The sequence below is a fragment of the Hemiscyllium ocellatum genome, chromosome 15 (assembly GCF_020745735.1).
Source record: "Hemiscyllium ocellatum isolate sHemOce1 chromosome 15, sHemOce1.pat.X.cur, whole genome shotgun sequence".
Taxonomy (NCBI): domain Eukaryota; kingdom Metazoa; phylum Chordata; class Chondrichthyes; order Orectolobiformes; family Hemiscylliidae; genus Hemiscyllium; species Hemiscyllium ocellatum.
Genome location: NC_083415.1, coordinates 32,020,370 through 32,164,548, shown reverse-complemented (window position 1 = coordinate 32,164,548; position 144,179 = coordinate 32,020,370). Strand labels below are relative to the sequence as shown.

General features: G+C 39.6%; 1 protein-coding gene across 2 annotated transcripts; it reads left to right on the top strand.

Annotated features, from left to right (window-relative positions):
- Positions 1 to 42,269: 42,269 nt before the first annotated feature.
- hnf4a (hepatocyte nuclear factor 4, alpha) lies at positions 42,270 to 106,202 on the top strand. 2 transcript variants are annotated; one of them, XM_060836025.1, is made up of 10 exons: positions 42,270 to 42,384; positions 65,614 to 65,788; positions 71,781 to 71,875; positions 85,535 to 85,641; positions 91,326 to 91,481; positions 95,861 to 95,948; positions 96,085 to 96,237; positions 97,320 to 97,556; positions 105,124 to 105,246; positions 106,069 to 106,202. In XM_060836025.1, the coding sequence occupies exons 1-10, from the start codon at positions 42,270 to 42,272 to the stop codon at positions 106,200 to 106,202; spliced, it is 1,383 nt and encodes a 460-aa protein (XP_060692008.1). The 2 variants fall into 2 exon arrangements, with proteins under 2 accessions (XP_060692008.1, XP_060692007.1); XM_060836024.1 differs by having other exon boundaries at positions 105,124 to 105,272; positions 106,065 to 106,202.
- The last annotated feature ends 37,977 nt before the right edge of the window (positions 106,203 to 144,179 follow it).

The following is a 144,179-nucleotide window of genomic DNA, read 5'->3' as shown; positions in this document are numbered from 1 at the left end:
TTACTATTGGTTTGCAGCCTACCATTTTGTGAATTCTGTGTCTAACAGCACACTTGGGGTGGAAACTTTTCTTTCGCTTTTTGTAATTAATATCCTGCAGACTTTTTTAGTTAACATCAGGTCTGATTTGTTTTGTGAATGTAGAACATCTATATTTTAATGAATAGAAAACTGGGGAGATAATGTGCTGAAATTTCTGTTCCGCTCATCAATTGTTCAGGTTTGCTGCTAATAGAGCTATTTTGTAAATTAACCAATTTGAATTTCACAATAGTGAACCACAAAACAGGTTAGATCCACTGAAAAGATAGTTGAAATTTTACAGTCTGCCACAGTGCTACAAACACTATTTTAAAACCCCAATGAATCATACATAAGCTTAAAATCTGAATAACATAGGGATTGTTCATTTTTGAAACACTTTATCATAAATGGTTACTGAATGAGAGTCAGAAGAGAAGTAGTTGAAAAGAAAGAATATAAATCAGGATGCAAAGCAGGAAACAAGGTAAAATTGAAAATTTATGTAGAAAGCTATATTTGGAAGAACTTCCTTAGGTAAAATGGATTGAATTGCTTGTGAACTGCAAATTCTATAGTTCTAAAACCTATTCTTTCCCAGATGAACCAGTTCAAGGTAACGCCTTTCAGTGTTCCAACTTTTTATCATTACAATCTGTACCTTGCCATTGCCACTTCAGCAAGACAAAAATAGAAAACTCCAAAGTATCAAATCAAGGTCTAGTTTTAGAAATGGGAAGAAATTATCTATGCTGTTTACACACACACACACACACACACACACACACACACACACACACACACACACACACACACACAAAATAAATGAATGAACAATAAGCAGTCACAATGACAATATGAGTGAGACATTACCAAAGCAAGTACTGGCAAAGCAAGATGCTTGCACTAAGATGACACTAGTATGGGAGCAAATTAAAAGAAGCCTGAATCTTGCTAACAGTAAAAACCAACCCTATGTCTGGCAAAAAAAAAGAAAATCTGCTACTGATGAAGGGCTTATGCTCGAAACGTCGAATTCCCTATTCCTGAGATGCTGCCTGGCCTGCTGTGCTTTGACCAGCAACACATTTTCAGCTGTGATCTCCAGCATCTGCAGACCTCATTTTTTACTATAAGCATTCACTCAACTGAAGTTTGGAAGTGTTGCTGGTTGTGCTAACCTATTTTGCCCTTAGCTTAACCTCCTGCTATAAGGAGCTTTAGCAATGCAAGTTCTTTCCTTTTGGTTTTCATTGAAATAGGAGATTATAATGAAGTTTTATGTTCATGCTGAATGATATATTATTTTGAATATAACATTGTCAATAAGATTATGAAAGGCTTATGATGGTTGCAAGTATTTAAAATGACATTAATTGTAATGTCTGAAAGATAACTATATCAAAGCTGTATAATGATCCGTAGAAAATGACTGATTGCTTGCCTTTCAGAAACCTAGTCAGGTGCTAAGACTGCTATTATACACCATTGTTGGTTTGAGGCCCATAACTATCGTGGGCAAGGTGCAAATGGCACCACCCAGTTATTTAGCAGGTTGTGATTGGATTTTCCTTGCCAGGAAGGAGTTCTGCACAAGTACTGTTAAATTTAGGAAACATAGATCAGTGAATTCACACTCTCTGGATGACTTTCATTTTCCTATATATATGGACAGCGAGACTAAAAAATAAACTCTGTAGTGAGATTAAAATGTTACAAACCCACAACATGCAGCAGTTATATCTCACATTTTGTCAAGGTCCAGCTATATAAATCTTAACTTCTCCCATGTGAGCCACCTCATACAACCCAGCTTTAATATACTCTGCAGTTAAAATGGCATCTCAATCCAAAGATATGCCATTGGTTTTGTTTCAATGCTTCTGCATGGAAATACAACTGCAGCTTATGAATGTCAAAGGTATACAGGGCACATAAGAATGATTCTGCAATCTTGGTCTCAGTAGAGAATTGTATTTAATGGGAACACAACATGGAGATACAACTATAATATGAACAATTGAACATATTAATTAGGAGCATGAATAGGTATTCAGCCCCTTGAGCTTGTTCCGCTATTCAATAAAATCTTGGCTGATCTGATTGTAACCTTAAATCCAAATTCCTTCCTGTTTCTGTTGCCACTAAAACCCCTGTTAACAAGAATCAAACTACCTCTGCCTTAAAAATACTCAAGGGCTCTGCACAATCTTTTCAGGGGCAGATTTCCAAAGACTCATGACCCTCTGTTTTAAAGTTGTAATTCCTGATTTTTAAATAGTGACCACTGGTTCTAGATTCTCCCATAAGCGAAAATATCCTTTCTACATCTAATTGGTCAAGACCTTTTTGGATTTTATAAATTTCAATCAAGTTGTCTCCTACTCTTCTAAACCCCAGTAGATACAAATCGAGCCTCATAGGACAACTCGCCTATTCCAATATATTTACATCTATCCTTAAATAATGTGATCAATAGTTTGAACAGTCAGATACAGTCTCACTGGTGGCCTATATAACTGAAGCATCATCTCCCAACTTCTGTATTTAATTATCCTCCTGACAAATGATAACATTTGTTTTGCTTTCCTAATTACTTGATGTGCCTGCAATTAATGTTTTATGATTCATATAGTCCTGAATCTTCAAGTTACTTTCCTGTTGAGGATAACACCACATGGAAGGTTCAAAATTACAATATCATCCTACATATTTCTATTTAGCCAACTTTACTATACCAATTCAATCCTGTCAAAATCTAGCACCTTCTAAGGTACAATGGATTTTAAAATCATTGCTGGCAAAGCAAATTATGCAGTAATTATTAAAGGTGATCTATAAAATTCCATTAATTATAATATTTAGTTACATGTAAGTTAATGTATGCACGTCAACCATGAATCAGTTGTTGGCACTCTTCCATCAAGTTGGTGAGAAGACTATATTTTCTAGTCTTACTCCAGGACAAAAGTTTAGGCTGATAGCTTCGTTCAGTCCTGAAGGAGTGTCATATTTCCAAGTGTGTTTTTGCATGTAATGATGTACTCATACCTGCCTCTTTAAGTGGATGTAAAGATCCCAAAGCACTATTTTGAAGAAGAGTAGTGGAGGTATTCTCGGTGTCTTGGCCAATAAATTTATTCATTAATCAAGATCAGAGAAGTAGATTATCTGATCAACATCGCATTCTTGTTCATGAGACCTTGCCGTGCAAAATTGATGGCTGCATTTCCTACGTTACAACAGCGACTGTACACCAGGCTATATTTCATTGGTTGTAAAATGTGGGGACATCCTTGGATCACGAAAGTTGCTGCATAAGTGCAAGTGCTTCTTTTCAGTTTTTAAATTACAATCACGTATTGAAAAACCTAAGATTTGTGCAAATTGCCAACTGTGTTAAAAGCCAACTGCCTTTAAACTTGCCCCATTCCTCTTGCTCCCTTCAGCTTCGGTGTTGTTGTGTCATTTAGGCCTGGACCCTTGACTTGGATTTCACAAGAAAAACATTTCACCATGAACATTTGCAAAACATGTTAATATTTGTTCATCCTGGGAATGAATGTAGCTATCAGGGTTCTGGGAAATTACTTTATGGACTGTTGCTGTTGCAAAAGTTAATTAGTGAAGAGACATTTATGTTGATTTTATTTAGTTGGAGTGGAATATGATGTGAGGTAGTCAAAGTCATGTGATTTGTGTACTCATATACCAACGAGCAATCAAAAATTGACAAAAATAAGACATTTACCAAGCTTTTACCTTATTGAACTTCTCTTGAAGTCTAGCCAAGGACAACTAACTTATTGGAAAACAACATTTTCACAAGTTGGTTGGTGCCACACTGTTTCATTTTCCACATTACATTATAAGTCAAACAAATAAGTAAATAATGGCTAAATAATCACACCAATAGACCACCAATTACAGTTATTCTACTGCAAAGCTGAAGCTGTTGTGCAATCTCACACGTCAACAAGAACTACTATGTGAAAAGTTGAGGAACTTAAGACAGCTGCATTGTTTGCTACTTGCATTTTATTTCAAACTCATCAAATCATTTGAAAACCTGAAAGCATTTTGTTGTCTGGAGTCTACTTGTGCAGATTATCAATTAACATCCACATTGTCCACATTAATCTTGGAAGTATTCTTATAAGATGAAGTTCCCTCTTAGTTATCAGTTAACCACGTGAAGCGCTGTTTCCACAAACCCCTTAATCAATCATATACAACAGACTGATTGTTTACTAAATGTAACTGCTCAAAACTGCTAATGCAAGCACAAAATCAATAAAACAGGCAAGGGAAGGGATTGCTTCTTGAATTTATTGTAGATTTTGGTTGAAACGTACCTTTTGTTTGAGAAATCATGATCAGTTTCCCAGTTATATGTAATTATGTTCTCTCTGTAATACTTCAGATCCCAATCTCCACAAAGTAGTTTACTGTGTAGCAGTTGCTTTTATTCCTTGAAGTTCACCAATGGCAACAGACTGAGAGCAAGTATAACAGTGTGCCTGGGAAAGCAGAACTCGGCAGTTGTTTCACCTGGAGTTTGGTCAGTGGTTGGAGACTCATATAGCAAAGTAGACAGGACTTTGTTCACAAACTGGAGTTTGTAATTTCAAAGAAAAAACAGTTGCATCAGTCAACGACAGTGCTTATTGACCTTAATCCTCATCTACAATTGTTCTTTGACTCTTAACTCTGATAGAAAGTTATTAAGAGTGATTTCATAGTAGTGAGAAACAAACAATCAACCAAACAGAAATGGCTACAAATGAAAATTACAGAATGTTACAACCGAGGATCTCCACAAAATGTCATCACCTAGGGCTGTTACCTATTTATTATAGTCATAGACTCATACTGCACGAAAACAGACCATTTGGATCAAGTCATCCACACTGACCAGATATCCCAATCTGACCTAGTGCCATGTGCCAGCATTTGGCTCCTATCCCACTATACCTTTCCTAGTCAAATACTCATCCAGAAGCCTTTTAAACATTGTATTGTATCTGCCTCTGCCGCTTTCTCTGGCAGCTTGTTCCACACACGCACCATCTTTTTGCATGAAAACATTACATGTCAAGCCCTTTTTAAATCTTTCCCTTTTCATCTTAAACCTATGCCCTCCACTTTTAGATTCCCTTACCCTAGAAAAAAGACATTGACTATTCACCCTATCCATCCCCCTCATGATTTTATAAACCCTTATAAGATCACCCCTCAATCTCTGATGCTCCAGGGAAAAAAGCTAATCTAGCCTCTTCTTATAACTCAAATCTCTACTCTAGACAACATCCTTGTCAATCTTTTCTGCATTCTCTCAAGTTTAATAACATTCTTCCTATAGAAAAGCAACCAGAATTGTACACTATATTCTAAAAGTGGCTTCACTAATGCCCTGTACAGTCGCAACATGACATCCCAACTGTACTCAATGCTTTGACCAATAAAGGGAAGTGTGCAAAAGCCTTCAGCACTGCACTGTCTACCAGCAACTCCACTTTCAATAAACTATGCACCTGTCTCTGTTCGACAAAAATCCCCAGGGTCAAACCATTAAAAGCATAAGTCCAGCACTGGTTTGCCTTCTCAAAATGCAACACCTCACATTTATGTACATTAAACTCCATCTGCCAATCCTGAGCCCACTGGCGCATCTGATCAAGATCCCATTGTACTCTGAGATAATTTTCTTCACTGTCTACTATACTATCTATTTTGGTGCCATCTGCAAGCTAACAATACATACCTCCAATGTTCACATTCAAATCATTTATATAAATGATGAAAAGCAGTGGATCCAGCATTGATCCCTCTGGCACACGAGTGGACACAGGCCTTCAGTCTGAAAAACAATCCTTTATCACCACCCTCTGTTTCCTACCATCAAGTCGAATTTGTATTCTATTGGCTAGTTCCCCCTGAATCCCATGTAATCTATCCTACTAACCAGTCTACCATGCAGAACCTTTGTCAAACGCTTTACTGAATTCCGTACAGCCAGCGTCTACCACTCTGCCTTCACCAATTCTCTTCGTCACCCTTTCAAAAAGCTTAATCAAGTCAGTGAGACACAAATTCCCATGCATAAAGCCATGTTCACTATCTTAATCAGTCCTTGCCTTTCCAAATACATGTAAATCCCAGTCCTCAGAATCCCCTCCAACAATTTACCCACCATTGATGTCAGGCTGACCAATTTTTAGTTCCCTGGCTTTTCCTTACAATCGATCTAAAACAATGGCATCACATTAGCCACCCTCTAGTCTTCCAGCACCTCACCTGTGTCTGTTGATGAACCCAGTAATCACTTCCCTCGCTTCCCACAGTGGTCTAAGATCAGGTTGCAAGGATTTACCTACCTTTATGCATTTTAAGATGCCCAGCACCTCCTCTTCTGCAATATGAGATGTTTGCAAGACATCACTATTGATTTCCCCAAACTCCCTAGCTTCCATGTCCTTCTCTACAGTAAATACTGACGCAAAATATTTGTTTAGCATCTGAGCCGTCTCCTGTAGTTTCACATATAGATGGCCACGTTGATCTTTAAGGGGGCCTATTCTCTCCCTAGTTTCTCTCTTGCCTTTAATGTTCTCATAGAATCTTTTTGATTCTCCTTAGCTCCATTTGCCAGAGCTATTTCATATCCCCTTTTTACCCTCCAGGTGTCTATACCTGACATGGGTCTCATTCTTTTCTTGACCAGAACCTCAATTTCAGTCATCGTCCAGCATTCCCTACACCTACCAGCCTTGCCCTTCACACTAACAAACAAGTATCAAGATGGTAGCAGTGGTGTCGGCAGCATTTGGCTCCTGAGCACAGGGATAGGCAGCTCATGGCTCATGCAGTGGGTTCAGCCACATCTACGTGGCATTATTTCCAGTTCGGTAATATTTTTTTGTTTTGGTTGAACAATACCTCTCCTGATGTCCTCCTGCTGGAGGCTAGGCCCCGGTGTATCTCCATCCCTGCTCCATCTTGGCATCGGAAGACGAGCCGGGACCCCGTCATTCAATTCGGAACCAGGACCCATCAGTCGATGTCCAGCATCAGAGGAGGTGGGGGACCCACAGAATGTGACCATCTCCAGCTCAGACATGGAAGCATTGGTGCTGGTCGTGGTAGAAAAGGAACATATTGTCAGGATCCCAGAAACGATGTCAGAAAGCAACAACTGGAGAAGCAAAGAAGGTGAAGTCAATGGAGAGGGAAAGATGAACTTTTGAAGCTGTTTCAGTTTTACTAATATCAATTTATTATTAATTTATTCAGTATTTTATCATTTATACAATTTAGTCAGTAATTTATTCTGTAATCAAAGATGGCGCCGGAATGTGGTGACATTATCCACTTTTCACTGTATCTAGGTACAAGTGACAGTATTGAAAAAAATCTAAATCTAACAGGAACATCCTGACTCTGAACTCTCAGTAACTCATTGTTGAAGGCCTCCCACTTCCTGGCCATCCACTTCCCTGCGAATAGCCTCCCCAAAACAACTTTTGAAAGTTCCTGTCTAATACTGTCAAAATTGGCCAATCTCCAAATTAGAATTTTAACTTTTTGATCAGTTCTATCCTCTTCTATGGCTATTTTAACACCAATTGAATTATGTTCATTTGCCCCAAAGTGCTCTCCTACTAATACCTCAGTTACTTTCCCTGCCTTATTCCCCAACAGAAGGTCAAGTATTGCTCCTCCTCTGTTAAATTCATCTCCAGATTGAATAATAAAGTTTTCTTGTACACACTTAATACACTTCTCCCCATCCAAACCCTTAACATTATGTCAGTCCCAGTCTATGTTCAGAAAATTAATTTCAAAATATCGTCTTGCATACACTGGCATGTTTGTGTTCATCAAATCCTATGGAAAGGAAGAATTTGTCATTTATTTAGTGCCGTTCATATTCTCAAAATAACTCAATTAAAATGATTCTCCATGAATGAATTACACTTGAAGAATTGTCTCTGTTGTTATTTAGTTAAAAGCAAAAACAAATTTGCAAACACCAAAATGCCGCAAGCAGAAAATGAATTAACTTCTAAATAGCATTTTATTCTGGTGGATGAAAGAATTTTATTTAGCACAATACATGTATTATTTGCTCTTCTTCAAACAGGGCATGGGATCTCTTACATCTAAATGGCAGCCAGATGGGGCGTCAATATTTTCTTATCAGACACTAACTCTGAGCTACCAGTGTGTCTGGCGTCTTACATAAACCACACCAGCTGTTTTTGAAGCAGTTTCTACCCTATTGTTAGAATACTGAATGGACTCTCAAACTCTTAACATTCGCCTTTACCTGTGTTTTTCTTTTTGCCATTATTTACTTATTATTTACTTATCTATGCTACTTAACTCTGTGATCTGCCTGTACTGCTTGTGAGACAAAGCTTTTCACTATGCCTCGGTACATGTGACAATAAGTTCAATTCAATTCAATTCAATTCAAAGTAAATCCTTTGGCCCTTCCTGGACATACTCACTGATTATCAGGTGAGAGGGAGGCAGAGTGGCTACAAAGTGGACTGGAAACCATATAGGTCCTATGTCACATTGAAGCTCCTATTACTTCTGCTTTTCTGAAGATTGGTATACCTTCATTAGTCCTCATGGGTGTTTTATCTCTGGAACTAGGGTGGAATCTGGGGTGAGAACCAAGGCGGTGGGGGGAGAAAGAGGCAAGTAAAATCTTTTGCTCCCCCCACCCCTCTCAAGGACATGACAGAACCAGTAACAGTTTTGTGGGATACTGCAGCTTGTGTAATAGCCAGGAATGGCTTTTGCTGCACCATTCATGACACTCTCAGCCATCACGGATGTTTAAATCAGGAGACATCTCACTGACAGTGCACAATGTAGCAGGACCAAACGGCCCCTGTTGGTGATCAAAATGAAGTTGCCAAGCTTTGCAGGGCCATTGCATTTCGTTTCTATTAAACAGGCAAAGAAAAATGAAAGAAAGGCATTTGAAACGTTCACCTCAAGGCACAGATCACAAATTTTGACACAGCTTTCTCGATGTTCCAAGTATTTTCCCTTTATGAAAAAGATGAGAGCAGGATCAATATACCCCATCAAGTTCCAATGATTAGCTTCAAATTGACTGCATGCAAGTCACAGTGATTTACCTTTTCATGAATAGGAAGATGCCTGCAGAATCAGACAGCAGATAAAAGACCCTTAGCTGAAATAGGAAAACAAATTTTATCTGGAACTAGATTAAGTGATATGGCTGGGCATTTCATGTTAACTAAAAGCTCACAAACATTGTGTAGGACAATGCAATGAATAACATAGACATTGCTTTGTGTAGATGTGGAAAATAAACTTAAGATTATAAAACAGAGCAATGAGATGAAGAAGAAGTGATCAGATCTTTAAATGATTCACCATCTGAACAAAGGACATGTGTTTACTTTCTGAAAATAAGCCACTGCAACATTGTGATTGTTACATGAAGTTTTTAAAGCAGTTTGTCTAGAAAATTAAATGTGTCCAATTTGGGAGTTGGATGAAGCAGGAACTGACCTTTCACCTGAATTGATAGGTGTAACACATACCCACAAGTGGGCCTCTAGCCCCATTATCACTGAGCCACTGAGCAGCGCATTGGAAAAGTAACCTGAGGGAGCACATTACATTCAGAGATGAAGGTGATTGGCTCAAAAGGCCAGTTGGTTGCCAGGAGGAATGGCTAGTAGAGGGGTGCAGGGATCAGTTGGTAGGACCTAAGCCTGGAATGTAGGTGGAAGTTGACAGAGTAGTGGTAATAATCAGGTTGGTGGTTGGAAGTGGATGTCACAGGATCAGTGGGAGCTGCAGTGAAGTCACAATTGGAATTTGAGCAGTGGTTGCAACAGGATACATCCTGCAAATATGTGGTCAGGAGGACCACTTTTCATTATTTCCATTAAAATTGTACTCCAGCCAATTTTCTAGTTGAGACACACCTACACATTGACAGTGTACACATTTAGGTGGCCGCACAACTAACAGAAATTTACATGAGCGTACTGTCCAGTTTTTAAAAAGTGAACATTCAGGCAGGATCCCATATAATGCACATGGTGAGCTACAGCCAGTGCTCATACTCCTGACCTCAATGCCCTTTCCATCCAGTTGGTTGTCTCTACTACACCTCCATCCAGACTCCAACTTTTGTTCTCCCAGTCAATCCCAACATATACCTGTTAAGGTTAGCTACCATGGGCCTTCCAACCTCATTGAAACTCCCAACCTCTTGGCAATTCTGGTCAAATTAAGCTATTTACCAAAGGGACACATTCTGGTGAGGTGCCTGGTTCCATTAGCTGGCCATAGCTCAGCACTTCAATATGATGTTGTGGTTCTGCTCGCCGAGCTGGAAGTTTTTGCTGCAAACGTTTCGTTCCCTGGCTAGGGAACATCATCAGTGCTGTTGGAGCCTCGTGTGAAGCGCTGCTTTGATGTTTCTTCCGGTATTTATATTGGTTTGTTCTTGCCGCTTCCGGGTGTCAGTTTCAGCTGCAGTGATTTGTATGTGGGGTCCAGGTCAATGTGTCTGTTGATGGAGTTTGGGGATGAATGCCATGCTTCTAGGAATTCTCTGGCTGTTCTCTGTCTGGCTTGTCCTATGATAGTGGTGTTTTCCCAGTCAAATTCATGTTGCTGGTTGTCTGAGTGTATGGCTACTAGAGATAGCTGGTCGTGTCGTTTTGTGGCTAGCTGATGTTCATGGATGCGGATTGTTAGCTATAGAGGAACATCTATACAAGGTATTCGCCAAAAACGGATACCCACGCAACTTTATCACCAGATGCCTAAGAGATAGACCGAGGAACGAGGACATGCCACAACCAAAAGGACTAGCCACTCTACCATACATCAGGAGCGTCTCAGAACTGACAGCCAGACTACTGCGACCCTTAGGACTCATAACAGCACACAAGCCAACATCCACGCTTAGACAACAACTCACTAGAACAAAGGACCCAATACCCAGCATGAGCCAAACTAACGTAGTTTACAAAATACCATGCAAGGACTGCACAAAACACTATATAGGACAAACAGGAAGACAGCTAACAATCCGCATCCATGAACATCAGCTAGCCACAAAACGACACGACCAGCTATCTCTAGTAGCCATACACTCAGACAACCAGCAAAATGAATTTGACTGGGAAAACACCACTATCATAGGACAAGCCAGACAGAGAACAGCCAGAGAATTCCTAGAAGCATGGCATTCATCCCCAAACTCCATCAACAGACACATTGACCTGGACACCATATACAAACCACTACAGCTGAAACTGACACCCGGAAACGGTAAGAACATCCACCAACAGACACATCGACCTGGACCCCACATACAAATCACTGCAGCTGAAACTGACACCCGGAAGCGGCAAGAACAAACCAATATAAATACCGGAAGAAACATCAAAGCAGCGCTTCACACGAGGCTCCAACAGCACTGATGATGTTCCCTAGCCAGGGAACGAAACGTTTGCAGCAAAAACTTCCAGCTCGGCGAGCAGAACCACAACAACGGATACCCGAGCTACAAATCTTCAATCAGATTTTAAACTTCAATATGAAATGAAAGCACTTCATTATTGTGTGTGTGACAGACCTATCGATTCAGATGGAAGAATCTGCTCATTCCCTAAAATAGGCAGATTCAAAAATTGGTCAAAACACCATTTTGGGGCTACTTCTGAACTTACATTGTTTAAGGTGTTATGCTTCTGTGCACTTACACTGCCCTGGTTATATATATTGTCCTAGACCTTGAAATACCGGATATAATTTCAAAATTTGCTGATAGTACAAAACCTGGGGGTATTGTGAACCACAAGGAGCTGGTGTAGAATGTCAAACCATAAACACATTGGTATATGAATGAACAGTGTCGGATGAAATTTAATTCAAAAACGTCAGAAGCAATTCACTTTGATAGGAAGAACCATGAGACAAGATAAAATAAAATGTACAGTTCGAAAGATAATGCACAAGCAGAGAGACCTAGTTATATATGAATATAAATCTTTGAAGGTGTTAGAACAGGCTGAGGGAGTATTTAATAAATCATATGGTATCCTAATCTTCATCAATTGGGCAAGTCTAGAAAAACAAGAAAGTTCTATTAAAACTGAACAAAACACCGATTTGGCCTCAATTGGAGAAATCCCTCCACTTCTGGGTACCATATTTTAAGAAGGATGAGAAGGGATTAGAGAGGGTGCAATAAAGGTTCACAAGAATGTTTCTGGAGATGAGGGTCTTAAGTCTATATAGAGAGATTAAAGAAGTTGGGATAATTTCCCTTAAGGAAGAAAAGGCTAAGAGAGAATTTGATAGAGATGTTCAAAATCATGAAGGGTATGGATAGAGCAGAAAGGGAGAAACTGTTTCCATTGGGGAAAGAATCAAGAACAAGATGGCACAATCGTAAGGTTACTGACAAAGAAGCATGACATGAGGAAAGAATTCTTCACATTGCAAGTGGAATGCTAGAATCTGGAACATGTAAAATTAACAACTGTCACAGCATCAACTGGTCAAGCTATACAATCTAAGCAGAAGTAGGTACTGCAGATGCTAGAGATTAGAGTGGTGCTGCAAAAGCACAGCAGGTCAGAAATCATCCAAGGAGCAGGAAAACCAGGCAATTCCTGGTGAAGGGCTTTCGCCTGAAATATCGATTTTCCTGCTCCTCAGATGCTGCCTGACCTGCTATGCTTTTCCAGCACCACTCTAATCTTGAAGCAACACAATCTTGCAACATTATAAAGATACAGTATTTATATGGTGACTGGCTGAGGTGGTGAAAAGAAGCAAAGAAGGAGGAAACAAACACAGCGCCTTCTGGTAGGGTTACCTGACTATTTGCAACCCAAATTCCCTATTGACTAACAGTGCTATAGCTCAAGTCTGTCACTGCACATCACATTATTTGCCTGGTCACACTGATAACATAAACATGATCTGAAAAATTAACTTTCCAAACCAGGTTTAAAATTAAAATCATGCCATTTTACACACAGATGTCAACCATTCACTCTCATGCATTCCTTTAGTGTCTATCTTCTGTGTGCCAATGCCTGTCATATTGCTCCTCTACAGTGCTACTATCGTAGTTGCAACATGTCTGGTGGGATGCTGTTGTCTTTCAGTCCAGGAGACTGGAAATGGTCTTGCAGGACATCTGAAGCAGCTTTGGCTCTAGAAGATATGAGTTAAAACTCTGAATCTGAACTGAATAGAATTAGTAACTCAATAGAGGTAGAGCATTCTTGGTTTGGCATAATCCCTTGTGCACACTCACTAGACTTTTTTTCTGGGAAAACAAACACTGCTCATCAGCATCTTCTGCAGCAAACATTTTTTACATCTATGTACTCTGACCTTGTGGTCTGCCCTGCAGAAAGCCACAAGTGACATCCACCACTATGCTGTACTGTAAAGTATGCAAAGTGTCATTATGACAGTTAGTGGCTGAGAACGTGAGTATCAGAGCTACTGCTTCTTCTTCATCACTCTGTTCCCATTCTTACACCAAGCAGTTCTTGGATACCTAAAGGAGCAGGGAGTTGTGGAGAGGGGTGGAAAGCAGCCAATGTATGTTTACAGCATTTTCAATGGGTAAATAAGAAAAATTGTCCATTGATGGGAAGGTAATGTATGACAAAGGAAGACGAGCAAGGAGGATTGTGTGACCCTCAATGGTTTCAGATCTGCTAATAGTCACCACCTCAGTTGGAACTACAGCAATAATTGCCAACATGTTTCCTCCATGGGTTGCAGTAGTTACGTCAATGGTTATATGCTACTTTGTCCTTAATCGAACAGCTCTACCTCAATATGCGGAGTGACAGCAAGAGTGTGGGTTCAATTCCCACACCGACTGAGGTTGCCACGAAGGTTCCAACTTCTCAACCTTATCCTTGCCCGAAGCACGGTGATTCTCAGGTCAAACCCACCACCAGTCATCTGTCTCCAATGCGCAAGGACCTCTGTGACAATGGTGACTTTTACCTTTCACTTAGTGTCTGTCATGGTTTAACAGTTAGCAGGATCTGAAGCTGAAACAAAAACAGAAGTTGCTAGAAAGTGAAGAGAAATCAGAGTTAGTTTCGTGTTTGATGATCCTTCCTCAGAACTCAAACTGCCCTGCTTGGTCAAGGATGTAATTGAAACATGTCAGAGAAGGGGAAATTGCCACCATGATTGTCACCCAGGACCTGGAGTTCCTGGGGGACAGGGTAGTACAAAGGAAGAACATTCTCTTCCCAAAGGACTGACAGAGGAAGCCCTCGCATATCCTTATAGCCTAGCCCAAGGTCACCACCCAAGTTAGTGCCATCTCATGGTGGGAGTGGTAATGGCTTGCAGTGCCGTGAGAAGGTCAATGACTTTTTCTACTCCACCAGGATAAATGACACACACTTCCCTCTGCTTTCTCACACTTACTGTAGCTCTGTTACTGTACCAACCTCCCAATAAGGCTCAAGCTCTGTCACTGTCACTACTGCTGCAACATAATCCCTCATTCATTTTGAGTCCCATCCAATCTCCTACACCACTAACCCTACACTATGTCTGTGTTGCCTCCTTACCTGCTTGGGACACCTCACCACTTTTTGAATACCTGTCTCAGCACCAACAGTCATCTCATTCATTTTCATCTCAGTCAATCGCTCCCTTTTTCCCATTCCAGAAGAAGACAGCCCACAACAAGGTAGAAAGGACCTGGAGAGGTGAAGGGTGTGCAACATTTCACTCCTAGGCTCTTATAAGCTGAGAATCCTGGCCTTTACAGGAAAAGATCAGAATGTTCCTGTGGGATGTCAAGACTTCGATGTCCTGCCTACTGAGAAAGTACTGTTCTTCATTCCACTATAATTCTCACATACACCTTGCTGTTAGTCTCATCCATTGTATACCTCTCCTCAGCACTGGCTGTGACACCTGCATGCCCATGACCACATCAGAGAAACGGCTACTCTGTTAGGATCCACTTCCTTGAAGGGTGAGAATATGGAGATTCTGAGAAAGCAAATCCCAGCAGCCCAGGTGCTAACACCTCAGTGCCTTAGAACATTTGAGGAATACAGCTGCACAGCTGGCTGAAGATAAACATTTCATGTCTCTGACACTCAGAGGACTGTTCATCTACAGGCAGGACAAGACCCTGTGGTGTTGGCAATCAGACATGTTTATCAGAATGCACAAGGAAGTGTAGGACAGGCAGTCAGGTATGTGGGACACAATAGCTTTCATTGCCCAGAGTTGCAGGAGTGCAGTGGGTCATGTGACAGTCCTTCTGCTTCTATGGTCAGGTTGATGGCTACCACGCAGGTTCAGGCCCAGCACCCTCATGGTCTGCTGGGAGGCACACATACCTGAACTCTCTGCCCCTAGTCATTAGTCTTCAGAACTGAAGGCATGATGACTAAGGATGGGAATACAGGTGCCTCTTCCTCACAAGAATCTAGGGAGGTGCTACGAGGTACATAGGAACTGCACAAAGACCCCTCAGAATTCTTCTCTCAGGATTCTCCAGAGGTGGCTGGCCCCTCCACATCCATCCTGATGACCCACCTCCAATCCTTGGCAGTTGAAGCTGAGGAGGGCTCACTTGTCGCTGGCAAAGAGACTATGTCTGGGGCCATCCAGACATAAATCATTAGGGCTAATGGGCATCACTGCCAAGCACCCACTCCAACTCTAAAACCTGGGACTACACTAAGATGCAATGGGAGGGGAAGAAAGAAGAAAAACAATTGAAGACACATTTGTGGCAATGATCCCAATGTGTGTTCTCCGTCATGTGGCGGAGGACCACTCGTCATCAGTAATACTCTGGACTGACTGTGGCCCACCTCCTTAAATGACTCGACTGACCAGCTCTGGATGAGGTTTGGTCAGGCCCAATAGATGCCTACACATAACTGTGGAGTCCTATCCCATAGACCAGCTGCTATTGGGACACAGGACTGACAGTGATCCACCTCCTGGATTGCAGAAGTATAGAAGTAACAAATTTGCCTCTTTGCTTAGCAAAAAGCAAACATAAATGATGTTCTTGCATTGAGATAGACCTTTGCAGGACTTGTTGTTTGTTTCTGCCACAAATCTCACCATAGCCCATGTCACTCAGACCCCTTCAGATTTCACCCAGAAGTCCTTAAATAATTCTGCTCTTTATGCTATGTTTGTGTTCATGTTAGTTGGTTTTCATCTGCGTGATGTTGCTTCACCAAGGTGTAAGGGTCCTGTATATCCCTCCCCATTCCTATCTGCATTCCGCAGAGATCATTCTCTCCACGACTTGCTCGTTAGGTCCACATCCCCCCACCAACCCACCCTCCATACACAGCACCTTCCCTTGCCACTGCACAAGGTGTAAAACCTGTAGCCACAGCTCCCCTCTCACCGCCATTCCGAAAAGATCTCTTCATATCCGGCAGAGATTTTTCTGCATATCCACCCACCTCATCTACTGTGCCCATTGCTCTCAATGTGGTCTCCTCTCCAACTCGCAGAGCATTTCAGGGAACATCTCTGTGACATAAGTACCCAACAACCCCACCCCCTGTGGACGAACGCTTCAACTCCCCTTCCCACTCCACCAAGGACATGTAAATGTCGGACCTCCTCCACCACCAAATCCAAACCACCCAATGACTGGAGCAAGAACATCTCATCTTTCATCTTGGGACCCTTCAACTGCATGGCATCAACATTGACTTCACCAGTTTTCAAATCTCTCCTCCCCTCACCTCATCCCAGATCCAATTCTCTAACTCAGAACCAACCTCTTGACCTGCCCTACCTGTTCATCTTCCTTCTCACTTATCCACTCCACCCTCCCCACCGACCTATCACAATCACTGCCTACCTGCATTCACCTATTGCCTCCCCAGCTACCTTTCCTCCAACCTCATCCCAACTGCTTATTTATCTCTCAGGTCCCCCCACATTCTTGAAATATTGACTCTCCTGCTGCTCGGATGCTGCCTGACCTGCTGTGCTTTTCCAGAGCCAACTTTTCATCTCAGCATTGTTCCTATGTCATTTGCTGTTGCTGTGGTAGCTGGTGTTGTTCTATTTCTGTTGTTAGATTGCTGTGGACCTCTGTTTCTGATGATTGATGTAGGATCTGTGTATGTAGTGCATTCATCTGTTCCTAATCTGCATTCAAGAAACAGCTTCTGACAATGGGCAAATGTGCCCACAGTTTAGATTAGATTAGACTAGACTAGACTTACAGTGTGGAAACAGGCCCTTCGGCCCAACAAGTCCACACCGACCCGCTGAAGCGCAACCCACCCATACCCCTAACCTAACACTATGGGCAATAGTAGCATGGCCAATTCACCTGACCCGCACATCTTTGGACTGTGGGAGGAAACCGGAGCACCCGGAGAAAACCCACGCAGACACGGGGAGAACGTGCAAACTCCACACAGTCAGTCGCCTAAGTCGGGAATTGAACCCGGGTCTCAGGCGCTGTGAGGCAGCAGTGCTAACCACTGTGCCACCGTGCTGTACAGTACATCTGATTGTTCATTCCCTCTGGATATGATCAAAGCAACAACTGCTCCTTGCAGGCTCCAAATCACCACCTGGGTTGGCTTTGTTTGAGGGTGTTGAAAAGTTGTACCCTGACTAGTTCAAAAGTTTTTAAATAAAATCAAAAAGTTCTGGAGAAACTCAACAGGTCTTGCAGCACCTATGGGGAAAGAAACAGAATGAATATTGTGTCCAATATGACTCTTTCTCAGAACTGAGGAGAAATCGAAAAAAAATAAGTTTAACAAGTCAAACACTTAAATCCCGTTGGACCACAGAAGAAGGAAAGTTCAGAAGAGTCACAATGGACTCAAAAACAATCTTCTGGAGCAGTGTGAAATACTAAATTACATGTGTAATTGTATATGCATCTCCCAAAAGGTATCCAAAAAAAACTGTTGCTTTCATCCAGATTCACTTGCCAGTAACCATCCTTCACAACTAGGATGTTGAAGAATTTTGTCTTTGCAGTTTGTGGCAAAATTCCATCAGTGGTTGGCACATAATGGTGACCTATCTTAGATTATTTGGATCAAGGCATATTGTCAGATTTTCACTTTTTCTCAATGATGCTGTGCTGCTGATCCATTCTGCTGGAGTCATCACTTTCTTGATTTTCCCCTCTTTCCCAGTTCTTCTGCATTGTCTTTCAAGTTGGCCTTTAGGGCAACTGGAACATGTCTCAGCAAGTGCTGAATTAGTCTTTCATTCTTATCTGCTTTGAGATGACATTCTACTGGAAAATATCCTAACTCTGTCAAGATATCTTTGTGTTCATCTAGGATTTGTTCCACAGTCAATGGTTTAGTGAGCTGCAACATGTTGCAAATTTCTATAGCACATTATGGGTTATCAGTCCAAGGTATAGACTTGCTCTGACTGAGATGAATGACATTTGTTTGCCAAAGACCTGGAACATCATATCATTGTTCATGTTACTACAGTGAGCTCAAAAGTATCTGTCCTCTGGCATACATGTGACGCCATTATATCATCTTAACCTTACTTTTGTGGGCTTCACTTCTTAATCACTTTGTTCAGTCACTTTGCTCAGATTTGTGAAGATCACGACATTGTAGCGACATGCCAATGTTTATCTGGACACTTTTTGTTGATTTAATGTGCTCCTTCTGCCATGCTAATTCCAATATTGTCAAGCCATGTCTCAAATATTGAGCTAACTAAACCAACCTGTTATATGGTATATAGTGATCTTCCAAAATCTTCAGCTGCCATCTTCAGTGACAATTTGTATCTGCTTATATGCTTCTTTTCAGCCATATACTTGTGTACAAAATGATTCAGCATTTTGCAGTAAGAACATTACTTTCCTCAAGACACATCGTCTTGTCAATCACATAATGTAGTTAATTTCTTTTGCAACATTTGCAGCCTGCCCTTTGTCTGTGATTGTTGTGCCCTGGGTACCTGGATCGTCTGCCAGCAGAACGCAAGAGCAGGTCTGTCCGATAATGAATATGCTCTAGCTGTTGATTTACAACTTTGATCCTTATGGAGAGGTCAATTGCTCTCCTGAGTGTAAACTTATCCTCTCTCAATAGGTGCGCTTTCACTTTTAGATCCCTTATCCCTAATATAATCTTGTCTATAATTAGCTCATCTGTTCCTTGCACAAATTGACTTTTTTTTGTCAGTTGAGTTAATGACTTTGTACATTGATCAATAGACTTTTTCTTGCATTGCTCCCTGGTATGGAATACCCAGCATTCATACAGAATGTCCAGTTGGGTTTTAAGCTTCTGTTGTGTGCTTTTTTTCTGCTCATCGGAGTGATTTTGTGTGGAATATGTTTGAAAATAGTCTCTTCTCAACAGTGACAAATGTGTAGCAACTTGTACTTGTATTTATTTGCTTAACATACCTGTTGCTATTGCATAATTTTACCACTGTTCATGGAAGAATTGCCAGTTTCTGCCTCATGTTCTCAATCATTTGAGTAGGAGCTGATAGGGGAAAAGTTGCAGCCAATTTCTCTTAAGCAGTGTTTCCACTCTGATCTTCAATTTTATTTTGGTAGCCCCTCACAGTTCTGCAATTGAAATTATGATTTCAATACCGAAAACTCACTATTTCTGATACAACAGGCTGAATTTTATGGTTTTTTGGCTGAATTTGAATTGCATTGAATTTTTTTTGTTGTCATGGGCCCAGCAAGTTCTCTTGCTTTATCTTACCAAAACTTGTCTCATTAATTACTGACCACATCTCTGTGCCTTGCCTCACATCGACATCCATCCCATCTTACCGTGCAAGATTCCCACAACACTTCTATTTGGTGGATATTCCAGAACTGACTGGCATCCTCGGGCTGGTGCTATTGTTAAAAGCCCACTGTGCACCTGGAACAACATTGTCAGTCTGCAGCTGCTCTGCACAGTCCCTAACCTTGCCCTGGGCTGAGCAAACTGGCAGAAATCAGCACCCCATGCAGTGGGTAGGATCTTGGAGATCCTGCTAGACAAGCTGATGCAAACATGGGACTTTCTCTTCTCCCATTGTATCAGACAGAATGAGATGAACTCATTGGCTGAGGTTGGGTTAAGCTAAAATATAAATGTAACTTAAGTTGTCTCTCAAATTTGATAAGGCAGTTGTGGCTAACATAATTAGTGTGGCCATGATAGCTCCCCTTTACAACAGAACCCCAAAACAATTGCAATGACATGGAAATACTGGACAGAAAATTAATACTTTTACAGCCTTAAAAACTAAAAAAAAATTAAGTTCACTACCTCCTTAGTTGGTAGCTTATTCAAGTTTTCACACGATGAAAAGTACAAATTGGCTGTTTGTAGTTAGAACAATAGAGCAGAGTAATAAAACTTTATTTTCATTCAACTAAATGAAACCAGTAAACATTAGATTGAACGGAAGTTTTTCAATGAGAACAAAAAAATTTCCTAAATGTTAGTAGCTGTCTTTCCATCTAACAATGCGATAAGAAATTAATAACATGTAAGCAAAATAACAACTACTTGGTAGCAAAGTACACTTCCTGTGTCACTTTTACAAAGTGCTTTTCTTGTTGGCTTGATTTTCCAGGGAGAAATTGTTTTCATCAGCAATGTCGCTATCGCCTGACTTAATAATATGCTCCATGAAAATTGTTTTCACTTTCAAAAGTTTATAATGATCCTTTATGGCAGGCTTCACAGAAATAATGGGTAATATTCCACTTCACACCTTCAGAAACCACTTACTGGACAGATGTTATAGAAAATATAGGGAGTATCATTTAACTCAATAAGAATGAAATATGATCACCACCCATTACCATTTAAATTAGACAGCATAATATGTGGCTAATCCAGTAGTGATTATTTTAGAATTTCATTTTTCTTGAAATCAATTATAATATTCTATGTCAACTCTTTCATTAAATCTATACTGTGAGAGTTCATTTAGACTTGTTATAATTTACAAAGCACTGTAGTGCCTGAGAGCCTTGGTGGAATAAAGCGATATGGATAAGGAAAGGGCAGTATCTGCACTTGAGGGGGTATGAGAGGTGAGGGCTGGAAGGCCTGTTAGTATTGTTACTGGGATGAAATTCTATAGCACTGAGCTGCCTCTGAACCTTTTCCAGGGTTGACCAGCCTAAATGCAGACCTCACTTGCTCACCAGCAAGGGGATACCATTAGGTTGTAAATTTGCTCGCTGAGCTGGTAGATTTGTTCTCAGATGTTTCATCGTCATGCTAGGCAATATCATCAGTCAGCCTCAAATGAAGCACTGGTGTTCTGTCCTGCTTACTATTTATGTGTCTTGATCTGTTGTGGTGGGTGATATCACTTCCGGTTGGGCAGGAATCAGCGGACTCTACTGGAGCAGATCAGACAAGTGCCTACAGGAAAGCCACACACACTGAACAGATACACAACTACAGGGGCAATCATCCAATGCCCACAAATGGAACTGCATCAGGACATTATTTAAATAAGCCACAACACACTGCAGCAGCCAGGAACTACGAGAAGCCAAGGAAAAATACCTAGACAATGCATTTAGCAAGACTTATACACTTAATGATAAGGTCCTGTGGAGTGTTGCTGAACAAAGAGACCTTGGAGTGCAGGTTCATAGCTCCTTGAAAGTGAAGTCACAGGTAGATAGGATAATGAAGAAGGCATTTGGTATGCTTTCCATTATTGGTCAGAGTATTGAGAACAGGAGTTGGGAGGTCATGTTGCGCTATATAGGACATTGGTCAGGCCACTGTTGGAATATTGCGTGCAATTCTGGTTTCCTTCCTATCGAAAGATGTTGTGAAACTTGAAAGGGTTCTTAAAAGATTTACAAGGATGTTGCCAGGATTGGAGGATTTGAGCTATAGGGAGAGGCTGAACAGGCTGGGGCTGTTTTCCCTGGAACATTGGAGGCTGAGGGATGACCTTATATAGGTTTACAAAATCATGAGGGGCATGGATAGAGTAAATAGAATAAGTTTATTTCCCTGGGGTCGGGGGGTCCAGAACTAGAGGGCAAAGGTTTAGGGTGAGAGGAGAAAGATATAAAAGAGATTTCAGTGGCAACTTTTCCACACAAGGGTGGTACATGTATGGAATGAGCTGCCAGACGAAGTGGTGAAGGCTGGTACAATTGCAACATTTAAGAGGCATTTAGATGGGTATATGAATAGGAAGGATGTGGAAGGATATGGGCCAGGTGCTGTTAGGTGGGACTAGATTGTGTTGGGATATCTGGCCGGCATGGATGGGTTGGATTGAAGGGTCTGTTTCCATGCTGCACATCTCCATGACTCTATGACATGCATTCTGGAACGGTTAAACAAAGACATGCATGGGAATTCCTCGAGGCCTGGCATTCAAACTGGAACTCCATTAACAAATATATTGATTTGGACCCCATTTACCATCCTTTCAGAAACAGAACCAGAAATGATATCACCCACCACAACAAACCAAGACACATAAATAGCAAGTGGGACAGAACAGCAATGCTTCATCGGTGGCTCACTGATGATCTTACCTCGCATGGTGGCGAAATGTCTGACTTACAACCTGATGCACCACTGCGTGGATCCCCCCGCCCTACCATTCTCAACGTGTATCAAAGTCACTTGCAAGGCACTTTCTCTTAAGGCAGGTAGAGGTGATGCAGGAAATGTTCAACTCTTCTACCTGCCTCAACAATGAAAGCCTGTCCCCAGATCGTTAACTTCAACCTGAATGGACAGACTGGTCTTCAGTTTAATTCTTATCTGAAGGATGCCAGCTCTAACAATGTATCATTCATTACTGATGCGCTCCATAGTTAATGCTTTGTTCACTGAACTGCTAAATATTTACTAAATCAGAGATTTGCTGTCCTTTCTATAGTTTTTTTTTCAATTCATTCATGGGACATGTGCATTGCTGGCTGGACAAACATTTATTGCCCGTTCCTTGTTGTCCTCGAGAAAGTTGTGGTGAGCTGTAGTCCTTGGGGTGCAGGAACACCAATGGTGTTAAGAAGGGAATTAATATAGAAACATACCAAATAGAAGCATACATTATAGAAACATAAAAATAGGCTGTTCAGTCCCTCAAAACTGCTGCACCATTCAATAAGACTGTGGCTGATCTGTTTATGTTTCGCACTCCACCTTCCAAGCCATCCTTGATAACCTTTGATTCCCTGCCGAGTAAGAAACGATCTAACATTGTTTTTACGGATTCCATCTTCACAACCTTCTGAAGCATAGAGTACCAAAGTTATAAAATCCTCTGACAACAAAATAATCTCCTCTTCTTGCTCTAAAAGGTTGTCCTCCTAATTTTAAAATAGTGTTTCCTCATTCTGGTCTCACCCACAGGAAATATCCTTTCCATGTCAACCTTGTCAAGACTATTCTGAATCTTATGGAATTCAGTAAAATCACCCCTCACTCTTCCAAAATCCAGTGGATTCAAGCCCAATCTGTCTAATCTGTCCTCATAAGGCAACACTCCAGGTATCAGGAGAAAGTGAGGAAAGCAGATGCTGGAGATCAGAGTCAGACAGCGTGGTGCTGGAAAAGCACAGCAGGTCAGGCAGCATCTGAGGAGCAGGAGAATCAATGTGAAGAGCTTATGTTCTTCACATTGATTCTCCTGCTCCTCGGATGCTGCCTTACATGCTGTGCTTTTCCAGTGCCACACTTTTTGATCCTCACTCCAGGCTTCAATCCAGAAAATCGTCTCTGAACTGCTTCCAACACATTTACATCCTTCCTTAAATAAGGAGACCAATGCTGCAAAAAGCAGCTGAAACGTAGTCTCATTAATCTCCTATATAACTGAAGCATATCGTAACTTGTATCCCATTAGTCTTCTTGATTAATTGCTGTACTCACATACTAACATTTTGTGACTCATGCACTAGAATCCCTCAATTCCTCTGCACCTCAGAATTCTGCAGTCACTCAACATTTACATAATCGTCTGCTTTTTCATTCTTTCTGACAAAATGAGCAACTTCTCATTTTCCCACATTTTCCAGATATTTGCCCACTCACTCAATCTATCAATATCAGTCTGTAACCTCATAATGTCAACCTCACAACATACTTTCAGGCATGCCTTGGTGTCATCTGCACATTAGCTATGATGCCTTTGCATCATTGATGTAAATTGTAAATAGCTGAGACCCTGGCTCTCCACTCATTACAACTAGACAATCAGACAAAAACCCATTTGTACACACTTATTGTTTTCTGTCAGCCATCAATCTTCTATCCATGCTAATATGGAACCCCTATAACTGGAGCTTTTATTTTCAAAAATAACTTTTGATTTTTTTTATTCATTCTTGGAATGAGGGTGTCACTGGCTCGATTAGCATTAATTGTGGCACCTTATCAAATACCTCCTCATCTTAAAATACAAAATGTCTACAGGTTTCCCCTTTATTTACAGTACATGTCACTCCTTCAAAGAATGTCGATAAATTGGGTAAGTATGATTCTTCTTTTAAAAAACCATTCTGACTGCTCCTGATTACCTTGAGATTTTCTAAATGCACAGCCAGAATCTTTTTCATGATCAATTTTAACCTCTTCCCCACAAGCAACATCAAGCCAACTTAGTCACAGTTTCCTGTTAGCGATTTTTGAAGGCTTATATTTGTTACTTCCCACTCAGAAGGAGAATGATGCACACTGATCTGACCTGCTTTACAGAGTTCAAAACAATTCTCCAGCATGACCAATACATTCATTTCCAATTATTACTCCTTAAAATTGATTTTCCATTTGGAAAATCTGATGAAACATTTTTAAAATAAAGGGTGTTTTGGAAAATTAGCAGGAATGCATCCATTAACTCAATAGACCACCTTCTCAAATGTCCAAGGATGAAAACTTTGCGATGACAATATAAATCAACAGAATTAGGCCATTTGGCCCATCATGTCTGTGTTGCCATTTGATATGTTTCTCAATCTCATCCTCTTAACTTCTTCCTGTAATCTTTGATTCTCTTACTTATCAAGAACCTGTTCATCTCTGTATGAAATACACTCTAAATTTGACCTTCACAGCCTTCAACAATGAGTTCCACAAAATCAACACCCTCCAGCAGAAAACTTTCTGCCTTATCTCAGTTCTAAAGGATTGTCCCTTCACGCTGAATCTGTATCCTCAGGTTCTAGTCTCTCTTATTAGCGTAAACGTTTTCACAACGTCTACTCCATCGAGGCTTTTTGCTTTTCTATAATAGTCAGAATAGTGAATGCCTTGGAAGGGAGCTAGGAGGCAGTGGTGTTCCTACATATAGAACATAGAACAATACAGTGCAGAACAGGCCGTTCGGCCCTTGTTGTTGCGCCAACCTGTGAACTAATCTAAGCCTCTGCTACCATTTCTACTCTGAGTAGAATCTAAATGGCTTCTACATATCACGTGGAAAAGAATCAGAGAACATATAACAAAGACATCATGTTTCCAAGATCAACGGTATTCTCCCCCACACTTTCCTTAAAGTGCCATTCTTTCTTCTTTCAATTACGTTTTGAAACCTACATTTCATTTGACTTCCAAAGCCTTTTCAGACAGTGTCTTCCAGGGCAGAACAACTTGTAGAAACAAATGAATTATTTTATCCTTCAAAGCTCTTTTGCTATTTATCATCAAATTCTTTCCCTGGTTATCGCCCCTTCTACCAGTTGAAACATTTCGGCCCTATCCATCAAAATATAGTATTGAAGCACCTCACCACTCCAAGGAAAACAATCTCAGTTTCTTTAAAATCCCAATCTAGTCCAAGTCTCCCCAATTTTGCGAATAAGTCATGAGGAGCACTTTATCAAACACTTTTTGCCTAAGTCCATGTACATGTCATCTATTGCACTAATTTATAATAACCTTTTCCATTACTTCATTAAAGGCACTGGTCGGCCAAGAATTGTCTTTAACAAATCCAATTGACTTCATTTATTAGTCCAATTTTTTTCCCCAAGTGACAATCATGGTATTCTGCATTATAGGGTGTAAAGGTTTCCTCATTACCAACATTATGCTAAGTGTCTGAGAGATACTAAATTTATTGCATTCCATACTTTTGAGAGTTCAACATTTGCCACCTTCTAACCCTTTTGTACCATACCTTATAGGTAAAAACAATGACTACAGATGCTGGAAACCAGATTCTGGATTAGAGTTGCTGGAAAAGCACAGCAGTTCAGGCAGCATCCGAGGAGCAGTAAAATCGATGTTTCGGGCAAAAGCCCTTCATCAGGAATGCAGGCAGAGTGCCTGAAGGGTGGAGAGATAAATGAGAGGAGGGTGGAGGTGGGGAGAAAGTAGCATAGAATACAATAGGTGAGTGGGGGAGGGAATGAAGGTGATAGGTCAGGGAGGAGGGAGGAGTGGTAAGTGGAAAAGAAGATAGGCAGGTAGGACAAGTCTTGGGGACAGTGCTGAGCTGGAAGTTTGGAACTGGTGTGAGGTGGGGAAGGGGAAATGAGGAAACTGTTGAAGTCCACATTGATGCCTAGGGTTGAAGTGTTTGGAGGCAGAAGATGAGGCGTTCTTCCTCCAGGCATCAGGTGGTGAGGGAGCAGTGGTGAAGAAGGCCCAGCACCTCCATGTCCTCGGCAGAGTGGGAGGGGGAGTTGAAATGTTGGGCCACAGGGCGGTGTGGTTGATTGGTGCGGGTGTCCCAGAGATGTTCCCTAAAGCACTCTGCAAGGAAACGTCCAGTCTCCCCAGTGTAGAGGAGACCGCATCGGAAGCAAAGGATACAATAAATGATATTGGTGGGTGTGCAGGTAAAACTTTGATGGATGTGGAAAGCTCCTTTAGGGCCTTGGATGGAGGTGAGGGAGGAGGTGTGGGCACAGGTTTTGCAATTCCTGCGGTGACAGGGGAAGGTGCCAGGATGGGAGGGTGGGTTGTAGGTTGGGGGGACGGGGGGTGGGGTTGGACCTGACCAGGTAGTCACGGAGGGAGCGGTCTTTACGGAAGGCGGAAAGGGGTGGGGAGGGAAATACATCCCTGGTGGTGGGGTCCGTTTGGAGGTGGCGGGAATGTCGGCGGATGATTTGGTTTATGCGAAGATTGGTAGGGTGGAAGGTGAGCACCAGGGGAGTTCTGTCCTTGTTACGGTTGAAGGGGTGGGGTCTGAGGGTGGAGGTGCGGGATGTGGGCAAGATGCATTGGAGGGCATCTTTAACCACATGGGAAGGGAAATTGTGGTCTCTAACGAAAGAGGCCATCTGGTGTGTTCTGTGGTGGAACTGGTCCTCGTAGGAGCAGATTCGGCAGAGGCGGAAGAATTGGAAATATGGGATGGCATTTTTGCAGGAGGTAGGGAGGGAAGAGGTGTAAATCAGGTAGCTGTGGGTTTGTAAAAAATGTTGATGTCAAGTCGGTCGTCATTAATGGAGATGGAGAGGTCCAGGAAGGGGAGGGAAGTGTCAGAGATGGTCCAGGTAAATTTAAGGTCAGGGTGGAATGTGTTGGTGAAGGTGATCAATTGCTCAACCTCCTCGTGGGAGCATGAGGTGGCACCAATGCAGTCATCAATGTAGCGGAGGAAGAGGTGGGGAGTGGTGCCAGTGTAATTATGGAAGATGGACTGTTCTATGTAGCCAACAAAGAAACAGGTATAGCTGGGGCCCATATGGGTGCCCATGGCTACTCCTTTGGTCTGGAGGAAGTGGGAGGATACAAAGGAGAAATTATTAAGGGTGAGGACCAGTTCGGCCAAACAAAAGAGAGTGTCAGTGGAAGGGTACTGTTGGGGACATCGGGAGAGGAAGAAACAGAGGGCTTGGAGGCCCTGGTCATGGCGGATATGGTATAGAGGAACTGGATATCCATGGTGAAGATGAGGCAATGGGGGCCGGGAAAACAGAAGTCTTGGAGGAGGTGGAGGGCATGGGTGGCGCCTCGAACGTATGTGGGGAGTTCCTGGACTAGGGGGGATAGGACAGTATCGAGGTAGGTAGAAATGAGTTCAGTGGGGCAGGAGCATGCTGAGACAATGGGTCAGCCAGGGTGGTCAGGCTTGTAGATCTTGGGAAGGGGATAGAACCGGGCAGTGCAGGATTCCCAGACGAGGTTGGAATCTGTGGGTGGGAGATCTCTGTGGGTGGGAGATCTCCTGATGTGATGAGATTCTGTATGGTCTGGGAGATGATGGTTTGGTGATGGGGGGGAGGGGTCATGGTCGAGGGGACGGTAGGAAGAGGTGTCCTCAAGTTGGCATCTGGTTTCAGCTGTGTAGAGGTCAGTGCGCCAGACTACCACTGCGCCCCTTTATCTGCTAGCTTGATAGTCAGGTCGGGATTGGAGCAGAGGGACTGGAGGGCTGCGCATTGTGAGGGTGAGAGGTTGAAGGGGGGTAGACAGGTTGAGGCGGTTAATATCCCGGCGGCAGTTGGAAATGAAGAGGTCGAGGGCGGGTAATAGGCCAGCACGAGGGGTCCAGGTGGATGCAGTGTGTTGGAGGTGGGCGAAGGGGTCCTCAGAAGATGGGCGGGAGTCCTGATTGTGAAAGTAAGCTCGGAGGCGGCGGAAGCTAAGGAGGATTAAAAGATTGTGGTCCCACAGTACCTTCTACTTGCATCCTTCACATCTTCAGTGACCTAGATTCCTCCCACTCAAACTGGGTAGCTTTTCTAATTTGTGCACTGACACTTTTCAGGTGACACTGCCTTACCTATCCAACCCTTCTGCACCCTCATTCTTTATGTGAGAATAATCTGACTTCACAAAAGAGGAGGATGAGACCAAAGTGTTTATTGTTACATTAGGTAGGCCCTCAGCCTCCAGAAAGTGTTCTTTCAGTCCTTAATCAGGAACTTCCTTTGATTTTTGTTTTACTATTTTGGTGTTAGAAAAGACATTGAAATTCTCTTCTATGTTACCTGCTATTCTTTCCTTACATGATCTTGGCTTAATTACTATAGACCTGTCCTTTCAAATCCCAATAAAACTCAAGGTAACAAAACCTATCCTGTCAACTCAATGCTCTAGAGAATCCTGCAGAATTGTACCTGTTAATTATTACATTGCTTCTCTCTTTCTTCAAGAATGATCTTTTATTAACACATGTACATTTTTTGTAGTAGAAACTTTCTAGCAAATTGAAATAAATAAAGTATTAAGTAGTTTTATTTTAAGAGTAAATGCACAGTCATTAAAATATTGCATTCTCAAGGACAGAATTGAAATTAGAATTTTACAATCCAAAGGGAGCATATTTTTGAGATTCCACTGAAAATATTAATGTAAATGCAAGTCTACGTGGATGTCAGTACATTGTTTCATTCTTTGCGCGAAATCTGTTGTAAAAAAAAATGTTTGTACATGGCTTGCACATGGAGGTGGAAGATATGAAACTGGAAACAGAAGTTCTATGTTAATACAAAAATCTTGATTGGGAAACTTACAGAGTGCCTAAGATGCTGTATCCCGAATTAATGAAGTAAAATGACTATTGACCATACTTTAATTCTGCATTAACTTCAGATGAAAATCATTGAAAAATGAGCCGACCTACTTTTTTTTGGGGGGGGGGGAGGGGGGGAGGGTAGGTGCGGTGGTGATGGTGTAATTGTATAAAGCAAAGATATTATGTTTGCAAAATCTACAGTAATTTACCTTACACTTTCCACAAACTCTCTTTTATGCTTAATTACCTTTTGAAAACGACATTTAAATTGGTTTTCAATGCCTTTTCAATGTCTTCTAGATCAGAACAACCTGTAGAAACAAATTAATGCTCATTTCCTTTAAAGCTCTTTTGCTGTTTATCTTCAAATTCAGTCCTCTAATTATCATCTCTCCTGCCAGTGAAACATTTTCTCCCTATCCACAAAATAAAATCTTGAAGAATCTCATCGCTCTTAGGAAAACAACCTCAATTTCTCTAAAATCTCAATCTATTCCAAGTCTCCCCAGTTTTGTTAACAAGTCATTAGGAGCACTTTATCAAATACTTTTTGTCAAAGTCCACATTTATGTCATCTACTGCACCCACCGTATTTATGTTAATTCAAAACCCCAGGCTCATGGACTCAAACCCTACCTTGGCTGATAGTTAAATTTAAATCCAATAAAAGTTCGGATTAGGGTAAAATTACAGTAAGCTGGCCTAATGGCAACTTGTAACTAGTGTCATATGTAAAATAATTAATCTGGTTCACTTATGTCCTTTAAGGAAGACCCTACTTTGTCTGACCGACGTGTGACTCCAAACAGGCAGAAATGTGGTTGACACTAGGCAATTAGAGATGGACAATAAATGCTGATCTAACCAGTGACCCCATGAGTGAATTTTAAAAAATTAAGGAAATGCAGGATGTGTATGTGGAAGGGGTAGAGCTCCTAGTAGCATTTTGCAAAAATTCACTAAATTAGTATTTTGCAATTCACAAGATCTATCACAGAAGTATTCTTTATTAGTTAGGACAATATTGTTTTCACTCAGTATTTAATTACATAGCCCAATACCTAAACTTGTGCAGTTTTTTGGTAACTCTATACTAGTATGTTGACTGAAAAGAGAGAAAGGTTGTAATACATAAAGATGATACATGAGCTTTAGAAACCTTCATAAACAGCATAGGAAGTTAAATTCACAGCACTACAATTGCTTTAACAGCTCTAATAGAGTATCTCCAGCACTAAAATTGCACGTAGCTCTGTGTCCTAGAGGTTTGAAATCAAGGAGTTTCCACTGAACATTGCCATAAGTGGATGTTAAATAATAGACATCAAAATATCTGTTTAGTAGAAGAAGGATATATTGGCTTGTACAAAGTTGATCATTGCCAATGAGGATGCTATCATGTTAAACCTGTCACTTATTAAGTCATAAAAGAAAATGCATGCTATTTCAAACAGAAGTGCTTATCTTGCTTCTGGGAACATTGTACAAATGCAGATTGAAATGTTCACAAACCATTTTGGATGCAGGTATGTTCATACAGAAACATAGTCCAAAATTTGAGTAGCGTTTAAGTGAATAAATGTTTTCATGTGTAACACTTCAGCTGAGATTCAGAGAAGAATAAACTGTATGAAATGAAAAATAGCATTGTTTGTCAAATTTCCAAGTTGTTATCTACAGATTAATGCAAAAATGACCTCCACACAGTTCCAAGCAACCCACTTCATAGTTTATCACACCAAATACTTCAAAAGAAGAATCTCTAGACAACAAACATGAGGCTGGCTAGTGATTTCTACAGGTTTTCTTAGTCAAACAAATAGGGCAGGGTGAGTCATCAAAAGTGTTGCAATTCTGAAATGTAAAGGAGGAAATCCTTTTCAGGCAAACTGAGATTTTTGGAGAGTTTGGAAATTTTCAGGCTGAGAAGTGAATGATTGCTCTTTTAGCATAAGTTTACAATCTTTCTTTATTTAAATATTCAATCATTCTAAGTTATTTTTGTAGCATTTAGTTTAAGCCAGCAATGGCTGGTTTCCTTTATATTAGTGTCTCGCAATCTCAAGTTTAAAAATCTCCTTCATCCTTCTCTGTCTGGCTTCATTCCTCTTCAACTTCATTCAGAACTACAGTTCAACTTTCTCCTCTTCTAATATAGTTTCTCTTTGTGCCTTCATTGAAAACCACAATTCAACCATGTAAAGTCTAACTAAAATAACTTAATGTTTTATTGCATTTTGGTAAATGTTCCAACACATTTCATGTTTTGAAACTAAAGGTGCAGGACCATTTTAAGGGAGGAAAGAGTGGTATAAGAGGCTTATGGGGAGTAAATTCCTACCTTAGGCCTAGGCAGCTGAATTAAGGTATAACTGGAGCAATGCTAAGGTGAAGAAAGTGTGAGATGGCAGTATCAGAGGAGAGATTGGAGAGGACAGAAGGGCTGAAGGAAACAACAAATAGAGGGAGGATCGAGACAATGGACGGATTTGAAAACCAGAGATTAAAACTTCTTTTCCCAAAGATGCTTAGCTCAGAGGCAGGAGGGGTTTTTCATTAGGCACTGATGTACACAAGCTTCACTCTTTCCAGCCTTTGCCTGAATTGAGTTCTGGGTGGCAAGGCCCATGCTTGACCTTGCCCACCACACCTCCCTGCACTACCCCCACCACCCCCCTGCCAATTGAGGCACTGGTAGCCATTGAAGGAATAAAATCCTGAGCATACTGCCACTGCTATTAGCCCAGCTGCAACCATTCAGGGCGCCACTCGCTTCTATGTGTGGGCAGCACATCACCTTGGGGTATGCAGGGGAAATTGTTGTGCCTTTGTCAAAAATAAAGACATTCAGTGTCTGATCAAGGATATCGGGCAAGGGATTGGACACTGAGAATCAGTATCCAAGTTACTTATGACACCTTCTTCCACATTCACCAATCAGAAAAGTCCTGTCTTCACATCACTGACCATGTCCTGGGTCACTCCACAGACACCCTACTTCCTGCAGCAGCCAGAGCCTTTTCTGTGAGGCTACTGAATTCAGGATCTGCTATTGTGATTGGCTGGCACCTTCTCTGGGGCAAGACTTGCATCGTTGTGGTCTTAAATCTAGCTTGAGATCTGTTGGTGGAATCCCAATTGGCATGTAACTTGGGAGGCCTTCCCTAGAAGAGGCAGAATGGGTCCCGAATCAACTGTTGAGCCAGCTTAATGCCTCAAGATTCTATCCAGATGTGATTTTTATCTCAAGGTATTGTTGAATCTGGGATCAAAGTATATCAGTTAACACAGAGGTAATACGGGCACATTAGAAGTCTTTGCCTATAAACCTTATTAACACCTCCTTATTTGACTTTCTTTAAGAGTAGCCTCAAAATCTACCTCACATCAAGCTATAGTCTACCTCTAAAATTTTTCTTTTTAGTTCATTGTCCATTTTTTAAACTGAAGTTTCTTAGATCATTTTATTCCATTAAAGATTTTATGCAAGTGAACCTTGCTGTTTTTGACTTTTGGTATTTTCCTTACCAGTAGAAAAACGTGGGATGAAGTTAATCATATTCTTCCTCACCCATCCCCACAGAGTAGGCTGATAGGCAGTGGGGAGCCACAGTGTTTTTACTGGGAGAAGATTTTGGCTATCGCCTTCCCTATTCTGACTGATTAAATCTAGGTTGAGTACAGCCTTCTCACCCAGACACAATTGAGGTTTTTAAATAGACAATTAATGATCATTTAAGGGCCTCCTCCAACTAATGTTGGCCTTGAGGGAAGACACCTTGGAAGGTTCATCCAGCGAGGTTGTATGGCTGGAGCTCAGGAAGAGAAATGGTGTAGTCACTTTGTTGGGAATGCACTATAGACCTCCCAATAGTCAGTGGGAGATAGAGATACAGATATGTGAACAGAATATGGAAAAATGTAAAAACAACAGGGTTGTTGTGGTGGATAATTTTAATTTCTTCTACATTTACTGGAACTCCCTCTGTGTCAAGGACTTGGATGGGGGTAAAAATTTTTCAGCACAGCGAGGTGGGTTTCTTGAAGCAATACGTGAATAGTCCAACCATTGAAGGGGCCAAAACAGGGTTTTTCCTGCTCCTTGGATGCTGCCTGACTTGCTTTGCCTTTCCAGCACCACACTCTCAACTCTAGATCTGGTATGAGCCTAGCCAAGTAATCAAAATTTCAGTGAGGAGTATTTCAGGAACAGTGACCATAATTCCATAAGTTTTAAGTTACTCAGGGATAAAAATAAGAGTAGTCCTTGGGTGAAGTTACTAAATTGGGGAGAAGCTATGATAATATTAGGCAAGAACTGGGGAATGTAGATTGTGGGCAGCTGTTTGAGGATAGATCCACATCTGGCCAGTTGATTGGAGTAGAAAAAGATAGTAGAGGAGCCATTTTGACAGAGATATGAATAGTCAGGCAATAGAGGGATATGGACCACATCCAGGCAAAGTTTTTAGTTTATAATGATATCATGTGTCGCAACAGGCTTGGTGGACTGAAAGGCTGAGCTGTAATGTTTTTTATTCTTTGCGGCAGTATGTAAGGTTCATTCTGCTTAAACTAGCTTCTATTACTTCAAGCAGGCAGCACCTTGTAAATGCAAAAGTATGTTGTGCTTGGAAATGATCAAAGAAGAGTTTAAGAGCAGGAAGCTGAGTGGAAAAAGGCAAGTTACCAGAGAGAAAGTCACAAAGCTTTTCAAAATAAATTTAGGAGGTTTGTGAAAAAGAAAGCAGGAGTGTCGATGGGAACAAGGATGCTGCCTAGCCAGGGATTATGAAGCTAATGACCATTTCCAAGAGAAATCCAACAAAGCATCACCTAATATTCAATTGCATTACAAGTGCAGGTTAAAGGCTGTATCTAATTCACCTCCCCAATTCCCCAAAGCCTGTCCATCATCAACAAGACATAGGTCAGGAATGTGATGGAATATTCCCCACTTGTTTGGAATAAATGCAGCTCCAACACACTCAAAAAGCTCAATGCACTCCAGGACAAAACAGAACACTTGATTTTCACCACATCCACACACATTTAGTCCCTGCACCATCAACTCTCAGTAGCAGTAGTGTTGCTAGATAATCTACATGATACCTTGTAGAAATTCACTAAGAATTTTTAGACAACATCTTCTAAACCTATGACCACTACCATCTAAAAGGGTGAAAGCAGCAAACACATAAGAGCACCACCACTTGCAACTTCCCTTCCAAGCCACTCAGCATTCAGAGTTGGAAATATATTGCTGTTCCTTCAATGTTGCTTGGTCAAATTCCAGAAACACTGTCTCTAAAGAGATATACCTGCATCAAAAAGACTTCAAAAAAATCAGCAGAGCACCATCTTCTCAGCAACTCAATGGGATAAGCGTTAAATGCTAGCCCAGCCAGGAACACCTGCATCCCCTGAATGAATTGTGGTCAATGTCTCCCATCTGCTCTGATGAGCTAGGTTTTATGTTGCCAAGAGGACTTTGACCTAATACAATCGGCAAAAATGGATGAAAACATTTTCACATGCCATGTCCTCACAACTGAACCATTACATCCTACACCTCTTCATTGGCCACATCCACGTCACTTACCTACCATTAATAAAAGACTGACTCATCCCCAACATTTGCCTCACCCTTTTACAATTATCTTTCATGAAAGCATCACACTACCGTATCAGTTTTCATATACAGCTTTTTAACTGTGGAACACATCATCCTAACACACCCGTGATGACACACTTCTTGCAGGAACAGATGCCCATAATTGGAGAAAGCAGACATTCGAAGAACTGGCATGGTTGAGAGATCATCCCACTGGTTTGCAAACCTATTACAATAGCTTACAAGATGCCTGGGGAGTTCATTTTTTGAAGATGCTCAGTGCTGGGTGGTGGGACCTATAATTTGAAAATGGTTTTAGGGGGATGGCAGCTGGACATTCAGATCTTTTGAATTGCCGACAACACGCAGTGGGTAGGATCCTCAACCCAGTGGTGGTAACAAAAGTAAGGCACTTTAAAATGACGGGCATTCCCATAAGGAGGCAATACCTGACTCTTTCAGGCTCTCGTGTCAATGGGTAGGACCTTTGTCACCCAAATTAAATTCTACCAAGTGTGTCATTGGGCACCAGAGGGTGAGGACATGCACACGGTCTACTACAGATCATTTTAGTTGCGGTCATCAATACACACAGAGATAGTTGATACATTGATAAATCTGTCAGAAAGTCAGCTGTCACACTCCGAAAGAGTATTATGATCAAATGATGAAGGATGATTTGGCTCATCTCTTTATAACCTTTCTCAGTCACAGCAAATACTTTTTATTTCTGTTTAGCTGCAGCTATTATACTTCAATTAAAAAACATAGTTAACACAGTCAAAGTGAAGGAGCCAATAACAAGCTTCTCTTGAGTGAATGAGCATGGAATTTTATTACCTACTAACATATAAACACACACACAGGTAAGAAGTTTAAAGCAGAGTGTGTGTCCGGTACAGACAGGAAAATAAAGGTGACACAGATTAAATGTCTTTGGGTCCTTTAGGTGTTAGATTTTTAATCTAAAAACATAGTTGATTAATTGCTGATTTATACAGTATGGAAATAAACACTTTGGTTCTACTCATCCACGCTAACCAAATATCCTAAATTCATCTAATCTAATCTGCCAGCATTTGGCCCATATCCTTCTAAACCCTTATTCATGTACCTATCCAGCTGCCTATTAAATGTTGTAATTAGACCAGTCTCCACCACTTCCTATGGCAGCTCATTCCATACACACATTGTGTGAATAAGTTACCCCTTTGGTTCCTTTTAAACCTTTCCCCTCTCACCTAAAACCTATGCCCTCTAGTTTTGGATTCGCCCATCCAGGGAAAATTCACTCTATCCATGCCCCTCAAGATTTTATAAATCTCTAGAAGGTCACCCCTCAGCCTCTGTAGCTCTAACCTATTCAGTGACTCCCTATTGCTCAAACCCTCCAACCCTGGTAATATCCTTGTAAATCTTTTCTAAACCTTTGGAAGTTTCACAACATCCTTCCTATAGCATGGAGATCAGAATTGCATTCAGTATTCCAAAAGTGGCCTAACCAATGTCCTTTAGAACCGCAATGTGACCTCCAACTCCTACACTCGATGCTCTGACTAATAAAGGAAAGCATTCCAAACGACTTCTGCCCTACTCTATCTACATGTGACTCCATTTTCAACAATAATAAACCTGCACGCCAAGGTCCCTTTGTTCAGCATCACTCCCCAGGACTTTACTATTAAGTGTATAAGTCCTGCCCTGATTTGCCTGTTCAAAATGCAGCACCTCACATTTACCTAAATTAAACTCCATCTGAAACTCCTCAGCATATTGGCCCATCTTCTCAAGATCCCACTGCACTCTGAGGTAACCTTCTTCGCTGTCCACTACACTTCCAATTTTAGGGTCATCTGCAAACTTATTAACCATACCTCCTGCATTCACATCCAAATCATTTTCATAAATGATGAAAAACAATGGACCCAGCACCAATCCTTGTGGCACACCACTAGTCGCAGGCCTCCAGTCTCAAAAGCAACCCTCCACCAACACCCTGTCTTCTACTTCAAGCCAGTTCTATATCCAAATGGCTTGGTCTCCCTGTATTCTATGTGATCTAATTTGCGAACCAGTCGACCATGAGGAACTATGTCGAATGCCATACTAGTCTATTTGGATCATGTCCACTACTCTGCCCTCATCAATTCTCTTTGTTACTTCTTCAAAAAACACAATCAAGTTAGTGAGAAATGATTTCACACGCACAAAGCCATGTTGACTATCCTACATCAGTCCTTGTCTTTCCAAACATATGTAAATCCTATCCCTCAGGATTCTACTTGCCCACCGCTGATGTCAGGCTCACTGGTCTATCGTTTCCTGGATTTTCCTTACCACCTTTCTTGAATTGTGGCACAATGTTAGCCAACCTCCAATCTTCCGACACCTCACCTATGACTACGATGACACAAATATCTCAGCAAAGGGGCCCAGCAATCACTTCCCTAGCTTCCCACAGAGTTCTACGGAACATATGATCAGGTCCCAGGGATTTGTCCACCTTTATGTGTTTTAAGCCACATAAGATGTCACTATTTATTTCCCCAAATATCTCCCATTGCTTTCTCCATAGTAAACAGTGATACAAATACTCATTTAGTATCTCCCCCATCTCCAGCGGTTCCACACATAGGTTGCCTTGCTGATCTTTACGGGGTCCTATTCTCTCCCTAGTTACTCTTTTGTTCTTAATGTATTTGCAGAATCTCTTTGGATTCTCCTCAACCCTATTTGCCAAAGCTATCTCATGTCCCCTTTTTGCTCTCCTGATTTCCCTCTTAAGCATACTTCTACTGCCTTTTTATACTCTTTTAGGAATTCACTTGATCCTTGCTGTATATATGCTTCCTTTTCTTCCTTCACCAAAACTTCAATTTCTCCAGTCATCCAGCATTCCCTATACCTACCAGCCTTGTCTTACACCATTCCTGATGAAGGGCTTTTGCCCAAAAAGTCAATTTTCCTGCTGCTCGGGTGCTGCCTGACATGCTGTACTTTTCCAGCACCACTCTAAACTAGGCCCTAACAGAAATATACTGTCTCTGAACTCTCGCTATCTCAATTCTGAAGGCTTCCCATTTTTCAGCTGTCCCTTTACCTGCGAACACCTGCCTCCAATCAGCTTTTGAAAGTTCTTGCCCAATACCATCAAAGTTGGCCTTCCCCCAGCTTAGAAGATTGACTTTTAATTCCGGTCTATCCTTTTCCATCACTATTTTAAAACTAATGGAATTGTGGCCACCGGCCCCAAAGTGCTCCCCCACTGACACCAAAGTCACCTGCCCTGCCCTATTTTCCAAGAGTAGGTCAAGTAAAAAGTGAGGTCTGCAGATGCTGGAGATCAGAGCTGAAAATGTGTTGCTGGTTAAAGCGCGGCAGGTCAGGCAGCATCCAAGGAACAGGAACTGCGCTTTAACCAGCAACACATTTTCAGCAAGAGTAGGTCAAGCTTTGTACCTTCTCTAGTCGGTACATCCACATAATGAATCAGAAAATTTTCTTGTACACACTTAACAAAATCCTCTCCATCTAAACCCTTAACACAATGGCAGTTCCATTCTATGTTTGGAAAGTTAAAATCCCCTACCATTACCCACCCTATTATTCTCACAAATAACTTGATTTTTCCTGACAAATCTGCTTCTCAATTTCCCACTAACTGTTGGGGGGTCTATAATACAACCCCAATAAGGTGATCATCCCTTTTCTATTTCTCAGTTCCACCCAAATAACTTCCCAGGATGTATTACCCGGAATATCCTCCCTAATGCTATCTCTTATCAAAAACACCATTCCCCCTCCTCTCTTTCTTAATTTTCTATCCTGTCGCATTTGTATCCTGGAACATTAAGCTGCCAATCCTGTCCATCCCTGAGCCATGTTTCTATGATATCCCAGTCCCATGTTCCTAACCATGCCCTGAGTTCATCTACCTTACCTGTCAGGACTCATGCATTGTAATAAATACTGTTTAATTTATCAGTCCTACCTCTTTCTCTGCTCTGTTCCTACCTGCCCTGACTGTTTGTTGTGCTCCTTTTCTCAACTGTACCAGTCTCAGACTGATCTCTTTCCTCATTATCTTCCTGTTCAGCACCCTCCCCCAACCCCCCCCCTTACTAGTTTAAATCCTCCCAAGCAATTCTAGCAAATCTCCCTGCCAGTATATTAGGCCCTTTCCAATTCAGGTGCAATCTGTCCTTCGAGTACAGGTCACTTCTACCCCAGAAGAGCTTCCAATGATCCAAAAATGTGAATCCTTCTCCCACACACCAGCTCTTCAGCCATGCATTCATTTGCTCTATTCTCCTATTCCTACTCTCACTAGCTCGTAACACCTGGAGTAATCCAGAGGACCTACCTTTAAATTCCTGCCTAACTTTCTATTTTCTTTCCTCAAAATCTTATCCTTTTCCCTTCCTTTGTCATTAGGTCAAATGTGTACAATACCCTCCTGCTGGTCCCACACCCCTTTGAGAATATTCCACACCATCTCCGAGATGTCCTTGATCTTGGCACCAGAGCAGCAACACACCATCCTGATTTTTCGCTGCTGGCCACAGTCTGTCTGTGCCTCCGACTAGGCAGTCCCCTCACATAATTGATCACTTCGAACCTAATGTACCCCTCATTACTTTAGAACCATTCTTGGCACCAGAAACCTGGCTCTCTGTGCTACATCCGCTGAGAGTCTCTCACCCCCATACATTTTCCATACCAGTATACTTGTCTGAGATAGCCACAAGAGACTCCTTCTCTACCCACCTACGTTTCCTAACTTTCCTGGAGGTAGCCCATCTACCTGAGTGTATCTGCAGTTTTCCACCTTCCCCAAACTGCCATTCATCATACCCCTTGGCTCCTATAAATTCCTCATTGCCTCTAATTGCTATTCCAACCAATCCAAGCGATACAACAGGATTCACAACCAAACACATTACCTGCAGACATAATCATCAGTAACATGGAAACTCTCCCTAATCTCCCACAACCGACAGGAAAAGCACATCACTCCACTCAAGGCCATCTTTGCACCTTAACAATCTGCAAATCCAGAAAATATGCTGCATGAGGTATCACATGCAGAACTGAACAAAACTCTCCAAATGTGGAATAATCAGAGCCTCCTATAACTATGCAGGATCTCAGGAATAGAGAATTCGACGTTTCGAGCATAAGCCCTTCATCAGGAATAATGAAGGGCTTATGCTCGAAACGTCGAATTCTCTATTCCTGAGATGCTGCCTAACCTGCTGTGCTTTGACCAGCAACACATTTGCAGCTGTGATCTCCAGCATCTGCAGACCTCATTTTTTACTCCTATAACTATAGCAACAATTCCTCCCCTTTCTGTTCAAGCTTTATGATTCGAATGGCTAGCCTTCTGGTTTTATTTGTGTCTGACTATTACATTTTAGTGATATCTGGTAGGCCACTAGATCACTCTAGACCTTCACTTTTCCTAATTTTTAATATTTAAAAAACATTCTGATCTAACCTACTTTGGTTCAAAATGGATTTCGTTACATTTAACTGCATTGAAATTTATCTGCCACAATTTTGCTCTCATTACTTATGTGTAATTGATTAAATTTCACCTTTGTGGACTGGTTTGTAAACTGACAGACGAGAACAATGAAAATGAGAAGCAGACATGTTTTGAAGTCAGCTAACAATATATTGTCCTAGGCAAAAGATTTCCTTCTGATGTTCGTCACAAATATTTGGAGTTGTTTGCAGATTGATATTTTAAATAATAAAATGAACAATACATCATAAAATAAAAATCCAAAGTGGATTTACGAACATTGACACATCAGGGTGAAGATAAAATCCTTCAAATGGAGATAATTTGACTGAACAATAAAAAAAGAATTCTGCTTGGCAGTGATTGCACCATTAAAGTTGCAATCACAGAGCACTTCTGACAAATACATTCATAGCTGGAGGAACCTGCACTAGTTTTTAGTATGTGTGATTTCTTCAACTTGTCTAAACAGCATGTTTTAACAGTAGAACCAAAATAATTCCTACAACATCATCTTTCTTCAGTTGTTCCATTACTGCATTCAGGTAGAGCAGAAAGATTTTTTTTTATTTTGGTTTGCAACAGGGTAGAAATACCTCAGCACGAAGTTAGTTACATGACAGAAACAATTTATCACTAAGAAATTATGTCACATGGAAGTGGAAAACAACCACTGTAATTCGGAAAAGGAAATCAAATGAATGTGCAGTGGGTGGGATTGTTTGGATAGTTAACAAAAGCAAACAGCCACTGGAAGGCCAATTAAAATTTAGTCATTAATGATTACTGCTGAAGAGAGAAACTGTGCTGTTAAAGATATTGTTCCATGGCACATATTTCACTTACATAACCGCCACAACTCCTAATTTACAGTTGGAAAGATAGTCTATGAAATATCTGTATTGTGGAGACATTTTTTAAGTTGCTTCACCAAAAACCATCTCAAGAGAATTCTGTAAACTCATTACATTGCAAGTTTATGGGAAATTTGTGTTCCAAGAAAGCAATAATAAACAGCTACATTGTTAGTTTTATTTCACATGCTCCATTTTGGCACCACAGCATAGGTTCTCTGAGTTATGAATAGTGTAAAATCATTGTTGTGTGTTAATAATAAGGCACAAACTGTGTTTCAATGATTGTCAGCCAGAGTAGAGCATTCCACCTAGATATAGTACTTCAGAGTTTTGTTATTGGCTCAAAAGTAAATCTTTTTTTCTTGGTTTAACAATTCTACATGAAAGTAAGGATTGGCTGTGGAGAGCAAACAGTGATATAATAACATGTACTCAGCCCAATCATCTTTTGCTAACAATTATTAAGCAAACAGTAGCTGAGATCAGCAAACTGCATGTCATTAAATAATAAGCTGCCTCGGAAATCAGTGCTTTCTTTTTTTAAAAAAATGTATTGATAGGAGACGAGATTAAATATTAACGTGAAAACCCCTCCACCCCTCATCAGCATATAGCTCCACTAGCTAGCACTTCATTTCAGTAAGATGCTTGTTAAACATCATAGCTGATAGAGATACTAAATGTAAGTCTGGTTGAGTGGTCGTCAACCTTCTGAGAAGTTCAGTGAAAAGGGGGATTGGTGGAGTTTTTGGTAACAATGCGCTTGTCGAAAGCTCTGATAGAAATGGACTTGCCAGATTACACTGCTGCCTTAGACCCTGCTTATACAACTCTGGAGTTTGAGAATATGCAAGTGTTAGCCATGGGTAATGGTGAGTTCCAAAGATTTTACTGTCAGACTACAGGGTTTAAAACGGATATGGTGTGTGATTCTCAAAGAAGAGTTTCATTTCACTTCTGCATAAATAGCAAATGCTAAAAACAAATATAAAATCTTTAGAATGTTTGCAACAGAAGCTGTACTTATTTTGTTGTGCCACACAGTCTAGATGATTTTTAAGTAATACACATGTAAAAGGCTGTTTGATATTTTCACAAATATAACAAGGACTGTTTGGAAGTTAATTTGTTTTTGTGTTTTTAAAGCTGAGGAAGTCAAGACAGTCAAAATGCATTATTTGTACATTCAGATGTGATAAAAAATCACGTACAATGTATTTGTCCACTCGTACATTTTAATTAACAATCAATAGTGAGAGTTTTGCAACAAAACCATTATATAATAATTTTTAATTTCTAACATTAATTCTGGGAACTAACTTTTAGAATAGGATAAAAGATTTATTTGAAAGTCATGTTACTTTTTCAAGTATTCTGCAAAAATGAGGTTGCTCCTTATAAAGTTGCTTTCGTTCACACTCATTATATTTCAAAATTACCCTTTTGCTTTCTGGTTAATTTATTATTGCCTCAGAATATGAGTAATTGGAATAGGTGGTGTTCTGCATTTTGTCAAATGAAGTAAAGATTATTTGCAAGAGACACACTGGTTCATTCTGGTTTTGAAATGACAATCCAGCCTCCATTTTAACTACTACCTCACTTAAGAGAGAAAAATCAAACCTCAATGAGGATAATTTTTACAAGTCATTTGAAATAATCTATGCTCTAATGGATCTATAGTGGACCCTACTGACTTTAAATAGTTATTGTAATTACCCTACTGACTTAAAAGCTCCATTGAAAGATGTTTAGAAGGATTTTTCAGTAAATAGAGAAGCCAATTTATGTACAAATGTTTATGGGATCATCTCAGTTGGAAACTGTCCCTGTGTAATCAATTACCAAGATTAGAACACAATCCATTAGAAACTATCAATACTGCATAAATCATCAAGTAATGTTTAGTGATAAAAGCAATCAATGTGAACTGAATTTCATTTTTTTTTTACTGATATTGTTTTCTTAAGTCATTTCTTAAAAACTATGAAATTCTAATTCCCCTCATTGTTTTAAGATACAGCAGTAATTAACAAGATTGTCATTTATGCTTGGTCAATAACCTGTGCAAATCACTTTGACACTAACAGTAAATTACTATTTAAAAATAAACCGAACCCAGGTCCTAAATCTAGGATGAATGCCACCTTTTAAGGTTAAAATAACTTTTGCTGTTATTTTTATTATTTGGGTGCTTCTATATTTTTGGTGGAAGATTTTTTAAAATACCTTTGGATGCAGTCAAATATGCCTTTAAATTCTCACAGATCATTTGATGCCTTTACTTGACTTAAATCTCTTCACCAGGTAGCTCAGTCTAGCTGAAAGCTGTAGGCAAGGTAATGCTACAGACTGCAGCATTTAATGGCTTAAAAGATGTATAAACATTATTTTAAAAAATACATTTTCACCTGCTAATAATATTCAAAATTCTCAACTTATGTAAGGGAATCAATTGAGAAAAGGTTTGAATCCTAAACCTATTCTATTGAATAAAACTAATTAGAGAAATTTGTATAAATCATACTTTTATCCAGGAAAATTTTCAAATGATTTCATTTACTGGATTTAGCAAGCTAGCCCTTTAAGAAAAATATCCCATGTCACATGCCCAAATCTATTCTGTCATTTATTCATTCTACAATAGTTCTTTGCCAATAATGACAGGTAACATATCAAAAGGCTACCCTCCTTCTCATCTTCCCCTTTGTCTCCATAGCTTGACAATAAGACCTTTCCAAATAGAAGTTGATGTATATTGCACTCTGTTTTGTGCATGAAACAATTGTATAACGTAATAAATTTAGCAGTGAATCAAATGTGTCCTATCTTATGTTGGGTTCATTGCTGAATATGTCAGGCCCATTTTAGTGCATACCAGACAGCTACCTAAAACAGGCAGTGGATTCTATTAAATATGTTAATCGGTAATTTGTTGACCATTAAAGAATCCCTGTTTAACACATATTATCCAAACCCCTGCCACTTCTAGTTTCAGAGATATTTAGATTGTTTGATGCATGCCGATGATGATTAAAGTAAAACTGATTGTTTCTGTCTCTGTAAGGCGGGATGAATCTCACACAAATACTTTTCGATGGCTAGCTTGAAAATCTCAAAAATAAAGCAGCAAGTTTTTTTTAGATGTAGGCAAGTTTCTGTTGCAATCACCCAGTCTTGATTACAGTAAAAATTTCAAACTTTTTAAACTTTAAAAAACATATTGGACATATTTATTTTACAAAAGTGTCCACTGCTCATGATGGGATTCGTATTTCCTTAACTTGCTTGGTGTTATAATTTGCATTTCTATAATGGAGTGATGTGCTCCCATTTCACTATGAATGGAAGTTTTACTAGCTAAAGAATGTTCAGATTCCACCTAAATGTTTACTCCATGAAAATGGTTGTGGTGTTTTTGTGGCAAAAAAAGAGAAAATTTAAGCATATAACTTTATATGCAATAATGTGAACCATTCTACTGCTACAAATATCAGAGTAACATTTTGCTACAAATTTCAATCATGGTGTTATTGTGTTTCAATATTTCCTGTCCATGTATTCGCCTAAAGGATTTAGTTATGACTCTTGAACTTTGAAGTAGAATCATAAAGATTTGAAAAGAAAGGCGATAGGTTGCATGTGCAAAAAATAGGGGAACATGCTGATTGATATAAGTTAATCTGACCATAACTGTCACATTGCATATTCCGTCCACTACAAATAAGGCAGTTTAAAAGATTTTTAGCATGCCTCACCTTAAGTATTAGCTGAGTGGCTGGGATACAAGTTTACTGTACCACCCAATCCATGGCATAACAAACAGTTGGATTTCACCAGCACACTGGAGATGAGCTGGGGAGCAAGTAGAAGTCATTAAATGGTTAGATATTACAGGATTGCCTGCCCATTTTCTTCTCATCATTATGCCAATTTACCAGTTCCCTCCAATGGCATCAAATACAGCATTGTGGAGTTTGTAATATATTTGAATATATAACAAAATGACCCCAACACAACACCACCTTAAAGCCATTTTTTAACATTTCTGTGGAATTTGAGAATAAATTAATTGTGTTCACAAACTACCATGCTTTTTCTCTTGATACTTGTTCCAATATGACCTTTCAAAATATGCCCTGTTGCTTTTGAGAACCACAGTTTTATTTTTCATTTCAATTTCTGTTCAGTCCTATGCCTTTGCATTCCGAGCCGAACTAATGACTCAGCAGCCTATCAGCTTTCTGATCATGGGAAACATAAATGCCATACTATACTGTAACTTTCAATTTAAAATGTCTGTTGTCAAAGGGTAAATATTGCAAGTACTGAAAAAGATTAGTTAAATGTTGTTTTTCATTTATGGAATATTCAAGGAAATATAAGAGTAATAGGCATGTGTAGAGAAAAATTCTGACATTGCCCATTTTGAATAATTTTATTCTCTTCCCAATAATTCTGAAATTTTGCACAAAGATACCCATAATTTGATAAAAATGCCTGTCAGAGAAACCATGAAGATTACTTGTTTCAGAAATGGAAATGGTGTGTTGGTGATGTTGGTAATGAAACAAGGGATAATACACATTACTGAAGCAAAGAATAATGCAGTATTCCATGCCCTAACAATATTTCAGGCATACTGGAACACTAATTTTGCTAATGAGCCAAAATGTTGAAACTTTCCTCTTCCTAAGTTGCTTCGTTTTGAAAAGGAAGGAAAGTGTAGTACAAATATTTTGAGTGGAGAAATTGCTCTTGTTGAATCTCCCTTTATTACACATTTGTGTGATATGCAGGTGAGCAGTTTTGTCAATGTGACAATACTCTGGCTTCTGACCCTTTCTCTACAATTTTAAGTTTAATGTCACTTGGAAGGCAGTTAAATCTGATTTTTAATTTCTGCATCTAAAACCCATTAAAGGCAATGGTTAGTAGGATGCAGTTATGCATATTATCCATGCCAATAAATTAACCTACACAACGTAGATTTACTTTGATACAAGAATGTCTTTCATTTGTATGTTATCTAAGCCTATTGTCAGTATTAAAAACCACAAAAAAAATTAAGGTTGGATTTTTGTCAGATAATATGTTTCTCAATGGTTTAATGCAATATTTAATGCATGATAAAAATTATCAGGCTGTAGATATTATGAAGCTTTTCTCCAAGCATTTAAAACACAAAAGGTTTGTCAAGAATTTTCGTGATATCAATTGTGATTTATTTCAGTTAGTCTTAAATATTGTATTTTGAAATAGATTAAAAGTAGCTTTCAAATTGTTGCAAACAATTGGATTATAATTATTTGGATTCCAAATATGTTAGATTTGATTATTATTATATTTATGAGATTTATTTTTGCTAATTTTCAAGTTATTCTGCACTGTCGCTAGATAATTTTTCATTAAGTCTGATGAGAACATGGTAAAAATGTGACTGGAGATATTCTTTGCTATATTATCACCTCCTTGTCTTTCCTCCCACTACCCAAAACCTCGTCCTGTCAATAAAGATTATGCACAATTATATGTGGAAAGGCATTTGCCAATAATATGTAAACTGCAGCATTATAACCCTTAACATACCTCTGAAATTGAACTCTCTGGGTACAAAGTTCCACTCCCTGGAGATGGTAAGGGAGGAAATTGCTTTTTGCCAGCAGGCAAGGGGACTTTTGTAGCCAAGTACTAGCACTCTTGAGGCAGAACATCTTGACAGAGTCTCAGGGACATACTTTGGTATATTACTGACCCCAAGACTTATAGCTGGCTGGTAATTGGATAAAATACCACAATTTCTTCATCAGAGATGGGCCTGAATCAAGTAGGAACATGGGAGGAATGCTTAGGTCAGCATTTTTAACTTTAAGCCAAGCAGAACAACCGTATTTATTGGCACATGTCCGCCATTGATCAGTGGAATCTTTTTCTCATTAAAGTCAGAGGGATGTGGATTCAAGTCCACTCCCAAGACTTGAGCAGATAATCTAGCCTGGTACTGCACTAGTCTGAAGCCTCAGAGTGGCTGCTCTCAGGTGTCGGGTTTAGCCCTGGCACTGTCTTCCCTTTCAGCTGGGAATCAAAGTTTCGGTGGCACTGAAGATCAGAGGGGAAGTTCACGTGTCATCCCAGCCAATGTTCTTCACTCAACCAACCAAAGCAAATCAAATCACCTGATAATTATCTCATGTATGACTTACAGTCTGCAAGATGGTTGTCACAGTTGGAATATCACAGCTGTTACACCCACAGAAGCCAAGTTGTTACAGTTCAAGATGGGATTACAAATTGTTAAGCTCCCTAGTAAGAGGGATGAATTGGCTCCCTTTCTTTATTCAACCCAAAACCTTGGTTACAGCAGGGATAATTTTAAAAGTATTCTTTCCCTTGTGGCTGGTTTTCTTTGACATCCAAATGAACAAATATTTTAAAAGGAGTCACTTTAACCAGGTTTCTTTAATTAACAAAGAGCCAGTTTATTAATTACTAAACATGAGAAGAACTCATAATGCAACACATATACATTCAAAATAGATACAAGGTGAGTCCAAAAAATTAAAAACAAACACAAACGCAAACAGATCAGTCTTGAAATGGTCACAAACAGCAGATTCTTGGAAGGGAAAAATCATAAATGTGTCCATAGTTTGGTACATGAACCATAAGGAATAGTTTGCTGTTAGGCAGGAAGTCATCAGCCTCTCATTATCTTTACAGTCACAAGAGATCACAGTCCATTTGATTCTACACCTCTTTCCCCCTTGACAAATGTTTTGAAGTTCCCTTTGCATCCACAGGTTTAATTTGCATAAGTGACATTCAGAGGATGTCTCTCTCTCTCTTTCTCCCTGTCCAGACAGTCACTTAACTTGCATAGAACAACCATTTTTGACAATATCAGTCATCTTTTAAAAGCCCATTTTGGAATTATAATTTTAAAATGTCTACTATACTTTGGGGCTCCTGATGCATGGTCATGAAAACATCATAGAATTTCATTGGCAGCAAAACATTGGAGGGTAATCAACTTTTTTCAGTGATTTACTACTTATCAGAAAATGATTTGATTTGATTAAGTGAATATATCCCGTCACATCTTGAGATCATTACAGTCTTAGTTCACACATGGACAAAAAAAGCTAAACTCGAGAAGTGGAGCAACTGCCCTTGACTACTCACAAAAGCAGTGTCAATAGGAATCAAGGGGAAATCTCTTAGCTGTTTAGTCATACCTGGTTGTCATTGTTGGAGGTCAATTATCTCACTTCTAGGACACCGCTGTAGGACATGATGGATGAGCCCTCAGCTATTCAAACACATTGGCATGGAGCAGGAAGGCAAAGGTTCATGGCTCTGATTTTTCATAAGGTTCATTCTTTGAATTAGTCAGGTTGAATTGAGTGAACTCAGTAAACTCACTTCAGGTCCAGTCAGTCAAACTGGACTGCACTTACAACTCAGAATATTTAACTTGGAAAAATAAAGATCTAAAACTTAAAGTTATTATTAACAATTCTGGTAAATAGATTTGCAAAGTATTTTTTTCTGCCATTTTAGTAGTTTTTTGTAATTTAAAATAATGGAGTTAAAATAGAATAGGATTAAATTTTCTTTGTATTGTGGACAATAATGAAAAGGTCAAGGAATTATTGTCAGGATATGAAAGCAAAGCAGAACTTCTATGTTGAGAAAAGATTTGAGTAGTTCCCCTAATGCTTTAAATAGGAACTTGCGATTCATACCATTGAGCAGAAACTACCTTATTTATGTCCACTTGTATACCATTGTTAGCCCAACTAGCCTTACTTCTACACAACTTCCAATTCCCTTCTCATTTGCTCGGAAACTAGGTGGCACAAATTCCTGACACAAAGTCAGCAATTACTTGGCAGCAGCAACCACTTTCATGGTCCTGTAAACCTCACTGTACAGGCAAGGAGGTGGACATTTTGCTAGGGCTAGGCCAATATCAAACCTACAGCATGTACTAGCAGCTTGCACAGGAAACATAGTGCATGTGCTTCAAGCAAATATTCATATCTGCTTTCTGAGTTGAAGTGGGACCACAGTCAGTCAGGAGGTACCTTCACACCCAGTCAAGGAACTCATCCAATTCCAGTCTGGGCTGGCCATGATCAGTCTAGCACTTGGTCTTCCCCAAGTCCAGTAATCTGTGACCTTGTAGTCCATGTATTGTGCCACAATTATCCTGGGAATTGGGTCATAATGGTGAGGGAGTTTATTGGAGGCCTGTGAAAACAGGAGGCTCATCTGGGGTTGAGATAAATGGACTGTATAACAAAGGGAACAAAACAGTGAAAGGGGCAATTTGAGATAACTTAGTGGGAGTATAACAGGGAACTGGAAATTTTTATTTTTATCTAAGCTTGTTGATTGCAGCCAGTGTGATCTATACTTCTCAGAATATTTTGCTAATAAAGTTTTATGGCAATGTAGAAATTAGATTACTTAGTGTGGAAACAGGCCCTTCGGCCCAACAAGTCCACACTGACGCGCCAAACGCAACCCACCCAGACCCATTCCCCTATATTTACCCCTTCACCTACCACTACAGGCAATTTAGCATGGCCGATCCACCTAACCTGCACATTTTTGGATTGTGGGAGGAAACCGGACCACCCGTGGGAAACCCATGCAGACATGGGGAGAATGTGCAAACTCCACACAGAGAGTCGCCTGAGGCGGGAATTGAACCCGGGTCTGTGACGCTGTGAGGCAGCAGTGCTAACCACTGAGCCACCGTGCCACCCCAAAATAAATATAAAAAGACATTTAAAAATTGAGAACTTTAAACTTCTTAAAACATGTTTTTAAAGATATTGATATGCTTTTAGAGATATTTATAAAAACATCTGTAAAACAAAATAATATTTTAAAGCAATATTTTAAACTCATTTTAGGCATTTCTGAATTATACTTATAACTATATGTTGATGCTTTACACTGTAACCCATTGTAAAGAAGGACCTGTTTCTGCAATAAGGATTTTCTGTTAAAATTAGAAGCTTCATTTGACATAAAATTTTAGAAACTCATTGTCAGCCTACATAGTTGCTACAATTTTCTTAATGAGTAATACACAGGTTTTGCGTAATATTCAGTATTTATACTTGTGCCCATTTATTTGTATAGTATTTAGGCCACGTGTCATTGCCCTGTACACTATTTGAGTCTGTAGGTTCAGAGTGTATTGCAAACAGAATGCCTTAACTCTTTCCAAACAAACTAACAAAAAAACTAAGCATATGCTTTATGCTGGAAACACTCAGCAGGATTTGGCAGAATCTGTGGAAAAAGAAAAATCTTAAATTTGAGCTCAGTTGGTCTCTTCCTTGGAGCTAAAGCAAGGCAGAAATATGATGGGTTTACGCCACTGAAGGAAGTGAGAGGTGAGGAAGTAGAAAAAGGAAAGATTTGCGATAGGGCAGAAGGCAGGAGAGATGAAATGACAAAGTTGTCATGTAACGAAAGGTAATGATCAGAGGTAAAAGCACTGACTACAGATGCTGGAAACCAGATTCTGGATTAGTGGTGCTGGAAAAGCACAGCAGTTCAGACAGCATCCGAGGAGCAATAAAATCGACGTTTCGGGCAAAAGCTTGACGGGTGGAGAGATAAATGAGAGGAGGGTGGGGGTGGGGAGAAAGTAGCATAGAGTACAATAGGTGAGTGGGGGTGGGGATGAAGATGATAGGTCAGAGAGGAGGGTGGGGGAAGGTAGAAAAGAATACAATGGGTGGATGGGGTGGGATGAAGGTGATAGGTCAGAGAGCAGGGTGGAGTGGATAGGTGGAAAAGAAGATAGGCAGGTAGGACAGTGCTGAGCTGGAAGTTTGGAACTGGGGTGAGGTGGGGGAAGGGGAAATGAGGAAACTGTTGAAGTCCACATTGATGCCCTGGGGTTGAAGTGTTCCGAGGCGGAAGATGAGGCATTCTTCCTCCAGGCGTCGGGTAGTAGGGAGCGGCGGTGAAGGAGGCCCAGGACCTCCATGTCCTTGGCAGAGTGGGAGGGGGAGTTAAAATGTTGGGCCACAGGGTGGTGTGGTTGATTGGTGCGGGTGTCCCAGAGATGTTGATCTTAGTAAAGAGACAAAACACTTACCCTGTCTGAATGTGAAAAGCAGGATCATGAACTCTTCTGATCAAAAGTAAAAACATGAAAAACAACGTTTAGGTAGGTATATGACAAAAATCATACCGGAAGTCAGATTTTGTGGTTTGAAATGGTGCTGCACAATTTAGCATGAATCAAAATGAGAAAGACCCCAGTGTCACATTCTCGGTCAAAAATTTGGAATGGGAGTCAAAAAGCAAAGCAGGGTGAAAAATGACCACATTCTACAAAATATGGAATGAACTGGTCGGAATTGACAGACAGAAGTACCTGGTGCCCCTCCAACTATGAGAAAATAAGAGGTAGCCATCCACGTATACTATTAAGACTATTTGTTTCTAAGATAATATAACAACAGTATTTCTGCTCAAGTACAAGCCCACAATGAAGCAAGCTGCCAAAGGAAATCGTCACTGCCCCAACACTCAAAATCTTTAAGACCCATCTTTAGATTATTTCCATTTCATAGTTGTCACTCTGTGGAGGTTATGGCATAGTTGTAATATCATTGGACTAGCAATCCGGAGTCCCAAACTAATGTTTTGGGGACATGGATTTAATCCAACCATTGCAGATAATGACGTTAAGAGTTCTTGCCTTATGATGACCATATAATAATTGTCATTAAGACTGGGAAAGCAGCCTAAATAATCAAAGACACCTCCCTCCCTGGTTATATTCTCTTCCATCAGACAGAAGATACAAAAGTTTGAAAGCATGTTCCAGCAAATTTAAGAACAGCTTCTTCCCTGCTGTAATCAGATTTACAGATGAATCTCTCATATACTAGAGCTGATCTTTCTCTGAAGCTGTAACATTATATTCCACATTCTGTTCTATTACCCTGATTTACTTATGTAAGGTATGATCTGTCTGCTTAGCATGCAAAACAATACTTTTCACTGCATCTGGTACATATGACAATAATAAATCAAATCAAAATGAAGCCTCATGGCATCACGATTGACATATGCAAGGAAATCACCTGCAAGTAACCATGTCAATTTCCCTCAGCTGATGAATCAGTACTTTTCCATGCTGATCACTACTCGAATGAAGTTCTGAGCTTGACAAGGATGTCAGATGTACTCAAGGTGGGGACCTGAATGTCCATAGTGAAGAGTGCCTGTGTGGCACCACTGCAAACCAAGCTGGTTGAGTGAAAAAGGACATAATTGTTACACTGCATTTGCTGCAGGTAGTGGGGGCACCAACCAGAATGAAAAGCTTACTTGAAAATCTCCATCTTCACCAATCGCCAATTCATCTGTTCGTGAAAATGTTTGTAGGAGGAGCCACTGTACAGTCATTGTGGAGACAATGTCCTGACTTTACACTAAAGATACCTTCCATCATGTTATGGGGTGCTACCACACCACTAAACTGGACGGAATTCAAACCAATATAATGTCAAAACTGGGCATCCATGGAGTGCTGTGACCACCTGCAAAGATCCCCAGCATCACTGATGCTAATCTTTGAACAATTTGATTCACTTGATGTGATAACAGGAAATGGCTGAAGATACTAAATACAATAAAGGCGATGGCCCCGATAATATTCTATAATAGTCCTGAAGGCATAGGAACATAGGACAGGAAGGAGTGTGTAATTCAGTTTGTTGAGCCTGCCACGTCATCAATACAATCTTGGCTGATTGAAAACTTCAATGCCTTTTACCCAACCATTCCCACAATCTTGTACACAATTGGTAAACAAAAATCTATCACTCCCTACCTTAAGCTTCCACAGCTCTCTGAGATAGATAATTCCAAAGGTTCACAACCCTCCAAGTAAAAATAAATCCTCTTTGTCTAGGAGAGTTTTTTGAAGATGTAACAAAGAAGATTGATGAGGGCAGAGGAATTGACATGATCAATATGGACTTCAGTGAGGCATTCAACAAGGTTCCTCACAGTAGACTGGTTAGCAATGTTAGATCACACAGAATAGGGAGAGTCATTTGGATACAGAACTGGCTCAAAGGTAGAAAGCGGATAGTAGTGGAGGGTTCCTTTTCAGACTGGATGCCTGTGACCAGTAGTGTACCACAAGGATTGGTTCTGGGACCACTGATTTTCGTTATTTATATAAATGATTTGGATGTAAATATAGGAGGTATGGTTAGTAAGTTTGCAGATGACACCAAAATTGCAGGTGAAGGGGACAGCAAAGAAGGTTACCTCAGAGTACAATGGGATCTTGATCAGATGGGCCAAAGGTCTGAGGAATGGCAGATGAAGTTTAATTTAGATAAATGTGAGGTGCTGCATTTTGGAAAGGCAAATCAGGGCAGGACTCATACACTTAATGGTAAGGTCATGGGGAGTGTTTCTGAGCAATCATGGTTGTTCAGAAAAGATTTACAAGGATGTTGCCAAGATTGGAGAGTTTGAGCTGTAGGGAGAGGCTAAATAGGACTAGGGCTTTTTTTTCCCTGGAGTGTCAGAGCCTGAGGGGTGACCTTAGAGAGAATTATAAAATCATGTGAGGCACAGATAGGGTAAATAGACAAGGTCTTTTCCCTAGGGTGGGGGAGTCCAAAACCCAAGGGCACTGGGTTAAGGTGAGAATGGAAAGATTTAAAAATGACTTAAGGGACAAGTTTTTCACAAAGATGGTGCATATATGGAATGAACTGCCAGAGGAAGTGGTACAATTACAACATTTAAAAGGCATCTGGACGGGTCTATGAATAGGAAGGGTTTAGATGGATATGGGCTAAGTGCTGGCAAATGGGACTAGATTGGGTTAGGATATCTGGTCGGCATGGACGAGTCGAGCCAAAGGGTCTATTTCCATGCTGTATATCTCTATAGCTCTATGATACTAGGATATAAGGGACATCCCCTTTACTTTTAAATTATACTCCCAGGTATTAGACTCCAATCGGGTGAAACATTTTATTTACATCCACTCTGTCTTTCCCTTTTAGTATTTTGTCAGTTTGAATGATGTCATCTCGCATACTTCAAAACTCTAGAGAATTTAAGCTGAGTTTGTTCAATCTATCCTCACAGGAAGGCCCTGCCATCCCAAGAATTAGTCTGATGAACCTCTGTTGCACTCCATGTATGGCAATAATGTCTTTCCTGAGAAAAGGAGACCTAAACTGCACACATTGCTACAGGTGTAGTCTAACTAAATCCCTATAAAATTAAATCAAACTCTCACCACTCCTGTACTCAAATCCTCTTGCAATAAAAACTAACATTTTATTATCCTTATCTACCGTGCTGCCCGTAACAATCTGTATTTCTGTAACTCATACTAAAGTAGATAACCTCACATTTATCGACATTATATTCCATTAACCATTCATTAAGCCTGTCCAAATCATCCTGAAGCTGCTTTGCTTTTTCTTCATAATACACATTTCAACTTAGCTTTGCATCATCCAAAATTTTGAAAACATTATATTTAACCCCAACTGCGAATCACTAGTAGGTATTGTGAACAACTGGTGTCCAAGTACTGATCCTTGTGATATTCCACTAGTTAAAACCTGCCAACATGAGAATGACCAATCAATTCTGACCCTAGATAACAGACAGAGAACAATTATTAATTAGTGTCAGTAGGTTGTATCCCATAATTTTTCTAACCAGCTCCCTGTGGGGATTATAAAGGTAATCTGAAAATCTAAGTATAATATGTCCAATGGCTCTCCTTTGATCAATTTTGTTTGTAGCTTCTTCAAAAAGCTCTAATAAAGTCATCAAACACAATTTCCCATTTGCAAAACTATGTTAACTATACCCAATCAGATCATTATCAATCAGGTGTCCATCTATCCCATCCTTTCCAATAGATTCTAACATTTTTCTTAATACAGAAGTAAGGCTAACAGGTCTATAGTTGCCTGTTTTCTCCCTTGCTCCCTCCCTAAATAGCGAGGTGATATTTGCTCCCTTCCAATTTACAGAAATCATTCTAGAATCTCAAGAACTTTGGAAGATAAACACAAATGAATCAACTATTGCTATAGCCACCTTCTTCAATGGTACGTAGTTCTAGGACTAGTCATGTCCTTAATCAGGCCGTTTCAGTGCAGTTACAATACTGGCATCTATCCAGCAATCTGGAAAATTCCTCAGTTATGTCCTGCTGCAGAAAACAGGACAAATCCAACCCATCAAATTACTGCTCCATTGACAGTGCCATCAAGCAGCATTTACAAATTAATAAACAGCTCATTGTTGCTCAATTTGAGTTCTATAAGGGCCGTTCAGATCTTAACCACTTTATAGTCTTGATTCAAATGTAGACAAAAGAGTTAAACTCCCAGGATGGGGTCAGAGTGACTGCTTTTGATATCAAGATACCCTTGAACTGCAGTCAATAGGAATCAGGAGGAAATCTCTTTTTTTTGAAGTTATATGGAGCACAAAAGAAAATAGTTGTGATTATTGGAGTTCAATTATCTTAGCCCAAGGTATCCAAGGTAACCTAGCTTAAACATCTTCAGCTATTTCAGCAATTATCTTCCTTCCATCATAAAGTCAGAATTGGGCTTGTTCACCGATGATTGTAGAATTTTCAGCACCAACAACCAAAATAATCTTCCTTTGTATTTTGGAATGATTCCAACTCCATGTCATCAATCATTTCTGCACATATTACACATTTGTAAGTCTTTGGACAGAATGTTGTGTTATGTCTCATTGCGAGTATGCCTTTAAGAGACATTCTTATAATATCATCACTATCTCATAGCTGTGACCTGAATGTATGAAGGTCTCATTCTGCATCTTCCCTTGGATCACTTGAAATATGACTCAACGCTTAATGCTATATACCTGAGGAATGCAATTTTTGTACATAATAATAGTTACTTGTAATAAGGATTTACTGGATTCTTCAATACCATGATACAACGCTTGGTTTCTTCTATTATGACGCATAGTATAAGAATCGCTAAAGACAAACTCAAACCACAGGGTTTGAATTCACCCTTCAATGACTAGCCTTATTTAACTGTGATAGATACCGTGTGCAAGTTTCAGGGCCCCAAGACCAAATAACAAGAACACGTGGCCATTGTGTTCTGGAAACTAGACACCCATCATTGAATTAATAAACCCATACAGTACAGCTCCATGCTCCTAAAATATGTGTCCTAAAGATATGCCCCTTCTCTATTTCAGAACAGCATTCCAAATACATCAGTGCAACATTTTTCCAATCTTCCACTGCAGACATCCTGTGGCCCCTCTATAGGAGGTTGCCATCTTAATTCAAGAGTGGTTTTATGGTTAGACACATGACCCATTAGGAGATTACCAGCATTGTGTTAACCCTGTTTCCAAGACCATAGAATCATAGAATTTTACAATACAGAAGGAGGCCATTCAACTCACTGTGTCTGTACCACACCTGAAACAGCTACCCAACTAATCCCATTCTCTAGCCCTGTCTCTGTGCTCTCTAAACTCATCACTTTCAAACAGTGCCCAGAACTGAACACAATACTCCAAATGATTTTTAGAGGTGTAGCATCTCTTGCTTGCTTTTATGCTTTATGCCTCTATTATAAACTGAAGGATCCCATACATCTTCTTAACAAGTGTTTTAACTTGCCTGGTCATCTTCAGATAATCATGCACATGAACTCTAAAGTTCCCTTTGTTCTTGTATTTCTCTTAAAGTTGTACCCTTGACCTTGTATTGTCTTTCCATGTTTCTTTTGCCAAAATGCATTTCCTCCCATTTCTCTGAATCCAATTTCATCTGCCAGGTGCCTGCTGATTTGGCCAACTTGTCAATGTCCCTCTGAACTTGGTCATCATCATCTTCACAATTCACTATTCTTCCTAGCTTAATACCGTCTGCAAATTTATAGATTTTCCATCAACATCTATTTCCAAATCAGTTATATAAATCATAAAATGCAAGCGTCCCAACACTGATCCCTGGGAACAATACTTTCAACTAGTCTCCAATCTCAATAATACACATCTATGACTACCTTAAAAGAACTCAATCAAATTTGTCAGGCATGATCTATTCTTGACTATCCAGTATTAACTTATTTTTCACTCAGTATGTATTTACTTTATTCCACATTATGGCCTCCATCAGTTTCTCCATTATTGACATCAAGCTGAAAGGTCTGTAGTTTCCTGGGTTAACCTTTACTCCTTTCTTAAATAATGGTGTCACAGTTGCAATCCTCAAGTCCCGAAGGGCAATTCCTATAGGCAGTTCAGTGAAGCCTATAAATTTTTTGTCAGCAGCTCTGCAATTTGCTCCTTTACCTCTCTTAGCAATCTAGAATGCAGTGCATTTGGACTTGGCAGCTGCTCTACCTGAAATGCTGCCAACCTATTTAGCATCTCTTCTTTATCTATCACTATACTATTCAGGTGCTCATCCCCTACATTTTCAACTCGACCATTGTCACCATCTTTTAGTTTGGTAAAGACAGAAGCAAAGAATTCAATGAGTACTTCTGCCATAACTTTTGCTTCAGTGAGCAGCTTACTGTGCTAGTTTCTTAAGGGTCCCATTCTATCCTTAACTAATCTTTTGCAAGAATGTATTCAAAGAACATTTGCTATTTGACTTAGCACAGCCTGTCATCCTTTCCTCATGTTTTCTCTTAGCCTTCCTTATTCTAGCCTTGGTCTCCCTCTTGCATTTGAGATACTCCTCCTGATTTTTATTACTATCATTATTCTGTTATGCATCATATGCTTCCTTTAGCTTCCTTACTTTCTCATCACTTTGCCTAGTCATCCAGGTTAGGATGCTCCGTAGTTATTTCTCATATGATCTCCTTCTAACTTTTCCATTATTTCATTTTGCCCAAGTCTGTACTTTTCTAACCAGTTGTAGCAGGCTGACTGAGTTGTCATTGTGAGGTGTATTCTTCTCTTCCTCTTTTAGCATTAAAATGCAATCTAAAGACAAACTTTTGTTGGTTGAACCAGATTTGTTTATCTTAAGGCAAAATATTTACCAATGAGAGGAATATATGTTCTGTGGAATTTTATATTACATCTGGCTATTGAGTTATTGAGTATAGCACTGAATCCCCAAAGTAAAACAGCGTTCCATGTTAAATACTGCTATTCTTCATCTTAATTAGCACAAAAAAGAATCACTATCACTTTTAGATTCGAAACATTCCTCAGGAATGTTTTAAAAAATATAACTGCAACTAGAAACAACTGAAAGTAAAACTGCAAACCTCCTAGTATATATTACTGGCCTGGTGGATAAAAATGGATTCTTCATCAGGGAGAAAGAGGAGCTAGAGAAAGGGAAGATGAACAAAATTAGCTGAAAAATTTGGTTGAACAGTTATCTTAAACTAAAACAAATTTCTTTTATCAAAGCTATTTTGCTCTTGAAAATATTTAAATTATTCTATGATTGTCACTCCACAAAATTACTTTATACAATCCTCACATTCAAAAGAATATTTATTTAATTGTAATTAAATTGCATGCAAAATGTTGAACAGTTTTAGATTATAATTTCCCACATTTTCTTGATAATTTACATTTGGTTCCAAACTAATTTCATAATATGTAATGTAAAATGTATGTTTGTAGTTATCTATGTCTGACCAGCTTTCACTCTGATTAATTTTAGAATGGAATATAAGAGATTTTAAAGTCTTTGAAATTAGCATTGTATGAGATAATGAAACAGGGAATTGTCTAACAAGAAATTTGACAGTTGAAATGGCAAGCCCACTTGCAGACGAATTACAAACTAACCTCTATATTTTGCAAATGTAGAAGAGAAAGATGCTTTTCACTGAAGTACATAATTAGCTGCAATGAATAGGCAGTGATTCAGAAAGAAAGTCACTGAATGTGTTAACCTTTTAATGTGGTTAATGTAGTTAACATGACAGATAAGTCAATAAGAATCTAGTGGCAGGTGTTAGTTTTGTACCTCTCAGCCTAATTAGAATTAGGTTCAAGGAGATTTTCTTTTTCTCTTAACAGCTTTTATTTGAGCTTATATTTGGACAGGGTTACTTCACTACTTTTCAGTACTTTTCACAATGTTGCATACCCTCCATTAGTGATAACAAGTTTTATTTACCAGGCTACAAATTGCACTGGATTTCATTGCAGGCTTTATCTTAAATTTCTGCCTGTTTTATACACAAGTGAAACCAGATGGATGGCAGGTGGTTCAAGCATCCCAAAATACATACAAATGTAAGAAATAGGATAGGTAGATGGTAAAGATGAGAAAGAAGCTCAATAGATTATAATGGATGAAGCAAACCAAATAGCCCATATTAATTCATTCATAGTGGGGCATATGGTAATCCTGATGAATTGATGAATTAGTGTAATGTTTTTAAATTCATGCAATGGTTCTATGTTCAGTTCACTACCTAGATGTCTATTCCTAACATTGAACACTGACTGCACGAAGGGAAATAATCGTTATCAGTCTTGAAGTTATCTTTTCCTAGAAAAAACCTTTCTTCTTTTCCAACTTCTACAACTGAATTGAATATTCTGGACTTCTTCTTCTGTGATGTTAATTATCTTCTATACTGTAAACCAATTCCTCTTAGAGATTCCATTTCCAGCCTGAAATACCTAAGTCATTTAAAATTTCCTTAATGTGTTAATAACTAAACTCTATCTGGTAATAGAGTTTAGTTTTCATGTCGTTTATTCTTCATTGGTTTCTATCATGTGAATGTCATGGTGACCTAAAATTGAAAGTACTTTTCCAATGATAGTTGACCAGAATATTGTGTGTTTTGTTCACAACTTCTGCTAATGTAGTCTCTACCTTCTGTATTCGGTTCAGCGTTCAATGGTATTCTTTCTACTGGTTTTGAATTATAGTCTGCACATTTCTGCACTAAATTTTATCTGCCAAGAATACTTTTCTTTCCAACTTTGAACAGCTTTGTCTAGTTTCTCCCAGTTTGGTCTGATCATCAAATCCAATTAAATGGCATTGAGGTTCTGAATATAGTCCTCAACTGTAATGTCAATTAGACACAGTAAATACTTGAGGAACCCAATTAATACTTGCCTACACTGTTTCAGAACTCTTCTAATGAGCATTCATTGTTTCTCATCCTATAACAAATTTAGGAACATGTGAACTGTTAAAATTCCAGCCTAAACCGTCAAACTTACATTTCAATCTGGCAGTAACTAATACTTTTTTTTTAAATAGATAAAGATCCCAGGAATAACTGTAAGAAATAAAAATGCATGATTCTATGGTTTCGAACAAACAAAAATAAATTTTACTTTGCCATGTTATAAAAGTAAAACAAAATGTTAAAGTTATGTTGGATTGCCTACATCACATGGATGGAAACAGTTCAAGAAGGCAGCCTAAGGGTTGTTAAGAAGGCATACGGTGTGTTAGCTTGTATTGGTAGAGGGATTGAGTTTCAGAGCCATGAGGTCATGCTGCAGCTGTACAAAACTCTGTTGCAGCTGCACTTGGAATTTGCATAAAGTTCTGTTTACCGCATTTTAGTAAGGATGTGGAAGCTCTGGAAAGGGTTCAGAGGAGATTTACTAGGATGTTGCCTATTATTATGAGGAAAGGCTGAGGGTCTGAGGCTGTTTTCATCAGAGAGAAGTTTGAGAAGTGACTTAATTGAGACATATTAGATAATCAGAGGGTTTGAGAGGGTGGACAGTGAGAACCTTTTTCCTTGGATAGTGATGGCTAGCACAAGGGGACATAGCTATAAATTGAGGGGTGAAAAATATAGGACAGATGTCAGAGGTCATTTCTTTACTCAGAGAGTAGTAGGGGCATGGAACGCACTGCCTACAACAGTGGTAGACTTGCCAAATTTATGGGCATTTAAATGGTCATTGGATAAACATATGAATGAGAATGGAATAGTATAGGATAGATAGGCTTCAGATTGGTTCAACAGGTCAGTACAATATCAAGGGCAGAAGGGCCTGTGCTGTACTGTTATGTTCTATGTTCTACCACCTTCTCAAGGGCAACTAGGGATGGACAATTAATGCTGGGCTAAACAGCGATGCCTACATCCCATGAGAACTTTTAAAAAATTCACAAAGCTATGTAATTTAAATGCTAGCATCCAGAACGAACATGAGATAAATATGGATAACAGATAAGCTGGTCAACAAACTCACAAAGCACATCAAATAGCAAATGTGGTCAAGACAGATTCCATAGATTTCTCAGCAAGCTCCCTTCCTCCCCCCAGACGTTAGTAACTCCATGGTTATCAAATCTCATGTAAAATTTACAAGAGATTCCAACTCTTCTCTTTCAGAGATATAGCTTTGGAGCTCCCTCCAAATCTGTTCCATCGTAGACTGGTTTCATGACTGCTCAGGTGCTTATGGTTCACTCTCCCTAATGGGACTGCACTCCCTTGGATTCTGGAAACTGCACTCCTGCACTTACTTCATGGGCACAATTCCAGTTTGTTCTCAGACAACTAACTTCTTCATCAAGTTGGCTCTGCCTCTGCATTTTTTTCCAAAATCATGTTCATCTGCACCAAGAAGTCTTGCCCTTGGGCTTCATTCGCACCATTCTCTGCTGCATTAAATTCTGAAGCCCCACAGATCTCTTTTTCTTCTGAGTCCTAGCCTCAGCACTTAGCTAAACCGACGGGCTCCTTGGAATTCTTCTGCATCCTTTTGTTCAGAGTTTGCTCAAGTAACTAGGTGAAAGCAAGGACTGCAGATGCTGGAGATCAGAGTCTAGATTAGTGGTGCTGGAAAAGCACAGCAGGTCATGCAGCATCCGATGAGCAGGAAAATTGACATTTCAAGCAGGAGCCCTTCATCAGGAATCCTTCCTGATGCCTTCCTGAAGAAGGGCTCCTGCCCAAAACTTCTATTTCCTGCTCTTTGGATGCTGCTTGACCTGCTGTGTTTTTCTACTCTAATCTTGACTTTGCTCAAGTAACACCCATTTCAGATGCAGCCTTTAATCCCTGCCCCAAAGTACCTGACTGATAGTAACCTGAAAAACGTTTCCTTCAAATGCCTTCATCTAACTAAATAAAATTGACAGTTCAGTAACCCTTGAATTGTTCTGAGCAACTTTTTGAAAACCTCAAAGCAAGCTCTTGTAGTTAATAAGACAGAATTGAACATAGCAACTGCTGGAACTCCCTTTTCCTTGAATGTTGCAATATTCTCAGATCATTAGTGCACACAACAGACATTGTGTTGAACATGCTCAACTGAGCCATCCAAAATCAGTTTCTCATTCATCACAAAGATTTACACTAATCTTATGCCTTTGAATTTAACTAATAACTTTACAAAGGGGACTTTTTGGAATGCCTTTGGAAGTCTCTACTACCAACGTAGGTTGTTAATTCCTCAAAGTTTGGTTAGATATGATGATATGTGAATCTATGATGACACTATCGATAGGTTATTGTGCAGATGATTTTTAAGCTTCCACCCGATAATTTAATCCATTATTTTACACAGAATGGAGGCAAGGATAATTACCATTTGCCCATGATTGTAACCCTTCTGGAATATGGACATTTGGCCTAACTCCAACCAAGTGATACCTCTCTAATATCGATTGACTCCTTCATAATGGCAGGCACGGCCTACCATTTCATTCCAGATTTCTATTAATGTCATAATACTGATTATAATTGTTTTTCTCACTTTTGAGCCAAGGTAACCTGTCTTTGGCTTTATCTCATTGATATCAACTTTGTGAATTTTACTTAAGTTAACTAATTGGAGTTCATGGTGAATACTTGTGGCTGGTCAAGCACTGAATACAGGGGTGGAATTTTGTAGCGGCCTCAGTGATGAGGACTATGGGAGATGTGGTTGAAAATTGGCCTACAAATGCAGTATGGCCCATCTTGACATCAGGAGCATTCTTTGCATCATAGCTTATAACGTTCACAAACAGCCTGGTGGCATTCCGGTGAGGCTGTGGCAAGTTGTTAAGTGACAGTGATTGTTGTTTGTTAAGCACCTGGTTAATAGCCCAATTTGCCTCATTAATGCTCAGCTTCCCATCTTGCCAATAAAACAATCTGTGTTAGAAAAACTCAACAAGTAAACCAGAGAGAATGTCTAATGGATTCAGCTTGCTGCTTGCTCTAACTGATCTCAAAGTTGGAAACCAGGCGTCAGCATCTTAAGACACATTCTGTGGGCATGAGCCACATGTACCCATGCCCTCAGAAGTGGCATTCAACATGATTCATCCTCTAAGAACCCTCCTGGTCTACTGACTGGACCCTTCTGCACTCCAAAGCTGTATTTTAGGGCTCAACCAACAACTATCATTGGAATGCTGCAGCAAGGATGCAGTGCACTCAGCAAATAGGCTCTCCAGCTGCTTTCAACAATCAACTAATAGTGGGTGGGGTATTTGCTATCTGCCTTCTGTTTCGGGTTTGCTTGTGAGCTTCTGGGGAGAAGTGCTATCCATTGCCCAAAAGTGCACATTGCCTGATTGAGGAAGCCAGCGTCAAGGAAGTGAAGGTGGTGGCGGTACAAAGTACTATGCCCCTATCTTTCCATCCAACACTTCCCTTCCATGATTCCCAGCTCACAACCCTTTTCTTGATCTCACGTCTTTAGTTGTGATCCTTCATTGACTCTGGGCCTCTGGTATGTGGATGAATGGCAGCTGTCACCACGTTCAGTGGCACTGATGTGAATGGAGAGCTTTCAAGCTATGGCTTCCTCCAAGTTCCTTAATCTTGAAAAGGTTCAATGCTGGCCACTGAACTAACTGATGTGCTCTTAATACAGTAAGCCTTTTCCAAAACAAAAGTAGGCATATGGGCCTTTGCTAATTCTCCAGAGACTCTTGATGCAATCATTAAATTCCACACTACAGGCGTTATGAAGGCTTTGGAGATGGTAGAGAAAATATACAAAAATGGCTTCAGAGATGATTGACTCCAGTTATCTGGATGCTTTAGAGAATCTGTGGTTGTTCTCCTTCAAGACAGGAAAGTTGATAGGAGATTTGAGAGAAGTATTAAAATCATGAGGGGTCTAGAGAAAGTAGATTGAGAGAAACTCCCATTAATAGAAAATGTCAAGAAACAGTGGAAGCTGATTTAAATTGAATGGCAAAAAATCCAACGGTGGCATCAGGGAAATGTTTTCCATGCAGCAAGTGTATACACAGACATGACAACAAATGTACACACAAATATGACAACTAGTGTACATCCAGACTTAGCAACAAATGTGTACACAGACAATACCTCCAGATAGCCTCCTTTTGTGCTAGAACTATTCAATGGTTGCATAAATGACCATTCTAAATATTTAACTGCCTCCACCTTGTCCTCAATTATGTTCTATTTGCATCCTTTGTAAATTTTATTCTTCTCTGTCTGCTTACTGAATAAAATGTTCCTATTATGTTTTACCACTGTTGCTATAATTCTTTCTGAAGCATATTTTTCATCCTATTAATCTTTTCAACTAAGTTCTGTATTTTCTTCTTTTTTTTCTGTGAAAGAACCCTTTCCTCATTCTCTCTGCATGAGTTGTGAAGAGAAGATCTTAGAAAGAAAATTGTTTAACACAAAAACTGATAGTACTCCACTCCATTAAAATACAGCCCATAGTTTATGTAATTTTATTCACATAATATTATAGAAGAAAAGCTTTTTCTTTGCAAGTAGTGATATAATTCGAAGTTACTCTAAGAAGAAAATGATTTGCAAGCATTAGGTTTCCATTCAAATCTCAAACCAAATCAAACTTGGTTACAACATCAAAAATAAATGATTTTTCAAGAACTGTTCTTCTCCTATTACTCTACTTCAGACCAAAATATATTGATCTTGATGGTGACAATCAACATATCCAAAGGAGAGGTCACATTCCCTTCCAAATTGTAGAAGATCCAATTTATAACTTATAAAATTATAAACTTGCCTTTTTTTCTTCTTTTTTTTAAACTGCATTTGAGCTTTGTTCAGAAATACTGTATGTACTGCTCTTGTTCTTAGATACATCTCCAAGTGAAGCCACCAACATGAATTCTTCTAACAACATTGGGATCAGCGCTCTGTGTGCAATTTGTGGTGATCGGGCTACAGGAAAGCATTATGGTGCATCCAGTTGTGATGGCTGCAAAGGGTTCTTCAGACGAAGTGTCCGAAAAAATCACATGTATTCCTGCAGGTAAAATTCTTCAAACTATTTCAGTAGTTTGAGTGATTTATTTCTTATGCACCACACAAAGGTCTTGCAGCAAATTGGTCAGTGTTCACTGGCACTATAGACTAATATTGAAGAATGACAAAATGCAAAGAAGAGGAACTTGGTTCTTGTTGACTAATGCGACCTGCAAAATAACATTATTTCTTAATCATCCCCGTACATAGATATAATGACATGAAGACAATACCCCAAATATAGCTTAACTTGACACATTGAAGTCAGCATAATCAAACATTTGGACTATTTGGTTAGGTTGTATTACTAAAATTAACAAATTAGCTAGAGAGAATTTCAGGCCCTCAATTTAAATTATTTCAGGATAATTATATTTGGCAGTATACATAACTCAACTCCAATTTGTTGTAACATGATTATCTGGTTACTGTGCTTGGGAGAAAGACAGAAGTAATGAAAAATAGCTTACTTTTAAAATAAGCAACAACTCACATAATGAATGGAAAATCCTTACAGGATGGAGTATGCGTTGGTACCAGGGAGTTGGGAAAGAAAGATGTTCTGGATTTTTTAATATATTTCCTTGTTCAGTCATGGGATGTGGGTGTCACAGACAGATTTATTATCCAACTTTCATTTTCTGATTCTTTCATGGACTTTGAATAAATATTGGGGCCTTGGGGTCTATAAGAATGGTGCTGGATGCCTTCTGCATCTGGCATAAATGTCAAAATATTCTGTCTGATGTTTGCAAAACTCCTTAATCTCTGAACTAAGGAGAGAAGGTTTGTTACAAAGTGCATTATTACTAGGCGCACTGATTCTCGCCATGATTCCTGCAATAGCCCTTCTCAAAGTCACAGCTAGAAGAACATGGGTAGCAGATGCTTTCAAATACTAACACCTCTACATTTTTCCCCAAGTCACAAACTATCCAGACTTGGACAAATACTCTGTGTTTTTTTCATTATTTTTGAGTTAAAAACCTGGCACTGTCTATTAAACAGCCTTGTGGAATCCCTAGGATAGCTCAGTTCCAACTTGTGCCAGTCCAGGATTGTAAATTATGAAAACAAAACACAGCAACGTTCTGGCTCGAATTGTCCTGAAAAGAATTGCCCAGTCCAAGATATTCAATGAGTTCAATGGAAAAGGATTTTTTGTTTTGTTTAGCTTCTGAGTTGGATGCCTGGTTATAGTGGAATGCTTCACCAGAAATTTGTAAAATTCAAATTCAAATTATTCCAAAAAGCTTTTTATTCCCCATACGAACAGAACAATACTCACGCCAATTCCATTACCTTAACTATTTTACACTACTAACTGGCAGGGTGCAAAGGTCAAAATGGATCCGAAATGAAGATTAAATCACAGGCCTATAAAAAATGTTCCCCTCAAGAAATTTCCATTCACTCAAATGTAAATTTTCTTGCTTAAGGTTAACTGTGCAAGACATCAATTAGCCTTTGAAGCAGTTACATTTTTCTGCCAAATGCAACATGATCTTAAGCAGACTTCAGTGTTTGAGGAATGGCTTGATTCAAGTTAAGGTTACTATTAGCACCTAGTGCCAGCCAAAGATGGCAACTTTGCTAAGAGTTTCCATTGATAAAACCTTTACGATATGTCTATGATATATAATAGTGGCTTATTTCAGCAACTAAATAGACTCTACCATAGCAATTAAGGACTTTTACAAAGATTAGTTTCAGTTTTAAGAGAGTTATGTCGACAAATTTCCTTCTTTGATCCACAGTCTGTTAATGATTAGCACTAATTATTACTCTATAACAATTTTGCTGCAGGGTAGTGAAATAAAGGTAGAACTCCATCTTCTTAGCAAGTAGTTTGTACAGTCAGAAATATGAAATTTCATTCAGAATCTCAGCCACAGAAATACACAAAAATACTCCACATTATTAAAATATAAAAGGGTATTAAACTGGTTTAACACAAAGACAAAGGAAATTCCACATCACTTCAAATTAAGACAATTCAGCATGATTTCATTTTCTTCTTTCTTGCATTTGTAATGTGTATCATTGTTAAACATGCTTATTTAAATACGGTACCATCTAGTTCAAATTATTATACCAATTATTATGCCAACTGATTTTCCATGAACAATACGAGATAGTTTTGTATGTCTGAACAGCAATTCATGTTTGCAATGGGAGATTCAACCTTTGATTTGAGCAGAATGCTGTAAAAGCTCATCACTGTAATTCAACAACAGTCGGGTTTGCAAGGCATCAGTGCTACATAGCTCACTGTTCATGTGCGCAGTCATTTTCCATATTTCATCATAATTATTAGTCTTTGGTGGCTATCCATCATGCACATAATAGCAATTAAAGCTTCAACAAATTAAATAATTGAATTTAATGCCTTCCGGATTCTGCAGAACCGTTGAGTAAAACAATTGAAACTACAGCAATGTAGGCCACTTTAGTAACTGACGGTTTCTTTCTCTGACTGCAATGAGAAGTAACTTTCCCCACAGCTGGGGAATTGCTGTGTTTTGCACTGAGTAACGTGAATACTTGTTCGACTGCAAGCACGCATTATTGAATTAATTTATTTTACATATTCCCCACAGAGGGTTCAGCAAAGAGCAACATAACAGAATACTCAATCTTGCCATACACGAGAGGGATCATCATGGAGTAGGTTAAAATTACCTTTTTGAAGTAGTCTACCTTCATTCTTTTCTTGTAGTTCAGTGAATATGTCCACTTTTTTCCTTTTTCAATAGTACTTCATTCAGTTTGTTGGTAATCATGTTTAAACGTTAACAACATCAGTCCATTCACCAACGTACATCACAACCAAGCTCCTTGCCTGTCAGAGATTCTGAGGAAGAGTCACCTGACCCAAAACGTTAACTCTGATTTATCCCCACAGAGGCTGCCAGACCTACTGAGCTTTTCCAGCAACTTCTGTTTTTGTTTTTGTCTTTGCCTGATAGATTGGATTCTTGATAGAAGCCATGATAAGGTAGGTTGAATATAAAAGGGTAAATTGTACTTCATGTGTGGAAAAAAAATAGACCCGAAGGGTTGAACGATTTATTAATCCATATTTTCTTTACCTGCCATACTATCCTCCTTGCCTACAAGTATGATCACATTAGAAAAGGTGTAATGCAGATTTACAAAGATGCTCCCAGCATTGTAAAGTTTTAGCTTTGAAATAGATTGGGTATGCTGGGGTTACTTCAGAAGACTGAAATCTAAGATGACTTAATAGAGGTAAGAAAATTGCGAGGGCCTGTAATAGCATGGATAAGACAAGCTTACTTCTCCAAGCAAAGATGTGAATAACTTGGTCAAGAACTTGTTGGTAGTAAGAGTTGAGGAGAAATACTTTCTCCCTGAAGCAGTAGGTGTCTAGAACTCATTAACTGAAAGAGTGGTAGTGGCAAAACCACTCATCACATTGAAGATGTATTTGGATATACACTTGAAGTGCCAGAGCCAAGCGAACCAAGAGTTGGAAAATGGGATTATGTTGGATGGTTCTCTTGTAACCAGTTCAGACATGAAGGGCTAAAATATGACATTTATTTAACTGCTTGCCAAGTTACAACAGTGACTAAAGTTTTGTGTATTCTCTCATGCCACAATCATGGTTGAATCAGTGTATGAATCTCAATTAAAATTAACATAATTAACTAAAAAAATTAAAGGCAGGTCTTGCAGACTTCCAGCCAGGTCTTACAAATGTTAAATATTTTGAAACAAAGCAAGGAAAGTGAAATTTGCTGTGGTTGTCTACATTACTGTTTTGTTAAAAGGGATTGTTGCTCACAGTAGCTTGTTAATGGGGAATGGATGAAAGGCAAAGGTCTAAAATATTAAATTTGAAACATGATTAGTTCTTTTTGAGTCTCAAGCATAAACCTTGGATTCTATGCAAAAGTTCCATCTTTCCTTTAAAGAATAACAATATTTCCATCAAATATAAAGAGCAAGTGGAGCCCTCTTATGGTGCAGTGGTAGTGTCCCTAACACTGGACAAAGAGGCTCAGGTTCTAATCCCACCTGTTCCAGAGGTGCATAGTAACATCAGTGAACAGGTCAATTAGAAAAATAGATGCAAAAAAAACAGAAAGTCCTGGAAGAACTCAGTAGATCTGGTAACATGTACGGAGAGAGAAATGGAGTTTTTATTCGAGTCCAGTATAACTCTTCTTCTGATTTAAAAGGAGGTGAAAAATGTTATGCTAGGGGGGAGGAGGAGCAAGTGGAACAGATAGTGAGCATGCCCAAAGCAAAAGACAAAAGCAGTGATAATAGTGGTAAAGGAGATTATAGAGATTTAAAATAGGTTTAAATGTTAATGGTAAAAAGGAGAAAATGGGTCTAATCCACTGCGAGCAAAGCCGACAAGACATATACAACACACAGCCAGGAAGGGTAAGGATGTGAGAAAAACAGAATACAAGGTCACATTCTGAAGTTGTGGAACTCAATATTGAGTCCTAGGGCATTTAAAGATTTAAAGTAGAAAATGAGGTAGTGTTCCTTGGACTTGCATTGAGCTTCAGTGAAACACTGTAGCAGGCCTAGGACAGATGTGTTGGCACAGGAGGCAAGGTGGTTCATTGAAATAGCAATCACTGGAAATGGAAGGTCAGGGCTATTGTTGCAGAGAGAGTGGAAGTGTTCCGTAAAGAGATCATCTTGTTTACATTTGGTTGCACTATGTAAAGAAGACCGCATTGTGAGAAACAAACTGGGAGGCTAGATTGAATGAAGTACGAGTAAAATACTGATTCACGTGGAAGCTGTGTTTAGGGCCTAAGACAATGAGGAGGGAGAAAATGAATGAGTAGGCATTACATCTTTTGTGATTGCATGGGACAGCACCATTGGGGGAAGTGATGAAGTGTTACAAGTGATGAAGGAGTGGACCAGGGTGACTTGGAGGGAACAGTTTCTGTGAAATGCCATCAGTGGAGGGGAAAGGAAGGTGCATTTGGTGTTGATACCCTGCTGGAGGTGGCAGATGTGGCAGAAGGGAATCTTTTAAATGCAGGGACTGGTGGGGTGGAAAGAAGGATAAAGGGAACTCAATCATTTTCGGGCAGGGATGGGAAGGAGTGAGGGTAGAAGTCTGGGAAATAAGTTGGACCTGGTTGCGAGTTCTGTTAACCAATGTGGGGAAGGATTGTCATTGAAGAAAAAGGGGACATGGCAGAGGCACTCGAGTGAGAGATGGTATCATCAGAATAGATAAGATGGAGAAACTGGGAAAATGGAATGGTGTCCTTGCAGGACGCAGAGTGTGAGACACATAGTTGGGGCAGTTGTGGGAGTCAGTGAGTTTGTAGTAGAGTAACTGATACTTATATCAATTTTGTCAAGAAAGTAGCTTACACCTTCCTATTTAAGAACTATGAGTATAGACAGAAAAACTTTCAAATGGAAAACTTGTTCTGTAATTTACAGGAATGATTAAATCAGAAAGTAAGAATTCTTTTAGTTGAAAGATTTTAGTTTATTTCCATTCGAAATGTAATTTATTTGGGAAAGAATTAAACTTTTAACTTGTAATGAACAAACACCACAAATAACATGGTATATTTAATCTCTCAGCAGAGGTTCAGTGCTGAAGTTCTAACAAAGAACTGAGAATCCCACTGTGTCTCGCACAGCAAAATATTTCAAAGACAATTATGGAGCTATAATTCACATCTTTGTAACCTTAGTGAGACAATAAATTAGATTAATAGATAGCAAAATGCTGCCTCTTCTCACATGCACTCTCCCATCCTCCACCCCATGTCACTCTGACCTACCTTTCCATTCTGTGCTGATAAAAATGTTAGCGGACACTTGTTTCAATGTCAGATTCTTATATTTATAACATGCTGAAGTGGAGAAATACACAAGCTGAAGGTGTATGTGTTTAACTGTAAAAAGTGTTTGAAGTCTCTCACTTCATCTATAAATACACTGTACTAACAATGTAACCTTTTTGTGCTCTCTTCAAGGTTTAACAGACAATGCATTGTAGATAAGGACAAACGAAACCAATGTAGATACTGCAGATTAAAAAAGTGCTTCAGAGCAGGAATGAAAAAGGAAGGTAAGAAACTCGAGTATAAATGTAGAACAGGCTACATTGGCAATGGAGTCTTTACATCATATAGAAATGCTCTTGTGCTGGAAAGACATAACCAAATCCCAGATGAAATACTTTGGTGAGTCTTATTCCAAATAAGAACAGAATCTGCAGCATTTATGTAAGCTTGGGTTCTGGTTACTTCACATTCATTGGAACAATGGAAGAATGCTCCATTACATCACATAATACTATTTGTTTGAGAAAAATGAAGAGCAGAACAAACATTCTCACAGGAATTGTACTACTGCTTGAGATTAAGGATTTATGTTGAATTTGCATCTGCAGCAAGACAGAAACATGGAGTTGGCAAATTTCTACTAAACTTGTTGCACAGCCTACAGGACCATACAATTATGCATTTCAGTGGAGTTGCAGCTATAGGTTCAGCTAGTCTCAAGTAAAGGCACTAATGCAATAGTTGGATTAACATGGCATTGGAGAGACTCTGAGACCAGATGGAAATGGAGTCCAAAGTCTAGATTCCTACTCTTATTCTCAGGGTTTCCAGTATTCACCAAGGCCTTTTAAAGGTGTGCTCTGGTTCAGGTCACAACCTCACACCGTATATTCCTGAGCTGGCTGGTTCCATTGTCCTGCTCCTACATGATTTTCATGGAGTTGTGTCAACCTTTCAAAGAGTTGTCATTTGCAGCATCTTAAAGTTTTTTGTGAAGTGTAAAAGGTCCTCCTCATGTCCTCCTTAGCTTGTTTCATTTTATTAACTTTTGCCCAGGCACCTATTCGATTTCCATTTGAGCCCCAAAGAAAATGTTATTTAATTGACTTCTCTGGCTTTCTGATCTTTTCTGCCAACTGTACAGATTATTTACAAAAAAATAAAGAAGTTTCATGTATTATAATTTCCACAGTTGACAATTTAAAAAAGTCTAGTTGATTAGCTATATAATTGGCCTGGAATATAAGGAATGTATTTAGCCATAGTGAAAATTAATGAAAGAATGATTTTCAAAGGTTTTCCCTACATGCCCCACTGTTCCTATAGTTCACTGATTCTATACAGAGTACAGTTGATGAGTGGAGGTGCCATAGCTTAGCATTAATGTTATGAGGAGGCATAGGGGTGGATAGGAATACCAACTTGGGGACATGAAGTGTCATAGAGAGAGTGTTGGGGTGCTTAACTTAGCACAGGGACATAGGCAATATGTGAGGAATAAAGGAGTGAAGGCTAAAGCAAAGTAGCTAACTTTAATCATATAAATAAGGGATATTTTTCCACTGTGGTTACTGACTAGCCTTGGAACCAGGCTCATCTACTGGCTCAGAACGTACCCTCTCATGGACAAAATGCATCTTGAGGAGGCCAGACACTGGACACACAGGGCAAAAAGGCAAAAGTGATCCTGGAAAGTCTGAGTAGGTTTATCACCTTTGGGCTAACTTCTAGTTATAGCTGGGGTGAAGTCCAAGACATTGACTTGGGCATTTTAAACAGACCACCTTTGCACCTGGCAGACCATATAGCTGCCTTCAAACACTTTTGCAAGTCAGCCTGCCTGACTACAGCCTGCTCTGACCCCATTTATGTAAATCCCCTCCTTGTCGGCACTTTCCCTTGAAGCGACTGGATCAAGTTAGAATTTTCTTGGCTCTTGCTACCTGCCTGAGGAGGATGAACATTCAGGTCAATATTCCAGATTGGGAATTAGATGAATGTGTGAAAGAAAAGTAGAGCTGTTTGGAAAGTGCTGGGCTGTGCAACTCCTTGAATAGCTATACCAAAGAGGTGACATAAGCAAAACAGGCTGAATGGCTTCCTTCTGTATGCAGTACTGTATAGTTCAATGCCACATACCGACAAAAACCTGATTCCAGTAGCCAACACAGTTGCAATCATACATTAATGGAATGGGACCTTTTTTTCTGTTTATTTAGGTTTTATGTAATTCTTTAACATGAACTGGATAGTAGCAAGAAAAATGTTTCAAGAAAATCAAGAATCTAAATACTGCCAAGACCCAGACTTCAGTTTTCAAGAGGTCTTGATATAGATGACCACTTCTCTGGCCAGAAATAATCAGGACCCACTCTCAAGAAATGGACAATAAGAGCTTGTAATGTGCAGCTCAAACACGATTTAAAAGAAGTACTTAGGGAAACAAGTATGGCAACCATTTTATCTAAATTAGTTTGTAAGCTTTAAAGATTTCTTTAACTTGAACTCGTCACTCGGAGTTTGTTTAAATTTTCCAATTGTAAAATAAATTACTTTATTGACTTCTCTCCCTTTACAACATTTTCTTTTAAAGTGACACAGTTGGGCCATTATCAGTTTCTTCTCTGCCAGGTTTCCCACCCTTCCAAATACTACGCTGCTTTTAAGCAGCACACTGACAGTTCACCATGCCCAGTCAGATAAGACCCAAACAAAAATATGATTCGGATCTTCGAATGAGATTATTGGAATCTACTTTGCTAATTGCTAATGTAAACTAGACACAAAAATATGCAAGACTTATGATATTTGACAACTTTTGTGTTTTTCAAACTTATAGAGGTTTATAAACTAATGAGGGCCATGGGTAGTATAAATAGACAAGGTCTTTTCCCTGGGATGGGTAAGTCCAGAACTATTGCCTTAGGTTTAGGGCGAGAGGGGAAAAATTTAAAAGGGATCTATGGGGCAACCTTTCCACACAGCGGGTGGTGTGTATATGAAGTGAGCTGCCAGAGGAAGCGATAGAGGCTGGTACAATAGCAACATTTAAAAGGCATCTGTATGGGTATACGAATAGGAAGGGTTTAGAGGGATATGGCCCAAGTACTGGTAAATGGGACTAGATTAGTTTAGGATGTCTGGTCAGCATGAATGAATAGGATCGAAGGGTCCATTCCCTTACTGTACATCTCTGTGACTATATGACTCTATATAAATAAGTAACAAATCCAAATGTGTACTGAATGGTAATCCAAAGCACTCTATATTCAACAAGAACATTAAAGATAATCCATCCCATCTGTACATCTTCCTACCCACCTATTCGTTCCACCCTCTCCTCTGACTATCACCTTTATCCCCACCTCCATCCACCTATTGCAGTCTCAGCTACCTTGCCCCCAGCCCTACCCCCCTCCCATTTATCTCTTCACCGCCAATTCCTGATGAAGGGCTTTTGCCCGAAACATCAATTTTCCTGCTCCTTGGACGCTGCCTGACTTGCTGTGCTTTTCCAGCACCACACTCTTGACTCTAATCTCCAGCATCTGCAGTCCTCACTTTCACCTAGTAAGGATATCCTGGCTAGCAGAAGGATTGCATGTACAACAGTCCCATTGATCAGCTGTTATTGTCACTAACTTGAAATAAAGAAAATATATTTAAACTAGTCCAATAAATCTCCAACTGCAAAAAGGTTTTTTAAATAACCTTCTACTTCATACAGCTTGAGTTCAAACTAATCACAGAAATTATGCAAAAAGATATCTTGAATTTTCTCAGGCTTAAGAAAGCCAGAGCTCAAGAAGTACTGTGAGTAGAAAGAATAGTTGGAAAAAATTAAAACTGAACTTTGATTCTGGATTTAAAAAGAGCATTTTTAAAAAATATCTGGAGTCCTCAACTTCAGAAGTGATTATTTCACATGTCCCAGCCAGAAATTATCTTCCTCACTTCACTAACCTAGAGAAGACATCCAGGAGTATACAATGTTGCCACTGTATGATAAAAGGGATAATGGTGAATTGGCAATCCATTTTATATTTCTCTTGATTTATGTAATCATTGACTTCAATACAAGCATTAGAATTAGCATTAGTATCTAAGGTTACAGAAAGAAAAATGATTGAATGGTCTCATTCCTGATTAGCAACAGTAGCTCTAAATTACCTTCATGGTGAAAAACATCTCCCATCAATTTTGCTAGCACATGCAGAATAGATAATGATGGAATGTATCAGAAAGCAGCTTGTGTGTCCATGAAATTATGATCCTGTAAGGAGTTAATATGTATAAAGTAAAGGAATGTAAATTAAATTCAGAGAAGGAGGCTAACAGGAATAATTAAGAAGCATTTAGTCTGAGGCTTGGTTCTTTCACAAACCATACTTATCACAAGACCATAAGATACAGGAGCGGATTTAGATCATTTGGCCCATTAGTCTTCTCTGCCATTCGAGCATGGCTGCTATTTTTCTGAAACTCACTCTCCTGACTTCTCTGCATATCCCTTTATCCCCTTCATCATCAAGAACCTAGCCAGTCTGTCTTAAATGCACTTAATGACTTGACCTCCACAGCCTTCAGTGACAATGAGTTGCACAGTTTCACCACCTTCTGGTTGAAGAAATTCCTCTGCAGATCAGTTCTAAAGGGCTGTCCCTTAACTCTGAGGTCCGAGTCTCTCCTACTGGTGGAAACAACTCCTTCATATCCACTCTATCGATGTCTCTCAATATTCTATAAGTTTCAATGAGATTTCCCTTCATCCTTGTAAACTCCATTGAGTACAGACCCAGAGGCCACAACCACTCTTCACATGACAAGCCTTTCTTCCCCAGTATTATTATTGCAAACCTCCTCTGGGCTACCTCCAAGGCCGATGCATCCTTCCCGAGATATAGGGCCCAAAGATGCTAGTAATATTCCAAATGTGGTCTAACCAGAGCCTTGTACAGCCTTAGCTGTTCGTCCCTGCTCATTTTCAAGCTATCGCAGAATGAATGCTAACATTCCTTCCTAACTGCCATCTGAACCTGCATGTTAACCTTAGAGAATCCTGAACTAGGTATCTTAAGTCATGGTCTTTATCCCACTTATTATATAACTGGAGAGCAGAAATTCTGTATAAATCCTTTCTGACCAACGTTTTTGGTCTTGTTACCTCAATTTCTGGCATAGATTTAATGGGCTAAAATGTACCATTTTGTATTGGAATGACTCCAAGACCATGTACAACAGAATCTGTCTATTATGCATAACCAATCGATAAATGTTACGCCACATCACCTCAGCTCCATTTTTGAAGTACTAATTAATTTTACTTGGAATTTGACTCATATTTCTGTGGGTGAGGACAAAATTTAAATTGGACTTCTGGTAAATAGTTTAAAACATGTGCTGTTTGGCTCACAATACCAATCAAATTGGCTGTTTATGTTTACCTTTTAGTAATTTCAATAGCTGGATCACTGAGCCAAGATCTCCAAATGTTCAATTGAATAAAAATTAGTTAGATGATGGTTACTAGTTTAACCATTGGTAACAGGTGAGACACTTTTAAGTTGTTACCAGAATGACCTCCTCCTCTGTTGTGTCTATGTAGTTCAGTATGCGTTGCTAAAGATCATTTGTGTACCTGTACACAGATGCTTCTCTTTAAAGCAATGCCTAGTGCTAACTTTTAAACATGTCCAACTCCTTTCAATCTTTTGCCAATATTTGCTAAATTCAACCTAACTTAAATACAGATAAATTGTGAAATATGTTGGTCTATGAAGAAAACTAAATACTTTATCATTAGTGGTTGTATCTTTCCCATAAACAAAATATTTTTATTATTGTCACTTCTAACCAAGGTCATGAAATGAACATATTTTGCTATAGTTGTAACCATGCACACACACATACATCAATGTATACACAAACATTTAAAATACATCAGCCTTTCAAATTGAACTCCGTCTTCTATCCAATTTTCAGGTTGTCAACAAAAAAACTTCATCAGTTTTGATTATCTCTATGGATTGTGCAATATTTCACCTGAACTTTATTGACCTTAGCTCTTGCTCTTTGAATGATTCCTGACCTCCATGCAGTACTCAGTCTTTGATCTTCCCAAAAAGCTCAGATAACTCCTCTCTGACCTAAAAGTTGACTGCCTTATCCATCACAACATCTCTAACCTTTCTACCAGATTCCTCTTGTTGTTAATGTTATAACAACTTTGCTTTCATGGTATCCAAAGTGAAAAATGACATGATCCCTTCATCCAAGCTCCCCCATTTCCAATTCACATTTTTTCTGTCTCATCCACTTTCTATGATCTATGCTGTACCCATTTCTTCATCGACACAGGCTCCCTCTACAATCACTCCAATGCTACAAAATGCTCCCTGATATTACCAACTACATAGGAAGACCACCACTTCCAAGTTCCCCTTCAGCTGCAGACCATCTTTACTGGTAGATATATCGACAAATCTTCACTAATGCTGAGGCAAAAGCCTGGAATTTTCCCTGCCTAACAGCACTGTTGATGTATCTACTGAAATAATCCCATAGAGGCCAGTATCCCATCGCCAAGACACTCTTTATTTACATGTGGAGAGTCCTTGACACTGACTCAGCTCCATCAGATTTAGCTCTCAGAGTGAACAGGATGTCTGACACTCCTATTTTCACCTGTCTGCCAGGGTTCTCTGATTGGACCAGATTAACAGTCCCAATTAGGGAACTCATACTCTATGAGGTTCATCTGACTGACCCCATTACAGTCATTACACCTTGGCCAGTTGAACTGCTGTGGATTCAAAATAATTTACCACCAATTTCTCAAGAGCTACAAGATGCTGGGTGGCAGATGTTGACCCAGCTAGTAATGCCCAGACATCCTATGAAATAATTCTTTAAAAAAATTAATCAATATTGATTCCATCACAACTGATTTCTGCTAAGTTTAAATGCATTGAACTTTAATGTACTGATCAACTTGAACAAGTATCCTTCCAGAAATCTGGTCTATGACTAAAACATTTTATTTTTTTCTATGAAGCATTGCTCACTGCGGACACAAATATCTTCTCAACTGCTGGACGCTTTAACTTTTCCAATGGTCTCCTCATTATGCTCTTCAGCTTAAGGATTCCTAATCTATAATTTTCTCAAGCTTTAGCAGCCTGTGTCCTCACTTTATGCCTATACATTCAACATTCTCCCTGTGTCTGTGTGGGTTTTCTCCAGATGCTCCAGTTTCCTCCCACAGTCCAAAGACTTGCAGGTTAGGTGGCTTGGCTATGGGAAACGCAGGGACTGAGTGGGATGCTCTCTGGAGAGTTGGTGTGAACTCAATGGGGCAAATGGCCTACTTCCAAAAGTGTAGGGATTCTATGATTCTAACCTGTTTTACCACCTTAAGGCATCTGTGGACAACCATCCCAAGATCACTCTGTTTCTTTGAGCATCCTAGTGTCTTGCCATTCACTGAGTATTTCCTTGTCTTGCTCCGTCTTCCAAAGTACATCACCTCACATTTATCTGAATTAAATTTCATCTGCCATTGATTTGCCCATCTTGCTAATTTCTTCTACTCATCTGGACTGTCAACCTCTTCACTGTCAACCACCCAGCCAATTTTTGTGTCATCTGGAAAATTACTTATCATCTGACCCCCCGCACATTCTAATCTACATCAGTTATGAATATTACAAACAATAAGCGACACAGTACTGATCCCTGAGGAAATACCACTCTACACAGGGCTCCAGTCATGCAAACAGCTTTCTGCCCCTATCATGAAGCCAATTTTGAATCCAACTTGCAAAGTTCCCATGGATCACATGTGTGTTTTTATTCTTTATAAGGGAACTTGTCAAAGGCCTTGCTGAAATTCATATAAACTACATCAATTACCCTATTCTCATCCAAACACTTGGTCACCTCCTCAAACGTCCCACCAGAGTTGTTAGGCATGACAAAGTCTCTCTGACAAAGTTATGCTGACAATCCCTGGCCAAATTGGTCTTGGTAACTGCAGATTAATTTTCTCTTTCACTATTTTCTCCAATAGTTCCCTGGTCTATCCCCATCCCATTTCTTGGAAAGTGAAACTATATCAGCTGTTCTGAAGTCCTTTGGCATTTTCCCTATGCCAGAGATGATTTAAAGATTTGTGTCAGGGCTCCCATAATTTCCTCTTTCAGCTCCCACAGCAGCCCAGGATCTCTTTTTTTATCTACTTTTATCTAAATGCACAAAACTTCCAATGCTTCCTGGCTTCTTGTATCAATCCGCTCAATAACTTCACAGTCCATCTTCTTGAATTCTATCCTTGCACCCTCCATTTCCAGAATTGATTGGTCTATATATAAAATTATACAAGGGAAATGGCGGATACCTATGAATGATGTTATTTTGTTTGTAATTGTGTTTCACTAACAATACAGGAACTTGTCTAGTAGGAGAGAGAGAATTGTGAGTGTGCCACTTCCCACTTAATGGAGAAATTGGAATTGTTGAATATGTTAATCAGGAATCTAATGTCTGTTTACAGTCTAGAACGCATTCCAAAAATGAATTTGCAGTCAGTGCATGCAAGTATTAGACCAAGACAAGTCTACTTGTAGCCTAATTCACAACCCTCAAATAAATTGTTTGAAAGGGTTTTTGAGAAGTGGTTTATTTTTAAAATGCATTCCATGATTCGGAGCCAAGAGCACCAATATTCTTTTCCGTACCTTAAACCTCTGCTGAACCTTGATCTGGTTCCTGTTGCAATTGCATCCGAGAGCACTCATTCCCCAGCTAGCACCACACTCATTACAATCTCACCTACAAGCCATGTGAGCACATGAAATGTGGATCTGTAGCTAGCAGACTTTGATAAAATGACTTTTACAGTCTTTCTTGCATCCGGTTTCTACAAACCTTTCAGCTGCAAATCAATTTCTACACCTTTGTATTATTGTATCCCCTAGTCCAGCAGAAGCTAAAGAAATGAAAGTAAGACATCCCCAGTGTCTGTTGGAATCTTTTCCGAAATCTGTTAATATTAAATAGACTTTACTTGAGGTCCATGACCAGTTCGTGCTGAGCAAACATTCAAAAAGCAGCATTGTGTGACTGAACACAGTGTCTCCACTGATAAACCAATGCATAACCTTGAGAACTGCTTTTATGACAGTTGACTGCACTCCTATGTTTTTCTCATAAAAGTTATTCATTGTATCCAACTGATTACATTTTATACACATTATAGAGATGTATAACAATTCTGTATTTTGCGATTGATGTGTCATTAACCAATGCTATTTGTAAATACTCAAAATATTTTATAGTGCATACTATATGCCTCACTAATAACCTAGCTGTAACCTGACTAAAGGGCCCAAATTATACAAGAGAAAATTTAAATAATTCATCGCTGTCATCTGAAGCCCAGTTTAAGTAGGTATTTTATGTAGATTTTCTACACAAATGTTCATATGCCATTTGTCACTTTCATTTTTTTTCCGTTGCCAGCAATACCCATAATGGTGCCAATTATTCCTTTATCCGACAACACTGCTCAAATTACAGCCTGCATGCACCAGTGTTACAGATTTTCTAATGATCATTCAAAGTCTATTATTGCAAAATCTTGTGGCTTGTGTATATTTAATGCCTGAAAGTTTTTACACGTTAATGAATAAGATTGTGAGGAATTTCCACGACTGAGGGTTTAGAGCTCAGCCAAAAAGCTTCCTGAAAGAAATGTCCTTTTTAAAAGCATTTGTTATTGTGAGCATAACCAATGTAAAATATAACGTAAACAATGGCAGCAGGTTTGAATCACATTTAACCAATACATTCCTGAAAGATTTCCATTATTTATCTTTTTTTAAATTGAAACTTTGTATCCTCTCCCAGAATTCTGCTAATAGTCCTCTTGGAAATTATGAGTGAGAAATTGGGCTTATTTGTCCCTGTTAAGGATGCCATGGGAGCTCCAAATGCTGTTCATTGCATGTGTGCACACTTGTGGAAAAGAGCCATGCTGGATTCCATATTGGTGCAAGCGTTAAACTTCTGTTCAATAAATCTGCCTGGAATATCACAACAGGTCAATCAAGATCTCAATAAAGGTGCAACATTGATTGGCCCCTACAGTGCCATTTTGGACCTCAATTTTCCAGCCAACGCTGGGTCATATTTTCATCATCAAGTGGAAAGTTCGACTTGGGAAATCAGCAGACCTAGTTCCATGGAAAAACAACCAATATGCAGATTGAGCCCAATAGCTCTGGAGACAATTTTAAGATTACCATGGAGGCAGGAGAGTGCCAGTGTGGGCTGGTTAGAAAGCCCAGCTTGGTTCACTGAGGTTTTGTGTCATTCAGACCAGCTAGTACTCACCCTCAATGCCTTAACATACCCCATACTACCTCATACCTACAAGTCATCTCCATATCTCCATGATCCTCCATGACTTCCCCACCCATCATCCCACCTCCATAGCTACCTTCCTAGTATCCAGACCTCAGGAGTCATGTAGAAATGAAAAAAGTGAACCTTTAACAATCTAAGAAAGCTTTCATTCATGCACATTTGATACTGAAAATGCTCATTCATGAAATGTGTTCAAAGGTTTTAAATCACCTCAAGGAATCAATCAGTTATCAAAATAAACTCTGGTTTGCCACACCAAAATCAGCTAATCCTTGAATAGTTTTTTTTTGGCATTGTTAATTAAAATCTGAATTCACACTCCATTCACATAAATTAATGTCAAGATTTTGAAACTCACCTAAGCATTCATAGAGTGTTCAGCTGAAATAATAGTCAAATTGAAGTTTCAGGCAGGAACCCTTCATCAGGAAAGATGAAGGGCAGATGAAGGGCTCCTGCCCAAAACATCAAATTTCCTGTTCTTCAGATGCTGCCTGACCTGCTGTGCTTTTCCAGCACCACTCTAATCTTGATTCTGAATTCCAGTATCTGCAGTCCTCACTTTTGCCTCAGCTGAAATAATAACCCATGTAAAATATTAGCAATTAAATTTATTGAAATTGCAGGAAAAAATGGTAGTGAGTTGTTCCAAATTCCACTAAGTGCCTGTCAATTGATATATTTCAGCAATGGGCCATCGTTTATTTGAATCAAAGAGCACAAAAACAGACCATTCAGTCCAACCAGTCCAGGCTATGCCTACAGTTGTCACTTCCTTGTTATTGCTAAAGAGTTAGGGATTAAGCAAGTTTAGATCATAACAACTTCAGCAAGATAGATTACTCTTATTTCCTAAATTTGTGACTTCCACAATAAGGCTCTTTGAACAGCAGAAACTGTGTCTGTTTAAACTCAGCACTAATCTTAAATGCTGAATTTGAATGTATTGTCTGTGTATTTAAGGCTGCTCTCCTTCCCACAGCCAGAATAATTCACAGCTGCTGAAATGGGAGAGCAACACCTGCAAATGGATCCTGTGCACCGTTGAAAAAATTTATTGGAATTGGATAACTCTAAAGTCTAGCTCATTTCGTCTCTTTACCTCATGTAGCTAGAAGCACTTTCAACAACATGTACAACCCCCAATCCCCTCCAACCAGCACTATTTACAGGAATCATCTAATCTATTAGATTAGATTCCCTACAGTATGGAAACAGGCCCTTCGGCCCAACAAATCCACACCGATCCTCCGAAGAGTAACCCACCCAGACCCGTTTCCCTCTGACTAATGCATCTAACACTATGGGAAATGTAGCATGGCCAATTCACTTGACCTGCACATCTTTCGACTGAGGGAGAAAACCGGAGCACCCGGAGGAAACCCACGCAGTCACAGGGAGAATGTGCAAACTCCAAACAGACAGTCACCCATGGCTGGAATCGAACCTGGGACCCTGGTGCTGTGAGGCAGCAGTGCTAGCCACCGTACCGCCCCTATTAGTTGATTATTTCTAGCTACTGCTACAAATCTACAAATGTTTGGTGCTTTTTGTAATAGTTTCATGTTTCAAAAATCAACAGAAAGAGCAAAGAGTGCCAGAGGACTTTTTATGGGCACTTAGGCTTCGACAAAAATCAGTTGCTCATGGGCGCACTAGTAAGCATTCCCTATGGAACACAGCATTACTTAGAGAATGAACAGAGACCATGCAAAAAAAGTACACGCTGCTGAACAGAGAGGAGAAGGAAAGGAGAAGGGGTCTCAGCAAGGAAATATATCCACTCAGGTTGTTCGAGGAGCAATTCTATGCCTGAACCTCAGTAAGGAACAATGCTTGAGATTTCATTGCCTCAGTAATCACTAAAATTTATCACTTGCGATAGTTACAACTGAAACACCAGATCAAGGCAACGACTGTATTGCCATTGTTAATGGTGCTGATTGTGTGACAGACTTGTATGTCTCGAGTGCTATCCAGGCTGAAGCCAGAGGTATTTCCAGAATACTGCAGTATTCCATCTGCTGATGCATATGGGAGTTGTTGATGTTCCCTACTGTAAGAGAGCTAGCCACTTTTCTTTTGTGAGAAATAAGATGTTGCACACCTTCTATTGATTACAGGATTTTCCATGTTACAGTACCATCAACTGTATAGAATTCACTTAGAAAGGGTCCCATATCAACTCTACCTGAAACCTAAACTGAAAGGTTAGGTTAGGTTAGGTTAATAATTAATCTAAACTCTTCTTTAGTGTCTAAACCCTGTGTAACCATAGGTTGGGAATCATGCAAGTTAATGCTTGGCAACTTGATAGACATCATGCACCACATTCATCAAGTTTGCTTTTGCGGTTGTCCAATTCATCTTCCAAACAATTTTGGGTGGTTACACGTGGCACTAATAGCCACAAACATCACATCTCAAATGGGAAGAAACTGGATGGTCTGAATTTTCCTCTGTATACCCAGTCCAAGTTGGATAGGATAGCAGCAGATACAATATGAGTATGAAGCACAAGATTTACTGCCACTTTTCTGGCCAAATGTTAGTTTCCATCCACTAGTCCCTGCAAGTGCTGGCTGCACTTTGCCCCTTCATGCAAATGACAGCACAGTCTAGGTTCTCAACCCATTTACTTCCTTTCTGCATTTCTTAATGCTGCTTCTCTACGCTCCTGTCAATAATTGCCAAGAGATCGTTGCAAAAATCTTAAAGATTTTTGATGAGGGTTGCAAGTTATCCAGACTCTGTTTCAGCTTGAACATTTATACTCTGAAAATCTCTATCAGAGCCAAGATCTTTCATAAACTATTTGTTTCTGCAGTTATCAGGCACCTCTAAGTGACATTCTATCCCCGCTTAAGCAATATTTCTGTACAAATTTCCTTCAAAGCCAACTGCAGGCCCCCACTTACTGGTAGGATTTCATCAGAACCCCTGGGCAGGCAGCACTGTTGATAGTGTTGAGAATAGATGAAAAATACATTTTTATCCTGTTGGAACAGGTAAAGGGATATTTAATCTCAAAAATTATTGATGAAAACTTTAAGGTTAGGCAGTATATGTAATTTGACGCTAATACGGAGCTGCCAATTTTCTAGTCATATCCGAGGACAATATTACTTCATAAACTTTGAGATCACTCATTAAGCATTTATATGAATGACCAAAGATTTCTGTCCACTTTGTGATTAAATGATATTCAACCTCAGGCTTTTCATCATATATTATAAACCATGGGCAGATCATATAAAATATACTCTACAACCCAGTATCACCTAGTATGAGGATAGAAATATTCTGAAATATTTAACAGTCAAAATATTTATTTAATCTTTAATATGTTGTTCAACTTGATCATATTTAGACATACAATAATATACACATGACTTCAAATGCCAAACATTTTGATTTTTAAATCTAAACTTCAACATGTTTAATTTTCCCAGACAATATTATTTAAAATGTACACCTATAAAGTACAAGTGCCTTGAATGTTATCATCTTCATTCTAGCTGTGCAGAATGAAAGAGACAGGATAAGTACGAGACGGTCCAGCTATGAGGACAGCAGTTTGCCTTCAATTAATGCACTCATACAAGCAGAGGTTCTTTCTCGTCAGGTACCGTAATCTTAGCTTATCTAACTGTTAATTTATCAAATAAGTATCTTTTCCTATGAATTATTGTTGATACCTATGAAAAGAAAGCAATGTATATGTTTATAGCACCATTCAAAACAGTGGGACATACTAATGTGTGTTTTACAGCATATGAAATGCAATTTTGATGAATTCTATTCTCTTCATGAGTAAAACAAATGTTGGTTTCTATTTGATGCTTTGTTTATTTATTTGTTTTTAAAATTAGAACATAAGAACTATAAGAACTAGGAACAAGAATGGGCAATTCAGCCCCTTGAGCCTGCTCTGCCATTTAGTACAACCATGGCTGATCTCACCTCAGCCTCAGCTCCACTTTCCTATCCCATGCCTCATAACATTTTGACCCATTACTAATTAAAAATTTCCTCCTTAAATTTATTCAATGTACAAATATCTACTGTAATCCAGATAGTGAATCCCACAGGTTCACAACCATTTGAGAAAAGTAATTCCTCCTCATTTCTGTTTTAAATCTGTCATCCTTAGCCTAAAATAATGGCCTCTCATTCTACATTGTCTCACCAGAGGAAACATTCACTCTATGTCTACCGTTTTAATCCCTTTTAGCATTTTATATACCTCAATTAGATTTTCACTCATTCTTCTGAAACTCTCATGAATATACTGCTCGTAAGACAAAACTTTTATCTCTCAAATTAATGTTGTGAATCTTCTCTGAATTGCCTCCATTGCAATTACATCCTTACCCATATAAGGGGACAACTGATTGTAGTACTTCAGACTCAGTTTCACCAAAGTCTTATACAGTTGTAACAATATTTCCTTACTTTTATAATCCATTCCATTTGCCCTTCTCATTACCTGCTGAATATGCATTCTAGCTTTATGCAATTCATGCATGAGGGCCACCAGATCCCTCTTGCAGCAATGCATTTTGCAGTTTCACTCCATTTAGAGAATAAGTCACCTTTTTAACCAAAATAAATAATCTCACAGTTGTTCACATTAAATAACCTTTGCAAAACTTTGGACCATTCACCTAACTTACCTTAATCCATTTGTAAACTTGTAAGTTCCTCCATTTAGTGTTTAGTATACCTTAATATTCCTTATTTGTCACTCTGTTTTTTCTCTGGGATAATGACAAGTCTGAATGATATCAGTGGAATTGATAATCTAGAGAGATTAGGTTAGTTTACTTACAGTGTGGAAACAGGCCTTTGGCCCAACAAGACCACACCGACCCGCCGAAGCGCAACCCACCCATACCCCTACATTTTCCTCTTACCTAACACTACGGGCAATTTAGCATGGCCAATTCACCTGACCCGTACATCTTTGGACTGTGGGAGGAAACCGGAGCACCCGGAGGAAACCCACGCAGACACGGGGAGAATGTGCAAACTCCACACAGTCAGTCGCCTGAGGCGGGAATTGAACCCAGGTCTCTGGCACTGTGAGGCAGCAATGCCAACCACTGTGCCACCGTGCCGCCCACCAATATAGGGCAGCTGCCTGATCCGATGCCAACTGCTGTACACCACATCCAAAACTTGCAATTACCACCTTAATAATGATTTCTTGTCTATTTTCATTTATCTTTTTCTATGATCTAATTGTTTTTATTATTCCTTTTATTCTTGGTATATTTTTCAATTTGTATTCACCAAATCTCATCTGTACTCATAGATGGAAATTTCTAGCTCTTTTGATGTTTAGATCTAAAACAAAGTGATTAAGAAACTGCTATAATTAAAGCCATAATAAATACTTTTCCGAAACTTAAATTGTAGAAAATAGAACTGTTTTGGAAATTTCTATGGTAGCACGCATTAAATCAAAGACATAAATATCACTATTATAAATCCTGCAGCTGAATGAACCATCCACCTATTTGTGCTGCAGCCAATATTAAAACGTTTTTCAAAGTTCAACAAGATAACCTTTCCATTTATGTGGAGAAGAAGAATCTGCCTGTTTACAGTTACTCCTCCATCTGTATTTAGCAAGTATTCCTACAACTTTCTGAATTATGCTTGTTCAATTGCTCACCTTTATTATAGCTGGTGTAGCATCACTGTTCTGCTCCGTCCATAGTTTCAGTTAGATGAGAAAAGATTCAGGAACAATGACTGTCGTTGTCCTTAACATAACTGACTCCAATTGTTTACCAAATGAGTGACACATCTTTATGATTAATAAACTATACTTTTAGTTTACTGGAAATTGAGACTGTTGACTGCAAATAACAAAGTAGAACATGTTAGCAAATTAACAAATAGTGATGGGGAATTCAGATTGACAATTTTAGGCAAAACTATCATGACTTTTTTTTTCCCCAATGTGTTAGTGTTGATATAGCCATTCAAGATGGCTTTGATATAAGATTAACCAGATAAATAATCATTTACTTTTAAATTATTTCCTGAGGTCACTGGCTTGTGATTCATTTTAAGGCTTTTTGCACATGACGTATTAAAGTCAGCCTTAAATAACTGAGTGTTTAACCAATAATTTATGTTCTGAGATGAAGTTTTGCCTGCTTTGAGTCCTTTGCAAAGCTTCCATCAATGTGATATGTATCTTTCAAAGATAGGTAATTTGTAACAACTGTAATGCCATGCTTGAAAATGGAAAGAAAAGTTGAGAGTCTTTATCTTTCAATTCCAAAGGTTATAACCTGAGACTGTGCCACACAGTTTTATTAGTTGGCTTTAAAGTGTTTTAACCTATATCAGTCATGACATTTTAAGTCCAAAAGGGTTTTTTGATTCTTGATAGGAAATATTAACAAAATAATTTTCAGACAATATAAGTGTTCCCAGTGGACTACATACTAAACCAAAACATGATCCTTTCTATCACATTATCTGACTCCCACTATAATAAACAATTATCCTGCATTTACAATAGTATTAGTAACAGTTGTAAAATTTGAAGCTTTGTCTTCTGGACACTACGATTCTCCTGCTCCTCGAATGCTGCCTGATCTGCTGTGCTTTTCCAGCACAGCACTCTTGACTCTAATCTCCAGCAACTGCAGTCCTCACTGTAACCTAGTAAGGACACCCTGGCTAGCAGAAGGATTGCATGAACAACACATTGCATGAACAACACAATAAATACACACATTTTAAAAGTTTGTTTTTCATAACTCAGATTCAGCCTTATTCCCCACATGCAACAAATTATTTGTTTTGTTCTCTATAAAATTTTAATTAAACTGAAAGATAATTATGCATTTTACTTCCTGATTTACTATCTGTTAGAATACTTTAATTTGATTGGCAATTTACCCAAGTGATATCATCACTATTCTGATTACCTGGAGGTTCACTTTACTTGACATCAGCTTGAAACTAAATTGGGAAGCTATTACCTAGCTCAATTGACCAGTAAATATGTATTTTCATATGGTGGATAGGATGCCAATTTGCTGGGAAGGTGTTCAAGCTCCCCTCTCTCCACTACATATCCTTCCACCCAAAGCATGGCAGTTACACACTTTATGCAGCCCACGTCTCTGAGGTCATGTGGAGTTGTGCTGAAGAGAAATAATACCCAAAGGCAGGAATTTCCAAGACTTCAACTCCCTCATGCACAGCATTGTAAACACTTGGTTGAACGTGGCCTAACAGCAAAGAAGATGACCGCTCAGAAGGAATGGAGGAATGTTCCTGTTCTTGGGTCCTATCAAAATTCCATTAAAATTCCAGCTCTGTGATCAAACACTGTAAAATGGAATATTAATTTAAGGAATTTTAACCAGTGGCATCAGCTACAAAAGTGGCTTTCCCATGCTTCTCCAAGGCACCAAAACTTCAAAGAGGATTGATCCCTATTTGTGCCGAATAATCTCATTTGGAAATATAAGTAGTCATAAATACCACAGAACTTGAGATTTGGTAAATAAAATACACATTTTGTTGAAACTTCTAGTTTAGCATTCATCAGGACAATTGTCAAGAGAAATACCAATATATGGAGAAGTCAACATGTTTATACTTCATGAGAAGAGAATACTATTTAGCTGGCAAGTGGATGCTGATTTGCAGGGATGTTGCCATCAAGAATACACCACTTTCATAATGACTGACAAGTTTAATTTGAGTTTAAACCCCAGCAGATTGACTTTAATTAGTCAGGAATTGCCTGAGAAATGAGCTAGAGAACGACTGTTACCTGTGTTGCTGAGATGAAAAAGATGCAAATGTAGATATTCCTTCCATCTGAAAGTTTTCAGCAATGAAAAAGACTCATCAATCCTTGAAAGTATATTGTATCATACAATCATAAGGAATAACCTACCTGGTTCACTGATGTCCTTTCGGCAAGAAAATTACCATCCTCATTTGGTCTCACCTCCATGTGATTCCAGACTCTCAGCAATACAGCTAACTCTGAACTATCTGATGAGTAATTAGAGATGGGCAATAAATGCTGGCCTAGCCAGCAACAGCCACATCCTGTGAATGAAGAAAGAAAAGCCAAAAATAATTCAGTGAAAAAACTGACATGGTTATAATTCTAAGCAGTAACAACCTAAAAACCAATTTAAAATATTTGAATTTGAGACAATTTCCTCTCCCTGCCCCTTTAACATTTTCATTGAAAAATCTCAGAAGAAAAGATTAAACCTGCTGAGTATTAAGCCAATAGGAACCCAAACATTTCATGCACAGTGACGTTTCTTGCACATGCCAAGCTATTAATCAAGTACGTTCTGTACAAACCAAAACAGTTCTTCACAAATACAGAACAGACCTTCACACAGGAACCAAACAGAAATATTGCTTTAAGCAAGACCACAATCAGTTCTCAACTAACATTAAAAAAAACTGCTGGTAAAATATATTGAAAAGTACTATAATGCTTTCAATTCTAAATATTTTAGAAAGCATTCCACTTCTTTTTGTTCAATAAAAAAGTCATAGTTCAGCAAATCAAATGTAATAGCAGTATCTTGACTCCCATTTTTAATATCACCGTATTCATTATTACTAAAAGGCTAATTATTTTCCCTGGGTTCGGAACTAGAGGGCATAGATTTAGGGTGAGAGGGGAAAGATATAAAAGAGACCTAAGGGGCAACCTTTTCACGCAGAGGGTGGTACATGTATGGAATGAGCTGCCAGAGGATGTGGTGGAGGCTGGTACAATTGCAAAATTTAAGAGGCATTTGGATGGTATATGAATAGGAAGGGTTTGGAGGGATATGGGCCGGGTGCTGGCAGGTGGGACGAGATTGGGTTGGGATATCTGGTCGGCATGGACAGGTTGAACCGAAGGTTTTGTTTCCGTGCTGTACATCTCTATGACTCTATATTATTTTGAAGAATGTGGTTTGCAGGTTCATAGTGACAGGGAGAAGAAACTCTCTCCATTTTTCATTAAAATGTTTTTCACTTTAAAATGTGGACTTTCCATAAATTGGGCTATTTGTTTCTGGAAAGACAATAATTTGGATATAATTTATTAATACCCTTTCAAACTTTGTATTTAAACATTCCTAAGTGACAAACAATGGCTGTTCTTTGTAGTATTTATCAAGAAGGCAACCAGAAGGTTTTCACATGAAATAATACAAATTAATATCAAGATAATATTTTGTTCATCCTGAAGAAAATCATAACATTGGGCTTAATATTTTAAATGGTCATTTTTATTCTCTGTGGTTCCAGATCTCATCTCCTGTTTCAGTGATAAACAGCGACATCAGGTCTAAAAAGATTGCAGTAATCAGTGATGTATGTGAGTCTATGAAACAGCAACTTTTGGTCTTGGTAGAGTGGGCTAAATATATACCAGCTTTCTGTGAGCTACCACTGGATGATCAGGTTTGTAATTCTTCTCATCAACTCAGTTTTATGCTTATTTTTAGTCAGATTTACAAAATTTTACAACTAAACAATGTTATGTTGGTGGTACTGACTTTTGCATCAGTTTATTGATTACGAACCTTGACTTTCTTCACTCAATAACTCATATTAGAATCTTAGCATTTCTACAGTGTGGAAAAAGGCATTCAGCCCAACAAGTCACCTCCCTACCATGCATTTCCCATGTCTAATCCACCTAACCTACACATCCCTGGATACTAAGGACAATTTAGCAAGGCCAATCCACCTAACCTGCATATCTTTGGACTGTGGGAGGAAACCGGAGCAACCGGATGAAACCCACACAGACACGGGGACAATGTGCAAACTCCACACACACGATTGCTCGAAGCTGGAATTCAACCTGGCTCCCTGGCGCTGTGAGGCAGCAGTGCTAACCACGGAGTCATTGTTCCACCATTGGTGGAAAAGCATTAATACTCAACCTTGCATAAAGTCAAATAAAGACAAAATACTGGGGATGCTGGAAATCTGAAATCAGCACAGAGAATGCTGGAGAAACTCAGCAGGTCTGTTAGAATCTGTGGCGAGAGACGTTCTGAAGAAGAGCCATGCCAGACTTGAAATGTTAGCTCTGTTTCTCTTTCCACAGATCTTGTCAGATCTGCTGATTTTCTCCAGTATTTTCTGCGTTTGTTTCACTTAAAGTCCAGTCACCTGAGCTTCAACTGAATTTTGATTTAACTTATTAATAGCAGCAGAACTCACTTTTCCACACAAATGCAGAGCTGAACTGACAAAATATTTAATTCAAAGTTATATCTCAGGCAATGTGCTTTGTGTACAGGGGTTCCATGCAGGCTAGATTTACATCGAAAAAGAACTGAAAGATGTTTCAACTTCAGTAATGGTGACTAAAACAATGAACATAATAAGATGTGACCCATTGATGTAACAATTATACAACGGTGCAGCAAGAAATGGAATCACTAATCGATTACCTAAAACAAAAGGTGAATTTCCATCAGGGCTCTCCCATTGGTCTTTACTAACTTTAACAGAAACGCCACAGAAATTCAATAACAATAATTACACAATTTTCAATGCCTCTATCAATAAAAAGAGGTACAAGAAAGGTCCCCTAAAAGTTTATCCCCCGCGTTTGTGATTTTCATAAACACAGAATGTGAAGGTACAGAGCAGAAGCATTCTTGTAGTGACAAAAGATATATCTGAAGCCAAGTTAATCCATATCATTCTTTCTGGCCTGCAATCAGACAGTTAAATACAAGGATTAAAGATGCTTTGGGATATCCCATGGAGGAAGAAATAATAGATTTTATGGAAGAATGTATGAGGAGAACAACATTACAATTATATTGCAAAGATGAAGTGATTTGAAATTCATGAAAAGCAAAATGCACAGAGTGTAAAGGACATAAGAAATAGGAACATAACTAGGCCATTTGGCACTTCTGCTCAATAGGATTATAGTTGATGCAATATTTCTCATATCCACTTTCCTGCATCCTCTGCAGAACACTAGACTCCCTTAATGATCAAGAAGTTATTTATCTTAGCCTTCAATATGCATTAAGTCTCTGCCTCACAGCTCTCTGTGGCAAGGAATTCCAAATACATCCCTTAATTCTGAGTCTATGTCCTCTGCTCCTGGACTCTCCCATGAGTAGAAATATCCTCTTAATATTTATTCTCTCCAGCTTCTTAAGAATCCTATATGTTTCAATCAGATCACTTCTCAGTCTTCTAAATTCCAATGAGTAGAGTTGTTAGAGTTCCAGATGTTACTGCATCTGAATATATTTCAATGGAATTATAAGAGCTTGGAGGTTATGACAAAGCTATAGTAAATGCTTGACGGAAGTTGATGGAGTGTCCTATTAATTTTAGGCTGACACTGCTTGATTTAGACCCCCTTCTCCCCTTTCCTCTCACTCCTGTGTCCCCGCTAAGTTCCCAAATTCACTCACATATTTGCAGGGCAAAGCTACTTGCATGCTGAACTACTCTTTCACATTTACAGTTGGTTTTATAAGTGACATTTGTAGAGGCTGAGGTACTTGAAGTTCCCCAGATCAGGAAATGGAATGGCTAGTGTGAATTAAGTTGAAGATTGGTCGAAATAGCCAAAAGGCAAGTTTACAATGATAAAATTATGGTCTCAGGTAATACTAAATCTATCATTGGTGCTCTTAATAGAAAACTCACTATGAAGGCAAAAGTTTCCTCATTAACATTTTTTTTTCCTTCGAGCTAATGTTTAAGCATTTTGTTGTTGTACACAACATTGTTTGTAGATTAACAGTTAACTTCATGCAAGTGTGAGAAACATTAACACTGGACAAATAAAGTATTAAGTCACTCATTGTTAAGCATATGATTTGTTGAGCACATCAGCATTTCTGTTCCAAAAAACTAGATAACACCAGTTTCCTGAAACATCTTTTTAACCTTTCCAGATAGTGCACCTGCTGGCTAGAAGGATCATTTTGTCACACTTCCAACAATTTCACTCATGCATTAGAGTTAATCCAATACTTTCAGGGTTGAGAAACACCTGAAGTTAGACTATTGCATTATATTTTCTGCCTTTTCATTTACTTTTCAACTTTTTTTCAGTTTTGATCTTAGTATTTATATCACAATTAACAAAAACAGTTAAGTTGATCATCTGAACATCCCATAGATATGAATATGCATACAATTACATTCACTTCTGTGTCACCTCCCACTCTTAACTGATGAATAGTCTCATTCCCAAAATAACTGAAAGATAAAATTGATTTTGCTTTTCCTACCCAGCATATTCAGTCAGAAACATCATGCAGTAATTTCTCTTTCCCCATCTGGCCTGGATCCAGCAAGTTCAGAGCTTGATCAAAACTAGTTGCCATGCTTAGACAAAGAAGATCATGTAACTTAACGGGCGGCACGGTGGCACAGTGGTTAGCACCGCTGCCTCACAGCACCTGAGACCCAGGTTCAATTCCTGACTCAGGCAACTGACTGTGTGGAGTTTGCACGTTCTCCCCATGTCTGCGTGGGTTTGCTCTGGTTTCCTCCCACAGTCCAAAGATGTGCTGGTCAGGTGAATTGGCTATGCTAAATTGCCCGTAGTGTTAGGTAAGGGGTAAATGTAGGGGTATGGGTGGGTTGCGGGTCAGTGTGGACTTGTTGGGCCGAAGGGCCTGTTTCCACACTGTAAGTCTAATCTAACTTTAAAAGTTGGGTCTGAATTATTTACTGAAAAAGAAAATCAGTCTTTTAACAAAAATAAATCTGAATAGAGATGACTAAAGTATATTTCAACAATGTTGGATGTGCTGGAATGTGCAGTATTCTGCCCAGTTTTTAAATGAGATGCCATAACTGCATTGTCAAACATTCCAATCTATCATGATATGAAAAGGATAACTTAACACAGGTACTAAAGATGAAAACCCATGCTGAGTGAACACAATGCTTTTGTCACTGCATAAACAAATTCCTGCATCAGCTCATTCCTCAATCAGGAGAACAATTTACAGCATTGATCAAACTGAGCCGGTCCTTTGGATGGAGCCAGCACTAGGAAGAAGCTCAAATTAGTACAGATTGTGCTGCAACAGATGCTCTATCTGTTCCCAAGAAGCCAAAGTGACAACATTTCAGCACAGGCTGTTCCAAGAGAGAGAGATTTTTTTTAAAAATTCATTTTTAATAGAACGTCAAATTGAATATAGACTTGCATTAATGGGAAAAGTTAGCAAAGTTTATGGATTCATACCATATCACCGTACTATTTCATGGGATGTTGCATGTTATACTTTCATGGAAAGATAAGCATAGAATTTGGCAATACAGGAGTCCGAGCCTGTTCTGTTGCTCAATTAATGTGTCCCTGATCCATCGATGCATCTTATTCCCTAGTCCCCTTGAACTAAAAAATATTTTCCAACATGAGCCTTGAAAATCTTAATTGACACCACATTCAAAGTCTTTTGAGAAAGAAAGATCGAGATTTCTGCTGTGCCTTTTTGATGTCACTCTGAATGGCCTAATTCTAACTTTAAAATGCCTAGATTAAAAACCTAGTGAGGACCTGCTCCTCGGATGCTGCCTGAACTGCCGTGCTCTTCCAGCACCACTAATTCAGAATCTGGTTTCCAGCATCTGCAGTCATTGTTTTTACCTAAAAACCTAGTGAGTCAAAGACCATAAAATAATTTAAAGAGAAATTAATCATAGATTATATGTGCATTCAAGGAAGCTAATGAGATACTCAGGAACAAGGTTCACTAATTTTTTTTTAGTATCAACAATGCTGTTTATTAGGAATGGAGAGTGAGTAATTGCCATGTGCTTTATGTGAATAGGTTGCCTTATTGCGAGCCCATGCTGGGGAGCATTTACTGCTTGGGGCAGCAAAGCGTTCCATGATGTACAAAGATGTTCTGCTCTTAGGTAAAATCATTCATTTTGTTCACTTTATTTGAGTTATTGAATCTTTTGAATTTCTTTATTAAACAAAAAATAAAGTCTGATCAAAGTATTGAAAACATATCCCTAAAATCTATGTTGTTTGCTTTTACCTTGAAAGGCAATGACTACATCATTCCCCGCAATTGCCCAGAGCTGGAAATAAACCGTGTAGCAACTAGAATTCTGGATGAACTGGTGCAAACATTTCAGGAGCTTCAGATCGATGACAATGAATACGCCTGCCTGAAAGCAGTCGTTTTCTTTGATCCAGGTGGGAAGCAGGCATATGTCAGCATTATAGACCATTGCATGGATTAGCAACTATAAGGTGTTCAAACAAATGATATTTGTAATGGACATTTGCAAATAGTATTTGATTTTTCACAAACTGAGAAAATGATACTCCCCCAGTCCAGGGAAAAGACCTTTACTCTATCCATGCCCCTCATGATTTCATAATCCTCTCTAAGGTCACCTCTCAGCCTCTGATGCTCCACGGAAAACAGCCCTAGCCTATTCAGCCTCTCCCTATAGCTCAAATCCTCTAACCCTGGCACCATCCTTGTAAATCTTTTCTGAACCCTTTCAAGTTTCACAACATCCTTCCCATAGCAGGGAGACCAGAATTGCACACAATATTCCAAAAGTGGTCTAACCACTTTTGTGTCCTGTACAGCCACATCATGACTTCCCAATTCCTATACTCAATGCTCTGACCAATAAAGGAAAGCATACCAAATGCATTCTTCACTATCCTATTTATCTGGGGCTCCCCTTTCAAGAAACTATGAACCTGCACTCCAAGGTCTCTTTGTTCAGTAACACTCCCCAGGACCTGACCATTAAGTGTATAAGTCCTGCTCTAATTCGCCTTTCCTGCATTTTTGGAGTGTGCCTCCCAAAGACACACTCAGAGTTACTCTGACTACCCTTGTCCAAGCTAGGCCCGCACTGCTAAAGCCATTGCGTGGGCTTTCACCCAGCACTGATTGACACTTCAGGGCTTCAATAAGCCAAGAGCCATTGACCCTCAAAATCCACTCTCTTATAATTACAGAGAGCTCAGGAGAAGATCGGTACATGGCAGGAATGCCATACATTTAGTTTTACACTTCATCCCCTTACCTACCTTCAAATCCACCAGTGGTTGAGCATAAAGTCCATGGGCACAATCATGTTGCATTAATGCAAATATCTTAACACACATAAAATATATTGAAAGAAATACCTATATTGAGGAAGATGCAAAAACGTTATGTCAAGATAATATCTTCCTTTCATTTGTGAATTCAAGACCAAAAGATATGGTGAAATAATGCAATTTTAAAATAATGAATTAACATCTATTCACAGATGCCAAAGGACTCAGTAACCCTGCCAAAATCAAACGTATGCGGTTCCAGGTGCAAGTCAGTTTGGAGGACTATATTAATGACAGACAGTATGACTCTCGGGGTCGATTTGGAGAGCTGCTGCTATTGCTACCCACTGTACAGAGCATCACTTGGCAAATGATAGAACAAATCCAGTTTGTTAAACTCTTTGGAATGGCTAAAATTGATAACCTTCTTCAAGAGATGCTGCTGGGAGGTAAGGAAAGTTTTAAATACAATACATCGCTGAGATTTACACAGCAGTTTTAAGAAAAAAAACTACACCAAAGATTAGGACAAGATTTGAATTGACATAAAAATTAAATATTTTAGATGCTGGAAATCTCAGATATAAACAGAAAATACAGGGAATAATCATGCCAGGCAATAGCCGTGGAGAGAAAAGTAGCTCTGTGACCTTTCAAATGAACTGGGAAGAATTTTAAATTATTCACTCATGGGATACTGCATTTCAAAGTTTGTGCGAAGATTTGTAGCTCGGGTGCTTGTTGTAGTGGTTCTGTTCGCCGAGCTGGAAGTTTTTGTTGCAAACGTTTCGTCCCCTGGCTAGGAGACATCATCAGTGCTCTGGAGCCTCCTGCGAAGCGCTTCTTTGATGTTTCTTCCGGTATTTATAGTGGTCTGTCCTTGCCGCTTCCGGGTGTCAGTTTCAGCTGTCCGCTGTAGTGGTTGGTATATTGGGTCCAGGTCGATGTGTTTGTTGATGGAGTTTGTGGATGAATGCCATGCCTCTAGGAATTCCCTGGCTGTTCTCTGTCTGGCTTGCCCTATGATAGTAGTGTTTTCCCAGTCAAATTCATGTTGCTTGTTGTCTGAGTGTGTGGCTACTAGGGATAGCTGATCGTGTCGTTTCGTGGCTAGTTGGTGTTCATGTATGCGGATTGTTAGCTGTCTTCCTGTTTGTCCTATATAGTGTTTTGTGCAGTCCTTGCATGGTATTTTATACACAACATTAGTTTTGCTCATGTTGGGTATTGGCTCCTTTGTTCTAGTAAGTTGTTGTCTGAGCGTGGCTGTTGGTTTGTGTGCCGTTATGAGTCCTAAGGGTCGCAGTAGTCTGGCTGTCAGTTCTGAAACGGTCCTGACATACATCACTACAGCGGACAGCTGAAACTGACACCCGGAAGCGGCAAGGACAGACCACTATAAATACCGGAAGAAACATCAAAGAAGCGCTTCGCAGGAGGCTCCAGAGCACTGATGATGTCTCCTAGCCAGGGGACGAAACGTTTGCAACAAAAACTTCCAGCTCGGCGAACAGAACCACTACATACTGCATTTATTGTCCATCCCTAATTGCCCAGAGGATAGTTAAGAGATATCCACCTTGTTCTGAGTCTGGAGTCACATGTACACCAGATATTGAAAAGTAGCAAACTTCATTTCCTAAAGGAAACTTGTGAACCAGATGGGTTTTCAGCAACAAATAACAATTGTTATCTGATTATCCTCAGTCCACCTCTTTTATGTTCTAGATTTGAGTTCCAATTGCACCATTGGCTATGGTGGGATTCACACATATGTCCTCTGAACATTAGCCTGAGGTTCTGGATTACCAGGCCAGTGACTTTACCACTAAATCACTACCTCTAACACATAAATAGAAGGAAAAGGATAGCAAAAACAATAACAGGGAAGACAGGAGAGATTAAATGACCAAAGATTTCATGATACAAGTGGAAGTGGTGTAGTAAGGAGACAAAAAGAGAAATGAAAGATGTGGCTGGGAAGGTGTGAATGGCAGATTACTATATAGTTACCATCTGAAAGCAAAGGAAATAAGAGAGAAACAAATGAGAAGACTCCAAACCAACCAAGAAAACCAAACACAAAATCATAGCAGAGTTGACATTCTAATTTTATTTTAAACTTTATCTTCAGTTCTAAAGATTTGAAACTGACCTGTCAAGAGATGAGGTTCTGATTTGTGAGCTGTTGCTGAGTTTTGTTGGATCTCAGTGGCGTAGTAAAAAGTGAGGTCTGCAGATGCTGGAGATCAGAGCTGAAAATGTGTTGCTGGTTAAAGCACAGCAGGTTAGGCAGCATCCAAGGAACAGGAAATTCGACATTTCAGGCCAGAGCCCTTCATCAGGCTCAGTGGATCTCAGTGGCAGCTGCAAATGTGTTGCTGGTCAAAGCACAGCAGGTTAGGCAGCATCTCAGGAATAGAGAATTCGACGTTTCGAGCATAAGCCCTTCATCAGGAATAAGAGAGAGAGAGCCAAGCCGGCTGAGATAAAAGGTAGGGAGGAGGGACTAGGGGGAGGGGCGATGGAGGTGGGATAGGTGGAAGGAGGTCAAGGTGAGGGTGATAGGCCGGAGTGGGGTGGGGGCGGAGAGGTCAGGAAGAGGATTGCAGGTTAGGAGGGCGGTGCTGAGTTGAGGGAACCGACTGAGACAAGGTGGGGGGAGGGGAAATGAGGAAGCTGGAGAAATCTGAATTCATACCTTGTGGTTGGAGGGTTCCCAGGCGGAAGATGAGGCGCTCCTCCTCCAGCCGTCGTGTAGTTGTGTTCTGCCGGTGGAGGAGTCCAAGGACCTGCATGTCCTCGGTGGAGTGGGAGGGGGAGTTAAAGTGTTGAGCCACGGGGTGATTGGGTTGGTTGGTTCGGGCGGCCCAGAGGTGTTCTCTGAAGCGTTCCGCAAGTAAGCGGCCTGTCTCACCAATATAGAGGAGGCCACATCGGGTGCAGCGGATGCAATAGATGATGTGTGTGGAGGTACAGGTGAACTTGTGGCGGATATGGAAGGATCCCTTGGGGCCTTGGAGGGAAGTGAGTGTGGAGGTGTGGGCGCAAGTTTTACATTTCCTGCGGTTGCAGGGGAAGGTGCCGGGGGTGGAGGTTGGGTTGGTGGGGGGTGTGGATCTGACAAGGGAGTCACGAAGGGAGTGGTCCTTGCGGAACGCTGATAGGGGAGGGGAGGGAAATATATCCTTGGTGGTGGGGTCCGTTTGGAGGTGGCGGAAATGGCGGCGGATAATACGTTGTATGCGCAGGTTGGTGGGGTGGTAGGTGAGAACCAGTGGGGTTCTGTCTTGGTGGCGGTTGGAGGAGCGGGGCTCAAGGGCGGAGGAGCGGGAAGTGGAGGAGATGCGGTGGAGGGCATCGTCGATCACGTCTGGGGGGAATCTGCGGTCCTTGAAGAAGGAGGCCATCTGGGTTGTGCGGTGTTGGAATTGGTCCTCCTGGGAGCAGATGCGGCGGAGACGAAGGAATTGGGAATATGGGATGGCGTTTTTACAGGGGGCAGGGTGGGAGGAGGTGTAGTCCAGGTAGCTGTGGGAGTCAGTCGGTTTATAATAGATGTCTGTGTTGAGTCGGTCGCCCGAGATAGAAATGGAAAGGTCTAGGAAGGGGAGGGAGGAGTCTGAGACAGGACTAAAGGAGTTGCCATGGGCACCCGCATGGGCCCCAGCTATGCCTGCCTCTTCGTAGGATATGTGGAACAGTCCATCTTCCGCAACTACACTGGCACCACCCCCCACCTTTTCCTCCGCTACATCGATGACTGTATCGGCGCTGCCTCGTGCTCCCACGAGGAGGTTGAACAGTTCATCAACTTTACTAACACCTTCCATCCCGACCTGAAATTCACCTGGACTGTCTCAGACTCCTCCCTCCCCTTCCTAGACCTTTCCATTTCTATCTCGGGCGACCGACTCAACACAGACATCTATTATAAACCGACTGACTCCCACAGCTACCTGGACTACACCTCCTCCCACCCTGCCCCCTGTAAAAACGCCATCCCATATTCCCAATTCCTTCGTCTCCGCCGCATCTGCTCCCAGGAGGACCAATTCCAACACCGCACAACCCAGATGGCCTCCTTCTTCAAGGACCGCAGATTCCCCCCAGACGTGATCGACGATGCCCTCCACCGCATCTCCTCCACTTCCCGCTCCTCCGCCCTTGAGCCCCGCTCCTCCAACCGCCACCAAGACAGAACCCCACTGGTTCTCACCTACCACCCCACCAACCTGCGCATACAACGTATTATCCGCCGCCATTTCCGCCACCTCCAAACGGACCCCACCACCAAGGATATATTTCCCTCCCCTCCCCTATCAGCGTTCCGCAAGGACCACTCCCTTCGTGACTCCCTTGTCAGATCCACACCCCCCACCAACCCAACCTCCACCCCCGGCACCTTCCCCTGCAACCGCAGGAAATGTAAAACTTGCGCCCACACCTCCACACTCACTTCCCTCCAAGGCCCCAAGGGATCCTTCCATATCCGCCACAAGTTCACCTGTACCTCCACACACATCATCTATTGCATCCGCTGCACCCGATGTGGCCTCCTCTATATTGGTGAGACAGGCCGCTTACTTGCGGAACGCTTCAGAGAACACCTCTGGGCCGCCCGAACCAACCAACCCAATCACCCCGTGGCTCAACACTTTAACTCCCCCTCCCACTCCACCGAGGACATGCAGGTCCTTGGACTCCTCCACCGGCAGAACACAACTACACGACGGCTGGAGGAGGAGCGCCTCATCTTCCGCCTGGGAACCCTCCAACCACAAGGTATGAATTCAGATTTCTCCAGCTTCCTCATTTCCCCTCCCCCCACCTTGTCTCAGTCGGTTCCCTCAACTCAGCACCGCCCTCCTAACCTGCAATCCTCTTCCTGACCTCTCCGCCCCCACCCCACTCCGGCCTATCACCCTCACCTTGACCTCCTTCCACCTATCCCACCTCCATCGCCCCTCCCCCTAGTCCCTCCTCCCTACCTTTTATCTCAGCCAGCTTGGCTCTCTCTCTCTTATTCCTGATGAAGGGCTTATGCTCGAAACGTCGAATTCTCTATTCCTGAGATGCTGCCTAACCTGCTGTGCTTTGACCAGCAACACATTTGCAGCTGTGATCTCCAGCATCTGCAGACCTCATTTTTTACTCGAGGATCTCAGTGGCAGCAAAATCAGAGTGAAGAATTCAAATGTAGGGTACCAAAGTAGGGTAACTTTCCACTTAGAACTTCAACAGTGAGACATCACTGTTACCAGCAAGTATCTGAAGAGTTACAAATGGTACTGAACGCAGTGCAGTCTTTCATGAACATTCCCACTCTGACCTCTTAATGGGGAGAATCCCATTGATAAAGCAGCTGAAGGTGGTTGGACTTAGAGTCTGCAATGTTAATGCCCTGGGGCTGAGATGATTGGCCTCCACAACCTCACCTTTTCCTCAGTATGGAGAAAGTGAGGATTGCAGATGCTGGAGATCAGAGCTGAAAAATATGTTGCTGGAAAAGCGCAGCAGGTCAGACAGCATCCAAGGAGCAGGAGAATCGACGCTTATGCCGGAAACGTCGATTCTCCTGCTCCTTGGATGCTGCCTGACCTGCTGCGCCTTTCCAGCAACACATTTTTCAGCTTTTTCCTCAGTATGACTTGCAACAGTGAAATCTTTCCCCATTTCCATAATCTCATTTTTTCTTGGGTCTCTTGATATCACACTGGTTTAAATTCTACCCAAAGGCAGTTATTCTCAACTCTATCTGTAAGTCAACTCTTATTTATATTTGAACCAAAGCTGTAATAAGATCTAGAACCATATTGCCTTAACAAAATTAAAAATTAGTATTGATAAACATGTTAATGCTGTAAGTGCTACTTGACAGAACTGTCAATGACACCATCTATCATTTTGCCAATGGTTAAGAGTGGCAATTGGCTAGATTGGATTTATCCTGTTTTTTTAATGGCCAATTTGGGTAATTTTCAACATTTCTGGATCGTTACAACTGTACTTAAAAAATGTGACTAGTTTTGGCTCTCATTCTATAGCACAAATCTTATAGTACTACAGCCTGTGTATTGTAAAAGTACATGGACTTTGGTGTATCAATTCTCTTTGGCCATTTCTTAATATCATGAGTAGTGGGTGATATTATCTAAAGACCATTATCTGTCATGCAGAAGACCCTAGGACACTGAAATTAATCTTTTATATGGTACTAATAGCTGAAGATATTTGCAGATGCTTCAGCTGTGCCTTTTGCACTGACAGTTTGGGCTCTACCATCATTGAGGACGTGGATATTTGTTGAGTTTTCTAATTGCTCACCAACATTCAGAACAAGATGAACAAGACTGCTGGGTTTTGATCTGATCTGTTGGTATCACTTAATTCTATGCACAACATGTTGCTCTGCCATTCTGCACGCAGGCCTATGTTATAGATTCAGCATATTGGCATTTCATTTCAGACATGCTTTCTACTGCTTCAGGACAGCAGATATATTGGAGCACCACCATTTTCAAGTTCTCCACTGAGTCACACAACAACCTGAGTTTGAACCAGATCATTACTTTTTCACTGCCACTGGATCAAACCCTAGGACTCCCATCTTCACAACATTAGAGGTGTACCTACATTACAGGAATTGCAACAGTCCAGAAAGTGGTTCACCATCACCTTCTCAAGTGTAATTAGGGATGGTCAACAAATGTTGACTTTGCCAGCAACCCCTGGAACCCATGAATTACTAAATAATATAACAAGGATCAACTTGTGAACAATATGTACAATATACTTGTACATTGTCCAGTGGATCTTATTGACTATGGGATCTTTGATTGGGGTTGTTAACCTGAGCCAATCAAGATGGCTGGACTGACATATAAACAGTGGCGCAGTGGTTAGCACTGCTGCCTCACAGCACCAGAGACCCGGGTTCAATTCCCACCTCAGCCGACTCTCTGTGTGGAGTTTGCACGTTCTCCCTGTGTCTGCGTGGGTTTCCTTCGGGTGCTCCGGTTTCCTCCCACAGTCCAAAGATGTGCAGATCAGGTAAATTGGCCATGTTAAATTGCCCATAGTGTTAGGTGAAGGGGTAAATGTAGGGGTATGGGTGGGTTGTGGGTCAGTGTGGATTTGTTTTTGGGCCAAAGGGCCTGTTTCCACACTGTAAGTAATCTAATCTAATTTAAACAGGAGATCAAACAGGTCTGTGGAAAGGTTGGTAAGATTGACTTACTCTTCCTGCCCCTCTTCCGCGGTTACGTTAGAGCCCAGGTTTCCTTGGAGAAGGAGCACGTGGTGTCCACCAACACCCTGGAGTTGTTCAGGGAGAGGTGGGCGCCACAGGGAGTGGAGTGCATTATTTCCCCCTCCAACTCTATTTTGATTTAATCCCTACCCTTCCCTTCACTGTTTGATCACACAGCATTGTCCTTTGATGTGAAGGGCACTGCTTGTCACTGGCCACTCGGGTGTTTCCTATCTTCTGGTGGTGGAAATTAAATAAAGATTCATGCACCTTGTGTCTTTCACTGTGTCTCACACCTGCACACACACAACATGGGTGCTGGGGAAAATAAGCACTACCGCAGTTAGGCGGTAGTGTGGAAAAAAATGTTAAAAAAAAAGAGACAGTGGCGCAGTGGTTAGCACTGCCGCCTCACAGCCAGTGTAATGGGCACCTGTAAATAAAGGGTGTACTGTGCGTATATAAATAAAGGGTGACTTGGTGACTGGGTAATGGACTCTGTGAAGTTATTTCAATACTAAATATTCAATCCCCTGGAAAGAGTGTTTGTGACCTTTGATAATGAGAAAGGAAAAGGTAAAAGTTAATACATTACATATTCTGTACTTGCAAGGAATGGTGTTGCAGGAGAGGGAGAGGTATGGTGGTCAATTTAAATTTCTACTCCTCTTTCACTGAAATTCAACAGGTAATCTGGAGAAGTTCCACAGAAGTTTAAGCAGTCTCTTTTTTTGCCAGATTCTCAAATATCCTTTATATTTCAGGTACTGCAAATGAGACGCCACACACACACCATTCACTACATCCTCATCTAGTCCAGGAGCACCTGGCAAGTAATGTGATAGTAGCCAGCACAATGCCTGCTCCAGTACAAAATGGACAGATCTGTAAGTTTTCAAAGTTGAAATTACAACTGGATAATCTGTAGAATTATTTTATATTTTATGCTGCTCAAAATGTATTTTTCATATGTTTTAATATCAATTCTTCTCTAATTTAGTTTTTATGATTTGTTAAAAAAACAATTCCATCAGAAATGTTCATGAAAGGGATCTTTGTATGTATCCTCTTGAGCCACAGATGAGGTCCCAGAAGAAGTTCTGCAAGGATCAGTGCTGGGATCTCTCTTGTTTGTAATATATATACAAATTATTTGGATGAAAACATAGGTGGTCTGTTTACTATATTTACATACAACAGAAAAACTGATGGAGTTGTGGATAGTGAGGAAGATTATTAAAGGATACAGCAGGATAGAGATCATTTGGAAAGTTGTGATATGGAGTGTTGGACTGGGGCAGACAAGGACAGAAGTGACACAACACCAGATTCTAGCCAAATAAGTTTATTTGAAATCACAAGCTTTCAGAGTGCTGCTCCTTTGTCAGGTGAAGCTGCACCATCACTGTTATTAAGCACCATACTTTAACCAACTGAGGTAACTTACCTGCAGTAATTACATTTTTAGCATGCTGTTGTTAGACAGGCTAAGTTGTTAGACACTTCACCCGACCCACACTTGAGGGTACGGTAAGACAATAAGGACAAATGCTCTGATGTGTTTAACAGGGTTCATAATGGTTTATTACTTATCATTACTGTGACTTGACAACTTTTTAAAATATATATTTCTTTAATTTGTCTTATTTTTGATGTTGACTTAAAAGAATTACTAACTGTTTTCTCTTCCTTTTATATGTGCACCACAGCCACACCTGAAACTCCATTACCTTCTCCACCTGGAGGTTCTGCATCAGAGCCATATAAACTGGTAGCAGGTTCTGTATCAAAACCGCCAACATCAGTTCCCCAGCAAACCATTCCAAAACAAGAGGCAATTTAAGAGATGGGAAACATCTCAGAGCAAAAGTCATCAGTAAAAAACTTGACAGATTTACCACCATGAGAGAACTGTTTCATGAGAACACAGTTTTAACAAGAACTGTGTCCCATTTTAAAATATGACAGAGATGAATTCATAGATAAGTAAAAGATTAATGTTAATCTGTGTTAAACTGTCATTGTAATACCATACCACAGGTATCCAAGAGACTGTTTTCACTATAGAGAAAAAAAGAATTAATTAGTTTAATAATTTGGAATTCAAGAAATTTATAGTCATTTCCTTCAATTTAATAGTTGATTTTAACTCTGGTTGCCTGGTGGTTATTTGCAGAGGAAGGGGATTATAATGATGGGGTATAAGACAGTAGAGGGCTTATAGCATGTATGGATGTTCCCTACTCACATCTTTACTCATCTGAGACACTGAAGAGCACCAGACAGCACCAGAACACAGCAGTCATGAAAAACATCACTTCACGAATTTAACTGGAAGACTTAAGAGCCAACCATGGGATCTGGTGGGAATCAGTGAAAAGGCCAGGTCAAGTTTTTAAACTGAACTTGTTTGAACATTACGTATGGGTCCCCCAAGCTATATTCAAGTTATTGTGCCTTCTTGTTTGTGCTTTGGCTCTCTCTCTTAGTGCCAAATCCCCATGAAACCATCCCACAATTTAATCTCAGAAATGATCCCTTTGAATCCTTAGTTTGTTTGGTTCCAACCTCCAGCCCTAATATCAGTCATGTTCACTAGATTGTAATTCAAAAAGAGGTCCGGTTGTCTAAACAGTCTTAATTTCATGCTGAAGTCATCATGACAACCTCACACTTACTCTGCATCCTATCCACCACAGCATTCATCAAGTTAAAAGCAGCTTTTTCTGGTAAACTTATATGAATAAAGCATTTGTACTCGGATCCCTTAAGTAATGTTCAGCATCTGACATATGGTCAGGATGCACAACCGACTGTGAACTCGATTTTGACATGAACTCAGGACTAATTTGCAATATTTTGACTCTGAGTGTGACAATACGCAGTGCAATTTTCAGTGCACACCTATTATGAGCAGACCTATGTTAATGAACTGTAAGCAATTTTAATATTTATGAATTGGTAGTCTTTGAATTTTTCTATAAATTCAGTTCAGATGTCCTTCCTTTCATTTAGTATTAGCAAATTGTGTACCATGTTTTCAAATTCTCTTTTATACCATTTCAATTGTTGAAATTTAAGTAGATGTACATATCAAAAAAAAGATTTTATATGTTTAAAATGTTTAGTCTACTTAAACGATTTGTTTTCCTTGCTACAAATACAAAGTAGTGACATTTGCTGATCCTGTAATTTCATCCAATGGTCAGCAAGTAAATTATAGTTATTCTTCATATACAAACAGATACAAGATTGTGTACAACACACACTAAATGTCAAATGTTTTAAACCAGCTTTACTTACCTGAACTTCCAGTAAGTGGATCCTACATTAAGCTAGGACGTCCTGCTTTCAAATGCCACTTTCCCCCACACAGCAGCAGCGATGTATTATTTCATTTATTCTAGAGAGACACAAATCACACGTGCATTAAAAACAGCCAGGACTAATAAACTGCCAATTTATGTTTTGTACATCACAATGGAAACTATTTATGAAAAGTAATTTTTATCAAAGTGAGGCTTAAGACGTCCTGGAGTTGTGAAATATGCTAATATAATTGCATGTATTTTTATTTTTTGTATACCTTTAGGAGGCTATCTCTGGCAACTCTCCTAACTGTTCCCCTTTCCTTTAGCAGGCAATCAGAGAAATCTCAGAAATACAGTTTAAGTGGGATTTTGGGCATGCCCCCGAAGCAGGTGGTTTTATGATCTCTTTAAGAACACAGGCGATACTTCTGTTACTGTGGTTGCAATATTTTCTTGCAGTACAAACCATTAACATGTGGGTTTTGCATATTATCATCATGTCACCAATTACATTAATGCATTAAGAAATGCAAGTAGATTAACAAGAGCAAAAATATACCTTTTGAAAAACATGAAAAACAGTTCTATTGTAGCTTCTCCTCCACCAGACTTGTTACTTGGACCCACACAGGTTTGGGATGAGTAATTAAGTATATATTTATGTACCTTCTTACCCAATTTTTCTGTCTTCAGCAAATTTCCCAATTATACCTCCCACAATCAAATCTAAATCATTAACTTTCACCATAATCAGCAAAGGGGCCAATATTGAACCCTGTGGAACACTGAGAGAAACCACATTTTCAAAAGCATCCATCGACCACTATCCTTTGATTCCTGTTACTGAGCTAATTTTGGATCAAAATCAACACATTCCCATGTATCCCATGGGTTGTAATTTTTTCTAGCAATATCTTGTGGGACCCTGTCAAATGCCACACTAAAATCTATGTATTCTGTGGCCATTGCAATCTTTCATCAATCTTCCTTGTTATTTCTTCAAAAAATTAAATTCAGCTAATAAAACATGACCTTCCCTCAACAAACCTATGCTGACTGTCCCTGATTAATCCATCCGTTTAGAATGCACTACCTCAGGAACATTTTGTTTAATATAAAGACCCTCTCATCAAATGATATTCAGGTTGTTTTTTTCTCCTATAAACTGAACAGATTTGCTCTTTTCAGGAACCCATATTTGTTTAAAGTAAACAAAACTTATAAAATATTAAAGTGACCTGTTGAAAATGCCAGCAAAATGTAATTTTTTTGATATAATTCTTTGCTTCATCAGTAAATGGAATTACAAATATGCCCAAATATTGTTATTCTACTTACTGAAACTAAAAAAGCAAAGATTACTTTCTGACATTACAGCTAGATTGTGCTTTGAATTTCTTAAGATCTATTAGCAGAATATTTTTGTTTTAAAAACATATTTATTTTGTGCCATTTTATTTAAACTAAGATGATTCTTTCTTTGTGTAAAAAAAAAGCCTCTACTGCACATTACTTCAGTCTCTACTTTCCTTCTTGTGAAATAATTCTGGGGTAACATTTGGTCTATTTAATATACAGGGTTTTAATAGCACTGTGGCAAAACCTTTACTGCATTGTTAAGAGTATATTTAAAAGACACCGGTTATAATAGAATAATGAATAGAGTGTTTAAAATATTCTTGATTGAATATGTTACATTACTTTACAACATGCATTTTAAACAATTTATGGATTGAATGTTTGTAATGTAATCTAAGTGGTTTTATCCATCAAATACTGTACACAAAATCTTACCATGTTGCAAGTTGCCCATTGATGTTCTAGTATGCAAAAGCATGAACATCCTAAAAGATAGTGACCTAGCAAAGGCACAGTCATAGTTACCAAATCTGCAAATATAGATTTGGTATAGGAATGACTGAATGCCCTAAAGGTTATTGCTCTCTTGAACCCTTAGTGTCAATTGTCCAGTCAAAGTCCGAAAATCCACTTTCAATATTTCAGCTCACGTGCCTCTGACAATTAACTCTAAAATCACAAAGGAAAAGACTGGTGGAGGTTCAAACCAAAATTCTATCAGGTGCCTAACACTCTAAGCTCAGTTGGCTGGACACCTGCTTGTCATGGGTTTAAACAGCATGGGTTTAATTCCTGCCACTGGCTGAGGTTATCATGAAGGACTCTCCTTCTCAACCCCTTGCCTGAAGTGTGGTGACCCTCAGATCAAGCCACCACCAGTTGTCTCTCTTTCTATTGAGAGGACAGTCACATAGTGTAGTAGAACTATGGTGACTTTATGGTATTCTTTGGAAGTTTGGGTGCTGGTGTTCTCAGCCATTCAACAACAGATGTTTGGGCATCCTATGTTCCAGTGCATTAAGTAGAAATAGTCTTTCAATGAAGATTATTGACTGATAATGCCAGTTAGATAACACATGGCCAAAATTCACAAGCTGAAAACATGTGTTATGTTAACATACAAAAATAAACAACCCATCGTAAAACATAGCTTTCTGAAAAGTTAACATGATTTCATGTTATCCCAGGTGCAGGTTACTATCTCGAGCCTCAGAATTATCTTTAGGGTTGACAGCAATTCTCAATACCATTGTAAAAACATAGAATTTGAATATGTATGTTAATTTCCAAAATACACCATTCTCCGTCTTCTGATGTGTTGAACTTTAAATTTAGTTTAAAAATTGTCTTTTATACATCTTGTCTGATAACAATAATATGCATATTCTTACAAACCACTGTTCAGTTATCAAAAGGTTGATCTCCCACCCAGTATAGTGGCAAAACATATATTGACAAGGAGTTTGATTTTTATCTGCTTGTAGTAAAAGTGCCTATGATAAAACATTAATAGATTTGTAACTGTAGATTTTGCACTTCACATATGGAACTATTTTAGTGCTTACAGCATCTGGGTGTGGTTCTAGTGCTCAAAACTGCCGGAGGTTCTAAAAAAGAAAATAGTTCTTCATCTACCTACAGCCAGGTAGCAATAAAGTGTACATAGAACAAATAATGACATTTGCTCTTAATTTATTGTAATATGGATATAATTTTTCATGGAACTGACATTATTTTTGTAAATCATATCACTGATTAATAGCAATTAAGATAATAACATAATCCTTTAGCACAACTGTACATTGCATATTTTATAATTTTTGTCCTTGCAATTTTCACTGTGTACGGTATTTCTATTGATATTGATATTTCATTGCAATGAAGACAGTTCCCTTAAGCCCCTAATGTACACTGCCACAGTCCTGAACACTGTAGTTATTAATGTATTGTTGTCATTCCTTTAAACCATGTAAAAACACAAATAATAAATAAGATCTTTTTCTATATTTTTCACTGTTTCTATTTGCATTATATATCTTAATGGAGAGCTCAGAAATTGGATAGAACTATATTGGAAGTATATGACATGGCAAATATCACCAGCAAATAAAAAGATGTATTAAGTTATCAGATGTATTTTTCAGTAACTTCATTATTTTTATTGTGTAACATTAGGGAAAAAGTTGTTTTGGCTACTAGAAGAGAATCAATAGTTATAATTATCCAATCATATCCAGTGGTGTAATATTTCTTTAATGACAGTCTTTGGAGATATAACATCAGTATTAATATCAATGATGTGTGTAAGTGCATTAGTCCGTGAACTTTGTATCTTATGGTATTTCAATGTGTGGACACGTTCCTATTGAGAAGAAAGTGAGGATGGCAGATGATGGAGATCAGAGTCAAAACGTGTGGTGCTGGAAAAGCACAACCAGTCAGGCAGCATCCGAGGAGCAGGAGAGTCAATGTTGTGAGTGTAAGCTCTTCATCAGGAATGGTGGGGAGGCCCAAGTTAGAGGTTCTTCCTCCAAGCATTGGATGGCTAGAATCAGGTGAGGAGGCCCAGGACTGCACCTCCACACAAGTCATCTTCTGTGACCATTGCTCCCGGTGTTGACTACTCTCCATTGGGGAGACAGCTCGCCAACTTATGGAATTTTTCAGAGGACATCTCTGGGACACACGCACCAATCAATCCCACAGCCCTATAGCTGAACATTTCAATTCGCCTTCCCACTCCTTGAAGAACATGCAAATCCTGGGCCTCCTCCACACCAGATTCTAGCTGGAGGAAGAAGGCCTCATCTTCGATCTTGAGACCTTCCAACCATATTGATTTTACCAGTTTTCTCATCTCCCCTTTCCCTACTTATCACAGAACCCACCAACTTGGCACCACCCTCTTGAACTGTACTACCTGTCCATCTTCCTTCCCACCTATCTGCCCCATTCTCCTCTCCAACCATCATCCTGACCTTCATCTACCTATCGCATTCCCAGCTACCATCCCCCCAGTCCCACCCCCCTCCAATTTATCTCTCAGCCCCACATTCCTGATAAAGAGCTTATGCTCGAAAGATCCTGCTCCTCGGATGCTGCCTGACTGGCTGTGCTTTTCCAGCACCACACTTTTGAACTTTCCTAATGACAATTTGACCTTGATGATCCCTATTGGTTTGCAACTTAATGATGTAATTTTGCATTATTAATGTCAATAAAAATTATCTTACCCAAAACTAAACTATACAATGTTTTGAAATTAAAAGCAATCATTCCCATTATTCATATCAAATCATTTTGAAATTTAGTGGAGACCTACTTTTCAAATGTTTATGGTTGGCAAAGTGCTACACCCAATTCACAAATAGAAAACTTGGGGTTACTGTTTTGTTTTCACTTTCTGGTCAGTAATCTAGCAGAGTAAATAATTCAGCCCTCACAGAATCTGTCTCATTTAGAGTAGGTTTTATAAAGTGCGAATGATCTACTGCTACTCAAGTGATAAATATAAAGTTTGAATGCATGAGTTCTAACTTTGACTGGACCTACACTGTGAGGGTTGTTCTATTCATCCAGCAACAGTAGAGCTCTGGAAATCTATGTATACAAATAAAAATAAAAATGTAAATACAAAAAAAAATTCTCTTGGGCTGTGGTATCTAATCTTTTTAAGTACAAGATCACATTTTAAATTTAAATGCAGCCCAGGATCCATCTCTAAGAAACTACAGAAAAAAACAGCTTATTTTTATTGCTAACTAAATCTAAAACCGAATATATCTAGTAATTTGTTTTGCTCTTTCCTCACTATCTCAGTATATTATCTGCCAGTGCCGTGAAGTCTGAGTTGTAGTTTGAGTCTGTTAGTTTTACATAGTCCATCACATGGATATCTGTGAGTCGGGTGTGATACTTGGACCTGATTATCTTCATTCGGGAGACCACAATATCGTCGAGCTACGTGGAATAAAAATAAGATTGCACTTTAAAAATGATAGAAGCTGGTATTTGTCTCCATTTTTTCAGACCCTAAAAATCAGTATCCTTCAATCTCACTTTCAGCCCAATCTCATTTTGCGTAATAATTATGTCCATATTAATTCCTTTGCTTTGTAAATCACACACCCGATGGAATTTGGTAGCCAACCCAGCAATATCCACTTGTAGGAAAGAGTTTGAAGGTTAGTTCTGTCATAGCTAATTCCTGAAATTAGAATGATGAATTCTTCTGCTAACTTCTTCAGGTTTGCACAGAGTCATTTTTCTTTTCCTTTGATTTTTATTTCTAATATTTTCTCCAGACTCGGGCAGCATTTTATTTTTTAATTGGGAAGACCAGTGATCTAGTTTGAATTTACAGCACTAATGTTATGTGCTATACCTCCATTCTTTCCCTTTAGTCCACGGTTCAGTTTGTTCAGCTTTGACATTATGTCTGTAGGGAACCCAAAGTCGAACAACCAAATGTTGTCTGACAGCTGACTACATACTTCATGTCTTGATTAAGAAGAGTGACAATTTCAAGCAACGGATTGTAACATTCTTTTCTAGAATCTTCCTTCATCTTCACCATCTCACATTAGCATGGAAGATTAGCTCACAATAGGCAGCATCAAGTTTATCAAATAAGGGTTTAAACAAGCAGTGCTAAAGGACTCCTGCTCACAACAAATTTATAACTTCAACAACTTGCATTACGTGAGAAAATTCTATTACCTTACTTTAATCATACAGAGTAATTGACAAAAAAAGAGAAATCAGGATCAATTCTGCAAACTACAGCAAAGCCCACATTTGTGCAAGCATGTGTTTTCCACCAGTTGTGGTGGAAATCAGTTTCTGAATTGGAGTGTTCTTCACAAGCATATACCTTTTGATTTTCTTGTAAACTCATCCCTTGTCCTCATACTTTGTTCTCTCTTTAAGAGTAAAAGGTTGAGAAGATCCTCTTTAGTTGTTATTAAGTTGTCTTTTAAACCCATATACATGAAAACAATCAGTTGGTTGTGGAGGTCATGTTGATAGATTCATTGAACTGCAGTGAGAAGTATTCACAGTCCTTCAGGTCCTGCTGTGGCTGCTGAAAGGCATTTTCAGACTGAAATTCTTCTCCTTTACCAGCATGGAAGCAGCAGGTGACACGCTCTGGATTGCTGTCATTATTTCTTCTTTGGTCTTAAAGCCTTTGGATAAAGAATCAGCAGCCACAATCATTGCTTTTTAATTACTTTGCCACCCATGAATGATTTCATGTGAATTGCCAGAAGATGGCAAATATGAAATGTTTCAGTGTTGAGTGTGTGTTGCTGGAAAAGCTCAGCAGGTCAGGCAGCATCCAAGGAGCAGGATAATCAACGTTTCGGGCCGGAGCCCTTCATCGGGAAGCTTCAGTGCAGGCCTTAACTTGTGTTGCTGAATTTTTTAAAAAATGACTGTTGAGTTTCCAAAACAGTACTTAGCTCATCAATTGTCTTGTACAAAGCATGATGTTCAAGGGGAAACTATCCTTGAAATCAGTTTGCATCCTAATATAATGTTTTCAAATCTTCCTTTTTGAATTCATCAACATACTTTGTGACATATAAGGTGAACACTCCTATGTTTCCCAGCTGTGAACAGAAATACATTTTACCATTCCTGATGGAAGTTTGACATTTTTGATTTCTTTTTAACTTGTCCAGGTTCATTGCTCATTGTCACAGCTTCACCTTGTATTTGTGATGTTACTATGCTGCTGCTCACACTGCAGATTGGCCTCAGAATATGATTGGTTACTTTTGAGTGTGGAGGCATCAGATGTTACTGCTGTGGTCACGATTTGTTTCCAGGATCTTGGTCGGATGTTGCCTGATAGATTGGAGTGCAGCAGCATTCTTCATAATTTTTCTTCAGCCTGTGCAGACCTATTAGGTCTACAGAGAACAGGACTAGTTGAGCTGCTCTTGCAGACTGCTTGCATGGATATGATGGGCTGAATAGCCTCCTATGTTCCTAGTACTGCAATATACTTCACACGTCAGTTCGTAATATATTTCTTACATACGTGTTTGCACTGCCACCACAAAATGTATATTAACTGCAATGATAGTTCATCTGGACCAAAGTGAGGCAGGATGCAACAAGCTGGTAAAGCCTGTTAAGAATATAACATTTTTCTTCTAGCCACATGGTTTCCTTAAGCAGAAGTCATGAAGTAGCAGGCAGTGAGATCAACTATCAGAGATGTGCATGGCAAGGGAATGCAGGCAAGTAAAGAGTTGATTGCGAAAGACTCTGCAATTGACCAGTTGATTACAATCTACATGTTGAAGATCACAGTTTCTGTGTTTCCATGTTCCATTTAAGGTTTCTATGAAGTTATAATAGATAAGTGGGAGAAAGTCCAAGAAAGAAACCAGAGTCAAAGAAAGAAATTGCTGGCATAACTCTCATCTGGCAGCATCTGTGAGAAGAAAGCAGAGTTAACATTTCGAGTTTGGTGACTTTTCATCAGAACTTAGAGATGGGAGATAGGATGCTTAGCAATATTATTATATAGACATTCAATTTTAAAAAGTGCCAGAAAATGGATGGATTATAATATCTTCAAAAATAGAATTGTTACAAGAGGAGTAGGAAATATACTACAGCCTTTGTTTAAAAGATTAAATAATCAAACAACCAGAAGTGGAGAATATATCAAAAATTGTTTGTCTGGAATTTTAACAACATGTTAAATTCTTTGAAGGAACTTAAAAAGTGGTTTTGCTTTATCCCTTCTTTCAACTTGCCAGCTCTATCCTGAGCTCCCATTCGCTCATAATGAGGGTTGAGAGATCAAAGCTGTCAGGATAAGGGAATGAAGGAGATCTAGAGTATGAGACAGCAAGGAGGAAGGTCCAAAGAGGGAAGGGCTAAATGAGAAGTAACGAGGTGGTTGATGTAAGGTGGTTAACAGAGAGGCAGATCAACAGAGGATGAGTTCAAAGATTGGGAGGGCCAGTGGATAGGATGGACAATACAGTATTATGTTTAAAAATTAGACTGAAAATATGCAGTTACAATGTTGTTTTTAGTACGTGGACAGTAACTGTGCTAAAACAAGAAATGGAGGCAGTGCAATTCAAACTAGTTCTGTTATTGGTCAGAATGAGTTCAAACAAAATAATAGGCTTTAGTTCTAGTCTCTATCAAAAAGAATATTAAAAAATACTGTGAAAAGAGTACTAAAGCATGTGAAAGTTTTCAAAAAATATTTACAATGATCTTGTCAGAATTGAAGGAATGAACTGCCAGGAAAGAAGTTGCTAATTTAATTCAAAGAAATCTTCCTGATTCACAATTAGCCACTACTTTAATCTTACCTCTGGCCAGCTCATTTCTCTGAATTCTAGGAAATTAAACTGTTAAGAGAAACGAGACTGAGTTGGACCCAGTTAGTTACCATTTCACTTACCTGCCATACCCAGTCTATTTGTTTCATCAACTTCTGTGATTGGACATCAATGACCCTTCTAATATCTCAAAATCCTTTCTGATTACCCCATCAACCTTTCCAAACTACACCCTTGACCAACCCTTGGTTCCTCTGTTTTGCTCCAAACCCACCAGCCCATCCTCATTTTGTCTTTGGCTCTGCAGGATACCCATCTTATCTTTAGTTTTGATCTTCTTCTCCATCAGTTTAAAGAAGGTTCACTCAACTGATATGTGGGACGGTGGGTAGTTATCTTCAGTGGTAAAGTTGGACAGGCTAGACTTGGGTCTATTGATGCTTAGAAGAATAGGAGGTAACCTTATTGAAACATACAAGATCCTGGCAGTGGATATTGAAAGGATGTTTCTCTGTCTAGAATTAGTTTAAAATTAAAGGATCATATATTTAAGACAGAGATGAGGAAAACTATTTTTCCTAGAGCATTGCAAAAGCAAAGTGATTGAATATTTTTAAGATGGATATAGATAGGTTATTAACTAACAAGAGAGCCATGGAGATAAGTGTAAATGTGAAGTTGAAGCCATAATCAGACCAGCCATAATCTTACTAAATATCAGAGCTAGAACAAATGACCTATTTTTCCCTCCCCGTTTATATGTTTGCATGTTCACCACCACCTCCATGCACCCCCAGCAACACCCAGTCCAAAACTTTTTGATGCCTCTCTCCTTCCTCTGTATTCTACACAGCAATTTAAAGATGAAGTGAAAATTGATGATAAGAATGGAAAAAGCTTAAGTCGAGTATAATTGATCAGTTAAGCCAAATGGCCTGTTTGTGTGCAATACCCATTGTTTCAAGATAAGATTTTGCTCCACTAGGCATCATTCTAGTTTTGGCATATATCCAGGCTATGCTTGAAATTTCCATCTCTGATAATCAGAGTTGCCTTATCTTTTGTACATGCAGAAAATGTCAATGACCGAGCTAACATGCTTACACTGCATAACATTTATAACAAATGCCACATCGACAGAGTTAATGGAGCTTTTTTGTTTATGACATGATTAGCCAATTAACTTTATTTTAACAATCTTGTCAGTAAATGTGACTATCTGGAACATCCTAAAATATGCTTGCATTTAGTTGCTAATACAATTGGTTCATCTTTTTCCAGTTTATTTTCCATTTATTTGAATAAAAAGCTAATTCATGTTTGAAACAGATTTGGCAACTGCTTTTAAGAATCAGCTTTAGCTTCTACGCAATGAAAACTCAGCATTGTTTAACCTATTCTGAGAATATATTTTTGCCATTCTAAAATATATTGCAGTTTCTAGATATTCATCAGTCACCACAAAATTAATGATCAACAGAGTCACACAGCACGGAAACAGACCCTTCGGTTCAACTAGTCCCTGCTGACCATAATCCCAAACTAAACTAGTTCCACTTGCCTGCACTTGGCCATATCCCTTCAAATTAGTTTTTATTCATGTACTTATCCAAGTGTCTTTCAAATGTTGTAACAGTACCCATATCCACCACTTCCTCTGGCAGTTTGTTCCACATACAAAATGCAAAACTATGTAAATGACATTGCTCCCTGTGTCATTTTTAAATCTTCCTTCTCTCACCTTAAAAAATGCCCCCTTATCTTGAAATCCTCCACCCCAGGGAAAAGACACCTGCCATTAGCTTCATCCATACGCCCCACGATTTTTTAAAAAATCTATAAAGTCACCTCATACTTCAATGAAAGAAGTCTCAGCCTATTCCAACCTCTCCCTATAACTCAAACCTTCCATTCCCAGCAACATCACGCAAAATCTTTTCTGAACCCTCTCCAGCTTAATAATATCTTTCCTATAATTGGGTGACCAACACTGCACACAATACTCCAGAAAGGGCATCACCAACATTCTGCACAATCTCAACATGACGTCCCAACTCCTGCATTCAATGGTCTAAGCAATGAAGGCAAACATGTTAAATGCCTTTGTAACCACCCTAACTACACGTGATGCAAACGTCAAAGAATTACGTACTGAACCACTAGGTCCCTCTGCTCTACAACACTACCCAAGGCTCTACTTTTCATTGTATATGTCCTGCCCTTATTTGGTTTACCAAAATACAATATCTTACATTTATCCAAATTAAACTTCACCTGCTATTCCTCAGCTCAAACTTGCCGAATATTTTTTTCCATAAGCAGAAAAGAACAACTCCAAAAAAAATGTTTTATTTTTGCTGAACATTGTTTTATTTTATGGATGAACTAAGTTGACACCATAAAAAAAAACATATGATACATATGAAAAACACAATTTATCTTCCATTCCAGTCCACAATAAGACAAGATTATTTCTTTTGTTGTCTTCCACTCCTATTCTTTCTCAAGTACTTAGTTTTTCAATCTTCCTCTTTTTCTTTCTGTCCCTATGGGTTGACTCTTATATGGGTTTGAGTGACATGCCGATAGTGAAGTGTGTGGCAAATTCAGGTCACAAATGCAGCAGGCCCATCTCAACTTTGAGATTATCTCACTCCAGTTACTATGCTTTTTACAAGTGGCATGGTAAGATTTTCACTTGGCAGTGATGAATTGTTATTGATTATTAAACACCTTGCCTTCTTATTAATATTCAGACTCCCATCTTGCCAAACTCATCAGAAAAGCTAAACTTTGGTAAGATTCAAAAACCAAAGCTGATAATGAATCTGGCAGATTCCACTTATCACTTGCTCCAAACAATCTCCATTTTGGACACTGGGCACTAGCTGCACAAACTCTTCATCTACAAACATTAACATCCAGCATCTGCCAACCCATCACAGCTATCAGAGGCATCTCTACCATACACTGGTAGACTGCTCACAAGACACAGGGTGCAGTAGCAACTAGCATGGAGCAGGCTACAGCAAGGACACTTTGCTTGTATAGATTGGGTCGTGGAATAGACCATGCTATATCACCAGGTTGCTCACTTGCTTTCTTAGCACTCTCCCATTTGTGCCTACCTGCATGTTCACACCATCCATGCCTTTCCACTGCGTTGCCATGCTGTGCCATGCCTGTCAATATGTTGGTGCTTCAGGCAGAGCTGAGAACTGTCTTTACTGCCATTTTAAGGGGCTCTTCAGTGCATAAACACAGGCAGGCCTTGCTTATCAATGTTGGAATGTTTCAGGAGAGGGTTGGGGACATCTTATTATATGGCACACTGGAAAAAACATTCCAATGCCTCCAGCATGTGCCAGCTGCCTGTGTGACAGGCACATTGGACAGTCATTCTATCAAATAACCGTGTTGTAAACTGGTAGGGAGACAGTCCTCAGTCCAGTTGGAGGTAGGGGAGGGGGACTGTCTTGTCTGTCTGAGGGTCCCAGTACTATTAGTCACAGGCACTGTCTGTATACAGATTCCAGAGGCTGTGCCAGGATCAACCATCAGTTTGGAACTTTCAAGACCAAGGATTAATCCCAGTACGGACAGGAAATGTTTAGCAGTAAATCTTTTAAGGCCAGCGCAAGCAGGGGATATGCTGGGACAAGGAATATGACAGCATGCAATCTCAAGTTGAATGGGGGAAGTTTGGATGGTATCAGAGAGTTTAGTAGGCTACAAAAGTTGGGGATTACTGCCAGTGACCACCACCAGGGCCTGCATAGGGGCAGCATAAAGGAGCAAGGTGGGCATGAGCAAGGTGTAATGGCAGGGAATTGGGGCAGCGAGGACAGTTGGAAATAAAGTTCAATGTCTTGGCTGTCCAGATTGTGGGGACAGATTGAAATGCGTTGTTGGCGTAGTGTGAGTTAATAGGGATAATGAAAGTTCTAAGGGAGGGGTATCTGGCAGCCAGGATGTGCAAAGTGCTGGCAGCATCCAGTGCAATCTGCATCCATCCATCACTCTCCCTTCTCCAGTTGCGGCTCCTAGAAAATGGTTGGAACACATTTTCTTCACCTGAAGAAGGGTCGTTGGACTTGAAATGTTAACTCTGCTTTCTCTGCACAAATGCTGCCGGACCCAGTGAGTTTCTGCAGCAATATCTGTTTTTGCTTTTGGATCACTGGTCTAGTGGCATAAACACTACACAACCAGCTAGTAAGTGCTGTCCATCACTGCTGCCATCTGCTTCTAGATGGCTTGTTATACTTAGTACATTGTTATTTATTGTGTGCATGTGGATGCATGTTTCTTACTCAGAACAGCGACTACACTTCTAAAAGTACTTAACTGGCTGTAAAATATTTTAAGATATCCTTGAGATGGAGGTGCTGTTGTTGGACTGGGGTGGACAAAGTTAAAAATCAACAACACCAGGTTATAGTCAACAGGTTTATTTGGAAGTACAAGCTTTCGGAGTGCTGTTCCTTTGTCAGGTAGCTAGTGGGGCAGGATCATAGGATACAGAATTAATAATAAAAGATTAATGTATCATACAACTGATGAAATGTATTGAACAAACCTAGATTGTTGTTAAGTCTTAATCACTTAGAAGGGGATGCAGGTTTTGATTCATTAATATGTAAATCCCAGAATTTCTTTCAAGTCACATTCCCAAGATAACTTAAGGTTTTATAAAAAAGGATGACATCTCCGCTCAGACAATTCATTAAAGACATGTGAGGTTACAATTTGTCTGTATTCTGAGTCTGTCTGTCACAGTCTGACTCTTTGATCTTTTACTATAAATGTGTCCTAAGATCTTGTTCCACTAGCTGTCTGATGAAGGAGCAGCACTTCGAAAGCTAGTGCCTCCAGATAAGCCTGTTGGACTATAACCTGGTGTGATTTTTAACTTTGAGATATCCTCCTGACATTGTGAAAGATACAACATAAATGCAAGTCTTTCTTTTGCTTACCTAATGCCTTCTGCTTTATTCACTTTCACTTTCAGGATGCATCTCTTTTCCTGGTTGCTAGACTGTTCGGTCTTTTGTTTTGCATTCAGTCAGCGGATCCTCCCTTCATATCTATGAATGAATCAAAATAAGCTTTTATGTACCCAAAATCTAAATTAATCCAAAAAACCGAAAGACAGCAGATAAACAGTTCAGCGCAAACAATGCAAGTTTAAGTTTCAGGTATGGACCCTTGAAAAAGGGGTCTGACTGCTTTTGTTTTGCTTCTTTTCTTGCTACATTTTTTCTTAAGTAAAAAAAAATTTTTCTCCAACTTGTGAAGGGAGCTCAATCCTGGAGACAGAGTGGTAGTGGCAGCAGCTAAATGCCCGGAGATGGACTTTGGCGGTCAACCACGAGGTGGTTGGTGGACCCAGACAAACTCTGGTGGTTGGCAGCATCATGGAATTGGCTAGGGACCTGCAGCAGCACCAGAACAGGCTTCAGTGACCTGTGGTGAGGTGGCTAGTGAGCCTGGATGGTAGTCAGCAGTGAGAAGGGAGTACAGTGGCATGGGGTTTGAGAAATGGAGCCCAGTGTGCAGAAAGATCAAACCCAGGGAGAGAACAAGTCCAGTGCAGAGAGAGACAAAGCACATTGCAGGGAGAGAGATCAAACCCAACACTGGGAGAGATCGATCCTTAACAGGATATCCCAGCATGAAGCAACTGCAGGAATGTAATTTGAAACTTTAAAGTTTATTTCTTATTTATTACATTAGACTAATAATATCCATAATGTTGAACATTTAACTTATTTCTTTGTTTTTCTACTTTTTACCTTAGATTTTGTACCTAGGTACACTGTACCCAAGATAGTGCTGTGAATGGCGACATTGTAAATTTTTCATTGTACTCCTGTACTTGAGTACACGTGACAATAAAACTTAATTCTAAATATTTAGACCTATTAAGAAACGATGGATATGTAAATAACTAAGGAAGTAAGCAAAAGGGAGGAGATGGCAAAAACAGTCTTGAAAACAAGGATATCGCTGAGTCTGATGCTGTTGGGATCAGCGTTAGGACATAAGACTTGTCAGTATTTCTGGATGCAAGTTTTGTTTTAACCCAGTATAAGAAAGAGCCTTCCTGGAGTGGTTATGGGAATTTGTGTTTTCATAAAATTCACCCAGTGCAAACAGAGTAACATTGCTTTCAGTTTGAAGGATCAGGGGTTGATTTGATCTTTTCCTTAGAGGAAACATGTAGAGTTTAAAACTTTTTTGTTCTCAGTTTGCCGGCATCCTGATTGAGGTTAGGTGTATGAAACAATTTCTCCTAGATAAAGGAGTTAGTTCAGAAAGGTGAAGAAATAGATTACCTCAGTATGAGGGTTTAGTTTGAACATTCCCATACCAGAACTTTGGATAGAACCTACAAGGGGTTATTTGAAGCTGCGAAAGTCTAAACTCAGTTGTTTGAATACTCGAGGAAGAAGCTATCAAACTCTCAAGACTGAGAACTGAAAGCAACAATCGAATCAAACCTGATCAATGTAGTTGGGAAGGGAATTCTTTCTGGTATTTGAGTATTGCAAAGTGATACTGGTGAAATAGATGCAACTTTATATTTTTGATGTGTATTTTTAAATCTTTCAAGTTATATTGTATGTAAATGTTTTGGTTTGTTCTATTTTACCTTCTTTCCTTCTACATAATAAATTTCTATGATATATTTAAAACAGATCTGTGTGTTACCTGCTTGTATTTCAGTGAAATACCGCAGTTAAGCAACTAAAAAAAACTAAATATGAGCTATCAAGCCAAATTTAAGTCTGAGATCTGACTAATCCAGTAATAACTTCAGCTGGGATCATAACAAGTGGGTGGCACATTGTTCTCATTTACACAATTTGCATTCACTGCTATCCAAATATGGAACCTAATTTTGGATGCTGAACCAAAATTGCAGTCAATCACTCAAACATAATCATAGTTCATGAAATGAACAGTACAGCTAAGGAGTTAAATAGTTGTTGTGTTGACTTCAATTTTCCAGAATACCCTAGATTTGGGAAAGTTTCCTTTAGATTGGAAAATAGCAAACGCGACTCTTTTATTCCTGGTATGTGTGCATTTTCTATTAAGAAAGAGTTGATGACGCAACGCTTGCACCTGCTGGATTTTAGAAGGGTAAGAAACAACTTGATTGAAACAGATGATATCCTGAGGGGTTTGATGGAGTGAATGTGGAAGGGATGTCTTCTCTTATGTAAGAATTGAAAATAAGGCATCACAATTTAAAAATAAGGGACTGGACTTTTGACAAGTGACAGCGTCGTGTAGATTGCTATTCCAGCCTTACTTTATTTAAGAATTAGAGAACCTCCACATTTCTTCAGAAATGAGCAGTCATGCTTCCATTCTGACAGCAGGGAGTAGTGTGTTTAGCGAATAGAGTATCCAGTCGGTAAGGTCCCAAGTAATTACAGTGCCAGCTGGGAAGGGGATAGGGCAATGGCTGGGTAGGATGCCAAGTGACAAAGATGCCTTGTGCAAAGTGGGTATCCTGCCAGAGTGCGAGATGGCAAGAGGGCAAAGTAAGTGAAGCAACATTTAGAGTAGATCAGGCTGAGTGGGAGAAATCAGGTCCAGAGTTGGATCGGGGAGGATGGCTGTCAGGTCTGGGAGGTTTTGTTCCAGTTGCATATGGGTCGGTCAGATCCAGTGTTGTTGTGGGGTTTCAGTTGAAGTCTGGTCAAAGGGCAGAGTAAGATGCCAAGTAAGATCATGTCAGTTTTGGCAATGGGAGAGGGGGGTTAAGTGGGGTTTATGGTTTTTCCAGCAGTGGAATGAGGGACATTGGGTACTGCAGCAGGCAGGGGAAGTGTTTCACATCAGGTCCAGTGGCATGAGAAGCGAAGGTCAGGTCTTGGGGTGATGTTGGGTCAGCATTTGCAAGGTGTAAATGTTTTAGGGGAGGCATAGTTGTGGGGTGGGGTTATGAGGTAAGCATAGGTTCAGTTGAAGAGTTACTCAGGAGTTAGGTTATTTAATAATTAACTTTCCCTGACAAAATGTTTTACTTAATTTCATTGGAATGTTCCAAATTCTTCAATTCAAATGGAGACTTTTGGACTAAGTGTGCCCTTTACACATAAAGCTGCTCAATAATAACCTGCTCAGTGACACCCAGTTTGGGTTTTGACAGGGCCACCTCATCTCCTGATCTCATTGCAGCTTTGGTTTAAACAAGGATAAAAGAGCTGAATTCCAAAGGTGAGGTCAGACAGAGTGAATGGCCTTGACATCAGGCCTCACCTGACTAAGTATAGCATCAAGAAGCCCAACCAAAACTGGAGCCATTAGGTATAACAGGGCAAACATGACACAAAGTAAGATTGTTGGAGGTGTTGAAAATCAGTCACCTCAGCTCCAGGATATTGTTGCAGGAGTTTCTTAGGACAGTTTCATAGCCTCAACCATCTTCAGCTGATTCATCTGTGTCCTTCCTTCCAACCTAAGATCAGAAGTGGGGATATTCACTGATGAGTCCACAATGTTCAGCATCATTCACAATTCCTCAGAGACTGAAGCAGTCCATGGCCAAATGCAGAAAGATTTGGACAATATCCAGGCCTGGTCTGAAAAGTGGGAAGTAACATTCATGTCACACAAATGTCAGGCAATGATCATTAGTTTAGATTACTTGCAGTGTGGAAACAGGCACTTCGGCCCAACAACTCCACACCGACCCGCCGACGCACAACCCACCCAAACCCATTCCCCTACATCTACCCCATCACCTAACACTACAGGTAATTTAGCATGGCCAATTCACCTAACCTGCACGTTTTTGGACTGTGGGAGGAAACCAGAGCATCTGGAGGAAACCCACACAGACACGGGGAGAATGTGTCCAAACACAGTCGCCTGAGGCGGGAATTGAACCCGGGCCTCTGGCGCTGTGAGGCAGCAGTGCTAACCACTGTGCCACCATGCTGCTCCTGCCACCGTGCCGCCCCAAGTCCAATAAGAAACGATCTTAACACCACTCCTTGGCAATTAAAAGTGTTACCATCTCTGAATCTCCCACTATCAACATCCTGAGGATTACAATTGACCAGAAACTGAACTGGACTGGCTATATAAATACATGACCAGAAAAACTAGTCAGAAACTAGGAATCCTGCAGCCAGTAACTTATCTCCTGAGTAACCAAAGCCTGTCCACTATCTACAATGCACAGGTCAAAGTGTGATGGAATATTCCCCACTTGCCTTGGTGCAGCTCTAACAACACTCAAAAAGCTTGATACCATCCAGGATAAAGCAGCTCTCCTGATTGGCAACACATCCACAAACATCCATTCGCACCACCATTATAAATGAGTAGTAGCAGTATGTACCACCTTCAGGATATGCTGCTGAAATTCACTGAAAATTCTTAGACAGCACATTACAAACCCCCAACCACTTCCATCTAGAAGAACAAGGATAGTAGATACATGGAAACATCATCACCTCCAAGATCCTCTCTAAGCTATTCACGATCCTGACTTGGAAATCTACCACTGTTCCTTCAGTGTTGCTTGGTCAAAATCCTGAAATGTCCTCCCTAATTGAATTGTGCAGTACATGGACTGCAGCAATTCAAGAAGGCATTTAAGGGCAACCATGTGCAGGCAATAAATACTGCCTTAGCCAGTGATGATCACATTTCATGAGTGAATAAAATACAACTTTGAAAACCCACACCACTGCTACTTGCATGGATTTGTAGGCTTAACTATTCTGTTTCATATGGCCTGGAAGTTCACCTGAAAAACTTCTGCAAAGGTTAGTGAGCAATCTTTAGTCTGATTTGCATTAAAAAATAGTGATTATTACCCAGATTGGAAATTTCAAGCCAATAGTGCAGACTAACCTCTACTGAGTAATGTACTCTCATGCATAAAAATACATTTTGTCAGTTCTTGACAGGTTTGCCATTTCTTTCACAATTTGACTGTTCAACAGGTTTATGCACCTTTTGGCACAATCTTCTCTGCTGTTACTAATCTCAAAGGATACCTGACCCATACCCTCTAAGGAAATCTTAAAGCTACTCCCCCACCACATCTCTACCTCCAAAGGTTATCTGGTCTGTGCAAAAGTATGCCAGGACCATGTCCATTGGGGTAACATATCGCTCCAAAAAGGGTACCTGGCTCCCCAAATGAACGCACAAATTTCAAACATACTCTGAGCAGGTTAGGCATGTATACTACAGGATCCATGCTACAGGGATGCCAAAAGCCCATTTCAAAAGAAGCAGCTAGAGATTTAAGTGGCCAGCTGTTTCAGTAAAACATACATGTACAAAACCCAGCTTAATAACACTCTCGTTCTTGTAAAAATGGTAAGTACTGTGTATGGAGCAGGCCTTATAATTTCTGGCTATTTCTGCAGTGCCTGAAAGCCCAGGAGTCAGGGTGAAAATTTGAACCTTTGCATGTATATATACCTACGAGTCTACATGCAGCTTCTCGAATCACAACGACAGGCATGAGAAAAAGGTCTTCCCCGCAGACATGGTCCACTAGTGATCTCCAGATAAAATAGGTGGTGGCTTGAATGACTGCCATGGCTCAGGCACAGACTTTGAGCCAATTCTTCACCCTGTCCAGTGAAATAGTGCGCCTCACATGGAGAGAAAAGATAAGCTTGATGCAAAGTACAAAGCAGGCAATAGAGATTCAGCAGCCAAGTTTTACATTACATTACAATTAATTCTCTAGTCTGTTTCTTGCCTTTACGAAAGACCAATTTCTGCACCTGAGCTTCTGAAACAGTATTGTTGACCAAGAATTAGAACCGATAATGCTGTGGTCATGTGAAATAAATAACATAATTTGTTAAAAATAACTCTTCCCATCCCTCTCTGTTCCTTTTCTTTACGTGATTTTTATGGGGATTAGCCTGTACCCAGAACCATAAAGGCAAGCAGCACAACCTTTGCGTTGCTTCTTCAGTTCAATGTAGCATTTGTCAAGTACACCCAATTAGTTTAAAGGAGAGCAGAGCAGCATACACTTAATTAGGCTGACTGCTTTTTAGGTAGCTACACCTGCTAAACAGGGTTAAAAGAGTTGTATTCATTTTTTAGAAGCTGCTGTTCTTTAGTACAAGTGGCTTTAAAAAGGACATTAAATGGTGAAACACACAAAGGAGATCCTTGCATTCACGACAGAAGGTGTTAGTCCAGAGACTAAATCAGAAGCCATGCCTCTATTCAGGGTAATGATAGAGCTAAGGGAAAAGATACACCTTTCAAAATGGAATGGGAGATAGTGACCAGGGACGTCAATCCCAGATTGTGATCCCAAGGCCCTGGCAGCAATTCATTGACCTCATGCAGATGATGAAGGTCAGTGAATGCATATTCATATGATGTTACCAACCGATTGTGTCTCAGGACTCTGACTATTATCAATGCTTGACACCCCCAATTATGAGCAGTCTCCAGCAGTCAGGAATTAGGCTAACATTGGGGTACTCTATCTTTCCCTCACATTTCTTCCAATGGTGCCAGCCCCACAGTCACCTCCACATACATTCTGTCATGCAGTTATAGCAGATGCATCATGAAACGTTATTAATATTCTTTTCTCTGTTTTTCAAGTCCAGGTTACATAGAGCAGAAGCAGAATCAGAACTAGAGGTACTCCATCTAAGTCCACAGGAGTTGACTCTTGGATTATAAGGATGCTAATGACAGAGATGGCTGTATTTGATACAACTGAGTATTTTTAGGATTTTTTTTGCCGTATGACCCTCCTTTCATTCCACCTCATCCGAATGTGGCATAAAGTGAGAGCTGCAGATGGTAGTGATTATGGACAATTTGATTTCCACTTCATCCCCATTCCCACATCTAAACCCTCTTCTCATGGTCTGCTTTCAGCTATGGAAAAGATGGCATTGGGTCAGCCATTTCAGCCCTAATAGGGCAAAAACTGCAATTGCCCTGTGCAGAAAAAGGACTCACTTGATCTCCAATTCAAATGTTAGCACAACATGTAGTATAGACAACATTGTAGATTCAGGATCTGCACATTGTGTGTCACAGGGCACAAACAGCTGCAGTCAGGTCAGCTGATAGGAAATTTACTTGTTAATTCCCAGAAGATACAGTCAGAGATGTGTTCTTCTAAGAGGATTCACATGAGAACCTCAATGGGGTCACCCATGAGGCAAAATTGGAGAGCATTTACACTGAGAGTTATCTGATGATTTGGCATGCCTTCAACAGCTTGATGTCATTGTCAGTGTGCATGCAGGATCTACCTCCAGCATGGCACAAGGCATCATAAACAGCTTGAACTTCAATATATTTTTTCATTGATTGAAAATACTTTTTAACATATCGGTAATTTACCAGGATAACAAATATCTTGCCTTTGCTGTTATTAAGTGAGTCTAAGACATTAAAGAACATAAAGACAACTTCCTACCAACATTTTTAAAGTTTCATTCATAGATCAAAGTTAGTAAATTGTTAACAGAAATGACATAAAATCACTTTTTAAAACTTTTTCAATATTTTCACTGAAGTTATAATGGGAGGTTGGGAGATCCCATGGCAATGCTGCCTGAATAAATATGATTAGGAATTACTACTCGGAAGAAAATGGTCATGATGAACTGTAACAAAAGAGAAATTGCTGGCAAAATTCAGCAGGTCCAGCAGCTTCTGTGGACAGAAAGCAGAGTTAACATTTAGAGCATTTAGAGTCCAATGACTCTTCATCAGAATACACGATGAACTGCTGTTGGCCAGGGAACAGAAGTCTATTTAAATTTATTCATTTTTGTTAACTTTTGTACAGTAAACAATTGCACCAGTAGATCAGGGCTGCTTTGATGTACTTCATAGATTCATAGAATTCCTACAGTGTGGAAACAGGCCATTTGGTCCAACAAGTCCACAATGATCCTCCGAAGAGTAACTGACCCAGACCCATTCCCCTACCCTGTTACTCTACATTTACCCCTGACTAATGCACCTAACCTATTCATCCCTGAACAATATGGGCAATTTAGCATGGCCTATTCACCTAAACTACACATCTTTGGGGTGTGGGAGGAAACCAGAAACAATGAATGAAGTGATGCAGAGCTTAGTGTCAAAGATATAACCCTTTATTCTTTCTGCAGCATTAATGATTCTTAGATAACATGTCTGAAAGAGTTACGATGGTAAGCCACAAGACTCAAATTTGATAAATTTAGCACTTTGCGAATTAACATTCGGAATTGATGGAAATTATCACAAATGTTGTTATTTTATTGTAAAATGTTGACCAATGTTGCAAAAAGCTTAAGAACATTTATCTGATCTGGCCTGCAGTCCAATATTATGTAGTTAATCACAAATATTCTCAAGGTACCTAGTAAGAGGTTACATTGCCCATATTTTAAGAACAAATGATTCTTAAAACTTTAAGTCAGTGATAGATATTCCCCATCTGCCAACATGACTTTGTTAATGGGAGGTAATTCCTCAGAAATTTGATTAAAGTTTTCGAGGAGGTGATCAGTGCATAGATGAGCAGTTGCTATTGATGTAGTTTGCTTGAATTTCAGCAAAGTCAGTTCCACATGGGAACATGATAATGTTGGTAAATGCACATGGTATCTCGGGTAACTTAGCAAGATGGATCCAAAATTGGCTTCACGATAAGAGACAGATGGTGGTGGTAGAAAGTTGTCTGTATGACTGAAGCTAGAATCTAGTGGCAAATCCTGGGGTTAATGCTGGATCCCTTACTGTTTGTGATATGTATAAATTATATAGTTGAGAATGTGTGTGTCTGTGTATGTGTGTCTGGGGTGGGGTGGCAAGGGGGGTGTGGGAGCTGGTAATGATTAGTAAGTTTGCAGATGACACAAAGATTGATCAGGTAATTAATATTGAGGAAGAAGGTCTTTGGTTGCAGGAAGATATAGATAATTTGATCTGATGGGCAGATCAGTGGTAGATGGAATTTAACCCTGAAAAGTGTGAGGTGATGCTCTTTGGAACAAGTAGCAAAATAAGGGAACTCAATGAATGACGCAACAGTAGGGATCTCAAAAGAACAGAGGGATCTTGGGGCTCTTATACTCAGATCCCTGAACGTGGAAAAGAAGATTAATAAGGTGGTTAAGATGGCATATGAGACAACCAGAATCTATCCAATCTCTCTCGCTAAAATGCGTTGTCTCCCAAAGGATGGTGTAAATATGAAATGCACTGCCTGGAAGGAAGCAGTATCAGGAAACTTCATAATCTTTGAAGATATGTGGATGAGCACTAAAATGTCAGAACATTCAAGGTTATGGTCCAAATGGTGGAAAGTAGAATTAGTGCAGATAGGTCAGTGCAGACCTGATGGGCCAGTGTTGTGTGTTTCTATGGTTATAGGACTACAACAATGGTAAAACTTGGAAATGACGTATACTCTTCTGACTCACTTTGTATACCTGAATATAGATTTTAGTACAACCAATAAATTAATGTCCCAGCTTCATTTCATTTTCCTTTCGGTTCCCTCAGTTCAGTCAAAGTATGTTATACCTAGGTTATATAAAGACAACTGTGAGTAAAAAAGTATATTTAATGAAACCATTTTCTGGATTTCCAAAAAAAAAGCTGAGACGCCATATTTGATTGCAAGGAGTGTAATCATTTTAGATTACTCTATCAAATAAAAAGGGTTGGGTTGAGAGCAATTACTGTTGTAAACACCACCCACATGCAAAGAACCATAAAGTTTCTGATAAAATAGAGAGAGATGTCACATCGCTGAGGCAGATCTTTTCTGTGCCAGCGTGTATTGACCCTTCAAGGCAAAGTTTACAATTTGAACAACAATCGCCATAATAAATTAAATCATAGGTTCATACAGAGTGAAGTAAAGAGACTATTCAGTCCAACATACCTGTGCCAGATTGCCTCAAATCAAATCAAATCAAAATATTCCACAGCTCTACTCTTTAAAGCATTAGTTACAGTACTAAGTACTTTTTCATGTTGAAAATACTCCCAGAATTATTTTGCTTGGCTTCAAAGTCTTGTCTGAGTTTTGTGAATCTCAGACTTGAGATTGTGCAAGATTGCCTTGATTCTATTGCACGGTCCTAGCAAACAAGCACGCATAAGCAACTTTTACATTCCTGCAATGAATCTGACAGTTTTGCAGTCAGTGGCAGTTTTGCCATCTTATGATTACTTTCCATGTAAGTAATTTTGCCACAAATCCTACTTTTAAAAAATCCATTTACGGGACACGGCATCACTGGTAAGATCAGCATTTATGTCCCATTTCTAATTTCAGAAAGTTATGGTGAACCATCTTTTTGAATGTAACTTACTCTGCCATTTTAGGGTGCAGTTAATAGCCAGCCACACTGCTGTGGATGAGGACATTATATGCAGGCCATACTCTATAAGAACAACAACTTTCTTTGAAGCTTTTATGACTGTTTTTATAGGTACTTTTCCTTCCTTAAATTTCAGATTTAGCTAACTGAATATAGCTGCTCGACTGGAATTTGAATCATTAATCCAGGTGTCTTATTCCGAGTCCAGTAATGTAATAATGCAACAGTAGCCTTTATATTTCTACCTGTTCAGGTCCAGCAGCAACTCTGCTGCTCCTGGTCTGCCATTACTTTACAGCTTGATGCTACTATATTGTTTTATATCATTACCCCAATATACAGTCCTTGTATTCAGTTGTCAGCTATCGAATTATATCCATGTACTAAAATACCATTGAGTTGCTCAAGGTCTTTGTTGTCTCTGCATAGCTGAATCCCACCAGTTCTGGTTCTCTAAAATGGTGTACTTTGAAAATGAACGTAGCCAGATAACAATGAATGCTTAATTTTATATCATTAAAATTTCTTTGCATGAAGAAATTAACATGACCTCACCACCAGATAAAAGCATTAGCAGATGTGTCAGCTACCTTTGTTTGCCAGCATTTCAGAGCTTGTTTTTTTCTGGCTGTCCCTCCTTCTTGCTTGTAGTTTCTTTGTATGTTTTTGTGGGTGAGTAAGACAGACCAATAATGGATTCTTGGTAGATTACTATGAGAAAGATGTCTGCTTGATGATCAGCAAGGGTGTTATAAGAAACAAAGCTTTTTCATTCAGTGAGTATGGAATGCGCTGCCTGGAAGAGTAGTGGAGGCAGGTTAAGTTGGGGCATTCAAAAGGCCATTGTATGATTATTTGAATGGGGTAATGTGTATGGGTACAGGGAAAAAGCAGGAGACTGGCACTAGGTAATGATCTGAAAATGTGTTGCTGGAAAAGTGCAGCAGGTCAGGCAGCATCTAAGGAGCAGGAGAATTGATGTTTCGGGCATGAGCCCTTCTTCAGGAATTGCCCGAAACGTCGATTCTTCTGCTCCTTGGATGCTGCTTGACCTGCTGTGCTTTTCCAGCAACACATTTTCAGCTCTGATCTCCAGCATCTGCAGTCCTCACTTTCTACTAGGTAATGATGTTCATTTGAAGAGCTAGTGCAGGTATGATGGGCTGAATGGTCTTCTACTGCACCGTAGCAATTCTGTGATTCTTGCTAACACTGCTTAATAGTGACAGCATTGTTGCTGTTCTCAGGTTACAATTCACTTGGTCTTGATTTTACCTAATGATCAAGAATGAGTTTTAATCTTCTATTCACACATGCAAGTTATCACCCATCCTCAGAAATACAACGAAGAAAGAAAACAGTGACCCCAGCTGGAAATTGCCTGTTTTATTAGCATGTAATTCCAGTGGCAGGATGAGCATATATACTAGGGTGACATTATTATTGACATAAAAAATGTGCACATTCCTTAAAATTGTACAAGCTACTGCACTACCACCATCATCTGTTAGGGGGATTCAAAAGGAAGCTGTCTCAAGAACATGTGGTCAATAACATTTACTTCTGCTTTGAAGCCAAAGGGTTTTTTTTATGCCAACAAATTGCATTCTGCTACACATTGCAGGATCTAAGTTTTAGCAGTGACACAAATTAATGGCTGGAAAAGGATGTTAGCACCTCTTCCCCAGAAAGCAGTGAAAGCAGTGTATTTTTTAATGAAGAGGTAGAAAGATTCTTGACTAACAAAGGAGTATTGAGGCTCTGTAGAAAAATGATTTAAGCCACAGTTACATCAGCTGTGATCTTACTAAATGGTGTGGAAGGCATGAAGGAGTTCCTGCTCATGAATCAATGGTCATTTGTGAGCACGACATCACTTGGAATCAATGTATGTGTGTGCGAATTTATCTCTATTTAGAAATTATCTATTTTCTATAGTTGGTCTTTGTAATATTATGCAAAAATCTCCAGTGTTAGAAATATATGGACAGAGCTTTGGAGTTTTAAAGACCTTTAAAAGTAAACTATTCTGGGTCAATAAAAGACTAAAAACCACAAGCAGGTGATGAGATCGGCCTGTGAACAGTGACTACTCCAGAGTATTCCAGTGAGTACTACAAAGAAATGACTGTCCAGCGGGGAATATTGACTTAAACGTTTTGCATTTACAATCAAAGTAAACCTGAGACAATTAACCTGAAACCAATGGAATCCAGCCGGAGGGAGTGGTCTTTTTGGAACGCTGATAGGGGAGGGGAGGGAAATATATCCCTGGTGGTGGGGTCTGTTTGGCGGTGGCGGAAATATCCGCCATCATTTCCGCCACCGCCAAACAGACCCCACCACCAGGGATATATTTCCCTCCCCTCCCCTATCAGCGTTCCGAAAAGGCCACTCCCTCCGTGACTCCCTCGTCAGGTCCACACCCCCCACCGACCCAACCTCCACTCCCGGCACCTTCCCCTGCAACCGCAAGAAATGCAAAACTTGCGCCCACACCTCCTCCCTCACTTCTCTCCAAGGCCCCAAGGGATCCTTCCACATCCGCCACAAATTCACCTGCACCTCCACACATATCATCTATTGCATCCGCTGCACCCGATGTGGCCTCCTCTATATTGGGGAGACGGGCCGCCTACTTGCGGAACACTTCAGGGAATACCTCTGGGACGCCCGGACCAAACAACCCAACCGCCCTGTGGCTCAACACTTTAACTCCCCCTCCCACTCCACCAAGGACATGCAGGTCCTTGGACTCCTCTATCGCCACAACATAACAACACGACAGTTGGAGGAAGAGTGCCTCATCTTCCGCCTGGGAACCCTCCAACCACAAGGGATGAACTCAGATTTCTCCAGTTTCATTTCCCCTCCCCCCACCTTGTCTCAGTCGATTCCCTCAAACTCAGCACCGCCCTCCTAACCTGCAATTTTTTTCCTGACCTCTCCACCCCCACCCCACTCTGGCCTATCACCCTCACCTTGACCTCCTTCCACCTATCACATCTCCATCGCCCCTCCCCCAAGTCCCTCCTCCCTACCTTTTATCTTAGCCTGCTGGACACACTTCCCTCATTCCTGATGAAGGGCTTATGCCTGAAACGTCGAATTTCCTGTTCCTATAGAAGGTTCTGACCCAAGGAGACAGCACGGAGCCAAGACAGCTATAATCGCTCAGAATCAAATATCATTCAAAATCATGAATACCTCTTCCAAGCATCAGAAATCCAATTAAGCCAATCAAGCCCACAAAGAAACATTGACAATGGGCCCAGAGACTGGCTCAGAGATTGGGGTGGCCCCACAGCTATTGGCCTTGACCTTACATCAGGGAATACAGAAATAGAAGACAGAAACACTGAGAGAGTGTGTTTGTAAAATAATGGCAAGCCTCAACAAATGACCAACCACGTCAAAAAGAAACTAAGTCCAACAAAATTGGAAGTACCAACTAACCCGAGTGACACTACAAGTCCCCAGGCACAACTGAGGCAAAGACTAAGCTCAATAAACAAGCAGAAGTATAGAAAACCCAAGTACTGACCCGATACATCCAAAATGCACCTAACTGCATGAACAGATTCAAACCAGCCTGAGCAGTCCCCTAACACATTCGGGATACGGAGAGCCAGAACAACCGCATTTGACAAACCTCAAAACTGCAATAGGAGTGGTGAGCATAATCCTGAGACCCCAAAGTGGGAGGCGGGTGGTATTTTGTGCTACTTTTCTTGTACAGTTCTATTATCTTCCTTGTATTAGTGTGTTTGCTTTCTTGTAGAGCTTGGTTACTTTTTTCAATATCAATAAACATAGAGATTATTTTACCCTCAAACGTTTGTCCACTGCCTTTTCATTACATCACGATTACTAAATTCAGTGTCTGGAACTAGGGGCTGGGAGCGATTTAAACCACTTAGAAGCTGAAAGGTAAAACCTAGAAAACCAGTATCCCTGCAGTCTCTAAATATAAGTGAAATTACTTTATCGTGATCATGAACTATGAAGAGTGAGGAAAGTCAGTCCTAAAACCCAGAATGTTAAGCAGATTGTTTAGATGAGGGGAATTGTTGGAAGTTGCTTGATAAGCTTGTGGATTTTTTAAACTTAAACTTTGCTTTATGCTGAAATTGTGGAATTAGGCCCTGTCTCATTGTTGTGGGGGCAGGGAACTCCCTTTAATGAACCCGGAAAGCAGACATGGAATTCCACAGGATTTATTATTGAGCCAATTCACACCCTTTATCTCCAAGCCCACTGTAACACAATGGTGGCTCAAGAATTAAAAATCAGCCAATTGACACCCTTTTTATCCCTGAACCCATTGTATTACAATGATTGTTCAAGAATTAAATCAGGAACGTACAGCTTTCCTGTACTTTCTGATGGCAGCCCAGAAATTTATGTTAAGTTTTGCTCGGGCCTCTTTGAGGGTTTTTGTTTTGGTTTCCAGGTATTGTTAGGGAGCTGGCATCGGGTGGGGGTGTGGGCGTTGGGGATTGGGTGCTGAAAACTACCCTTTTCCCTGGCCTCTGCCTCCGTTCCCACCTCCCCTCACTATTCCCATCCTGCCTTTACTCAGTTTTGGCATGGGAATCTCTGGGTGATCCTGAGCCTTGGGTTAGTACGTGAACAAATGAAAAGTTGCTGGCCTCTAATATCTAGCAGCTCACTATGCTCAGGACTTCTGCTACCAGGTTTCTGAAGACCTATTGATGGCCATGTTAGTGTTTGAATATGGTCAGGCCCCTTTGCTGGAACTAACAGGTGCAGCCTATTCTCCCAGAGACCCCAGTTGTGTCAACTAAAATCCAGCCCAAAATCAGCAATTGGACTGCTTTGTTGAGCAGTGGTTTCTGGTTGTCCATTGGCTGCATTTGACCAAAAAAAAACATGAAAGATTTTGAGCCAATCACCATGATTAACCATCAATGGGCATGTCAAAATGTTCTTCAACTGAAATTTTCCATTTATTATGGCGGTGTGCCACAGGAACATATTATTCATAGGTTAATATGTTTATTAGGGCTCACAAAATGCTTGTCTATCGGACACTGTCTAGTTTTCAATTCTACTTTATGTTGCTTTAGTCTGCCTACTCATAATAAATAGTCTATTATCAGTAATCAAACTATAAAATTCATTCTTCCAAAATAGCCTTATGAAAGATAATGTAGGCTTTCTCCCAGGTCGGCAGCAATAGGCATCCCAATAGTAATACTTCAGAAATTTCCCAGCACAACTCTCACAACGTACTATAACTGGGCTGAACAAAGCTCATTTTAATTTGCCACATACACAGTCTGGGTGTGGCAAATGGATTGGGACTATTACATAAAGTTGTAGCGATATAAATGATAACATTGTGGAAATCATCCAAAGAAGGAGAGTTGCAACTTATTCTAAAAGTATGTGATGCAAACTTAATAAAATTAATAATTCTGATTAATAATTTAAAGTGCTGTGGAAAAATCTCTCCCACTTCATGCGATGCATGATATTATTATGGTTACCCTGTGTTAATCAAATTTACAAACTTTCTCAGAAGGAAAGGTAAATAAAGGTTAGGATTTACACTTCAAATAAAGACTTACATAGCATGTTGATCATCCCACTTACATCTCTACCAAATTCATATTGTGACCATGCCCTAATGTACTTTTTCTCCATTCTTCTATTCAACCCATCTATCAGATTATTTCAATGTTCTGCCAAATGCTGTAATATGTGGTCTATTAATCAGGGTAGGTAACTAAAGTCTGTAAATCAGCATTCCTCAGATATAATGCTCAGAAACTTTGATGACCTTTGTTGTTAAATTTTAAAGACATCTGATTGGAACATGCAGAAAACACTGTCATCGTGGGTTAATGAACTTTTAGCAAACAAGTGTTCTTGTGGAAAATACTTTAAAAGGCATTTTATTATAAATGTTGTATATAAACATTTGCCAAACATAACTATCTGAAAGTCCTACAGAGCAAGATTACAGTCTTGTTGATGAACAAATAGGTCAACTGAGAATAATTCAGAAATATTCAGTATATCAGGATTACCAGAAGTGTTTTTTTTTATTGATTCATGTGATGCGAGTGTTACTTCTAAGACAACATTTATTGCCCATCCCTAATTGCCCAGAGTGCATTTAAGAGACAACCACTGTGGGTCAGGAATCACATGTAGGCCAGACCTGGTAAGGATGGCAGCTTGCTTCCCTAAAGGACATTAGTGAACCAGATGGGTTTTTTCCTGACAATCGACAATGGATTCATGATCATCAGTAGACTCTTAATTCCAGATTTTTATTGAATTCAAAACTCCACTATCTACCACAGCAAGATTTGAACCTAGATCCCCTGCCATTAGCTGAATCTTTGGATTAATGGTCTATGATAATACCACTAGGCCATCACCTCCCCATAATGGCGTGTGATGACATGTTTTGCTCAGAGATCACATGAACTTAAGTTTGATTTGGAGTATCACTGAGGTTTGTAAAAGATTTAGCTACAGACACCAAAACAGATGATTTAGGATACTCTGTATCATCATAGTTCACAGAATCACAGAACTTCGGTGGAAGAGTCACTTAAACATTAGCTCTGATTTCTCTCCACAAACGCTGCCAGACCTACTGAGCTTTTCCAGCAATTTCTGTTTTCAGTCCACTCAAGATTTCCTCTAGGCCTTTTTCTTTTCAAGTACGACAGTCTCAACTTCTGCGATATATCCTCATAACTGAAGATTCTCATCCTTGGAATCATCTGGATTCTCTCCAGTATATTCACATCATTCCCATAATGTGGCATGCAAAACTGTATACAATATTTCAGCTAAGGTCTAACAAGTGTCTTGTACAAATTCAATATCACCTTTTACTTTTGTACTCTATGCCCTATTAATAATACTAAGAATATTATATGCTTTATTCACTGCTGTCTACCCTTTAACCTTCAATAGTCTTGCACATATATATGTAAAACCCTCTACTCCTGTTCTTTCTACCAAAACCTTCAATTCAACCTGAAACTTACTTGTCACCTATCTGCACACTCCACTAATTTGTCTTCTTTTGTAGTTTTATAATGTACTCTTCACAATTTACAATTCTTCCAAGTTTTGTGTCATCTGCAAACTTTGAATTTGTCTCCGGTACATTAATATACAGCAGAAAAAAACAAGGATTCCAATATCAATCATTACAATTTTCCTCAGGTCTGAAAAGTTCATCACATTCCTGATACCCAAAACATCGAATTCCCTGCTGCTTAGATGCTGCCTGACCTGTTGTGCTTTTCCAGTGCCATACTATTTGACTCCAGTCTGAAAATGTTCATTAGTCATTACAATTTTTCCTATCAAACAATTTTGCATCCACATTGCTATGGTAACTTTTAGTCCATGACCTAAAAATTTCTCTAGAAGTCTGATTTAGTGGTAAAACTCCTAAGGGTACAACATAAAGCCTGAACAGAATTCAACATGCTTTCCATATGTATTTCTATCCTCCAACATACACATTGTTGTTAGTCCATTATCACTGTTCACAACACATCTTAAAAAGATTGTTTCTCTTATGTAGCTAGTTTGAGATTTAAAAATCACACAACACCAGGTTATAGTCCAACAGGTTAATTTAGAAGCACCACTTTTCGGAGCACCGCTCCTTCATCAGGTTGTTGTCAGACCTGTTGGATTATAACTTGGTGTGTGTGATTTTTAACTTTATCCACCTCAGTCCAATACCGGCACTTCCAAGTCATAGTCTGAGAGTGACTGAGGTAACTTGAAATTTAACTTCTGGAACTTACAGAGATCAATACAGCCAACGTGTTCCACCTGCTGGAGGAACACAAAGTGAAAAGTGTTGTGTTTTTCTGCTACTTCATGCTCACAAAACCAAGTATGATTCAAAGGCAAGTCTGTTTTGGTGATCAATGGGAACACCCTAGATACAAGGTACACAAATGTGTGACTGCAGTTTTGGCACAAATTTTATTTTTCTATTGTGTACCTGATGACTAGTTTGTAAAATAGCATTAAAGTATATTTCTCATTTTTATTTGAATCATATTATAGTAGAAGTTAGTCATGCTATATTATTACTTTTCAGACGTTCCACTTTTGGTCATTTTAAACTACCCAAAAAAAGAAAGAGACAGAATGGTTCGTGAGCACCTCTCTCAGAATAATCACCTCCATTGTTACAGTACACAATCTCCTCCTTACGTTGGCAAACAACCAAACTTGAAAACAACATATTGATTTCAAAAATTTGAATTGATCAAGGTGTGATGGCCTGAGGGCCCAAAGAGAAATCCCAAAGAAAACTGTATTCTCATCTGTATTTTTGTGTTGAAATTTTGTTTATTTTTAAAGTAAACCTTGCTGAACTCATAAAATGGCCAAGGGTGATCACATTTCCAGACTTTCTGAAACTCATTCACATTTCACTAAAGCTGACATTAAAAAATTAGATTTGAACTATTTGCTTTCAGTTACCTCTGGCCAAGAGAAAACATTGAAACATATTTTGCACGCAATTCTGGTCTCCTCCCTATCAAAAAGATGTTGTGAAACTTGAAAGGGTTCAGAAAAGATTTACAAGGGCGTTGCCAGTGTTGGAGGATTTGAGCTACAGGGAGAGGCTGAATAGGCTGGAACTGTTTTCCCTGGAGCGTCGGAGGTTGAGGGCAACCTTATAGAGGTTTACAAAATTATGAAGGATATGGATAGGATAAACAGACAAAGTCTTTTCTCTTGGGTGGAGCAGTCCAGAACTAAAGGGCACAGGCTTAGCGTGAGAGGGGAAAGATATAAAAGAGACCTAAGGGGCAACTTTTTCATGCAGAGGGTGGTATGTAAATGGAATAAGCTGCCAGAGGAAATAATACAGGCTAGTACAATTGCAACATTTAAAAGGCATCTGGATGGATATATGAATAGGAAGGGTTTGGAGGAATATGGGCTGACTGCTGGCAGGTGGGACTCGATTGGTTTGGGATATCTGGTCGGCATGGACGGTTTGGACCGAAGGGTCTGTTTCTATGCTGTACATCTCTATGACTCTATGACTGATCATTCTTTAGTTACCTTAACTTTATAATGAAAATTCTAACGTATTTCTATATATGAGTACATGTGACAATAAAAATCTAATTCCAATGGTGAAATAAATCTGCATTGTTAGTTTAAAAGCAAACTATTCAACCAAGGTAGGTCATCAGCATGTTATCTATGTGTGTCTTTGTTCCATGACTCAAATCAGCTGGTTGAATTGCTTAATACTACAACTCTGGGATTCTAAGTCAGCTATTGTCTTAAAGTCACAAGAAGAGCAGGTCCACATCTTAGCATCTTGAAGGCATGCTCTCCATTTCTCCCTCTTTCAAAAACTTTGTTTCCAGAGAGAATCTCAAACTTTATTTTTCAAACTAGCCTAAATTCTACAAGTACAAGAGATATTGTTGCACTTTCCACTGCTATCTATCTGTATCACAGCTCCCAGGAAAATACCTGCTACAAGGTCAGTCAAATGACAGACTCCCAGTTGGACAGTGGCTTGCTGGACATTAGGTCACATAAGGTAATAACAATGACTGCAGATGCTGGAAACCAGATTCTGGATCAGTGGTGCTGGAAGAGCACAGCAGTTCAGGCAGCATCCAAAGTGCAGCAAAATCGACGTTTCAGGCAAAATGAAGGGCTTTTGCCCGAAACTTCGATTTCGCTGCACTTTGGATGCTGCCTGAACTGCTGTGCTCTTCCAGCACCACTGATCCACATTGGGTAATACCAACATATTTGATATTTTTAAAAGCAATTTATCATTTATAACTTGCTTCTTTCTCTTTTTCTTTCTACCTTGTATGCTTGTTTGTGTGTAAATGAAGTAGAAAAGAAATTCTCCCCTAGTTTGAACCTTGGTTATTTGAACACCAATTATCCGAATTTCGGATTATCAGAACAAGATCTCAAGGTTCCCATGCACGCATAAATTGTGTTATCTGAACATTCGATTGTCTGAACAAAATACTTCCCATCCGTGTCGTTTGGATAATTGAGGTTGCCCTGTATTGTTGATAATAAATCCTACCATTGATTTCATTTAAAAAGTTATTGTTGTAGGTTTATTCCAAAGCTTAGAACTGAGAAACAGGATTTGGCAAATATCTTTTGGTTCGTCTAGGAAAGGGATAGGGGTTTACTCTGGTTGGCCTGTCCTCTAGTAGAATAGAACACACCTAGGGTTGCGATGGTGTCTGGGACATTGTCTGTAATGTACGATTCCATGAGTATAACCATGTTAGGTTAGTACTTGACTGGTAAAATGGCTTTTTCAATTTTGGCACAAGCCCTGGACATAAGTACAAAGGACTTCGCAGAGTCAATTGTTGCTGTTACTGTTGCTGTTGCTCTTTTGGTGCTTAGGTTGATGCCAGATGATCCACCTGGCTCCAATCCTTTGCAAGATTTTTGTAGCAGTTTCATACAATTGAGTGGTTTGTTAGGCTATTTTAGAGGGCAGTTAAGAGTCAACCACATTGTTATGAGTCGGTGGTCACATGTAGGCCAGTCCAGGTAAAGATGGCCGAATTCCTTCCCTGAAGTACATTAGTAAATTAGATATGTTTTAATGAAAACCCACATTGGTCAGATGATAATCATGGGCTAGCTTTATAATTGCAGGTTTCATTGAATTAACATTTCACCATCTACCAGTGGTTTTAAAATGGACATCCCAGAACATTAGACTGGGATTAGATTTATTTGTCCAGTGATATTACCACAACAGTATTGCCTTCCACTACATTGCATCACTAGTGTAAGATAAACGTCAGTCACAATATTCAACAAAAAAAGTTACAATTTCTCTTCACCCCACTATTCAAGGTCTGCTTTCAGCACCTTGGTTTACGGGGAAATCCCTCCCTAAAGTGTCTCTGTCACTCAATCACCCTCTTTCAAAGAAACTTCATCATGATTTATCCCAATCCTTTTTTGACTTAATGTCTACTTCTTTTGGTTCTACTCCTGTGAATACTTCTGGGGCATTTTTCTATGTTAAAAGTGTTCCATGAATGTAAATTGCTGTTTTTTTGTTGTAGTGAAAAGTACCACTAAGCGAAATCTTGGGTTTGATTTAGAAACCAGAAGCTTGCAATGCCGCAATTAATATTGACAACTAAAGACCAAAATGAAAACAGAAAACTGTGTGACAATCATTCACAAACACAGTTGTGGATATTTAATATCCATATATGCACAAAGTCAAGAATGTGGTGCTGGAAAAGCACAGCAGGTCAGGCAGCATCCAAGGAGCAGGAGAATCGATGTGGGAATGAGGGGTTTATGCCCAGAACATCGATTCTCCTGCTTCTCGAATGCTGCCTGACCGGCTGTGCTTTTCCAACATCATACTCTCGACTCTGATCTCCAGCATCTGCAGTCCTCACTTTCTACCAATGTATGTATAATCACATGCAACTTATGCACTGGTGATGTGGGCCAACTATTGTTAAAAGATAGCCTATGGAAATACTCTTTGTTGTGGTAATAGTACTTGTTTAATAAAAATCCGTATGATGTTTTAGTTCTTTAAATGTTCAAACATCGTGCACAATTTCAAGTCAAGAATGCCAACACTGATGCAAAACTCTCACTGACATCTAGTAATTTAATCAAAAAATTGCCATCAGTGTGTGATAATAATTTATCATGGCTCTCTTTAACACCTTCCCTCCCTATTTTTCCTAATACACCTGTTCAAAGATGTCATTACACACCTCTGGAGCAGTTTGGACTTAAACCCCCGGCCTCTCCATCCACAGCGCCACAAGAGAGCCCAAAGATGCTCTCAGCATTTGCGCAATACTTCCCCATACATTGCAGCTAAAAGTGAGTGCTTGGATCTGCCACATTTTGATGCATTGCTTTAAACCTTTAGTGTGTGCCAAAATCTATGATTTATTAATTATAATGTTTAAGTCTAAATATTGAGGCATCTCCATGAAGAAACAAAGCTATAACTGTTTACAAATTAAATATTTTATCTCAATATTCAGTTTGTGAGCTATCATTTAATATTTTTAACAACGTACTTTCATTTATTATATTAAGAGTGATTTTGGTGTCTGATTTTCAATGGTGTAGAGAAATTCAATTAAGTTCACTACTGAGATAGAAAGAAGAATGCTATGATTATAACCACTCATCAGAGAGGAAGCAAAAATCAGGACAGATTCAATGTTCACAACATTGATAAAAAATTTAAGGATGTGTTGAACATTATAAAAAATTACAAAAAGATTGAGGAGAGACAGAGCGAGCACTCATTTAGGGCACACAAAGCTGAAAGACTGGCTCAAAAGACACTTTGAAGAATGATTTGAATAACCCAGAATCAGGAAAGAAATCTCAAAGATGAAGGCAGAAATATGTCAAAAACTAAGGTGTGAGGCATAAGTCATCC

What these genes read in the sequence shown, in the direction of transcription:
- hnf4a (XM_060836024.1), top strand. Translation starts at nt 42,270, where the DNA reads ATGCGCTTGTCGAAAGCTCTGATAGAAATGGACTTGCCAGATTACACT. An exon ending in CAAAGATGTTCTGCTCTTAG is followed by an intron (nt 95,949 to 96,084) that starts GTAAAATCATTC and finishes TTACCTTGAAAG; the next exon opens with GCAATGACTACATCATTCCC. An exon ending in TTTCAAAGTTGAAATTACAA is followed by an intron (nt 105,273 to 106,064) that starts CTGGATAATCTG and finishes TATATGTGCACC; the next exon opens with ACAGCCACACCTGAAACTCC.